Here is a 143,730-nt window from a genome sequence, read left to right as displayed (position 1 = left end):
TTTGTCTCATTCACCGGCCCTGGCTTGTCTTTTACATTCTAAGCTCTGTGGGGGCAGGGACTGTTGTTTGTACAGCACTCCACGCTGGTTGAGGCCTCTAGGCAGTACTGCCATATTAATGGTAAGTAATAAACATGTAGGGCCAGATCCCCAGGTCTGGCTGAGCTGATGTCAGCACAAGACCCAGGGGAGGGAGAAACTAAGTGAGCTGTCTGCTCCCCTGATCCTGCAGCTGTTCAGGGGCTAAAGCAGTCCCTGCATAATTCAGAGCAGCCTTGCTGGCTGCTCTAAATTATGCTGACACCTGCTAGGGATCATCCCCAATAGGCTCCGTACACCTGAAATGGGGAGTGGGTAGCATAGACATGGTTGTGCCTACACCAGAGCAATTCCTAGATATCTTCTTTGTGAAGCTCTGGAGCTGCAAAGGGGATGGAGTCAGGGCCAACATCTGGTCTGAGGTGTAGGAGAAAGTGTGTCCTAATGAAGCGGGATTGGAGAAGGAGGATGGGGGCTAGTGATGCACAGGAGGTGGTGCCCCTGAAATCTGCACACGGCAGATTGCTTATGGCACAAACAGTATGGGACACCCCTCATCACTGCAAGCAATAGGGTGCCACACAGCAGGGCAACACTTCTGAGAGGAGCTTACGTGACACTGGAATCGACCAGTTGATTGTACAGTTACACTCTTACCGCATGGCTAAAAGGCTGGTCAAATAGGGGGCCCTCAGGGCAGGTTTGTTCACTGCTCTGTTTCTGGGTGAGTGCAGTTTAGGGGGAAGCATCCCTTTTCCCCTCAACCCCTGCAGCCCAGGATTCAGATGTAAGGCATAGAGCTCTCAAAGACCAGCCAATACCTTGCAGCAAACCAATGGTTAATTTTCGCCAGGGCTGAGCCCCGGCACCTCTAGGCTTGGCAGTTCATAGCCCCAGCACCCCTGGGTTTGCCACATCAGTTATGAAAGTAAAAAATTGCTTGAGCCCCGGCATCTCTTTCACTACAAATTAAGCACTGCAGTGAACACACTACAGCGAACAGCGCCATCTAGTGACCATTAAATTACTTTTGGCACAAAACCGATCCATTACTTTCCTTGGTTTTCCTTTTCCGTCTCACTAGACTTGGAGAGGGAACGCTAGTGCCCCGAGGAGAAGCACCAGCTCTTTGGAACAAGTTCAGCCAGAGCAAATGGGGAGCTGAAAGCTGTGACAGTGCAAGGGAGACTGGTGCTTGCACTAGAGGGGTCTAGAAGGGCGAAAGGAACGCCCTGAGGATTGAGTATAGAGGGAGTTCTGGTTCCATGCAGGGGCATAGAAACTAGATGATATGAGGTCTCAGTGGACTGAGCAGTGTGGGTTTCTGTGCACCATCAGTGGAATAACATTGTGCGTTTCATCTTCATGCAGTTTACGAGCCCTACTGAGAAATGCAGCAATCTCTGGGGTGGAGCATGGCAAGAAACGGGCCGTGTCACGCTGTCTGAAGTGGCTCACGACCATGAGTGCCAGCCTCACGGCAGACTGTCAAAAAGCAGGGCAGACACCCCAAACTGGTTGTATGTTCTAGAATTAGATTTCACCAACCCCAGCAAAAGGGTGAACTCCTAACACACTATAAAAATCTCACCTTGGAGTCACATACAGTCCCCTTGAGCATTTCAGTCTGTCTTGCCATCCAGATAAGCTAGACTTGGTGATAGATGGTCCTTTACACTAAAAATTATGACAATATTCAGGTTACTCCCAGTCCCAAAGGACCAGTCACTTACCCCAGGTTAATTGTACTCAGATTTCAAACCAAAACAACACTTGTAGCCAATCCTGTAATAAACTAACTAAAGGTTTATTAACGAAGAAAAAGAAATGAGTGAGAATTATTAACAAAGTTGAAACAGGAAACATATACACACAAATGAGTTACAGTCTTAGATTTGAAAAGGTAATATAAGGTTCTGTAATAAGCAGCTCTATATGTCCTTTAAGGCTGACCCACACCAAGCAACATGGGAATCTTTGCCCCTCAGAGTCCATACAGCATAAAAAGACCCAGTTTCTCATTGTCAAGGATTTTTATTCCTGTCAACCCAGAATCCAGGATGATAGGATGAGTTTATGCATAGGTCTCCCCTTCCTGGAGGGAATTAGGAATGCAACCAACAAGGTCTCTCTGTCCTTTGATGCTACACAATACCTCATTTGCCTTCAATTGTTACGAATTATACCTGATAGGACACGCACACAAAAGCTATGAATTACACCTGGTAGGACACGCACACAAGTGCTACGAATTATACCTGATAGGTTACACACAGTTCAAATCTAGGCTGAGGCACATAAACAAAGTCCAAAACTGCAGCGTTCCCAAAAAACACCAAGTTTATTACGCTTGAGCGTGGTGCCCCCCTGCTAGCCAGGAGGGGACCCCAAATACAGATTATACAAAGGTTATATACCTCTTAGCAAAGCATGTTGCCCTCATGCATCGGAAACCTTAGCCAATAAACAAACCCTTTTCTTATTTACCACCTATCCCTGCTTGGTGCATTCCTCGTGCTAAACTAGTATGTTAATTACACAGCATGGTCCTCAAGCGATGCATCAGTAACTTTTATTATCAGGATGGGAGGCCTCACATCGAAGGCCAGGAGATAGGGAGTTAGAGACAGACAAAGAACAGATACCGGGAATCAAGGCAGGCTGGAGACAAGGAGGAAGATTTTCACAGGAATGCAGTATCTAAGGAACACTCCTCCTAGTGCATGATGTGCTTGCTTTTAGACAATGGTGGGCCCCAAACCAAAATGGAGTCACATGTGCTAACTTTTCCTTAACACAATGGCTCATCATGTGTGTGAGTTATACAATTACAGAGGTTTACAATGCAAACACTCAGTATAACTTTATACCAGTGGTTCTCAACCAGGGGTACATGTATCTCTGGGGGTACACAGAGGTCTTCGAGGAGGTACATCAACTCATCTTGATATTTGCCTAGTTTTACATGAAAAGCACTAGCGAATTCAGTACAAACTAAAATTTCATACGGACAGTGACTTGTGCATACTGCTCTATATATTATACACTGAAATGTAAGTACAATATTTATACTCCAATTATTTTATAATTATATGGTAAAAATAAGAAAGGCAGCAATTTTTCAGCAATAGTGTGCTGTGACACTTTTGTGGTTTTATGTCTGATTTTGTAAGCAAGTAGTTTTTAAATGAGGTGAAACTTGGGGGAATGAAAGACAAATCAGAATCCTGAAAGGGGTACAATAGTCTGGAAAGATTTGAAAGCCACTGCTTTATACCACGGGATACAGATATTGTAAGTAGGATTAATACATGCAGCATCCTACAAGCAGTCCATAAAGTCTAAACACATGCTTATAATGCTAATTATCTATTGTAACTGTACTAACCCACAGGTGAGCCAGACTGGTTCCAGCTATGCCTTTGTCAGTGTTCAGTGAGGCCCTGGCCCTTAGCCTGAGGTCTGCCAGTGTCACACAGGTACAGAGCAGTGGAATGAGGATAATTTTGACCACGAACCCCTGTGTAATCCTTGACTCTTTCAGGTGACATGGGATCTTTAACATCCAGGCCAAGCAGACAGGACTCCATGGCTTTTTTTTTTAAGGACCCATTCCAAAGGTCCAGACATAATGAAGTGCTTGGAATTCAATTCATCTGTCCGAGAGGGACAAGGCAGAACTGATCCTGCTGGGATTGGACTCTATAGTGCCAACAAAGTTAGGTATTTTCTGCTTGCCACATGGGCCACTAAACCATCCCACAGTGGCAGCACCGCAGTTGCCACAAGGGGGCGCAGTAGTGAAAAGGTTCAGTATCTGAAGAGCGAAGGGACCCATGCTGGAGCGTCAGCTTATAGTGAGAGCTGCCATCAGCCCACTGGGCAGTGCTTTGTCACTTTGACGCATTGTAACTAAACTGAACAGGGAGCTGCTGGCAGTAGCACTTTGTGATGGGAGTGGCGAGGGGCCAGAAAGGAAAGTATTTTGGAACATGATGAATGCAAACCTAGAAACAGAAGAGAGCTTGTGGGGCTGCTAGTGTCCTACAGAGGACTTGTGCAGTCTGTACGGGACCCATGGCCCCCTTCGGAATGCATGGTGCCTCCACAGAACTGGACGCTGTCATTAATAATAAAGTACACACCATATTAGGCTATTGGTAAGCCTCTTTGTTTTCACCCAGAAATTCCCAGGTTTTACAAAAAGTATTATTCATTTTTTTTTCTGATTTTCACCCTACTTTTGTGTCATTCAAATATATAAAAATAACGTGTTTTGTTAGGAAAATACAATACATTACATGAGCTGTAGGTATTACAATAATACATTAGTCTCTGTGAATATGCAAAGCTGCCTGTTGAAGTAAGGCTGTGTATTAGTCTATAACAGTGGTTCTCAGACTATTGTACTGGTGACCCCTTTCACATAGCAAGCCTCTGAGTGCGACCTCCCTTATAAATTAAAAACACTTCTTTATATATTTAACACCATTATAAATGTTGGAGGCAAAGCAGGGTTTGGGGTGGAGGCTGGCAGCTCGCGACCCCCCACGTAATAACCTCTTGACCCTCTGAGGGGTCCTGACCCCCAGTTTGAGAACCCTTGGTCTTCTAGAAGATACACACACTCAACAAACAGGCAGGCATGCAAGCTCTGAAGTGTGTGCCAGTCTGAACGTGCCGATGAATCTCACGCCCACCACGTACACATTTCAAGCTGTTAGCAGATAACGGTTTTGACACACTAAAATGGGAAGAAAACGAAAATCTGCCTCAGACTACATTTCAGAACACAAGGAAGTATTCAAAAGTTTAAAAAAACAAAACCAGGAGAAAAGGATGAAGCTGAGTGTTTATGCTGCAAATGGTGAGGCCCAATTATTAAATGTAATATTTATAGGCTAATAGTTCTAAGTCTACAACAGTAAACTGGTCATTCAAAGGAAAAGTTTTATTTGGGGATTAGGGATATATTGTTTTCTTAAATGTTTTCTTAATGTTTCTTAAACAAAACAGAGGTGGCATTGTGTTTTGAGTTCTGTTTTAGTTCTGCAGCAAATCACAAAAATGAATGGAATTCAAAGCATTAATCTAGTCAATACTGTCCCCCGTCTTTCCATCCATCAAAACATACCCTGATATTTACCCAGAAAAATTATTAATACTTTTACACTGATTTTCACCTGTTTATGTTGTTGTGGTAATAAACACTGATAAATTCCCCGGAAAAAATAAATAAAATAAAAACTGAAAACAAAGGGCCCTAGCTATTGGTTATTTACTGTAAAAATATAACAGAAGGCCTAATTCTCCACGAACTTGCCTGGTCACTTACACCTGTGCAGAAAGGGCCATATCCTCAGGTGATGTAAGTCACCATATCTCTGTTAAAGCAGTGATGGGTGGCAATATAAAACCCCATGATAGACTAAGGGCACATCTACACTGGCAAAGTTACAGTGCCGGCAGGTACAGCGCCGCTCAGAGAGCACCCAAGGAAAACTGCTGTTGTGTTCAACTGACAGCTGGCTGTGCAATAGCGTGTTCACACATTCGGAGCAGTGCACTCTGGGCAGCTATCCCACAGAGCATCTCTTCCTCTTCTGCCACTAAGACTTGTGGGAAGGCGGAAGGGGTTGCAGGGCATCCTGGGTCCAGTCCCCATGCCCCGTGATGCATTGCTTCGCATTCCAGCAATCCCTGTGCTCCCATCTGCATTTGGCACTATCTTTCAATGCTTTGTGTACTGCGCGTCCTGCCCTGCCTCTTCAGGCTGCAGGAATAGATCCCAAGCTGTTGACCAGTATGCTGCTCGCACTGACCAACACGTCACAAGTGGCAGTGGAGTTATTCCTTAAACTACGAAGTCAAGAGTAGTGTGACGTTGATCTCGCCACGTGTAGTAGCTACAACACGAGATTGACTGTGACATTCACAGAGTGCTGACCACAGTGGAACGCTGCTTTTGGGCTCGGGAAACAAGCACTGAGTGGTGGGATCACATCATGTTGCACATCTGGGATGACGAGCAGTGGCTGCAGAACTTTCGCATGAGGAAAGCCACATTCATGGGACGGTGTGATGAGCTCGCCTCAGCCCTGCGGCACAAGGACATGAGAATGAGAGCTGTCCTGCTGTTGGAGACGCGTGTGGCGATTGCACTGTGGAAGCTGGCTACTCCAGACTGCTACCTATCAGTCGCTAACCAGTTTGGAGTGGGAAAGTCGACCGCTGGAGTCGTGTTGATGCTAGTGTTCAGGGCCATTAATGGCATCCTGCTCCGAAAGACTGTGACTCTGGGCAATGTGCATGACATTGCGGATGCTTTCCACAAATGAGCTTCCCTAACTGCTGAGGGGCGATCAATGACACACACATTCCAATTCTGGCACCAGGCCACCTAGCCACCGAGTACATTAATTGCAAGAGGTATTTCTCAATGGTTCTCCAGGCGCTTGTGGATCACCGTGGGCTTTTCACAGACATTAACACAGGCTGGTCCGAAAAGGTGCATGAAGCACGCATCTTTCAGAACACTGGCCTGTTCAAGAAGCGGCAAGCAGGGACTTTCTTCCCAGAGCCAAAGATCACCGTAGGGGAAGTTGAAATGACCATTGTGATCCTGGGAGACCCCGCCTACCCCTTAAGTCCGTGGCTCATGAAGCCATACACGGGGCAACTTGACAGCAGCAAGGAGCGGTTCAACAACAGGCTGAGCAAGTGCAGAATGACTGTGGAGTGTGCATTTGGCCGTTTAAAAGCCTGCTGGCGATGTCTATATGGGAAGCTGGACATGGCCGATGACAATATTCTTATGCTTATAGCCGTGTGCTGTACGCTCCATAATATTTGTGACGGGAAGGGTGAAAGCTTCATTCCGAGCTGGTCCACAGAGGCTCAGTGCCTGGAGACTGAGTCTGAACAGCCAGAGACCAGGGCTATTAGAGGGGCACAGCACGGGGCCATAAGGATCAGGGATGCTTTGAGGCAGCAATTTGAATCTGAAAGCCACTAATATTTGTTGCTATGCTCAGGATTGCAGTGCTTGTTAATGCTAGGAGGTGATTGGTGCACATGATGCAAGAAGGGACCTTAACATAATTGTATGTTGCTTTGCAGTGCTCTTTTTAGAATAAAGATTGCTTCCAAAGAAACACAATTCTTTTATTGAAAGACAACAACCAGAGGAGAGAGTCAAACGAAAAAAATCATCAGCAGGGAGGGGGATGGGGGATGGGGGAAGGGAAGGTCTCAAGGGGAGGAGGGGTCCCGGGACGGCTACAGATTTGTGTATGTCCAGGGATCGTACCCAACTTTCTCCTTTGGAGTACGATGCTGCAGGTGCTGGACTTCAGCAGGGCCAAACTGCAGCGGGACGGGTGTTGAATAGGGTGACCGGATGTCCTGATTTTATAGGGACAGTCCAGATATTTGGGGCTTTGTCTTATATAGACACCTATTACCCCCCACCCCCATCCCAATTTTTCACACTTGCTGTCTGGTCACCCTAGTGTTGAGTGCAGTGGGTAGTGGGTGTCCATACTGCTGGACTTTGAGGAGGGAGGAGTGGAATGCTGCGGGTAGAGAGTGGAGCCAGGAGGTTGATAACAGTGTGTTGCGGGGGGAGGGGCATGGGAAAGAGTTTTGCGACAGAGGCTGCAGGGGAGGGTGGGCGCAGAACTGCTCGGTTTGAAGAGCTAGTATCGCCTGGAGCGTGTCTCCTTGGCGCTCCATAACTGTTAGGAGCCACTCCGTGGCTTCTTTCTGGTGTGCCGCGTTCTCCTTTCAGTCCCTCTTCTTGCTGTCCCGCCACTCCTTCAGTTCTTTTTTCTCAGTGGTGGAGTGCATCATAGCCTCATGCATAAAGTCCTCCTTAGTTCTTCTTGGATGCTTTCTAATTCTGCACAGCTGTTCTGCCGCCGAGAAGGGAGGCTGGCCTCCCAAGGTTATCTCTGTGAAGTTTAAATGCAACATTTTACAGACGCAGTATTGTTCGCAACAGACAACACTGTTTCAGTGCTTTAAAACACAGCCAGTACTCACACACCTATCACTAACTGGCTGACCCCAAGCAAACACACATGAGCCACAAGACCCCCAAAATGGTGAGTAGCTGCAGGGGCAGGGTAAATCACTGTTCCCGAACCCTGCTGTACACTGGGCACATGGCTCTTGGACACTTGGGGAGAGCCAGCACTGTGGGGTGGGCCTGATAATCATTCCTGTCCCCCCACTTTCCACACGAGGTGATCATTATACAAGATATCTTGCTGCTGAGGGTGAGCAGGGAATCAAGGGAGGGTCCTCTCCAAGTCTGCGGCTTCCGCCCTGGCCCCTATGCAGCTAGCCTTTGTGCAGCAATGGTCCCCCCACCCATCACAGCAAAGTGGCACGGAGAAGTTACCATTAATGGGGCAAGAAACAAAGCAGCTCTGCCGAGGAACCTGCAGCAGCAGATTGCCCAGTGTCTCCACGAGAGTTTCCTGGAGATATCTGAAGGAGATTCCCATGAAGTGAGGGAGTGTATCAACAGCCTGTTCTGCCACTCAGGCTAGGCATGAGGTGGGAGACAAGCCAGCTTTCTGCAACCCTCCTGCCCCCAACAACTCGCTTCAGCAATTCCCCAAATCAGATCCACTTACCGGGGGCCTGCTCTTCTGTTTGCGCTTCGCCAAGCTCCGACTGGCTAGGCTCCTCTGGGGTAGAATAGAGCTCCTGACTGCATGCATCTCTGGACGCCGAGTCATCCTCTGCCACTGGGTCCCCCTCCCCCTGTTCGTCCAAGATTGCCTCCTCCTGGCTTGGTCCACTCTCGACTGGCACACAAGGCAATGAAGTATCCACAGGGTCCTTCTCAGCAGAGGTGGGGTCGCCACCGAGTATCGCGTCCAGCTCTTTGTCGAACTGGCAGCTCATGGGCACAGTACCAGAGCAGCAGTTTGCCTCCCGTGCCTTGTGGTAGGCGTTCTGCAGCTCCTTCACTTTGACCCTGCACGGCAGTGTGTCCCGGTCATGGCCCCTGTCTATCATGCATCTAGAAATCGGTCCGTAGGTATCACAATTCTGACAGCTGGAGCGCAGCTGGGACTGCACAGCCTCCTCTCCCCAAATGCTGATGAGGTCCAGAAGCTCGGCATTGCTCCAAGCAGGGGATCGCCTGGTGCATGGAGCAGGCCTGGCCACCTGGAGAGATGCGCTGAGACCACTGCACACAGCACCAAGCAAAGAGGAAGGGGACTTTCAAATTTGCAAAGCAATGTCCGGGGTGGGGCTGACGGTTGGTCACCTGAGGGCAGGGCAGTAGAGTTCAAACCGATGGCCAGAGAGGCGAGAAGAGGCATTGGGGGACACCTCCCGGAGGCCAGTCGCAGCGCTGTAATCACCAGGGCGTCTACATGGCACCGCAGCACGGTCGCCCCGGCACAGAAAGCTGCACGCCTCTCGTCGGGGTGGGTTTTTTTAGAGCACTGCGTCTGCGCAGTGTCTATGCACTAAGTGGCTTGGCCGTGTGTGCACCTCGGGAGTCACAGCGCTCAAAGCTGCTTTACTGCACACAAACGTGCCCGGGTAGATGGGACCTAATAGCCAATGGTGCTCCCCGCATTTATCAGCTCAGGATCTGGCCCAGTGAGTGCAACGGGAGTACCCTCCGGCTTTGGCGGCAGTTCACACCATCTTTGCGCTTACTTAGCACAGGTGTAAATTACTGCTCCAGGTGCAAAGCAATGGGATGACGCAGACCTTAAGACTCTTGCTGTTGCATGCCGTTGGTAAACGCTTCCCCTGGGAGTTTTGCCTGCTCAACAGCAGCAGAATCTGGTGCAGTTAAATTGATTCTAATGAGCTGATATTTGCTCCACTGCCCAGGGCAGTTTCTGCAATCAGCACTGTTCAGTGATCCCGCTGCCACCCACCTCACTGTCACAGGACACACCCAATATTCTTCAGTCTGCTTCATGCTAATTTGAAGAAGCCAAAGAATCCAGACAAACAGAGACAAACACCTACAAGATCTTCTATCAAGCATTCTTACAACTACAATACCCACCTGTTGAAGTGAAGAAACAGATTGACAGAGCCAGAAGAGTACCCAGAAGTCACCTACTACAGGACAGGCCCAACAAAGAAAATAACAGAACACCACTAGCCGTCACCTTCAGCCCCCAACTAAAACCTCTCCAACGCATTATCAAGGATCTACAACCTATCCTGAAGGATGACCCATAACTCTCACAAATCTTGGAAGACAGGCCAGTCCTTGCCTACAGACAGCCCCCCATCCTGAAGCAAATACTCACCAGAAACCACGTACCACATAACAGAACCACTAACACAGGAACCTATCCTTGCAACAAAGCCCGTTGCCAACTGTGCCCACATATCTATTCAGGGGACACCATCACAGGGCCTAATAACATCAGCCACACTATCAGAGGCTCGTTCACCTACACATCTACCAATGTGATATATGCCATCATGTGCCAGCAATGCCCCTCTGCCATGTACATTGGTCAAACTGGACAGTCTCTACGTAAAAGAATAAATGGACACAAATCAGATGTCAAGAATTATAACATTCATAAACCAGTCGGAGAACACTTCAATCTCTCTGGTCACGCGATTACAGACATGAAAGTTGTGATATTACAACAGAAAAACTTCAAAACCAGAGTCCAGGGAGAGACTGCTGAATTGGAATTAATTTGCAAATTGGATGCAATTAACTTAGGCTTGAATAGAGACTGGGAGTGGCTAAGTCATAATGCAAGGTAACCTATTTCCCCTTGTTTTTTCCTCAGACGTTCTTGTTAAACCCTGGATTTGTGCTGGAAATGGCCCACCTTGATTATCACACACATTGTAAGGAGAGTGATCACTTTAGATAAGCTATTACCAGCAGGAGAGTGGGGTGGGGGGGAGAAAACCTTTTGAAGTGATAAACACCCATTTTTTCATGGTCTGTGTGTATAAAAATATCCTCACTGCATTTTCCACTTTTATGCATCCGATGAAGTGAGCTGTAGCTCACGAAAGCTTACGCTCAAATAAATTGGTTAGTCTCTAAGGTGCCACAAGTACTCCTTTTCTTTTTGCGAATACAGACTAACACGGCTGCTACTCTGAAAAGAATCCCAAGTGAGCTTTGAGTCATAGAAAGATCACTTGCGTGTGCCGGGGGTTGCCAAGTAATGGAGTGACTGTTGATTCTCCCTGTGTTTCTGACATCCAGGGTTTCTCCTAATCACAGGTTCGCAAACATTGCAGGGGATGGCTCAGTATAAACATTGGTTTCTATTGACATTTGTTCTAAACCAATGAAAATATTTCTGTTAGACTGGGTTTGAGGTCTGAACTGTTTGGATTCCTTCCTGTCTGTTTTGCCTTTGCCATCAGTCTCTTAGTGTCTTTACTGATGACTCTGCCTTCCTGTTCCCCTGTGGATACCCAGGGGAAGACGTCTTGTGCTCAGATTCCCACCTGGTGCTGAATCATTTGAATTCTGCTGCAGCCTGCTGTGGCCTATTGCCTGAGCAGAGCATGTCAGGTATGCTGTACCTTGCGAAATATGCTGTTAGATTCCCCGTCACAGTTCTTGCCTCAGTGTCCTAGACCATCCACCTCCCAGAAATTGGAGTAAATAAGCTATTGTGATTGTGTAGTTCCTGTCATTAAAAGTGAACAAGTCTATGGTCCCCTTTTCCCAGGACAAGATGGGATTTCATGAGGCTGTAGAGTCTCCTGTTGTTGATCACTCTACTGTTTGCACACCTCGCACTGTTCCACGTATGTTCCCATCTGGGCATTCAGGCCTGGCCAATAGCGACACTCCTTCTGGGTCACTGATTCCAATCCCCTGCTTCCACAGGCAACCCCATCAGAGAATCCTGTTCAGAAATGTATCAAGCAACATTTTAAAACTACTTAGATTAACAGAAGCCAAGACTTACCTGGCAGGGAATTGAACCCCGTATTCCATGTAACAGCTAGGGATACACCCCACCATACTAACAAGCACCTCTAATGTGGAAATTTAGTGTTTGTCACTGGGACTATGCATGAGAATAAAAGGCAAGAAGGACTTGGCTCCAAAAAGCCACTGTTGTTTCATTTTTAAAAAAATCTGCAGTGTGTTTCTCTTCCATTCAGATGAGGAGCTGGGAAATAAACAGCATACACCCCTTTTGGCCTTTCCTATTTGCTTGATAGTTTACCCCCTTGTAACTGGAGCAAGGCTGAAAGGCATATTGGAGTTCTCCACAACTTCAGCCTATGTGGCTCCTTATTGCACCAGGGTGGGTGTGCTGCACTGCCTGCATAAGGGTCGACACTGATCTGCACTCTGGGAAGCATGCATTAGTGACAGTGCTGTTTGAGAGCCAGCAAGCGGAGCTCCCAACGCTGATTTCAGGTATGCTAACTCTAGGGACAGCCTCCACACTGCTGCAGAGCTGATGCAAACGGTTTGCTACTAGTCAGCATATGCTGAGGACATAGCATTTTACTTCTTTTCTTTGGCATCTGCCTTTGTACTTATTTTGGTTATTTGCCCTCGTTGGGATAAAGTTTAGATTTATTTGTTAAAGAGTCCAGAGGATTTTCTCAGTATTGAGTCCCAAGCACTCAAAAATCATTAGCCAGACCTCAAAATATCATGAGATTGCCTTAAAATTCATGAGATTTTTAGAAGTAATATATTTGGGTTTCTTTTTATATGCCTTGCAGTTTCTGAGCCTTTAGTGGGCACTTGCTTCACCTTTTCAAGCTTTTCTCCCCAACCTCTAGGGCTATTTTTAAAATGAAAGTTGGGTTTCTCATGCAATCCAGTCATTCCAGCAGCTGGGGCTTTAGGAAAAATATTAGCTGTTGTGAGGCTCACGAAAAAAATCAAGGAGAGTTGGCAATGCTGCTTTCTGTGTGACTAAAATGTAATAAAATATGCAGAGCCTGCCTCTCAGTTCTGCTCCTTTATACCACTCTGGGACTTGACCCCTTTACATTCCCAGAGCATCTTAGCGTAACTGAGAATTCAGGCTATATTTGTGATTTAATCGCAAATTAGTGTATTTCAAGCCATTTAAAAGGGGTGCTGATAGGTAGGGTAGGTTTCATTTACTCCCCTCCCCGCTACATTGATGCTGACAATTGTCAGAGACAGGTTGCTAGGCTAAGTGGACCATTGGTCTGGTTCAGTCTGGCAATTCCTCTGTTCCACAAATTGTTAGATCAACACAAATATTTTCAAGTTTTGTTTTGTTTTTTAAATTCAGTTTTAAAAGTTTTATTTTTGGTTTAAAGACTCCTCTGTAAGGCTTGGCATTTTTTTCTCAGTGAATAGTAAATTTGCTAAAAAATGCGTTTTTCAGGGCCCTGAAAGTGTTCACAAATTTGAGTTGAATTTGGCAAATAGTTTTGGCTGAAGAAAAATTTCATTTTTTTTTCAAACTAAACTAAGTAAAAAAAAACTCCAAAATTTATTTTGATTCTTTTTTTTTTTCCATTTCAGGTTGTAGATTTTTATCCAAAATTATTTTTGTTGTTTGTTTGTTTGGTTTGTTTGGTTTCAGCGAGGGGAAAAAACAAATTCAGCTTTAATTCAAAACAAATGGAAATTTTGTGTTGGATTTTTCAGTTAGGTCGCCAAACGAAAACCTCAAACCCAAAACCTTATTCTTTGGGCTCTCCTCCTCTGTCATGTCAGGAACCCAACAAGGCATGTGAGAAGGACCAAAACATAGTATTGACTAGTCCATATGAGCTGTCCAAGGTTGGGGAAATGGCCAAAAGTAAACCAAACAGCATCATGGGTGAAAAACAAACAAGGGTCACGATTTCACATGGGATCTGCACAACTGGAGCCTTTGGGTATGCTTAGACCCAGTGACAGTGTGGGAGGTCTGCCCATGTGGGTCCGATTGCAGGATCAGGGCTGTGGTATTTATAATCTCCTTCTGATTTAATATTCAGAGGTGGCACAGATCAGGAAGTTTGGTACAGTTTTCACCTGATGGTGTGCCACTGGCTGACAAGCCACCAAGGCTCCGAACTGCCACTGAAGTCACCTGGCCCTAAATCCTCCTCAGACACCTGTATTGGAAATCACCCCATGATGATTAAGGCAGCCACCTGGTCACAAAATCCATCATTCTGAAATTAAGTTTTCCGGGGTGGAGGGAGGGGAAATGATTGTGGACAATCAAATACAAAAGATTTCATTTCTCAGCCACTTTGGTTTCTTTGGCTCCTGCTCCCTGCCCCACAGCTGTGGGAGCAAACATGTCCTGCATCCCCTTCTTGCCCCCAACAGCCCAGGGTTGTGCCATCGCTTCAAGTTAGGAAAGGGTGACTATATTGCCACTAGCGGTACAATAAGTGGCACAATATCTGGCACAAATATTAGTTTGCTTCTTTTTAGCACCATCAGAAAACTCCACCTCTCTCCCTCGAGGCCTCCAGTGTTCAGTAGGGGATGTCCCAGATGTCCCTGTGAATCAGGGCAGAATTTGGCCCCAGTGGCTTTCCGGCTTTGTTAGCAGAAGAATAGCAGCATAGTAGACGGTCTCGCTGTGATTAGCTGAGCCTAGAGAATCCATTTGTTCCTGTCCGGGCCGTAAAGGATATTCAAACTATCTGGGGGAGGTGTGGTCTGAGCGCAGGCCTAGGACTTAGGAACTCCTCCATTCTGACACTGAGGCCTTGTCTATATTGGTGATTTTAGTTTTGTGGGTAGCTGCACCCATACAGCCTCGGTAGCTTAGTGGGAAGGGACACGGTGCACTAGGCGGAACTGGGGAAGCTGCACCAGTGTAAGTTGTAGCTTATGCTAGCACATGCTGTCTTTTGTAAGGGTTTGCCGCAGCGTAGCTACATCAATGTGCTGGTGGCTAAAACCCCAGTGCAGACAAGGTACTATCCCTCTCTGGCTTTGGTTGAGTCACTCAACTTCTCTGCCTCAGTTTCCCTATCCATAAAATGGAGATAATGATTCATCGCCTCTCCGGTTGGATTGGCTATTAATGAGTTGGAAGCGTGCTGGTAAGGATGACAGAAGTGCTGCTGTATGTTGCAGTTATATAACAGACAATATCATTAATAGTTGATGTACTCTCATTTTTTGTTAATACAAAGAAACATCCACAAAGAAAGAAAATCCAATAATTAACCCTCCATACAACCACCCTGTAGCTGAGGTCCTGTTGGGAATCAGTCAGTCCATATTATCTGGACCCTGACACAGCTAAGAGTAAAAAAAATCCACCTGGCTTACTTAACTGGTATCTTTGTCCTTATCCTGAGTGTTCCTGCTCTGAAGCCAGCTAGGCCCCCACCCTACAGACATCTCTTTGCTGATATGAATGGTCCCTGTGCTGGTAACAGCACCTTCCCACAATGCACAAAAACACGATAGCCTCGTGTAACTATGGGTGAGGAGGGAGTCGGGTTTAAAAAACATGGGGCACCTTCAGCTGGGGAGACTTGATACTTCCCTCCTCCCTTATCAACTTGACAGCTGCAGGCTGCAGCAGGTTGATAGACTGTTGACCTTGTGGCCTGAGAAGAGGCTTTCCACCTTGTGGTAGTGAGGCATCCATTGTTCATGGTTCCCACTGATGCAAACAGACTCCAACGAGAGACTGCTGAATTGGAATTAATTTGCAAACTGAATACAATTAAGTTAGCCTTGAATAGAGACTGGGAGTGCATGGGTCATTACACAAAGTAAAACTATTTCCCCATGTTTATTTCCCCCCCTCCACCCCCACTGTTCCTCAGACATTCTTTTCAACTGCTGGAAATGGCCCACCTTGATTAACACTACAAAAGGTCCTCTCCCCCGCCCCCGCCACCCCCGCTGGTAATAGCTCACCTTAAGTGACAGGTTTCAGAGTAACAGCCGTGTTAGTCTGTATTCGCAAAAAGAAAAGGAGTACTTGTGGCACCTTAGAGACTAATCAATTTATTTGAGCATAAGCTTTCGTGAGCTACAGCTCACTTCATCGGATGCATACTGTGGAAAGTGTAGAAGATCTTTTTATATACACACAAAGCATGAAAAAAATACCTCCTCCCACCCCACTCTCCTGCTACTAATAGCTTATCTAAAGTGATCACTCTCCTTACAATGTGTATGATAATCAAGTTGGGCCATTTCCAGCACAAATCCAGGTTTTCTCACCCCCCCCCCCCCAAACCCACTCTCCTGCTGGTAATAGCTTATCTAAAGTGACCACTCTCCTTACAGTGTGTATGATAATCAAGGTGGGCCATTTCCAGCACAAATCCAGGGTTTAACAAGAACGTCGGGGGAGGGGGGGTAGGAAAAAACAAGGGGAAATAGGTTACCTTGCATAATGACTTAGCCACTCCCAGTCTCTATTCAAGCCTAAGTTAATTGTATCAAATTTGCAAATGAATTCCAATTCAACAGTTTCTCGCTGGAGTCTGGATTTGAAGTTTTTTTGTTGTAATATCACAACTTTCATGTCTGTAATTGCGTGACCAGAGAGATTGAAGTGTTCTCCGACTGGTTTATGAATGTTATAATTCTTGACATCTGATTTGCATCCATTTATTCTTTTATGTAGAGACTGTCCAGTTTGACCAATGTACATGGCAGAGGGGCATTGCTGGCACATGATGGCATATATCACATTGGTGGATGTGCAGGTGAGCGAGCCTCTGATAGTGTGGCTGATGTTATTAGGCCCTGTGATGGTGTCCCCTGAATAGATATGTGGGCACAGTTGGCAACGGGCTTTGTTGCAAGGATAGATTCCTGGGTTAGTGGTTCTGTTGTGTGGTATGTGGTTGCTGGTGAGTATTTGCTTCAGGTTGGGGGGCTGTCTGTAGGCAAGGACTGGCCTGTCTCCCAAGATATGTGAGAATGCTGGGTCATCCTTCGGGATAGGTTGTAGATCCTTAATAATGCGTTGGAGGGGACACTTTGCTTCTCTACAAAAGAAAAAGGACACTAAACTTTCTAAACTACTCCATGCCACAAGGGGCCACAGCAATGGTTCCCTCAACCCACCCAGCAATATTGTTAACCTATCCAACTATACTCTCAGCCCAGCAGAAGCAGCTGTCCTATCTCGGGGCCTCTTCGTCTGCCCCTCCACCCCCACAAACATGATACAGTTCTGTGGTGACCTAGAATCCTATTTTCGATGTCTCCGACTCAAGGAATATTTCCAACATACCTCTGAACAACATACTAATCCACAAAGACCTCCCTATCAACACTACAAAAAGAAGGATTCTAGGTGGACTCCTCCTAAAGGTTGAGACAGCAGACTGGACTTCTACATAGAGTGCTTCCACCGACGTGCACGGGCTGAAATTGTGGAAAAGCAGCATCACTTGCCCCATAACCTCAGCCGTGCAGAACACAATGCCATCCACAACCTCAGAAACAACTCTGACATCATAATCAAAAAGGCTGACAAAGGAGGTGCTGTTGTCATCATGAATAGGTTGGAATATGAACAAGAGGCTGCTCGGCAGCTCTCCAACACCACTTTCTACAAGCCATTACCCTCTGATCCCACTGAGAGTTACCAAAAGAAACTACAGCATTTGCTCAAGAAACTCCCTGAAAAAGCACAAGATCAAATCCGCACAGACACACCCCTGGAACCCCGACCTGGGATATTCTATCTACTACCCAAGATCCATAAACCTGGAAATCCTGGGCTCCCCATCATCTGAGGCATTGGCACCCTGACAGCAGGATTGTCTGGCTATGTAGATTCCCTCCTCAGGCCCTATGCTACCAGCACTCCCAGCTACCTTCGAGACACCACTGACTTCCTGAGGAAACTACAATCCATCGGTGATCTTCCTGATAACACCATCCTGGCCACTATGGATGTAGAAGCCCTCTACACCAACATTCCACACAAAGATGGACTACAAGCCATCAAGAACACTATCCCCGATAATGTCACGGCTAACCTGGTGGCTGAACTTTGTGACTTTGTCCTTACCCATAACTATTTTACATTTGGGGACAATGTATACCTTCAGATCAGCGGTACTGCTATGGGTACCCGCATGGCCCCACAGTATGCCAACATTTTTATGGCTGACTTAGAACAACGCTTCCTCAACTTTCGTCCCCTAACGCCCCTACTCTACTTGCGCTATATTGATGACATCTTCATCATCTGGACCCATGGAAAAGAAGCCCTTGAGGAATTCCACCATGATTTCAACAATTTCCATCCCACCATCAACCTCAGCCTGGTCCATTCCACACAAGAGATCCACTTCCTGGACACTACAGTGCTAATAAATGATGGTCACATAAACACCACCCTATACCGGAAACCTACTGACCACTATTCCTACCTACATGCCTCCAGCTTTCACCCTGACCACACCACACGATCTATCGTCTACAGCCAAGCTCTGCGATACAACCGCATTTGCTCCAACCCCTCAGACAGAGACAAACACCTACAAGAGCTCTATCAAGCATTCTTATAACTACAATACCCACCTGCAGAAGTGAAAAAACAGATTGATAGAGCCAGAAGAGTACCCAGAAGTCACCTACTACAGGACAGGCCTAACAAAGAAAATAACAGAACGCCACTAGCCGTCACCTTCAGCCCCCAACTAAAACCCCTCCAATGCATTATTAAGGATCTACAACCTATCCTGAAGGATGACCCAACACTCTCACAGATCTTGGGAGACAGGCCAGTCCTTGCCTACAGACAGCCCCCCAACCTGAAGCAAATACTCACCAACAACCACATACCACACAACAGAACCACTAACCCAGGAACCTATCCTTGCAACAAAGCCCGTTGCCAACCGTGCCCACATATCTATTCAGGGGACACCATCACAGGGCCTAATAACATCAGCCACACTATCAGAGACTCGTTCACCTGCACATCCACCAATATGATATATGCCATCATGTGCCAGCAATGCCCTTCTGCTATGTACATTGGTCAAACTGGACAGTCTCTACATAAAAGAATAAATGGATGCAAATCAGATGTCAAGAATTATCACATTCATAAACCAGTCGGAGAACACTTCAATCTCTCTGGTCACGCGATTACAGACATGAAAGTTGCGATATTACAACAAAAAAACTTCAAATCCAGACTCCAGCGAGAAACTGTTGAATTGGAATTCATTTGCAAATTTGATACAGTTAACTTAGGCTTGAATAGAGACTGGGAGTGGCTAAGTCATTATGCAAGGTAACCTATTTCCCCTTGTTTTTTCCTACCCCCCCCCCCCGACGTTCTTGTTAAACCCTGGATTTGTGCTGGAAATGGCCCACCTTGATTATCATACACACTGTAAGGAGAGTGGTCACTTTAGATAAGCTATTACCAGCAGGAGAGTGCGTTTGTGTGTGTGGGGTGGGGTGAGAAAACCTGGATTTGTGCTGGAAATGGCCCAACTTGATTATCATACACATTGTAAGGAGAGTGATCACTTTAGATAAGCTATTAGTAGCAGGAGAGTGGGGTGGGAGGAGGTATTTTTTCATGCTTTGTGTGTATATAAAAAGATCTTCTACACTTTCCACAGTATGCATCCGATGAAGTGAGCTGTAGCTCACTAAAGCTTATGTTCAAATAAATTGGTTAGTCTTTAAGGTGCCACAAGTACTCCTTCACCTTAAGTGATCACTCTTGTCACAGTATGTATGGTAACACCCATTGTTTCATGTTCTCTATTTATATAAATCTCCCCACTGTATTTTCCACTGAATGCATCCTATGAAGTGAGCTGTAACTCATAAAAGCTTATGCTCAAATAAATTTGTTAGTCTCTAAGGTGCCACAAGTGCTCCTTTAGTTTACTTTTGGCTCTGTCTCTCGTGCTGTAATCTGCAGCAGGATGATAGGAGGCATGTTTTGCCTAAAGGAAGGAGCAGGTGCTTTCTCACACTTATACATAAGACAACTCAAGGAGTATTGTCAGGGCAGAGGGTCTACAGTAAGGAGCCACTCAGGTCTGCTAGCAAAGGACTATCTGCACGGAGGTGCTGGGCTTGGTGCCAGCAGCCATATGATACAGTGGGACACACCACATCTGTTCTCAATAGCTTGCCCTTTATGCCTAGTCTGAATTTTGCTATAACATTGTTTCTTACTATTAATCTCTATTCTGTGTATTTAAGATTTAAAAATGCCAAGGGGGCGGTGGGGAGAGAGATTCACAATAAATTACTTCTTCAAAAACTGTCCCTGAGATGTGCTGGGATTTTACCAAACAATCCAACGAATGGCTAAATACATTCTGTCGAGAACAAATACAAATTGCAAAGCTGGGCGTGGGCAGGGCTGAGAGCAAATGACTCCAGCTCTTCTCAGCTGTTCCTCATCCTTTGACCTCACAGTGCTGGGGTATGGTCACATTATGTGGCCTCACGTTAACCACAAGCTTCATGACACAAAGAGGATGTCATGCAGCTGGAAAGTCAGTCAGTCAGAGTCCAGTTATCTGGCAGGTCACTCAGCCGCAGGAGTTTCTATATCAGCTGTCTGCATCTCTGCTTGATGCCCATCTCCTGCTGAGTTAGCAGATAGGAAGTTAGCTGAGAACTGATGACATAAGAGTCAGAGCTTTGCATCTCAAGGGGGAAAATTGCAGAAACAACTGATGATTGTGGCTGAGGATTTTCACTCAGCAAAGTTTAAAGTAACACTGCAAGTGGCATCAACACTTATAAATATTTTAGTAATGGGTGTCACAGGGGATATTGGGCCCTTGAAGAGGTCCAGCCCACCTGTGCCTCATTTACTGCCTCTCAGTGAGGTCTGATAGAGGACAGCTGGTCTCTATTTAAGAGCCAGAGGGGAAACAGAAATAGGGAGACAAAGCTGGGGCAGAAGCTGTAGAGAACAGGAGGATCCTGCAGGAGACCTTTGACCCTGGAGGGCCACTTGGAATATGTCTACATTTTGGAGCCTATGGGAGTCAGCCTCCAAGCCCAGATGGATGGACTCAGGTTAGCGGGGCTCATGCTGAGTAGACAGCACTTTGAAGTTTCAGTTTGGGTTGGATCTCAGGCTGTGTCGCCCACCCCCAAGCACTTGGCTTCAGAACCTGAGCTCCGGCCCAAGCCTCTACTTCAAAGCACTGCCCACGGAGCAATTTTTTATAGCGCCCGCACAAGCCCTGCTAGCCCAACTCTGTTGACCTGGGCTGACAGTCTCCAAAATGCTGTGTAGACACACCCTGGGATTGTAGGCTGTGAGTCTGTGGAAGACGCCAGGTAAAAAGACCTGGCAGTGGCTGCTTAGAGCAGAGAGTGTTTAAAGGAGCACAGAGTGGGTTGAGGGGAGAGATTGAGCAGAGCCCAGGAAGGGCTGAAAAGCTGTTCCACCTGGAGGTGATGTGCAGGGGGGCATGCAGGGTCATGTGCCCCTCAGAGTTGCTGCTTGGCTTGTACTGAGCATGTTTGCATAGACTGAGCATGCTCAGTAACATCTGCTGAAGCCGCTTCCCTCATTGTGCCCCCATTATCGGCAGATATGGATTGTCTTTGACTCACTCCGTGACCAGAGGTGGAATTAGCAATCCTTAACCTTGCTCACTTGCAGATACCCCCCGAATCCTAGTCCCTATGAGTCTGTGTTGTCCTCCCACTTACACAGATGTAAATTAGGAGCAACTCTGCTGAAGTCAGTGGCGTGGCATGAATGTAAAACTGTGTGGGGAAGGTCAAACCAAAGGCCTGTACCGCCATGCTTTTCCTTAGTGCGACTCTGATCTGTGTCAGATGTTGTTTAGATCAGATGGATTTCCAGCTCCTCAGCATCCCACAGATTTAGTCAGGGCCAAAATAAAATGCTTATTATTTGCTTTCGGTTTTTTGTTAACAGTGAAGTCTCATGTAGCATTTCTTATCCTAGAAGGGAAGGGGGCAGGCAGTTCTCTCACCAAGTATCACCGTTAGCATGAGAATACTTACAAATACCTATTCCCCTAAGCTCTACCAGGCCCTGAAATCTCTCTCTTTGGAAGCAGTAAAAATATGCATAAGTACAGATGAATTCCCTCATGATTTACAGAGTCAAAAGCTTTAGCTAAGTTGATGAACACCATATGAAGACCATGGTTTTGTTCCCAGCATTTTTCCTGAAGCTGACGAGGTGTGAAGATCATGTCTACCATGCCCCATGCAGACTGAAATCTACCCTGAGACTTGGAGAAAATGGTTTCCACAAGATAGGCATTAATTCTATTCAGTCTGGAAACTATTCAACTATGGAAATTTTGTTCATCCTTGGATGTCCTGAAAAGTTTATTTCTGTCCTTTCATGATGGGATGATGGCCAGAATGGTAGAAAATGGCAAGAGGTCAGACCCCCTTCCAGTCACCAACGGCACCAAACAAGGTTGTGTGCTGTTTCCTACACTCTTTTCCATCCTTCTTTGAGTTATGCTTGTGGATGCATTTCATGACACTGACAGAGAAGTAGTTATCCAGTTCTGCACTTATGGGAAGTTGCTCACAGGAAAGAGGCAGATTTACTCATTAAGGACCTTTTACTCAGTTGATGACATACAATTTATAACTGATCACTTCCCTTGTGCAGTTATCAGAGTGGTAGCCATGTTAGTCTGTATCAGCAAAAACAACGAAGAGTCCTTGTGGCACCTTAGAGACTAACACATTTATTTGGGCATAAGCTTTCGTGGCTAAAACCCACTTCATCAGATGCATGGAGTGGAACATACAGTAGGGAGATATAAATACACAACATATGAAAAGATGGGAGTTGCCTTACCAAGTCGGGAGGGGGTCAGCGCTAACAATCCAATTCAATTAAGGTGGAAGTGGGCTATTCTCAACAGTTGACAAGAAGGGGTGGAAATCATTTTTGTAGTGCTAATGAGGCCAATGTAAACAAGGTGGCCCATTTCAAACAGTTGACAAGAAGGTGTGAGTATCAGCTGGGGGAAACTAGTTTTTGTAGTGAGTTTTTTGCAGTTAGTCGCTTTGGTTATACAATCAGCCTAAAGAAAACTGAAGCATTGTACTGGGAGATGCATGTGTCTACACAGTGATTAAGATCAGTAACACTCCTCTCAGGTCCATAGAGAAGTTTTGCCCTGTAGGGCGTGTGCTGTCACAGAACGCCACAACTGATTATGAAATTATCCTTCTCATGGCCAAAGTCAGCTCTGTATTTGGAATGCTGTTTCAGCGCCTATGGAATGACAAGGGCATCAAATTAAGCACTAACCTAAATGTCTATTGGGCAATCATGCTCACAACATTTCTATATGGTTGTGGGACATTGACATCATATCACCATCATATTAGGAAAAAGAAAAGAAGTACTAGTTTTCTTTTTGCAAATACAGACTAATGCGGCTGTTACTCTGAAACCCATCATATTAGGAAATCTGATCAGCTCCATAAGCACTGAAGTCAAAGTTGAAAGCATGTCTGGTTGACCTCAGCAACTGGGAAGTAAGAACGCAGAACAGGGCAAGATGGGGGAAGATTTGTCATGTCGCTGTTAACTGTTTTGAAGCCAGGGGCTTTAATACCTTATGTGAAAAACGTGAACAGCACAAAGGATATAACAGCCTGCAATGGCCAGGGACATTCTTGTATGCCCCACATGTAACTGTGTTTGTGGTTCTCACATAGTTCTGACCTCACATATACATGTTCACCAAGAGTGTTTGCTGAATCCTCTCACATCAGCACCCTGAGATTCCATTATCACAGATGAATTAGGACATAAATACCCTGCTTAGTTACTGGTGTGTAGTCCCTTTGACCAATGTGGCTATCCAGTCTGATGACCAGAAAAGTGTGGGGGAGACATACAGTACTGGAACCTGTTACACATAAAAACTCCTTGTGAGACCAATGTTTATATATGACTGGTGACTGGGCAAGAATTACTATTTGCCTGAGTGTTCCCCCATATTAGCTATGGAAATTAAGTGAGATAGGTACATTGATTGCTTTGAGATACCTGGAAGATAGGGCTGTGTAAGTAGAAAGTATTATTGTTGTTTCTAGTTCATGTATTAATTTTCTTTAAGTCAAAGAGCAAAATTATGACTGCTCATTCCGACCCTCTGTGCATCCACTCACATATATAGTACCTGCTCTGCGGAGGAAGAGCCAGGTTTACACTGTTGTAGCATTAGGGTGCAAACTATCAATTTGTGCCAGATTATGCTAGTTAACTCAGACTCTTCTGCCTTTTGAGCCTTTCCTGCTGCTAAGAGATGCCAGCACTGAGCCTTGAATATAGCAGTAGGATTTCAGTGAGAAAACTCTGATTTAATATAAATAGCTCAGCAGTCATAGCAACCACCTGATTAAGTCAAGATGGTAAAGATAGATAGGCAGGATCAAGGTCAGGCCAATTAAAATCCACTTGATTTCCAGAGCGTTGCTCCAGCGAGTTGTGTGCTGTAAACAATGGCACCAATGTTTACATTCTCCTGCAAATGGCTGAATATGCAGCACATGCTTTATTTGCTCAGCAGAAAAAAATAAATTTAATCTTTGCAGCCATGGTGCCTGAGTCTAAATGTGTAATTCAGCCCACTTTGCATTGCTTTCCTCTGCATTCAGGACTTTTCTCTTGGCAGAAAGGTAACTCGATGCTATTTTTATACTTAGTTTATGATGATTTTTTTTAACCCATGAAGTTAAATTTACAGGGGTGCCTATTGAAATCTCAAATAGAAGATTACTGACAGCGACATTCCTTCCATTATCAAGTGGCATCTCTTACAGGCATAGATGTCTATACAAGGCCACTGTGTTGTAAGAGCTCTCAAGAGAGAATATTGTTTTCAGTAGAGATATTAGAGAATAAAGAAAAATAAATCTCAAAATGGCAACCAAATTGGGAGACTCACTATATATGCAAACAGAACTATATTTTTGAAGGGCCTTTAAAAATATCTATGTATAATTTGGAAGTGTAACTGTTTGCATATGTCAAAACCCAGCTGGTCACACAGATTGGGGAATTTTATACCCAGCTGCCCATTAGCACATTCAGATGTCCAATTTTTGCACAAGTTTGCATGCACAAATGTGGTATTTTCCATGTGTGAATGGAGGACCCGGAAAATCTTTTGGAGTTCTTTGCAAAATGTGGCCTCAAAAGTTTGGATGGTTCAGAGAATCACGGAAACTAGAGCCGGAAAAACCCATTACATCATCCCATGCATCTCCCATTGGCCAATGCAACATATTTCCTACTGTTTTGTCCACTCTGCTTCTAAAAGCCCCATGCAAGTGGCTTTCACTACTTCCATTGAGAAACTGTCCCACAGTCTAATATATCTCATTCTGTTCTTTGCAGGTTCTCAACTAAATTACACTGTGTCCGAAATGATTTTATAAAGGTTATTGCTGTTCATTGGTTAAATGTCAATAATGCGCTTAGTGCTGTGCAAGATACAAAATCAAAGATCTCAACAAATCCTTGCCATGAGGTGTGGGGAAGGGAGTAGTTAATGAGAACATTTTGGTGAGACTTTTCCCCCCTCCCCCACCAACTACTGCATCCAAGAATTGCTTCAGAGGTTTGAATGTGGGTTTAAAACCCTATCTTTTCCTCATCTGACACTTTCTTCTTTTGATGTTTATGGTTACTATTTATTATTTGTATTATAAACCCCAATCAGGGATCAGGGCCCCACTATGCTAGGCACTATCGATGGGATTTCCAAAAGAGCCTAAGTAATTTAGGAGCACAAGTCTCATTGACTTTCAATGGGACTTGTGCACCTAACTCACTCAGGCACTTTTGAAAATCTCAACCTATACAAACAACTCCTTAAAAAGCTATGGGAAACTTCTCTGCGGACACTCTTCAATCAGTGCAAACCTGGCTTATATCGATTTTAGCTAAAGTCTATTCCATACTGAAATAAGCTAAATTGATATAAATCAGGTTTAAACTGAGTTAAGAGTGCCTTCACAAGGGTCTACAGCAGATTAGTTAAATCAGTTTAAAACACACCCCTTTAGTTAAACTGCTGCAACTTTGTTTTTACACAACACCTGAGTCTCAGATGTGAAATACCTGCAACCCCAGATTCAAATCTCAGCAGAGCACTCAACAGTTTCTGCTTCTAAGGTATTACATTATAGGTGGGGCTGACAGCACTGCTAAGCTGCTCAACACTTCTCATTAGAAGATCCTTTTTTCAATTGTTTTTAAATTTATGAAACTTTAACCATTTGGGCTGAAATTTTGCATACCAGATGCCTGCCTTAGGGTGAATTTTTCTGGAAATTGTCAGCCAAAACATTTCAGCCATGGAAAAAACACTACATGATCATGTAATTAAAGACTATCAATGCATACGCACAAGGGCGCCAAATTAAGGTTGCATAGGCAATCTTAATATTTGCATTTCTTAACTTTTGAATGCTTGACTTTGCAAACTTAATAAAGTTTTTTAACATAGGTTTTTGTGCGTAATATACATGCAGTTTCCTGTGTAGGGGTCTTCTGAATAAGATGTATAGATATTGTAGGTCCCCTGGTAATGGATGCCTTAGTTTGTAAAGAGCTTTGGGATACATAGGAAAGAAAGGTGCTATATACATGTAAAATATTATTCCTTGCTATGGTATGTAAGCAAAGAAAGAGGTTAACAGTGTACACATGTATGCTACCACAAATGTTTGGAAAAATAAAGCTTCCTTAAATTAAACTATTCTCCCTGTCCTAGCTGGGTTTACAATGCATGTATAAACAGGCACAAATATGGTTTAAAAAAGCTTTTGGCATCTCTGTTGTAATTTCCAGCTCAGGGAGTCGTACTTGTGCCAGCTCTGATCGAGCTTGTGCACTAAAAATAGAAGTGTGGCCAAGGCAGGATGGGCTACCAACTGTGATCCCTTCTGAAACCTTAGGTAGATACTCGGCAAAGCTAGCCTCTCCAGCTGCTTGTGCAGCCTCAGCGATGCTGCTGTTTTTAGCACATTAGCTCTATCAGAGTTAGCGCGGATCTGTTTCCTCAAGATGTACCAAGAAAACCTTCCAGCTGAAGTAGATGTGCCCACTGAAGGATTTCAATGTGTTAGGCCTGACACATGCTGTGGGTTTACTGTCCATTGTGAGGAAGCTCGCAGTACTGTTGCCATGTTATATCTGGCTTGCAGATAAACAGACTACTTCAGTATCCAGGGCTTTCAATCCAGCACCTTTCACAAGGGCTAAAATCTACAAATGTATTATATTCATTTAAAATTTGTCACGTAAAGCAAGATAGTAAGAAATGAAACTCTCTCCTGTGATTGACTCGGGCCAAAGCCATAGTACTGTTTCTGTGCCTGCGGTGTCTAAAAACTGTAATGCATGAATAAGGATTAGAGGCCTGTGAAAGGATTAATAAAGAGAGAGAAAGGAAAAGGGTCTGAGAACCTGTGTGTACTTACCTGTCATATATGTGGGCAGGTCAGTGTCTGTGTGTTTGGATATGCAGACTTATTAAATTAATAAAGCAGAATCAGAAGAAAATTCCTTGGTGTTTCTTCAATGCCAGTTTAAATGGTGTTCCAATATTGACAAAGAGAAACTCAGTCCTGCCCTCTAAATGGCTCCATTCAGTCTAATACCTGATCCTGTCACATGTGTGGGCAGGTCAATATCTGCTTTCTGAGGGGGGGAGCCACATACCTGGGTGTTAGGTTTGTATAATTTTTGGTGGTGCCCAGAACGGGTCCAAGCAGAGCCATCCCATCCATAGGACTGACTGGGGCAACCCCCCCGGGCCCTGTGCTTTGGGGGGCTCCACACTTCAGGGGGATGGGGGTCCAGGGCAGCCTGGGGGGTTAGCAGGGTGCCTGGCGCCAGCAGCAGCAAGCAACCCAGCCCCAGCCCAATCCGCCCCACCGGCTCCTGGCGTCTCTCAGGGGAGGGGGGTGGAAGCAGGAAAGAGGCAGGACAGGAGCGGGTGCTTGGGGGAAGGGGTGGAATGGGCCAGAGCAGGGGCGGGAAGAGGCAGGGTGAGGGTTTGGGGGAAGGGTTGGAGTGGGGGCGGGGCAGAGGGGGGCGGGCTGGGGCTGGGGTGCTTGCTGGTACTAGGCCCCCTGTTAACCCCCCAGGCTGCCGTGGACCCTGCGTCCCCCTGAAGCATAGGGCCCCCCAAAGCGCAGGGCCCGGGGCGGTTGCCCTGGTCCGTCCTATGGACAGGACAACTCTGATTAAATATAAGCCCAAACATTGGTGGAGCCAGGCCCACGTTCCTGAATATTGGTGGAGCATGGGCACCATGGGCCCCTATAACTTGCTGCCTATGAGAGCACCTTTCAAAGCCTCACCATAGAAAACAGAGTGATATGGTGACAAAGGTAGGCTGCCATGTTCCTGACCAGGTGCTGGGCTTCCTGGTGACTGTAAGGAGAGGGTTTGGGGAAAAATTATCCCCGCCCAGAGTTAGGAAAAAAGATAGCAAAAAGGAAGAGGGGACGTCTGAGCTATAATAATATTTGATGTTGCTGGTACAGTATTGGAGAGGGAAGGCCGAGGGTTAGCCATAAAGAGAAAACAGAGCTGAGACTAAAGGGTTCATTTTGAAGGGAGATGCAGAGTTTGATTATAGTTTGGCTTTAAGGGTTAGTGTTGTTATGAAGTGCCAGATCTTTAAAAATAGTTAGGCACCCATTGGGATTTTCAGAATTGCCTAGATCAGGGGTTCTCAAACTTAATTGCATCACGACCCCCTTCTGAGAACAGAAATTACTACATGACCCCAGGAGGGTGAAGCCAAAGCCTGAGCCTCCTCTCCCCCACGCCTCACCGCCCTGAGGTGTGGGAGCCAAAACCCGAGCCCCACCACCCTGGGTGGGGAGAGGAGGGCCAAAGCTGAAGCTCAACGGCTTCAGCCCCAAACAGGGTGCCTGTAACCTGAGTCCTGCCACCCAGAGCTGGAGCCCTCGGGCTTCAGCCCTGGGCGGTGGGGTTCTGGCTTTGGCTCCAGGCCCCAGCAAGTCTAAGCCAGCTCTCGTGACCCCATTAAAACAGGGTTGTGATCCACTTTGGGGTCCTGACCCACAGTTTGAGAACCACTGGCCTAGATACCTAATACCCATTGATTCCAAATCCTCCTGGGTGCTTATTTTAGGTGCCTAAATATCTTTAAAAATCTGGCCTGAAGAGTCTAGAGTTATGTTTATTTAGCAGTAAAGCATGGCTGGCAGGGAACAAGATGCCAGGCCAATAGAGACCTCACCATCTTCCACTAAGAGACACACAGCAACTCCAGGACTGAAAAAACCCCTGTTCAGGCTGCATCCTCATTATAACTATTAATAGTAAGTGCCTGACAGGGTCCCTGACTTTGATGTTATGGGCTAAAAGGCAAAAACACACGAGGGGCAACCAGTTCGAGGTTTTCTGTAGCAACTGGAAAAACATCAATACCAGCTGATGATAACTGAGCCAGGCCACTCTATCGACTGAGGGACAAGGAACTTCAATTTTAAACATTGTCTCTGTAACTCAGAGTTAAATGAATGGTCACATGGCAGCAGATGGAGCTTCACCTTCAGCCCAAGTGGTAGATACCTTTGTTTTTAGAGCTGGATCCCATTAAGCAGATAGGAAAGACAAAGGGAGGGGAAAGGAGTTTAATACACAAACAGAGCAAATAATGTGTTGGCAGCAAATGTCACAACGCTCCCCCTCTCTTGTAACTACAATGGTGCTGGTTCCTTCTGCAGTGGTTTGGCACCTGCACGCAGGTCTCCCAGGACCGGCTACCCTCCCCGGGCTGCTGTTGGAGGCTGGGCTGCAATGGACCCCTGGTTTTCTCTCTCTTCCCTGCTTTGTGCCAGGGTGCGACGGGTCTGACAGAGCTGGCGATGGTGGCACCGTGGGCCCTGGCTGCAGGCGTCATCTCCTCTCCTTCAACCCAGCAGCAGCCCCCAGCCTCACTCACTGCAGCCCACCTCAGGGCTTCTCCGGACAGCGGGCACCTCCGCCAAGCCTCCAGTAGGGGGCGTCGGGGGTTGCAAGGGAGTTGTAGGGGATCTGAGGGGCCCGGGTGTTTGGGGGAGAGAGGAGGAAGCTGCTTGCCAGGGAGATTCGTGCGCGAGCCCCGGGCTGCAGAGGGGAGCGGGGTCTGGGGCAGGGCCAGGCTGCAGAGAGCAGCCAGGGGGCGGCGGATCCCAAGCAGCTGGGAGCACCGAGGGCCGCGAGCTCTGTCCCGCGGAAAGGGCGCTGGCGGCTGTCCGGGAGGCGGGGCCGGCCCGAGCGCTGGGCGGGGCCGGGCCGGGCTCCAAGCTCTCGGCAGCCCTGCTGTCCCGCCAGAGCGGGCTGGAGGGGAGCCGCGGCTGCAGCATGGAGCGCGGCGCGGGGCAGGGGGCGCCCGTCTTCGACCTGCCTAAGGTGAGCGAGCGGGTCAGCACGGCCGGGCCGGGCAGCGAGCTGCGGCTCTGAGCCGGGCGCCGGCTGCGGCTCTGAGCCGGGCGCCGGCTGCCTGCCCCGTGCTGGGTGCTCCTGGGTCCGAGCCGGGGGCTGCGTCCCTTCCGTGGGCGGGCGGCTCCGCGGTGGGGCAGCCCCCCGCACCCCGGCACGTGCCTGCCCCCCGGGGCAGTGGGGGGCCCTGCCTAGAGCCAGATTCGTGGCCACCACGCGAGCCGGGCCAGCCCCGAACCCCTGGGGCTGGTGGGCGGCGCGAGCCCACCTAGGTCTCCCGGGGACACGCGGAACGCGGGGAGACCCAGCTGCACCGCACGGGAAGGGCCATTGCCCGCAGCCGGGCTTGTATTTATCTTGAGTGGCTTTGCCAGCCAGAATCTGTCGCCCCCCATTTTGCTGGTAAGCGTTTGTGTTCTGCTGCTTCCACTTTCTCTTGCTCATCCTGCTGACTTATTATTTGTACTGCGGTTAGCAGCACCCACATTGGGCTAGGCGCTGTCTATGCACGCGGGAAGATGCTGTCCGGTTCTCGCCCTAAAGGGACTGTAGTAGGAAGCCTGGTCTGACAGCAGAACTGCAATACCTCTTGCTGCTGAGAGAGTCGCTGGCACAGCACTGACATCGTGTAACGGCAAGTGTTTGTAGTTTCCAACTACAGCTGCACCAGCTGTTGCTGCCTTTTGATAGCAGTGAGCAGGGGCGGCCGGTTTGTATAATTTTTGGTGGTGCCCAGAACAGGTCCAAGTCCGGCCCCCCGGCCTTGTAAGCCAATATACTGTATATTTTTAAAAATAATGTAAAAATGTGAGGGCTCTGGGGTGTGAGGGGGGCTCAGGGCTCTGGCCAGGGGTGCGGGCTCTGAGGTGGGACAGGGCTCAGGATGAGGAGTTTAGGGTGCAGACAGGCTGCCCCGGGGTAGGGGCTTGCGAGGAGGATTCCCCCACGCCCTCTCCCTGCAGGCAGCAGCGAGCTCCAGGGGAGGGGCCCCCACTTCCCCCCTGCACCACACTCACCTCGCACCACTGTCACTGCACATGCTCCTAGGGCCCCTCTCAGGTACACGAAGCCCCTTCGCCTCCCCTGTGGTGGGTGCCCAGGGGGCTGCCATCCCATGTGCGCCTCCTCCCCTGCTGCTGCCCCTCACTGTAGCCTCACTGGGGGTGGGACTTGCCCTTGTCCAGCATGGGGCAGGAGCGGTGACTGCGGCCCGGAGGCCCCCTGTGCTGGTGAAGGGTCCTGCTGGAAAATGAAAGGGTCTGAGCGGGAAGGGCAGGCTCAGGGTCAGCCTGCCCTGGCAGTAGTGCATGGGGGTCACTAGGACCCTGCGGCGGCCGTTGATGCCAGGAGGCAGCATGGAGCTGCAGGAGAGAGACTCTGCTCCAGGGCCCTGGGGAGGTGCGCAGGGGTATTAAGTAGGGACCGGGGGACATTCGGGGGAGGCGCGTGGGGACGTCAAACGGGGCCGGGGGAGAGATCTGGCCCTGAACATTGGTGGAGCTGGGCCCCTGGGCCCTGAATATTGCTGGAGCCCGGGCATCACGGGCCCATACAACTCACCACCCCGAGTGATGATTGTGGATAGCCAATGTTTAGGAAAATAAGCAACATATAAAAAGATTGTTAATGCAAAAATAATTTAAACTAAGCACCAAGCATTAAATGAGCTAGAGATTGATGGAATCCTTTCACAACAGTCACCAGCAAATATATCCCAGCAGTACTGTCAGTATATAGAGTTGATAACAGTACAAGTAGTGAAGTGAAAAGTATCTAGCAGCACAAGAAAGCCTATAAAGAAAATGGTGTAAGGGATAAGATGTTGAAGTTTAGCTCATGGTCTGTTATATCCATGCATCCTGTCGTCTCCCCACCATCCAAGATTGGAGGGCAAAGGATGTTTTTTCAAAAAGAAAAGGAGTACTTGTGGCACCTTAGAGACTAATCAATTTATTTGAGCATGAGCTTTCGTGAGCTACAGCTCACTTCATCGGATGCATACCGTGGAAACTGCAGTAGACATTATATACACACAGAGACCATGAAACAATACCCCCTCCCACCCCACTGTCCTGCTGGTAATAGCTTATCTAAAGTGATTTCCAGCACAAATCCAGGTTTTCTCACCCTCCGCCCCCCCCCCCCCACAAACTCACTCTCCTGCTGGTAATAGCCCATCCAAAGTGACCACTCTCTTCACAATGTTTTTTCAGACTCACTCCAGACAACTAAAAATCACAAAATATTGATTGGTTTCAGAGTAACAGCCGTGTTAGTCTGTATTCACAAAAAGAAAAGGAGTACTTGTGGCACCTTAGAGACTAACCAATTTATTAGAGCATAAGCTTTCGTGAGCTACAGCTCACTTCATCAGATGCATATCGTGGAAACTGCAGCAGACTTTATATATACACAGAGAATATGAAACAATACCTCCTCCCACCCCACTGTCCTGCTCCCACCCCACTGTCCAGCAGGAGAGTGAGTTTGTGTGTGTATGGGGGTGGGGGGGATGTGAGAGAACCTGGATTTGTGCAGGAAATAGCCCAACTTGATTGTCATGCACATTGTGTAAAGAGTTGTCACTTTGGATGGGCTATCACCAGCAGGAGAGTGAATTTGTGGGGGGGGGTGGAGGGTGAGAAAACCTGGATTTGTGCTGGAAATGGCCCACCTGATGATCACTTTAGATAAGCTATTACCAGCAGGACAGTGGGGTGGGAGGAGGTATTGGTTCATATTCTCTGTGTATATATAAAGTCTGCTGCAGTTTCCACGATATGCATCTGATGAAGTGAGCTGTAGCTCACGAAAGCTTATGCTCTAATAAATTGGTTAGTCTCTAAGGTGCCACAAGTACTCCTTTTCTTTTTTTGAAAATATTGATTGTAAATTTTGCTATTTTAGAACTAATTTCCATATTGAAAAAAGGTCTAACACTGAGATTTAAACTTTCTGTTAATGTGAGCAAGCAGGAAAAGCAGGCAAGAGAGATGACCTTCTAGGAATGACCTGGAAGATTCTTTGTTGACTACCCAAGCTTACGATATACCCATTAAGCCTCCTAGTGAAATCAGTGCTGGAAAAAGGGGTCAAATTTATGGTCATGGAGTGTAAGGGACTGCGGAAGACTCTGTGATGGCCTAGCTAGGGAAGAACGCTTTCTCATGCAGATGGTTACTATCGGTCAGTGTCGGACATGAGGAACCGGTCGAAACCGGTCCACAACCGGCCCCTTGCCAGTAAAGGAGCACAACCCTGTAGTAATTATACATGAGCTGATAATGTTAAGTGTATATTAATTCCTGCTACCCGCCCCTTCATTGGACTCCGTCCCAGGCATTGCTCTGGTGCGCTGGGCTCTCCGCCTCCGTGACAGCAACGCTTGGAGTCCCCGTTGCGGGTGTGTCAGTTACGTTCAGTAAAGCCAATAATTCGTCGCTTTGCCGCGTTTGAGCCTCGCTTTTTCGGAGCACCCTTGCCAGGCCTCCCGGGCCTAGACCAGAACATGGAGTATGAAGTCCTGTTTATTGGCAGACCAGGGGCACAGCATGGGAAGCAGCAGTGAAAGATTCCTCCAAGCTATCCTGCTATTGTAGCTCAATGCTGACCTGGAATTCCCCCATTAGGATCAGAGGAGAGTTCAGTCTACATGATGCATGTGGTCCTTTGCCTCCTGGTTGCTACTGCCAACAAAGGGGGAAACTAGTGGTAGTATTTTTGGGTGGATACCTGTCTGCTTTGATCTGGATGGAGGCCACAAAATTACTGTTAGATGATCCCTTTCAGTCACTATCAGTATGAGTTCCATCAGAGCCATTGATCTGTAGGTGAAATGCTGTGTATATTCTCAATTCCCTGAGTCATCCAGCCTCCCATCACCTTTATAACCACCATTTAAAACAAAGGATATTTGAGAATGTTCTGCTTGCAGCACATTGAAAGAATAATTTACACTCTGTGTTAGATGAACATAGACCAAAAAGTTTTCTTGGTCTTATTGAATTTAGATAAATACATCTTTTGTGTAATGTGCAGTATGTTTGACATTAAATTTTTCAGAAATAAGCATAGGGTCTAAGCTGGTCTCAGTGTGTCTCATTTAATGAAAAATAAAGGTCATGACACATACCATTTTCCTTAATAGCTTATTATTTAAAACTTAGGCTTTCTGGAGAACCTCTAGTGGCTAAGTAGTCCATTGTTAGAAAAAATCAAACTCGGAGCTTACATTTTTATATATATATATATATATATATATATATATATATATATATATAAAGCTTCAGTGACTGTGTGCTGATAATCACATGTTGATAGGATTCTGGGATATGTACTAAGGATGCTCTGGCTTTGGGTTATAGAGTGATTTTTGTTCTCTTAGAACCTTCATTGTTGTAACAGGCTTTCTCTTTCAGATTTTTTTTATTTTTGGGGGTATGTTTTGTTCAGTTCTTTGCTGGTGACAATTTCTGTCTGCCCAAAGACATCACACAGATCACAGCTGTAAAATGTACTCTGATATTTCACTTAGCCATTTGCAGTACAAATACATCTGAAGCAAGGTCATAGGTTACACTTTATGTACACAAATCATGGTGTTCATTGTGTTTATACTTGGGCAGAAAACATAAAGAAGGAGAGAGGGAAGAATAGAAAATAGATGCTTAGTTTCATATCCTTGGTCTCTTGCAGAGAACATCACCAAAGAAGCCACCTCTTAGCTAGCTTCTGATCTCAGTTACTGTGGTACAAAATCTGGCATAAATGATATCAGAATCTGGCTCTCTTTTTGAATCTTTGACTCGCTTCAATCTTTGGTTTACTTTGGTTGCTGCTGGTAGGACAGAATTCAGCTTTCAATAGGCACTTCATCCAAATGGGTGGCAGCTAATTCTCAATCTGTGGTTAGTTATCCTCAACTGAAAGGGGGAAGAAAGAGAGTGGATGTGAGACATCACATTGTTGAGCCATCTTCCTGGTTTTTCTGCAGGGTGAGAGGTTAAGTAAAAGATAAACATCTGCACAGCTCATTAAAATTTCAAACAGCTGAAAATGCCTCTATTCTTTCAGTTCCTCAGAAGTCAGAAATCACAGAAATGTAGGACTGGAAGGGAGCTCAAGAGGTCTAGTCCAGTCCCTTACCCTGAGGCAGGACCGAGTATACACACCCATTGCAGAGGTTTATCAACATGTTCTTAAAAACCACCAGCGATGGCGATTCAACAACCTGCCTTGGAAGCCTATTCCAGTATTTAATTATCCATATAGTTAGAAAGCTTTTCCTAATATCTACCCTAAATCTCCCTTGGTTCAGGTTAAACTGATTACTACTTGTCCTACTTTCAGAGGACATGGAGGACAATGGATCACTGATCTCTTTATAACGGCCCTTAACAGGTTTGAAGACTTATCAGGTGTGTCTCTCCCCCCGCCCCCTTCTTCTTTTCTCAAGACTAAACATGCCCAGTTTTTTTAACCTTTCCTCATAAGTCAGGCTTTCTAAATCTTTTGTCATTTTTGTTGCTCTCCTGTCGACGCTCTCCGATTTGTCCATGTCTTTCTTAAAATTGGTGTCCAAAACTGGACACGCTACTCAACTGAGGCCTCACCAGTGCCGAATAGAGCGGGCCAATTATCTCCGATATTTTACATGCGACACTCCTGGTAATACACTCCAGAATTCTATTAGCCGTTTTTGCAACTGCATCACATATCTCCTATTCAATTTGCGATCCATTATAATCTCCAGATCCTTTTCAGCACTTGGTCAGTTATTCTCCATTTGATTTTTTCCTCCCTAAGTGTGGTGCTTTGCGCTTGCCTTTATCGAATTTCATCTTTTTGATTTCAGATCAGTTCTCCAATTTTTTCAAGGTCATTTTGAATTTGAAACCTGCCTTCCAGTTTCCTAGCAACCCCTGCCATCTTGGTGTCATCTGCAAATTTTATAAGGCTACTATTCACTCTGTTATCCAAGTCATTAATAACTATGTTGAATAGTACCAGACTTAATACAGACCCCTGCAGGAACTACTTTTTGAGTACTGTTTTTCAATCAGTTGTGCACCCATATTATAGTAATTTCATCTAGACCACATTTCCCTAGTTTGTTGATGAGAGTAACATGTGGAACTATATCAAAAGCCTCACTAAAATCAAGATCTATCACATCTGCTGCTTCCTCCCATCCACTAGGCCTGTAATCCTGTGAAAGAAGGTGTCAAGGTTCCTTCCCCACTCTGAACTCGAGTACAGATGTGGGGACCTGCATGAAAGACCCCCTAAGCTTATTCTTACCAGCTTAGGTTAAACACTGCCACCACCAAAGTGTTACACAAAGAACAGGGGAAGTGCCCACTTGGAAACATCTCCCCCCCCCAAAAAAATATCCCCCCAAGCATTACACCCCCTTTCCTGGGGAAGGTTTGATAAAAATCCTCACCAATTTGCATAGGTGAACACAGACCCAAACCCTTGGATCTTAAGAACAATGAGAAGCAATCAGATTCTTAAAAGAAGAATTTTAATTAAAGAAAAAGTAAAAGAAACACCTCTGTAAAATCAGGGTGGAAAATACCTTACAGGGTAATCAGATTCAAAACATAGAGAATCCCTCTAGGCAAAACCTTAAGTTACAAAAAGGTACAAAAACAGGAATATACATTCCATTCAGCACAACTTATTTTATCAGCCATTTAAACAAAACAGAATCTAATGCATATCTAGCTAGATTACTTACTGACTTTTTACAGGAGTTGTGACCTGCATTCCTGCTCTGGTCCCGGCAAAAGCATCACACAGACAGAGAGAGCCCTTTGTCTGCCCCCCCCCCTCCAGCTTTGAAAGTATCTTGTCTCCTCATTGGTCATTTTGGTCAGGTGCCAGCGAGGTTATCTTAGCTTCTTAATCCTTTACAAGTGAAAGGAGTTTTCCTCTGGCCAGGAGGGATTTAAAGGTGTTTACCCTTCCCTTTATATTTATGACAGAAGGAAATTAGTTTGGTCTGGCATGATTTGTTTTTGATGGTGGTCATTATTTATCATCCCATTATGCTCTAGATGCTTGTAAGGTTCATGTTCTTTCATTCTGAGTTTTTTCTCCTCTGAGCTTGAGCTGACATCAGAAAAATACAGCTACTTAGAAAAGTCTGTACACAGGTATTCTTACGCATGTTTTATTCCAGTAATGTGTGTGCCATCTCCGGTGGGAGATGCCTCTTTACAGTCATGCCATCAAACCCCAGCCATCCTTAGACGTTAGACACCAAATCCTACTTGGAGTTACAATGATGGAACTCCAGAGAATCAGTACATTTCGTCAGTGCCATTAAGAGCAGAAATTGACCCACAGTGATTACTTTAATTTTTTGCCATCTGAAGCATAAATGACTGCTTCTCTCATTTATGCATCTCACTGACTGTTAAAATAGTGGAGTAGCAGGAGCCAGTAAAGACAAGATATGATCCAGGGGAAAAAATGCTGTGTAATTTGGAATCTGATAGGTAGCCAAGTCATGCTTTGCATAACTCTTCCAGATCCTGAATCCGTTAGTGAACCCAGATTGCCTCTTCTCAGTTGTAGCACCGTTTGGTGCCAAGAACTATCATCTTATTTCATAGAGACATTCACTGATCACTTGACTGGCTTCATGGGCCACCAAGAACAAGCTAAGCACAGGTCAAGACCAGAAACATAATGCCCTTTTTCCAGGAATTCAGCCTGTTCACGTAAGACATCATAAGAAGCATAGAAAGCACCTGTGACTCTGACCCCTTCTCTTTCTGGATTCTAAAAGAGTACAGAACATCTGAGACTCCTCTGAGCAGATATGGTCAACCCCTGTTTTGACAAGAAGGATCTGTCACTCGCTCTGAAACATGCAATAGACAATACCAAAGAAACTATCTTTTGACATTGAGACTGTACTAACAACTGCTTGGATGTCTAACCTGTTTTTCCTAAGCAAGCTAATTGAGAAGCTAGAAAAAAGCAGTCTGTAAAACTAGTAGTCTTCTGGATTCCTCTGTCAGGCTACAGTCTAGAATGTGGTATGGGTACAGCCCTTGTTGCTTTAGTGGATGACTTTCTCCTGTTACTCAGAGTCCTTGGGAGGGGACAGATACTACCTATAGTAGAAAATTAGAATTTCTGGCCCAGTGTCTTAGTAGAAACATGTTGTCCCTTGCTTGTACTCTGACAAGGACCTCATTTCATGAGTTGTCTCTAATTAGCATCAAGGTGCCTGCTTTTCATCATAGCTCTTATAACTTCCCTGAGACATAAGGCATGACTAGTTCCTAATTGACAGCATGCATCTGAACCAGCTGAGCAAGGTGCTTCTGAGAGCAGGAATCTCTGCACTTTCAGTACTTTGTCCATTCAAAAGAACAGCGGTAGCAGACAGAACAGTGGGATGAGAACACAGGCCGGCGTGCGACATGCATATGCTGTCCAACAGACTGTGTAGCATTGCTGTTGAGTTATCAAACCCTAATAAATCCCAGGAACTTCTAATGTAGGGCAGGTGTTACTCCGAACCCTCCAAGGTTCAATGTGTGTGATGGGCCTTTTTTTAATGGTGACAAACGCCCAACATGAAGTAACAGAGAAGAGATGAGAAAGCAATATGTGGCATCTGTCTAATCAACAGCATTTTCTGTAACCTTGCTGTAAAGATCTCACATTTCTAATACCGATGATTTACATTAAAAACTCCTAACAGGAAGCTTTCTTCTAGAGACTACATCTAGATGCCATTTCCACAACCATTTCACCACTGTCTTAGTATTAGGGAGTTTTGGATGAGCTTCCATTTATAAATAGTAGTATCCAAACAAGATGACTGTTTTCTCCCTGTATGTGTGTGTGATATGCTAAAGAGTGGAATTGCTTTTTGGGAATGGAATTGACAGTTTAATGCTAGATATTGCACATACTCAGTCACTGCCCAGGAAGCAACAGGCTGCAAGCTGGATGGGTATTTTCTATGACAGAAAGATTTTTGTGACTTCCCAGAATTTTCTCATTTGCTGAAAGCCTTTTGACATAGGGACAAAGTACAGTTTACTGGGAAAAAAACAAGAATGGGTGGATGATGCTATCATGCAGTGTCAAAGTTTGATTTCGCTTTTCAGATCACTACCTTGGCTTCAGACAGTGGATATTCACGTGTACAGGTCATCCTTCCTCCTACCACATGCTGAGTTTTGACCTTTCTTAATTTTTTCTACTTGAAGTTTTCAAAGTTATTCAATAACTGAATGAGTCAATGGATACAGCATGCAATGACTGTAGTGTCCAGTTATTGTTCATGTTAATATATGGTGGTTTAGAAAATGCTGATGATGTGCTGATACATACACCTGAGCAAAGTGACTGATGATTAAAGGCCTTTTTAATTATTAAACAGTCATTGACTGGGTTATCCATTAATACCCGCTTCAATTGATCAGCATAATGGGTAGAGTTGTGTGCTCATTAATATAAATTATTTGGGTCCTTAGGTTTTGATCAAATCAACCACTGATTGAATTTAGGAAACCCTGAAAGTCAAATTGTTAGGGGAAAGGTTGACAGTGCCTCATTCCCATTTCATTTACACAGTTAGTAAAAATCAGTATTAGAGTAATAGATCTTAAGGCTAGAAGGGACCACTAGATCATTTACTCCAGCCTCCTTCATAGATATCACAGGCCACCAACACCACCCAGCACCTGCACACCAAACCCAACAACCAACGTTAGATCAAAGCATTGTAGCCCGGAAGAGAGACTACTATTATGTGCCACAGGCATGGGTGGCAGGTGAACCCCACTTTGGGGAGGCTAGCCTGCCAGCCCTGCCCCTTCCACCCAAGGCCTTGCACACTGGAGCCCCAAAACCCCCATCCCACCCCATAAAAGGAGAAGCCCTGACTCTGAGGGGGCCCCCATGACTGGAGGAGCCACGGCCGACCTGCCTGACCCAGCCACATTGGGCTAAGCTGCCACCTCCCCCCCCCCCCGCCATCTCCCCTCCAGCCACTGGGCACCCCCTGCCAGAGTCAGGCCTGCCCTAGCTCCGGGCCAAGCTGCTGGTCTCCCTGAGCACTGGGCTGAGCTGCTGGCCCCCAAGTGCCTGCCGGGCCGAGCTGCCCCCACGCGCCCCCCCAGAGTTGGGCCAAGGCCAAGTTGCTGGCCCCTTTTAGTGCCAGCTCCTTGGGTCCCTGAAGTGCACCCCAGCCAAGCTGCTGACCCCAGCACCTGGCTGAGCCTCCTCAGTCTGCCAGCTCTCCACATCCCTCCTCGCTCCCCTGTCTGGAGGACGAGGGACATGGTGAGCGGTGGGGACCTGTGTGGGGGTGGGGTGTAGAGTGGAGGAGGCGGTGGGGGTCTTGAGGAAGGGCCGCAGCCACCGCAGCCCAGGTGTCCAGCGGCGGGTCAGCGGCAGCCTTGCCTTCCCTGTTATACCTGCCACCCATGGCCACAGGCAGACAAGAGGAGGGGCTGAGGCCTCTGCAGTGGCAGGGAAATTAAGTGAGATATACCAAGATAATCCTGACAAGTGACCTGCACCCATATGATACAGAGGAAGGCAAACCCCCGCACCACAGTCAGTGCCTGTTGGACGTGGGGGGGAAACTCCTTCCAGACTACACGTGTGGTGATCAGTTAAACCCTGAGCGTGTGAGCAAGATCCAAGCAGCTAAGCATCTCTGAGAGAGACTGCTTGGTGCCACCTCAAAGCCCTGGCCCACTCTGTCCAATGTCCCATTCCAGTTGTGGCCATCCTTGACGCTTCTAAGGAAGGAGATTTGAACCCCACCCACTACCCCAGAATACACTTGGAATCCTTTCCTGACCCCTGCAGCTGGCCAGCTGAAACCCTGGAGCATGAGCATTTAGCGATATAAACTGGAAGTGAGCCCCAGGGCTGTTAAGCCCTGCTTCCTACCATCACAAGCAATCCCGTCATACAGTCACACTCATAAATTTGTCCAGCTCTCTCTCAAAACTAATTAAGTTGTTTGCCCCCACCATTCCTATTGGGACATTGTTCCAGAACCTCATCCCTCTGATTAGAAACCATCCTCTACTTTCCAGCCTGACTTTGTTCATGGCCAGTTCATATCCATTTGTTCTTGTGCCGACGCTATTCTTTAGCTTAAATAGCTCTTCACCCTCCCAGGTATTTACCCCCCTACATATTAACTTCCATGGACCTTTCCCTAACTTTGGTGTAAGTGAAAAGGAAAATCAGGCCTTAAAACAGAATGAATAAACACTCTATATGTCACCTGGCTCAAAGGCTACTTTTCTGGGTCACCGTATCTGATGGCCTTTTTTTAAAAGCCATCTGTGAATTTACTGATTATGTAAGTGAAGGGCAAATGGCCCTGTTGAGAGCCAGGTATGCTGGGTACCTGCACTTTCTGTGCACGCTTACCCCGCTTGACCTTCAGTATTGCCTCAGCTAGTCCAGTCTTGGATCTCTCTTCTCAACAAGGCTTGAATATTGTGACAGTTTGCAAAGTGGATTTTTGACATGGACCAACCAGCTGATGATCAACAAGCTCACTCTCTTAGGGCACAAATAGGATTTGAAGCCAGATCTCCAGAAGGGAAGCAAGTGCACATCATGTCCCATCTACCCAGCCATCTTTAAAGATGGCTTGAAGAACATGTTGCTGGTTGCAATACTGATGAAGACCCATGGACTGAGCAATAGGTCATCATTTGTCAAGCAGCCCTGAAAGAGTTAACACTCAAAGGAATTCAAGAGACGGCTTTATCTGATTTGGCCCACTGTGGAGTTAGTTTTATAAACCAACAAGCACAGTCATCCCTTCCATTGTCCTCTGCCAGTGCAGATGTAGCCTGCTTCTAGCCAAGGGAGGCTTAGCCTGTTTGGCAGTACTATGTGAGGGCACCAGCTGGAGGGGATCTTTCAGGGGGAACATTGCGCAACAGGCAAAATCCTGACCGAGAATTAGTTGATCTGCAGCACATTTATAACTTAGTCCAAACTGCAAGGCCTTACTAGTACTATATCATTTTGTATATACTATAGCTGTTTCCTCTGTCCTGTCATGCAGGGCAATGTATTTGAGAGCATAGCCTCTTCCATCTCTCACTGTTCTGGCCCCTCTAAGGGTATAATATAAATGTTCCTTAGTTCTCTGCTTGCTTTAGCTTATTTGCACTTCTCTGTGTAGAGATGTGGTCCAGTGAAAGCTGATTTATCTAAGTCCTAAGTTGTTGGAGAACTCATTGATCTAAAATAAGGTCATGTCCCTTGCATACGTTGATGATTTTCCCAAACATACCTAGTCTACTGAGGACCAGTGTGCCAGCCAGAATGACCATGGTTGATCGTGTCACACCAGGCATCGTGTAGCAAAGTTCTCAGATCTGGCTCAATCCTGTGAATCCACCAATCTCTGGAGTGGCCCTGCAGGTGGTGCCAGGTGGGGTCAGTGTGCACCCCTTTGCCCTTCAATGGAAAGTTTGAAGTAGTACCTGATAAGGACCCCGCTCAGAGTAATGAGCGAGAGCCAACGATGGACCAGTGGATGCGGGCCAAGTTCCCCAGCAGTGGTGAAGCTGGATGAGACATCACTGGATGTTTGGACTGCATAGGGTAGAAGAAGAGCTAGATCTTTGTAACGGTCATCCCCGTCCTCAAGAACCAATAGCACCTGGCAGAAGAGTTTCTGGGAAAGGGAATGGTGTTTCCCCAGTCCCAAGGAGGCAGAGTGAAACAAAGAGTCGATCAGCCATGATAAACAACGCAAAAAGTTCTGTGCTTATCCAGTTCCCTACTTGTCCATTTCATTTGGATAGACAAGGCTTTTGTCAGATTTTGCTAGTTCCTTATAGCCCAGGGAATCTGAGGATGCTGGGCATTTTCCTTGCAAGCTGCACGCTACTTTGCTCAGATGCCCCTCACCCAACTTTATTATCCCTGTTTTATTGCAAGCTATTTGAGGGGGAGAGAACCCTCTCCCGGAGACATGGAGTGGAACCTTGTTACTTTCCTGCTGCAGTTTACCAGTGTCTTGTTTACAATAGCAACAGAGGGTAGAGGCAGGTGGCCCACAATTTAAAGGAAGCTACTTAATGTTGCTGTCACTTGTGGGTCGCTTTTGCAGGAAATGTTTGAGATGAGCTAGGAACTTGTAGATGCATGTTGCTAGGATTTTGTACATGGTACAATGTGGAATAAAGATGCATAGTGAGCCTCAAGCCTGTAATTCCATCAAAGGGTTGTGTGGCCACCAAAACCCCCAAGGAGTGACACCTCTGTGAAGACTCAATAATTGAATGGAATTGGAGCCCAATAATTCAAAACTTGCCAGGTTTTTACATTTCAGCCTTGCAGGGGGTGCCTGGGCTCAGGGCTTCAGCCCTGCAGCTCTGTTCCCGGCTTCTGCCTCGCAGGGGGTGCCAGGGCTCCCCATGGCTCTGTTCCCCATTTCAGCAGGGTGGCGGGCGCTGGGGTTTTTACATTTCTGAGGAGGATGGATCACTGCCCCCCAAAATGGACCCGACTGAGGGGTCCTGTTCTCTGTACCTACAAGCTCTGTTTTAGACCATGTTCGTGTCATCTAATAAACCTCTGTTTTCCTGGCTGGCTAAGAGTCACGTCTGACTGCGAAGTTGGGGTGCAGGACCCTCTGGCTTCCCCAGGACCCCGCCTGGGCGAACTCGCTGTGGGAAGCGCCCGGAGGGGCAGAGGATGCTGAATCCTCGAAGGTCAGACCCAGGAAGGTGGAAGCTGTGTGAGCTTTTTGCCCTGCAGACAGTCTGCTCACAGATAGGAGACTTCACCAGAGTCTTGCCTGGCTTCGTAGGGAGCAGTCCCAAAGCATTGCCCGGGGGACTCCGTGACAGGGGGTACATCAACTCATCTAGATATTTGCTTAGTTTTTCACAGGCTACATAAAAAGCACTGGCAAAGTCAGTACAAAATAAAATTTCATACAGAGAATGACTTGTTTATACCACTCTATACACTGTACACTGAAATGTAAGTACAATATTTATATTCCATTTGATTTATTTTGTGATTATGTGGTAAAAATGAGTCAGCAATTTTTCAGTATTAGTGTGCTGTGACACTTATATTTTTATATCTGATTTTGTAAGCAAGTAGTTTTTTAAGCGAGGTGAAACTTGAGGGTACACAAGACCAATCCAACTCCTGAAAGGGGTACAGTGGTCTGGAACGGATGAGGGCTACTGGTTTAAGAGATTATGAATATCAAGATGGAGCAGGATAGAAGCAAATGTCGCTCCCCCACCCCTACTTATTGGGGGACCAAATATGAGTAGGACAACTTCCTGAGCAGTGTAAACATTCCTGGAAACAGAGTTTGCTTGTAAAGGAATGTTAAAAATGTGACCTCCAGGAAGAACAGTGAATCCAATTCTGTCAATTTTCAGACATTCAATAAATAACTTACACTTATCAAGTATCTTTTCTATATTCTGTAGCTTTCTATGTTCTCTCTCTTAGCTCCCATCTTGTGACTCCACCACACTGGTTGTATTTGTAGCGTCTTCTGATCCAGAGATTACTTTCACAGTTATATGAATGTGTCATTGTTCTTTGTCTTTTTTTTAAAAAATATTTATTTATTTATTTATTTAATTTACTCATTTTTATTACAGGTAGAACTTCATGTCCACCTGGATGGAGCCATAAAGCCAGAAACAATATTATACTTTGGCAAGTGAGTTGTTTAAAAATAACAATTTGCTTCAGTGTGTTTAGCTGGGTGCTTTGATTTTTAAAGATTTCCTGAACAGAGGCGCCTCCATGTAAAAAGGAAAACTCCTAGAATTTGGCCCTGTCCTTGCTGATTAGGCCAGTGTTAGCTAGAACTATGTTTATACATCCTTTCCATTAGCAAGATTCTAGCTGACAAAGACAAGGATTTTTTGTTTACTAAGCCCTGCCAACAGTCTATCCTATAGATCACTGTATATCCCCACCCCTGATTCTGACATCCCAATTCTCAGACAAAAAGTTCTCTGTCCATGCCCGTCAGGGAAACTCTGCTTGAAATGTGCAAACAACAAATGGCTGTCACTAGCATGTCCTAGTCGCAGTGTAGACCAGTGCTGTGACTTGAGTGTATGATGCACAGAGCTGACCACTTTCTAATAGTGTGGTAGGGAACCTGGACTGAATTGGTGTTAAATATGTAACCAAACAGTGACCTAGTGCCCCTCTCCTTATGCTCACAAGCCACAGAGCTATAGACAACAACATGAGCAGGTTAGATGAGGAAACAGATTTTGTGGTCAGGCTTCCAAACAAATTTAGAAAGAATGAGTTATTAGCCCATTTCTAAATATATCCGTTAAACAGCACAGTGTTCTGTCACATTAATAACTGCAAGAGTTCTGCAAAGTGCAAACAACCTTAGTGCACCAGCATTGCCACTGCCAGTTCCGGGTCTGCAGAAAGCAATTGGCTGGGTCAGTTGTACTTGCCACACTATTAATGCTAGTATTTGTGTTTTCAACAGAGGTTTTCTCTCTCAGCACTCAGTGTAAATTTTCTGTTTAATCCTGCCTTGCCATCTCAAAACCAGGCAGATGGTATAATTCAGGCTGTGTGGATAACCAGATATATGGTTCAGGGGCATGTCTGGAAAAAAAATTGTTTTTTTGGTTGACCTGAAATGAAAATGTGCTGAAATTTTTGCCAACCTGAAATGTTGGAAAAAATGGTTTGTCATGTCAACCATAATATTTGGTTTTGATTTTGAAATTTTTAAACTTCTTAAAATCGAGGGACATTCCAAAATGAAGAAAAGTTGAAACTTTTATTCCCAGCATGCCAAATTCAAACCAAATCTATGGGGTTGGAGTTTTTTTTGGCTTTTTGGAGGAGGGAAAAATTGGTTCTGCAGAAAAACAATTGTCTCATTCTAGTTGTAACACATTGCCAGGGAAAGTCTTCAGTGCTATGGCTTCATTGCTGGCTTAAGCAAGAAGGAGCAGATGTGCTGTCGGGGAGGCAAACTCTGGTTAATTGACGTATACACTTGATGAGTGGCTAGATAAATAATTAACAACTTCAGGACCTGGCTCTATAATTTTAAACAAGATAAACATGAATCTTCTTCCAGGAGTGAACGTTTATTTAAACGTAAAGGACATTGGCAAACAATGCCAGATTTCTTAAGTATGGCAGAAACCCCTCTGATCAAGAACATCATGATTAGGTTGAATCTAACAACCAGCCTTTGCAGGTTCTTTCCCATGTCCCAACAAATAACACTTCAACATAGTTGAGGAGGTTTTAGCCATGAAAGCAATTTCTGGTAAAAATGGAATAGAAGTGGCATGATCTAAGATGGATGGATTTGAGGATTTGATAAAATATTTTTGTATGGGAAAAAAATTACTTCTCAGTAATTGGTTAAGGTGCCTTCAGAACATACAACAGTTTCTGCGATGCAGCCAAGATAAATTTTCAGAAGGTGCATCAAGAAAATCCTTCTCATTAATTGCTGGATGCCCCTTTGGTATGTTGTGTAAGAAATTCCCCTTGATTTCACCCATCTATACATATTGTAGGATCAAAGGAGTGGGTTAAAGATTTCAGTGTATGGATAGGTATCCTGTGCATGTGAGGGATTCATTGACACATCTGACTCTCTGGAGCTCTTCTACTTCCTTATGGCAATGTGGGTGATTGGGTTATGGTTAGCTGGGGGATTCTCTTGACTCCGGTAGATTGGAGTGTCCATACTTCAGCCACCAGGGGGAACTGTGCTGGCAACTTGGCAGGAGCTCAGGGCTGCCCCATGCTTGAATAAAACGGAGGTGACTGGAGCTATTTTCATGTCTACTATGAAGTTGGCACCTCCCAGCAGATAGTGCTCAGTTCAGGGTAGAGCAAAAATGCATGCTGGTTTTTGTGCAGGGACAGCATTTTGTGGGGGCAGTCTAGGAGTCTGCTTTGAAAATCTGGCCCCAAGCATAGAATGCTGCTTGTGATCATGACTTAGTGATCATGACACGAAAACTGCTTGGTACAGCTCAAACAGCAAATAAATAAAGTTGCTGGGCGGTGATTGACTCAATTTGACTACATCCAAATAATGCAATGTTGTAGTGACACATGAGAGAGACTCTGCATTGGTGCTCTAAGTCTTGTGTTTGCAATCCCTGCGTAGACTCCCTGAAAGCACAGGTTTGAATTCTGTCAGGCTTGACTGCACTCATCCACCTTTTATGGTGCATATGTTGACTTCCACACAATCTAGTGTGTCTAAGCCTTATATCTTTATATGTGTAGACGATCCCAAATTACCCTGCATCCAGCCCACTGTAGTTAAGTGTACCATAGACAGAGAAAGGCCTGCAGGAAGGATTTGAATGAGGATAGGATAAGGGCCTGTTCACGGGCTCAGGAAAGGCAGTGTTCAATGTAGGGCATGGCTTGGAGGTGTCTGTCATTTAAACTGAACAAACGATGTGTCATCAGAGTGGAAAGGGCAATGTGGAAAGAGTAATCCTTAACAGTAATGAATGATGTATGCTGAGTGCCAGGGTCTTAATCTGTGGTAACTGCCTTTGCCTTTGAACTCTGAATGTAGTGTAGATTTCCTACACCACAGAGCAATAAAACGTGTGTACATTGATCAGATGAGCAATATCAGTCATGCTATTTTCCTGCAGGTAGGTTGTGTAGTTGGCTGTTGGAACTGGAGAAGGCCAAGGCCTTGGTACTGAGATCTGGAGCCTTTCCCCTCCAGCTCACAAGCTCAGATACAGCCCACTTTTGGTAGCAATGGAAAGGCTTTCCTATCTGGTTGCTCTTTGGTGGCTTCTCTGTGAAGGGGCTTGTGGGTGTCAGCTTTGGTTCACAGTGTAAAGATTTCCACGTCAGAGAAACGACATCACAATTGTTCGCAGCCTCAGCAGAAAGGTCAAGGATTGACTGGCTCTTAGAGACTAGTAACAGGCAAACCTAAGAAGGTTCCGTGGCTCAGTTCAGATAAAAGCAATCCGATGTTTGGCAGCTCTTGAGCCTATATAAATGGGGCTGGAAATTTCTTTCTTGAAATAATTTGTCATTTATGCTTCCAGGACTAGGAAGTACCAAGGCATCAGGAAAAGAGAGGTTCTGTTTGGCTCAGTTCCTTTGGATAGTTCTGGGTCTGTTGTTTTTGGGGATAGAGATCAGAGTCCTCTCTTATCTGGGTGGGGCTCCAGAGGCACATATGTGAGGTACCTCTTTTCTGTGCTGTATCTGTTCTGTGGAGAAATAGAAAAGTGAAATGTTTATCGATTTCCAGGAAAAGAGGAATTCCGCTCCCTGGTGACACTGTTGAAGACCTCTTGCAGCATGTCAGTTACACGGAGCCACTCACTCTCACCCAGTTTCTAGAAAAGTTTGCTCTCTACATGCCTGCCATTGCGTAAGTAACTTATTGCCTGGTAACCACTGCAAGTTTCTTATCGGTCTCAGGCATCTGCAAGCTAGAATTGCCGATTTGGGGCTTGAATGGTCCTGAGAATGCCTGCTTGGGAGACTCTAAGCTACAAAATGTATTCATTTCCCTTTACTATGATAATGATGATTGATAACATCATGGTATTTTATTTGCTTATCTGAAAAAAATCACTGGTTCCTGGGAAGTGGGGGAGTAGGCTTTTGCCCAGCTGGTTTAGAGATGATGCAGTCAGTCCTGGCACCATGCAGGGAGAAAAGCTAAATGACTCTCTAGATAGGTCGCTTCCAAGCCAAAGGACTCTTGCATTCTAATTTCTCTAAGTGTGTGATGAATTTTCATGTGCTGGTGAGACGGGGATGCCTCTTGGGAAGCATTCAGACCCTCAGCAGGTCCACTCTCCCCTATCTTGTTGATCAGCAGCCCATAAGTTGCTGAGAACTCATAAATCAGACTAATCCTGTTCTTTTCCGTACAGGGGGGACCGCGATGCTGTGAGAAGAATAGCCTATGAGTTTGTAGAAATGAAAGCAAAAGAAGGTGTCATCTATGTTGAGGTCAGGTACAGCCCTCACCTCCTAGCCAACTGCAAAGTTCATCCTGTTCCATGGGGCCAAGAAGAGTAAGTGAATCCATAAAGCGTAAGACTGTGCCAACAGAGCACTCTGAGATCTGCGCGAAAGCCACTGACCAGCAAATGGAGAACAGAGTTTTGCTCCCGGCAGACAATAAGGAGGATCTATAACTTGAGAGCCAGATTTTCATGGTTTTATATGCATAATTTTGTGCCTAATTTACATTTGCAATTACAGTAGTTGTATAGGCATATAACTAATTGGACACACTTGCTGGTAATTACCCAGTGAGCAAGCACAATTTTGATAATTGTGCATAGAAATTAGCGTGTGCAGTTCTGCTCCTAAACAAAATGTAGAGCTGAATCCATACAGGTGCATTGGAAAGCACAATTTAGGTTACATTTATATGCCTTAACAAAGATATACACTAGTAGCTGTTTCATCTGTGCTTTGGTAACTGCTCCTTCTCCTGTCTTCCCACTTCCTCAAAGGCTTAATAGCAGAGTGCTGTAGTGACGTCTCGATTATCTTTTTCCAGAACATGCTTCTGCATGCTAACTATTGAGGATTACAAGCAAAACTAAACTGCTGTTGTCGAAGTAGATGAACCAAGTAAATTTTGAGATGCCGTGTGTGTGTGTGTGTATATATATATATATATAATTTTTTAATTGTTCTTTCACCACTTGGTGATCACTGAGTTCACTGGTTTCAGAGTAACAGCCGTGTTAGTCTGTATTCGCAAAAAGAAAAGGAGTACTTGTGGCACCTTAGAGACTAACCAATTTATTTGAGCATAAGCTTTCGTGAGCTACAGCTCACTTCATCGGATGCATACTGTGGAAAGTATAGAAGATCTTTTTATACACACAAAGCATGAAAAAGTGGGTGTTTACCACTACAAAAGGTTTTCTCTTCCCCCACCCCACTCTCCTGCTGCTAATAGCTTATCTAAAGTGATCACTCTCCTTACAATGTGTATATTAATCAAGGTGGGCCATTTCCAGCACAAATCCAGGGTTTAACAAGAATGTCGGGGGGGGGGGGTAGGAAAAAACAGGGGGAAATAGGTTACCTTGCATAATGACTTAGCCACTCTCAGTCTCTATTCAAGCCTAAGTTAATTGTATCCAGTTTGCAAATGAATTCCAATTCAACAGTCTCTCGCTGGAGTCTGGTTTTGAAGTTTTTCTGTTGTAATATCGCAACTTTCATGTCTGTAATCGCGTGACCAGAGAGATTGAAGTGTTCTCCGACTGGTTTATGAATGTGATAATTCTTGACATCTGATTTGCGTCCATTTATTCTTTTATGTAGAGACTGTCCAGTTTGACCAATGTACATGGCAGAGGGGCATTGCTGGCACATGATGGCATATATCACATTGGTGGATGTGCAGGTGAACGAGCCTCTGATAGTGTGGCTGATGTTATTAGGCCCTGTGATGGTGTCCCCTGAATAGATATGTGGGCACAGTTGGCAATGGGCTTTGTTGCAAGGATAGGTTCCTGGGTTAGTGGTTCTGTTGTGTGGTTGCTGGTGAGTATTTGCTTCAGGTTGGGGGGCTGTCTGTAGGCAAGGACTGGCCTGTCTCCCAAGATTTGTGAGAGTGTTGGGTCATGCAAGGTAACCTATTTCCCCTTGTTTTTTCCTACCCTGCCCCCCCCCCCCCCAGATGTTCTTGTTAAACCCTGGATTTGTGCTGGAAATGGCCCACTTTGATTATCATACACATTGTAAGGAGAGTGATCACTTTAGATAAGCTTTTACCAGCAGGAGAGTAGGGTGGGCAGAGAGAAAACCTTTTGTAGTGGTAAACACCCATTTTTTCATGCTTTGTGTATATAAAAAGATCTTCTGTACTTTCCACAGTATGCATCCGATGAAGTGAGCTGTAGCTCACGAAAGCTTATGCTCAAATAAATGGGTTAGTCTCTAAGGTGCCACAAGTACTCCTTTTCTTACTGAGTTCACTGAAATTTGCAATGAATCTCCCCATCCGTACAAATCAGTGAGGTCCCATTGTTGTTTTCAGCTCAGGCAAGGAGAAGCCTAGCACGGACCTCAGTTAGTTAATGTATAATCCAATCCCTGTTTATATAGGACCAGAGGGGGGCAGCACACCTTTTATTTCTATCTGGAATGCAGTAATAGTCATGTATACGCTTTTCTTCCCCCGCTTCCCCCTCCCCCCCTAAAAATGTTGTTCTTTCGGTAACTGCTCCATCTGCTGCCCTCTCCTGAGGACAGCTTGCCCCAGGGGCATTGTCTTGTCTTTGTGTGGGGAAATAGCTATTAGATTTTTGGCTTAAGCTGCTCCCCCTTAAAGAAGTCACCAGAGTTCAGATACACATCCCCACCCCAACCCCCCATCCAAAATGTAACATTTTCTGCCAGCAAAGTTAGTGGGCTGAGCCTTTGGGAGCAGCCCTTGTAGCTCTCAGTCTGTCTTTCTATGTCATCTGTGCTCTTTAGAACAGTGTGTCACTAAGTAAACCAGCACTGAACTTTGCAAGGAGACTTCTGGGATTTCTCACAAAACATGGTTTGAGGCTTCTGCTGCTTTTTGTGTCACACCGCTCACTGCTGCCAGGATAGTGCAAAGCTCTGCATCTTAATCAGACTTTCTGGCCAAAAAAAAGAAAAGGGGAAAAAAAAGTGCCAGCTGGGGAAGAGGAAAACTGGTTCATTTACTCAAAGAAATACGGTGCTCTAGCGCGGGGTTTTTGAAAGTGCATCTCTCAGACCAACATGCATCCCACGCAACCCTGCCGTGCCACCTCCCTCACCCTCCAAACAGATGTGGGTCACTGAGGACCTCAGTTACAAAGGAGGCTAGTGCTGCATATAGGTGCAAAGGGAGATTCACAGATGCACCTAAGGGAGTCAGAGGCCTAACCTGCTTAGACACTTTTGTAAATGCTACTAGGGACCTAAATACCTTTTTAAATCTGGCCCTGAAACTACAGTTCCTGGCAGACCGTGCTTCCTCTTGCTCTGAGGGGGTGCAGTGTACTCCTTTTTTTTATATATAAATGTGGCCCTTAGCTTTCTGGCATTATGCCAGTGTGGTCACATTGGTTGGGCAGTGTTTGGATTCTCCTGTATTTTACAGCATACAGCAATAATACAGCCAGCTCAGTGATGTTACATTAGGGAAGCAGTTTCTCTTACTCTCGGATTGCTGGGGTGTCGAACCTCACGAGCTTGCTAGCTAACTTCTAAGTTTTCTTCCCACAGAGGCGACCTCACTCCGGATGAAGTGGTTCACCTTGTTAATCAGGGATTACAGGATGGAGAAAGGCATTTCAACATCAAAGCCAGGTCTATTCTATGCTGCATGCGCCATATGCCAAGTAATGTATTACAGTTCACCTGCTGCTCTGCTCCCTCCTTTCCTGACCCTTTGAGGGGTGTGTGAAATGCCTTGAATTGCGATCCTTTGGGGAAATGTTAGGGAAGCATCAGTTGCTCAGTTCTGGTTTGAATGTTGTCTCAGTGCCGTGGGAAAGTGATGGCTATTTCCCATGTAGGTGCTGGTGGAAGAGAGAGACGGAGGGAGAAGACACTCTTCATACCCACTCAGTGATTTCCAGGTCTTTTCTCTCTGGGGGGGGCTAAATCTGACATCTCCCCAGTCTCAAGATTGAAAGGTACCAGCTCAGTTTTCCCTATTTCTGCAGAAAGCAGTTTCTAACCAGCTTAGAGTTGTGCTCAGGTTAGTCTAAGCCGCTTTATGGGGTAGGGTACATGCTCTGGCGTATCAGATGAATAGCAACATCTCTTAGAGGTGCAAAATAGAGGTTAAGTGGAGTGTGTGTCGTTCATTTCCATTTCCTGCAGCTAGCTTTAAAATAAAAACCAAGATCTAGGTAGACTGACACAGGACCGCTCCAGCTGGGGTTCGAGGAGAAGTGGTCTGGTTCAGAGATTGTTCTTTATAACTGGGATTCAGGGCAGACAGGTTTCTTGTGAAGAGACTATTAGTTATGAATTGAAAGACCATGTATAATGTGTCTTCTTCTAATTCTGGTATTAAACAAACCAAGCCCTCGAAATACACTGCTTCAGTCCATACTAGAACCTCATTCAGTATTATTCCCTTCCATGATAAAGATGGGGAAACTTGAACTCCTAGTTGAGAATGAAACTAATTTCTGGGCTCCGTTGGAGGGTGGCGTTGGAAATGTTTATCCTCTATTGCTGTTCCCAGCATTCCAAAGCACAGTGTAGAACAAAAATGATCAGCAGTTAAAAGCAGTAACAAAGGTACCTGCCAATAATTCAGGTAAAGCTGCAGAGTAGATGCTCAAATTGGAAACATTCCATGGGCAAGGAGAACAATTATACAATGACTGCACTTCCATTGTCTGGTCATGATGAGGGCTAACTAAATAACCTGTTGTTTCCATACTCTATGCAGGACCAGGTCCAAAAAACAGGTGAAATACACTAAGCCACATTCACTAAAGGGCAAAATTTAAAATGTATGTAGGTGCCTGAAAATGCAGCCTGGCGCCTAGTGGGATTTCGAAAGGTGCCTGAACATTTTTGAAAATCCCACTAGGTGCCTATCTGCATTTTATACTCCTGGGGGCATTCTGCACTAAAAAATTAAATTCTGTGCACAATATTTTAAAATTCTGCAAATTTTATTTATCAAAATAACACTACATAATCACACCAGTTTCAATTATTTTGGTAACTTATTTCAAAATACCTGTCAGCAAGTATGTCTGTAACAATACAGACCAACACAAAAATTCCCCCAGGATTAGAGAGTTAAAGAAAACCCTATGACACCCAGTTCCAGTTTCTCTGCTCCCTTCCCCCCGCCCCCAAAGCCCAATCAAGAGTACCAGACACCTACAATCCCTCCCACCATCCAGAGCCCAGCCATGCCCCCACCCCCCAGCCCAAACCCCCTCCTCCCCCAGCCCAGCTGTGGCCCCCTCTTGATTCCTGTTACTAGAAAAGCCCCTTCTGCTTTCAGCTCTGCACAAAGCATTGCCCTGCGAAGCAAAGCATTCTATGGGTACTGTGATAATGAGAAAGCAGGGACTTGGAGCTGGGAGTTCTTCCTTTACTATGTAGTCAGGCACATACATTCTAAAGTGCAAAGTCACAACGTAATACAATCTACTGGGGCTGACTCATGGAGTTTTGCTCTTGTCAAGGGCTGTAATGGTAATGATGAAGGGCTCCCCCTTGGAAGGCCTAATAACCAGGGCTAAAACCTGTCATGCCTACCAACTTTACAGGCAGTGAGCTCACTTGTTAGTGGGGCTGTGACTCTGGTCTGTAAATCTGGCTCTAGGGTTTTGTTGCTTTTATAGGGCTTCAAACTCAGGGAAGAATCCCAGAAGGCAAATGAACTAAATTTTTGTATTCATGTGAACAACCACATCTGTTCAGACAAGAGCTCAGGGATGTTTTTTCTTAAATCCTGCTGCTCTTCGTTCCAGGCTGGTCATTGGAGGTGGTGGAGCTGTGTAAGAAATACCGGAACAATACGGTGGTTGCCATAGACCTGGCTGGGGATGAGTTGTTGGTGGCTGAGACCTTCCCAGAGCATAGGAAGGCTTATGAGGTTTGTTCAATGAGCTTCTCGAAAAATCTTGTATCAATTTCTTTCTGGTTAGTGCAGAAACCGCACAGTACAAAGGGGATCTGGCAAGTAGTTCAGATCCAAAGTGGCCTGTAAGACTTTTATACATGTCTTAAAATTACTAGAAGTGTTTTATTGGCATAGTAGAAATATTACTTTTAATTTGGTTTTTAAATTACTAATAGAGCATATCCATAATTTAAGTATAAAGAGATGTTTTTATTTAAATGTGTCCCAGCTGCGTTCACAGCCTTGGTTCTGCAGCACTGAGCTAGTGCACAGAGCCACAAAGTGAAATGGATGGTAAAATGATCCTGCATTCAGATCTGCCTGGGCGCTCCAGTGAATCTGCATAGGGCTGCCTGCTTATGTTGTTTTACAGGATCAGAACTCCATACCAGACATGAAACTGGCTAGTCCCTCTTCACTGTCTCCAGCTGAGTAAAATGCAAAAACTAAATCAATCAGATAAACAGTGTAAACATATGTTCAAATTTTTTTTCCATTGTAATAAACTAAGATGATGGTATTGGAGAAGATTTCTTTCCTGAAATGTATTCTTTTTAACTAGACAGTGTTACTTTACTGTAGCTTAAAAAGGAAGCCCCATGCAAATATCTCCCATCTGTATATAAGGATTTTAGGACTCTAGGGGTGTTTGTATTTTAAGAAGTTACGTGATTGGCATAGGTCAGTGGGAGCTGAGGGTGCTCAGGAACCCAGCCTGAGAGGACACTGGATTTAAAAATCGTGCTGGGTGTCAGGTGATTGGTTGAGGTAGAATCAGGGATATCTCAGGGGTTTACTGTTGTAGTTAACAGTCCGACTGCCATCTGTGGTTGTCATGGGAATCATTACAAATGTCCTAATGTGCAAGCAAAAACTTGAGGGTGAGGGGAAGAGTATGGAAGAAATATACTTTGTTTTGCATGGCCCTGAACTTCTGTACTTTCATTATCGGTGTCTCCTTGCATAAATGCCCAGTGCCATTTTTGAAATCTATGCAGTTTCTCACTTGCTATCATCTTTCCATTAAGCACTTATTGATAAGATATTACTTGCGTAGCAGTTTCTTATCCTTTCTAACATGCTGAAGTTCCTTGTCATGAGCACTAATCAAGCAGCTGTACCTTCATCTTGTGCAACTGTTATACTTGCATTATACAAGACGAATCAATTAGTTGCTTATCACGTTACATCCAGGTATTTTAAAGGCAAATAAAACAAGATGGAAAGTCAATTAATATCTAGCTTGCCTATGCGTGAGGTCTCAAAGTCCAAATTTCTCAACCCAAAGGATTTGAATTGTTCTTGTCTGAAAGCCAGCATCTCATTCAGACTCAGAGAAACACGGAAGGAACAAAAGCTCCAATTTGTCAGGCTTTCTCAGCTGGCATGAGAGTAGAATGCTCTCTTTCTAAATTGCCCTCACACTAGAGCTTCACGCGTCAACAGTAACATGGATAATATGACTTATGAAATGAGAGGCTTATGATGAAGGGATCCGATGTCTGCCTTTGCACTGGCGTTCCCAGTTTTCAGTTGTGTTGCCATTTAAACTCTGGCTGGGAGAAGTCAATGACTCTCACTACAATTGGGGATAGTTGGGAGAGTTCTGTCTGTGACTTGCCTGCAGTAGGTTGTGGGGAGATCATGGGAAGCCATGTAAAGATCTTGAAGCTGTGACTCTAGATAATTAGCTCATGCTAAAGTCCTAGGTAAGTGATGTTCTAAACCAAAGAAGCATGCAGAGAGGAATGGATTGTCTCCTTGGTTGGGAAGTTCTGGGTTATTTAGAGTCAGAGGAGGCTGTTTGGAGGGGACGTCTATATAGCAATCAAGGGGTGTGATTGCAGTTCATGTAGACATACCTGAGCTAAGCTTTAATCCAGCTATCTCAGATCGAGGAGCAGTGAAGGTGTGAGAGCACGTGCTTCTGTGCAGACCTGTCTGTAACCCTGTGTAATTCTTGGGCAGCTACCCCACACTGAAGCATGCACTGCTGCAGCTTCACTGCTCTGGAACCTGAGCTAGCTAGATTAAATCTACTCCCGTATGTCTGCCCGAGCTCCAGTCGTGCCTGTGATTGTGGTGTAGACATACCCTGAGAATGGAGGTATGGGAGAGATTTCTGGCTTCCCCAGTGCACACCCCCACACCCACAGAAATTCCTGCCCATCTCGCTGTTTTCTAATCTGTATAGTGCACCAAAGAGGGATACATAAATGAACAATAAAAGCGAGCAGACACATCTGCTCTTTCATTAAGAGCTAGTAAGTGGAACTGATGGAATGGAAGGTGCCATGTGGGGTTGGAGGTAGAATCTTGGAAAGCAGCAGAACCAGTTGTCTTTGCTATTGTCTCTGTGCAGTATGCCACCCCTGACCCCCAGACCGTGCCACTCTTTGATCACAGACGTTAGAGGAGATAAACATAGTTGTTTTCTCTGAAAAATCCTCCTGCAAGCTGCAGATCAAGTTAATTTGCTTCATGCACGTGACCTTGGTAAAGCGAGCTGGCAAAATAATGGGAATTGGGCAGGCAGAGAGACTCGCTCTGGGTGTGAGTGCCCCAAGAGCTGGCCTGTGCGTTTAACACACGTTGGAAACAAAATAGTGTTTAAATCAAATCTTTGTTTATCTTTAAGACCTCTGGCTTCAGAGCCACCTGCTGCAGTTCTGACACAGTCAGAGCTCCCATAGACTTCAGCAGGAGTTTTGCCAGAGCTTGGAATCTTCTGTCTTTTAAATTGTTGACTCTGGGTTCTGTCAAACTCGTTGCTCGGAGCCCTAACCTGAAGGCCTTGTCATGCTTCATTGAAGTCAATGGCAAAACTCTCATTAACTCTTACTTAATCAGTCTTCGGGATCAGTAGGAGAAGCGTTGCACTCTGATAGTTCAAAGCCCAATCCAAAGCCCTCTGGATCATTCCATAGATATTGGGGGGAGGAGGGAGGGTTGGATTAATCTGTTCATCCTTGGAACTCCCCAAATTAGCAGTTTCTGACACAAATGAAAGGCCAGTGTGAAGGGAAAGACTGGTAAGCTTAGCCCTGACTGAATGGTCAGCCTTCGGGGTAACTGTCTGAGTCCCTGTTCTATGCAGGACATGTGACAAGTGTGTGTTAAAACAAAGCTATCACTGCAAACACAGGGAGTCTCGATTTAGTTTCAAGTAGACTCATCTAGGGCTTTTCGTATTAACATGCCAAGCGGAGCCGTGTCTTACCCAGTAGTTCAGAGCAGAGCCTGGATATGCAGTGGCTGCAAACTAAGTGGAAAATTCACAAAGCACCTGAAAAATTCAGTAATACAAAACAGGAACCTCCTGAAGGGGGTGTGTGCACGTGCATGCTGCCTCTGGTAAGATCCCTATAACATCTGCTCAGTGCCCATTCACGTGCCCAGGACATTGGGGTTTGGGATTTCCCAGATCCATAGAATCCTGTTTTGTCACTGATGAAAGGTGCCAGGCTAAGAGCCCCCCTAGACAGCAGGCCCTGAACAGGTAAGGCACAGGTCACAGCAGTGGGAACTCCCCCCCGCCATGTCACCTCAGCCAGCGTGCCTCGCAGGGAGGACCATCTCCATGGCTCAGTTAGTCCTTGGCCTGTCTGCTGAGACTGCCAGCAAGAGAGACAGTTGTACGGTAGTTGTTGGGGTGTTTGTGTGATGTGGACATCAGGGACTGGACTGAGACTCACCGAACTCGCTGCATGTGGGCTGTGAATAACTGGCAACTGGCCTGCTAGCCCAGCCTTAATTCCTACATCATTGCCTTCTCAGAGTCAATGATCTGTTTTAAAAAAAAAAAAAAAAAAAAATGTTGTTTGAGAACATCATTCATAGCTACACATAGCCAGCAGTAGGGAATGAATTTGCTTTCATTCCCTAGTGCTGGCTGGGCTTCCCAGACACTCACCTACCCAGCTCCTACGCTGTCTGAGATTGGTAATTGATTTTCTTCTTCTTTTGATTGTGTTGCTCCACAGTCGTTACCCCTGGGGTTGGAGCTCTCAGCCTAATGGTCTGTTGAAAGCATTCGCTCTGTCTTGAAGGCAGAGAGTAGTCGGTGGTGGGGTTGCTGTCCTGATAGTTTGTTCACATCCCTTCCCCCACCTGCCCCGCCTCTGTGCCTCCCCAAACCCACAGCAGCGTTTTCACTCTTTGCTTCATGTGGGCTTTTCCAGGAAGCTGAAAGATGTGGCATTCATCGCACTGTCCACGCTGGGGAGGTTGGGGCACCGTCTGTCATCAAGGAGGTAAGAAACCCCAGCGCAGGGCAGTGGAATAAGTTACAGCAGAGCTGCAAAATACTCTGTATTGTAATGCAGGGGACAAAGGTAGCTAGGGCCAAATCCTGGCCCATCACTCAATAGCCCCTTGGAACCAAATCCCCCCATTGCTCTAAGGGAGCAGAGCCTGTGCATCATACAAAGAGGGAGCCAGAGATTGAGCCTCATATAGCACTTGGAAGGAGCAGGCTCTCCTAGGAACTGGGCCCCCATGTCCTGCATGCAGGAGTGGATTGGAGTCCTGGTTTGGGGCTTGGAGGGCTCAGGAGCTCCTGTGAGCTTGCCTGATCCTCTGGGGAGCAGGAGTCAGGCCCTTGCACAGAGCTAAGAGAGACTTTACATGTTTTCTATTCTCTACAGGCAATCAATGTTCTGAAGACCGAGCGGATTGGCCACGGCTACCATGTCCTGGAAGACCCAGCCCTTTATAGGGAGCTGTTGGGTAGGAAGATGCATTTTGAGGTAATGACTAATTCTGCAGGGGTGGCAGTTGTGTAACCATCATCTTGTTCCGTCTGAGAGTGAGAGATCAGCTCTTGGGTTGCATGACAAGTCAGCACTTTGAACAATGAACATGGACGTAAATGCCTTTACTATAGGGGTGAAATTGCTGCCACCTGGAGTCCAAGTACTAACAGCGTTTAGAGTGAAATCAGCTCTCCACACCACAGTTTGAATTTAGCTGAGGTGCTTCGTGGAAACCAGACATACAAGGCTCCAGCATGTTGCTAACTGGGCTGTTGAGCAGAAATGCGATGTCACCAAGGGGATACAAGTCTGGATCCTTCTCTATGCTGAGTGCCAGAGGTCACGTCATGCTCAGCCTTGGGGAAAGGGAGCCTGTATTATCTAGTCCATCTTCAGTGGATGCTTGGAACAGCACCAGCTCTCTGAGTAGACCGATGCCTTTACCCCTTCCCAGGCAGAGGATGAGTGGCCATGGTGTTAGGCTCACAGGAGTCACAGGCTGGAGAGTGGTGGCAGGTGAGATGTTGAAGAACCTGGTGGTTCTAAAAGGTCCCAGCTTTGGGAGCATGTCTTCCTCAGATGTGCAAAAGAACAAAACCCAGTCTGGACCCTTAGTGTATACTAACTAGTACAGTAGAACCTCAAAGATACAAACAGCAGAGTTACGGGCTCACTGGCCAACCGGACACCCTTTGGAACTGGAAGTAATCAGGCAGCAGCAGAGACACGCATGCACAAAAAGCAAATACTTTACTGACTCACTTTAGCCCTAGGACTCGGGGCTTCAGCCCGGGGGCGGATGGTTAGGGCTGCAGCCGCAGGGTGAGGGGGGGTCAGGGCTCCAGGCAGGGGGTGGGTATCAGGGCTTCTGACTCTTGGGAGCACCAGGGCTCAGGGCTTCAGCCCCATGGCTCCTTTCCTGGCTTCAGCCCCAGCACTCCCCCTGGAGCTAGAGCCCCAGCACCCGCCGCCCTGCTGAAATGGGGAACAGAGCCATGGGGAGCCCTGGCACCCCCTGCGGGGCAGAAGCCGGGAACAGAGCTGCAGGGCTAAAGCCCTGAGCCCAGGCACCCCCTGCAAGGCTGAAACCGGGAGCGGAGCCAGGGAACTGGAGCCCCAGCGTTCTCCCCAAATCTAAAGTTCTGAGCCCTGGTGCTCCCAAGGGTCAGAAGCCCTGACCCTTCAAACCACGCCCCCCCCCCACACACAGAGCCTTAAAACCCCCTTCCCTGGGGCTGCAGCTCCAACCCCACCAGTGGTTGAAGTCCCTAAGGTCTTGTTCAGAGTGATGGACATTTCAGAGTTACAGGTAATCTCCATTCCTGAGGTGTCTGTAACTACGAGGGTCTGCTGTAAAAGCGTCCTGAGCAGATGGCTGTGGTTGCTCTCCTAGCCAGGCTTTTCTTTATATATGGCAGTCATAGGTCACTGCTCCCTCTGATGCGGGCTGTTCTAGAAGAATGGCTGGGGTGGGGTGGGAGGGAGAGGTGGGATGGGAATGATGGGGGCTTCTGTGCTTGGGCAGAAACACATAGCCGGAAAATAAAAGAGCTCAAAAATGTTTATATCCAGCAGGCATGGGGGTAAATGCTTGTTGCGGAGGCTGAGATTTAATGGTCATTATTGTTTTCACAGAGCTGTAACTGTAAATGGTGCTTTTCAGGCCCAGCCCCTTCCTGGAGAGCTTTGGAATCTGTGTGCAGCAGTATTATGGAAGAGACTGACTCTGCCTTTTTTTTTCCGTACACATATAGGCCTGTCCTTGGTCCAGTATCCTCACCGGAGCATGTGATCCAGATTTTGGGAAACACCCAGTAATTCAGTAAGACGTTTAAATGTATTATTTTCAAGTAACTAACTCAGACTTCAGTTATGTATAGCTGCTTTATTACTTCACGTGAGAAGCAAGTTCTAACCACTTGTCAGAGTATTGTGCATCAGCTAAGGGACCAGTTCAGAGGCACTGTTACAAATATGCCGATAGATTTTTATCCTTAGAGAGAGCTTTCTGCCCGCCTCAGGCCCCTGCTTTGAGCTGACAAGGGGCTAAGCCCTGGATTGCAGTGCAGTGCTGTCTGGCTCTGGAGTGGGTAGTGGGGTCAGACACTTCGAACATCCGTCCAACAAATGATTTGTTGTTGCATTTAAAAAGTAGGGTGGGAATAGCAATGTGAAGTTTTGCAATGCAAACTACAGCTTTGATAGGAATTTGTTTATTTAGCTGGATACAAATAGCCAAATTGGGTTGCAAGCTGTGGGGTTTTTTTAGTGTATTTTATACTTGGAAAAACACAAACTATGCAAACTCTAATATTTGTCCAACTTTAAATTCTGTTTTCCCAGGTTTATGAATGATAAAGCCAATTACTCCCTGAACTCTGATGACCCGCTCATTTTTCATTCTGCAATTGAGACTGATTACAAAATAGCTAAGCAGTTCCTGGACTTCACTGAAGAGGAGTTGAAGAGAGTGGTAAGTTGTCTTGGGATGTTCTGTGCAAAGCCACGTGTTGGAGCCTAACATGATCCATTTTTTTCTGAGATAAATCTCATTTTTAAACATGAAACCGGAAGAGAGTTCAGCGGAGTTAAAACTGTGGGGAGAAAAAGCTGAATTATGTGGGGGCACAACAGCAGATAAGATGAGGTTTTTTCTGAGTCCGCTTCAGCTGGTGGGGGTGAAGGGGCGCTGGCCAGCACGGAGTCATCATGACGCATACAAATGGCCATCTGGAATGAATGCCGAAAACAGAGTATAAGTTCTATGGGTGTTTAGACCAGGATCTGCAAAGATGCAGCACACTTGACTAGCTTGCTGCATGGAACTTTACTAAGGATGAGTCAAGATGAAAATTGTTCCCTGAATAGTTCCTCAGACTGGAATTGAGCAACAGAAGGTGGGGATGTTGGTCGCAGGTTGCTCGCTGCCCTTCCCTGTGTATTTGACTGTGATCACATGTGCAAAAATGTGTACATGTGTGTGTGTTCAATGGGAGCCTGCAGTTAGCCCAATGTAACTGCTATGCAGCAAACCATTTGGTTACAAAGTGGCCATTTGCTTTTGCCATTACTTATAGGGTCACATGGTGTCTGCTCATGCCAATCTGCATGCAAATATGACAGTGTCCTGAAAACCTAATAATTCTGTTTTTCATCTGCCTTGTACCTAAGATAAAGGGACAGAAAAATAGTCTGATAGAACAAAAACAATGAGGGGTCCTTGTGGCACCTTAGAGACTAAGGACTCCTTATTGTTTTTACTGATACAGACTAACACGGCTACCACTCTGAAACTAGTCTGATAGAGTTTCACTTCTTTGTGGGTAACCTCTGATGCTTTCCTGTTTCACCATTAGAGGTGCACTGGGTTGAAAGGAGATATGTACTGTCCAGGCATTCATGCATCCTACCATATGTTGGAGACCAGTTGATTTCCTTTCTGTGTGTTGAAGATGAATTTGCAGAATGCAGCTGTGCAGGAGAAAGCACTGGGCCTGTATCAGGGGACTCATTTAAGGAGCAAGAGTCTGTCTTCCTGGAGAGTAGACTTATGTGTTAGTTCTTCCTTCCAGCTGTAGAAAGCTCTGATCTTTATACCGTTAAATCCATGGGCAGTTTTGCTGCAGGCTCCTGCAGAAGACGAGCTGTTCCTTTCTGTTTAATGAAAGGAAGCTTATAAATTAAGGGGAGAGAGACATTTTTGTAAATTGTTAAGGGAAGCCAGTAGTGAACTTTGTTACAACAGCAGCATATCAGGCAGGGCCTGATCCAAAACTCATTGAAGTCAATGAGAGTCTTTCCCTTGACTTTAATAGGCTTTGGATCAGGCCTCTAAACTGCACATCCTGGAACCCGATAAAGGAATTTAAGACACATTGTTTATCTCCTGCTTTTTTTTAAGCCCATTACAGATCCTGAGTAGGAGCAGGTTCCTTTGAAAACTGAGGCTGCTGAAAAGAGCTCAAGAGTAGCAGTGCTAACAAAAGTGTCATTTGACTTACACCAACTCACTAGCTCACACTCACTGATGCACAAAGATTTGTGCACCTACGACCCCACACTCCCTGTGGGTATTACCCAGCTATCTCAGTCTTTCTTCTTCTTTTCCTCCCAGAACATCAACGCAGCTAAGTCCAGCTTCCTGCCTGAGAAAGAAAAGAACGAGCTTCTCAGTAAGCTGTATGAAGCCTACGGGATGGTCCCAGACAACCCATCCTAATCCTGCTTCTACCAGCCGGCAGGTTGCAGTCACCTCTCCCCATGTGTGCTCGACTCCTCTTTGTTTTAGTGGGAGCATTTGGGGAGGAGGTGCCAGGGTATTACTTTGCTGACCTTTACAGTCCGAGGCATACACTATAAAGCAGTATTTCCATGGTTCCTACCGTATATACCTACATACAGCACCCACATACTAAATAGATATCTGATTTCCTAGATTTCTGACTCACAAATGTACAGGTGGAGTTTTCTGGCATAATTCCATTGTGGCTTATGCCAGTTTTACATCCTGGTGTAAGTGAGAGCAAAATAAGGCCCTCTTTCTTTGTGGTGGTGGTAACATTTTGATGTGACTTTTTGGTGCTCTAGTTCCCTTGCTGATCTACCTTAGTCCCCCTTTGCACTACAGAAGTAATCATGTTGAGCTGCGGCTGTGGTCTAACCATGGTAGAAGACAGTTTTTTCCCCATCTTGCTCGTGTGCTTCAAACTGGGTGAAATTGTTTCAGCAAATAATTTATTTGCCAAAAAATGCAGCTTTAGTCACCCCAGAGCCATTCGCGAATTTCTCTTGCATTTGCTGAGTACAATCTGAAAATGCCAGTGACCTAACTCCAAAATGTTTTGAATTTGGCCATTTGTCTAGTGTGCAGAGGCCAGGGAGGACCTCCCTTTTACAGGCTTTAGCCCATTGGTTAGGGTACTGTCCTGGGGAGAGCTGCTCAGGCCTACTGATAAGACCTGACTGGACCAGAACCCAAGCTGAGCACAGCTGACCTGAAAGTGTCAAGTCTTTTTCAGAACGGACCTCCTGAACCAATCCCCACCTGCATCATCACCACCACCACCTTGTTCTTAGGGCTCGGCCTGGTAGGAGTTTCCCACTCCCGACTCCTCCTCTCTGGCCACCTCGTGCCCATGGTGGTGCCTGCATGTCCCTCTCTGCCAGCTGCCCTCACCTCGTCGCTCTGAGTGTGCTGCAAAGTGGGAGGTATTGCAACTTGTCAGCATGCTCAACCCAGAGGGTCAGGTTTTTTCAGATCTGACCCTGACACACCTACTCTTCTGGGCTATGGGAGACCCCCGTTCAGTTCCGCTCTCTGCCTGATGAGGAAGAAAGAATTGAACATGGGTCTCACACATTGCAGGAGATGGCCCTACCCACTGGGCTATGGGATATTCTGGTGTGGGGCTTTCTCTGTCTTGCCTGTGAAAGCTGTTCTGTATATAAATAATTAAATAGTTGTTAGAGCTGGTACTTCAACTTGGGTCAACATACTAGGTGAGCGCACTAACAACCAGACTATCAAGTCATTTTCACTTTATTCCTAGTCCAGTGACTCTTCATTGACATTCAAAGTGGCAGTTCATAGTCATTCATAAAGACATTGAACGTAAGTGAGAATGACTCTATATCCGGATGGGTAGGGCACTTTGCTGCAGTGCAGGGAGACCTATTCAAATTCCTTTTCCACATTTGACAGAGGGGGAACTGAACTCAGGTCTCCCACCACTGGGCTAAAGGTAAGTGAGGTGGTCATCCTCCCCTCAATCTCCACCCGGCATTTCATGATTTCTTCTTTGCTTTTGACAGATGCCCCAAATTCAAAAATGTCATGTTGGAATTAAACCTTTTGCTTCAACTTGACTTTTCAACTTTTTGATTCACCAAATTTTTTTTTAAAAATACTTGTGTTCAATTCAACCCAAAATGAATTTTTTTGAATTTTCTCAGAATGGCCAGTGAACTGAAAAAATCCATTATTCACCTAGTTGTAGTGTGCATGTTATAATCCTATGAGAGAACCTGCTTCTGACACTGGTAGATACCTAAATAACTAGTTTATTCTTGTGTGTATGGCTAGAAAAGACAGCGTTAAAACACAGTTTGGCCATAACTGTATGTAAACAACATTTATTTTGTATTGTAAATGGGGACTAATAACAAGATGGAAAATGCAGCAGTGGTTGCACTTAGGCTTTCTGGTTGCAGAAATACAGGAACTTTTTTTTTTAATTTAACAATTATTTTGTACTTTTTTTCATTTATTTAAAAAACAAAAACAAAAAAACCTGTGTCACAAAACCTTAAATCCTCAAAATGTCATTGCAGATGAGAGCATATAGCTTGGCTTCAGGACACCTGGGGGTCTGTTTGGGGAGCCCAGAGGCCTCCAGAGGTTTGCTGCATGTACATATAAAGTTAGTGCACATCTTTACAATTTCAGGACAAAATTCTCCTCTCAGATTCTCCCCTCCAGCATTCTGCACTTTGCATGTGAGTCAAACTCCCAGGGGCTGAATTTTGTTCTTACTCTAGTCTATTTTTTTTTTTTTAAGATTCTTTAAAATGTGGTTAACTTCTATGTTCAGTCTTTCCGACCTAAGGTAACCTTCAGGCACTATTAGTAGAACTAAGAGAATAAACTAATGAGCTAAGGTCCAATATATTGTTAAATGTCCCGGGTGCCACAAGTGTTTCAGAAGGTACTTAGCAGAATTCTTGCTGGAAGTCCTGTCTTTAGTATGTTTGAGAATTTACAAAGAAAATATTAACATAATTCCAATGCCATTTTGGTGCATTATGACACTGTTCTCCTTTTTATGCAAAGAAATGATTACATATTTGGTTGACAGTAGGTTTCAGATACTTTTACCTAAGAGTTTGTAAACAGAGCTGAGGAAACTGGGGGGCAGGGAGTAGGGAGAACTCCAGTATCACAAGTGGCTGCAGAGACCTGGACCCCAAAGTTACCAACACCAAAAAGTTGCCTTTGATAAAGGGCTACATTCACCATTCTCCTAGACATTGGAAGACGGCTGGGATTTCCTGCTCTGATTTCAGACATCAGCAAGCCAGTGATGGGCTTGATTTTTTTTATAAATGAATACAAAATGCTCTTCTCTTAAATACTTTGTGTGTGTATACACAAATATATAAATGAATTATTTTATTTTTTTAAAGCTAATGATAAGTTGTCAGTTTTAAGAATGGTTCTAACATTGTCATCCACAATCTTTTTTTGTTTGGAAATCTTTCTTCAGAAATAGATTGTGAGGAACAGCTGTTTGCATTCTGGAGACTCTAAGTGAAATGTTGTTCTGGTTTAATAAAATAACTTTATATTCAAAAAAATAATTGTATTTATAATTTCTGCTTAAAGAGCTAAAGGGAAAATGTCAAATTCTGCACCATAATTCGAGCCAAATGTGACCCACATTGTTAGAACCTGGGGGATAATGGGCTCTGCATTTTTTTTATATAAGTATCTAATAGCATGTTGCCAAAATATTAAAGATAAAACATCTACCTTCTGTCCACCATCCCGAGCTGCTATTTTGACAGGACCTACAAAAAAGTAATGTTGTGAATTCTTCCTTACTGTAGTTCTATGGGTAACTTTTGAAATTTCCTCTCACCTCCATATCCCTAGGGCCTCTACAGTCAATCACAACCACTGGTGGAATCTGAGTGGCACAAGCTGGGCTCTGGTTGCTTGAAGGGAAAAATTGGAGATGGGATGGATGGAAGCAGAGGCCAGGTTGGATCTGTTCTCCCATTTAGCAGGCATGTAAATTGGGAATAGCATCCCTGAAATCACAGGAGTTACACCATTATAGAATGGATGCATCTTGGATCAGAATCAGGCCCTGGGTGTACACATGGCAAATGTTGTTGTTCAGTAACTTTGGGGCCTGACTCCCCCCCCCATAATGGTACAAATCAGGAGTAACACTCTCAAAGTCAGTGGAGTTACACTGGTGTGGGAGGAGACTCCTGTTTGAAGTGCAATCGCGTCTCTTGTTCAGACATTGGAGGCTCACAACTTCCTCAGAGCTGTCGATATAAGCTGTTCCAATTTCACACATCATTTACCCCATTATGCTCAAAGAAAGAGACCTGTCACTGCCAGACATGACAGTGTTATTACTGGGCATTGGGCTGTGATTTTTCTGCCGTGTAGTCCAAAAACAATGTTTTGTTTGGTGTGTTTTCCCTTCTGAGCTGTGCAGAATTAATCAGAGCTGTGAGGCAATGCTGAACTTGGAACTGTTCCCTCTGCAGTCAGTTAGATCCTAGTGTCAGCTCACTTTTGGAGGCCCACTTTTGCAAGGGTCTTCTACCACTATGTCCGTGATCAGAGTTTCACTTCCACTTCATTGAAGTCAGTGGGAGCTCTGTGGGCCTAGCATCTCTGAAAGCCAGGAGGTTACTGAATAATATGATGTGCTTGTTCTTTCTTTCAGCACAATTGGTGATGGCAGCTGACATGTCAGGTGACCATATTTCCCAATGCTGAATATGGGACATCTGGTAAAATTACTCGTACTCCAGTGAGTTCAACGCCAATCAATCAGAACTATGCAGTACAAATGTTCAGATTAACATCAAGTTGACTGAGCCCCTGTTAAAAAGAAATACTGCATAGTTGGATTCTTTAACTTCTTATCTTTAAGGCATTAGGGTTCACACTAGGGATGTAAATACCATTTTAAAAGTTAACCGTTTAAACTATTAAAATTTGTCATTTAAAGGATTAACTGATTAAGTGGTTGGGGCAGACTCCACGGGCGGGGCGGGGGCTGATCCCGCCGGCTTGGCTGTGGCCCCTCCAGCTGGGGCTGGATCTGCTCCTGCCGACGCAGGGCTGCTGGGGTTGGCACAGGGTTAATGTTTAAGGTTGGTTAACCAGTAAGACTGTTGCTTTCCGGTTAACTGGTAAGCAATATTTTACATCCCTAATTCACATGAGGAGGGAAGATACATACACCCCTACCCCCCCCCCCACGCATATAGGGGGAGAGGTCACACACACACACGTCCGGTGCCTACCCCACCTGCACTCACCAGCCACCGCAGCTTGCAGCCCACAGCCAGTGTCGGCTGGAAATGGGATGGGGCCCTGCTGATCGACAGCTGGCACACAACGGGGGCTGCGCTGACAGACCAGTGCAGGGGCACCTGGCCCTGCGGGCTGCATCATCACCCCGCCATTAGCCTTGCACACCCATCTCCATAGTCGGCCACGGGACGCTCCCACTCACTGCTCGTGGATGGGTGGCTGGCGAGCAAGGATCCGGCCAGCAGCAGGAGTGGACCCACCACTACTGATGGGGGTGGGAGGAGACAGAAAATATGGGACAATTTGCCCATTTTAAAGAGAAAGTTGGGACACTTGCAGGAGGGCTTAAATACGGGACTGTCCCTTTAAAAATGGGACATCTGGTCACCCTACTGTGGGTCTTATTCTCATAGGGGAAACCTGATGCCCCCTGTCCTTCCTGTCCAATTGTAGTTTGCAAACAGCTGATTTTGGCTAAAAATAAAACTTGAATGCACATTCCTGTGAGCTGAGAGACCAAAGATTTGACTGACCCTGGCAGAGCTTGAGTTTATAGATGTGTATTATTCTGTCCCCTACTCTGCCTGGCTGCTCCATTCTTGTGAGCATGTGGGAGGCTAGATGAGAGATGGATTCTACTCAGCCGGAGCTTCAGAGAACAGGAGACTTGGAGATTTAAAGCCCAACTCTGCTCTTACTGGAGTCACTGAGAACGTGGCCAGTTTCCTGCGGACTTCAATGGGAACAAGAGTGGCCTCTTACATGCCATGTCGGAGCAAAGTTGGCAGCATGATCCAGTAGAAGCTGATTGAGCTAAGTTGGTTGTTGGATTGTAAAAACAAACAAACAACAGGTGCAGCTTCTGCCTAGCTGCCAAATGCTTGTTTTCTAGGCGCTTCAGAGCCATAAATATCTCTCTCCTGGCTCCGCAGTCATCTCATTTCTTTCAGAGTAGCAGCCCTGTTAGTCTGTATCCGTAAAAAAAAAAAAGGAGTACTTGAGCCACAAGTACTCCTTTTCTCATTTCTTGGGCTCCTTGCTCCAGCACTTGGGAGCATATGAAGCTGGACAGCACTGGTGTCATTTGAAATAGCTCCTTTCCCTCTGTTCCCAACATAGATGTAATCTAGTGTGATGAGCTTGCAATTCCACGTTTCAGGAGATAGAAGTGGGGGGAACAGACAGTTGCAGAAAAACCCCACTCAACTTTATTATCTGAGAATTGTGTGTTCTTTATTACAACAAGCGTATAGTTTATCAAACAATTTTTAACACAAACATGTCTCTGAAGAGAGAGTGTGTGAAACTTTTCCAGAAATAAATACCTTGGAGCTAGATGGATTCTGGAAGAGATTAGTCTGAATTTTATCAACTGTCACAACACACAAAAAAGCCTCTTCTGCCCTTCTTCTAACAGTATCTGAAAACCCTACAATGCCAAATGGTGTCCATGTGTGGTGCTGCTGAGCCTGCAGGTGGAGTTTGTCCATGCACCTGTGAGCTTTGGTCCTTTTATGATTCCCAAAAAGTAGCAGCACAGGTTAATAGTGTTCAATATTAATGCAGCAGGAACTCCCGTCACCCCTCCCCAGCTGATCCCCATGACTCCAGGTGTCTGTGTAGGCAGCGCTAAAGATCCATTCACCTCTAAGCTGGATACAGAAGGAAGGTGAAGTAAGGGAAGCTCCGAAATCTCTAATCTATGGGAACATGAAATAAATAAATAGTCTAAATGTACAGAGTAGAAAATGTACCTTATACAGTAAAGGCTGAAGTGTAGATTTTAAATGTCCTGTAGCGGAAAATTGCTACTGAGGCACTTTGAGAGTGGGTCATGAGACTACCACCCGTGCAGTGTTGTTCTAAGCTGTTCTAGATGGGAGTAGAGTTCCATGGATGTACCACTCACTGATGAGCTTCCTACAGAACAGAATGTTCAGGTATCTGAACAGAATGGTCGCAGCAGAGGCATTTAAGGGGAGAATTCATTGTTCTGGTTTGGCTCTCAATTGTCAGCAGATTTGATGGAATGGTCCCATTTGTAGTGTCTATAGCAGGGCTGTCAAGCAATTAAAAAAAATTAATTGTGATTACTCGCACAGTTAAGAATAGAATACCATTTATTTAAATATTTTAGCTGTTTCCTAAATTGTCAAATATATTGATTTCAGTTACAACACAGAACACGAAGTGTACAGTGCACACTTTATATTTATTTTTATTACAAACATTTGTGCTATAAAAACAAATGAAATAGCATTTTTCACTTCACCTCATATCAGTACTATAATGCAATCTCTTTATCATGAAAGTTGAACTTACAAATGTAGAATTATGTACAAAAAGACTGCATTCAAAAATACAAAAAAAAATAGGTAAAACTTTAGAGCCTACAAGTTCACTCAGTCCTACTTCTTGTTCAACCAGTCACTTAGACAAACAAGTTTGTTTACATTTGCAGGAGATAAGGCTGCCCACTTCTTGTTTACAATGTCACCTGAAAGTGAGAACAGGCGTTCGCATGGCACTGTTGTAGTCGGCATTGCAAGATATTTATGTGCCAGATGCACTAAAGATTCATGTGTCCCTTCACGTTTCAACCACCATTCCAGAGGACATTTGTCCATGCTGATGAAGGGTTCTGCTTGATAACAATCCAAAGCAGTGCAGACTGACACATGTTCACTTTCATCATCTGAGTCAGATGCCACCAGCAGAAGGTTGTTTTTGTTTTTTTTTGGTGCTTCGGGTTCTGTAGTTTCCGCATTGGAGTGTTGCTCTTTTAAGACTTTTGAAAGCATGCTCCATACCTCGGATTTTGGAAGGCACTTCAGATTCTTTAACCTTGGGTCGAGTGCTGTAGCTATCTTTAGAAATCTCACATAGGTGCCTTTCTTTGTGTTTTGTCAAATCTGCAGTGAAAGTGTTCTTAAAATGAACAACATGTGCTGGGTCATCATCTGAGACTGCTATAACATAAAAATATATGTCAGAATGTGGGTAAAACAGAGCAGAAGACATACTATTCTCCCCCAAGGAGTTCAGTCGCAAATCTAATTAACGTATTATTTTTTTAACAAGCGTCATCAGCATGGAAGCATGTCCTCTGGAATGGTGGCCAAACAATGAAGGGGCATATGAAAGTTTAGCATCTCTGGCACATAAATACCTTGTGCTGCCAACTACAAAAATGCCATGTGAATGTCTGTTCTCACATTCAGGTGATATTATAAATAAGAAGCTGGCAGCATTATCTCCTGTAAATGTAAACATACTTGTTTGTCTTAGTGATTGACTGACCAAGAAGTAGGACTGAGTGGACTTGTGGGCCCTAAAGTTTTACATTGTTTTGTTTTTGAGTGCAGTTACATAAAAAAAAAATCTACATTTGTAAGTTGCACTTTCAAAAAAAAGAGATTGCATTAAGGTACTTGTATGAGGTGAATTGAAAAATACTATTTCTTTTGTTTATCATTTTTACAGTGCAAATATTTGTAATAAAAATAAGATAAAGTGAGCACTGTACACTTTGTATTCTGTGTTGTAATTGAAATCAATATATTTGAAAATGTAGAAAAACATCCAAAAAATTTAATAAATTTCAATTGGTATTCTGTTGTTTAACAATGCAATTAAAACTGCGATTAATCGTGATTAATTTTTTTATCACGATTAATTTTTTTGAGTTAGTTGCTGCGATTAATTGACAGCCTTATTTGTAATAAACAGAGCAGGGCCTGCTGCCATAATGGACAGATCTGCTCTGAAGGAGCCGCAGAGGGCCAAATTCCCCACTGAAGTAAATGGAGCCCTCCTATGTACTCTAGGACTGGGTTTAGCTCTGCCAAGCTCATTCCAAGGGCCCACAGCAGTAACATTCTCAGGCTGTGGAAATGCAAGGCCTATTTCTTCAGTATGGTACAGCCCCTTTGTGCTGCTCCACTGACAAACAGGCCTTAAACTCAGCAGCCCAGGCCAGTTGACATGGGGAGTGGCCAGTGAAAAGGATTGGCTGGAGAATCTCTCTGCTCTGACTATTTCCAAGTGCTAGAAGAGTCGCTTGGGGCCATAGTGTAAGTTAGGAGAGCTCTAAGGCTGCTGTAAGTGATTCCAGGGGCTGAACAAAGAATTGCAGAGCTACCAAGAGAGGATAAAAGCCAACTTTTCCTTTCTCTTTGGGTCCTGCCCTGAATACAGGCCAGCCACACACCTGAGAAATCAAAATCATTATCATGTGACCTCAGGAGGCTAAGGCGTTGGTTGGTGGGGAGGGTTGGGTAGAGAGATGGAGAAGAAACTGAGGATAAAGGTTAAATACTCCATCCTGAGTTTTAACCGGATGGCTCAGCCCCAACAGCCTCAGGGGAAACATTTATAAAACTGATATGTTTTAGCTGCTGATGTGACTCTGAGTGTTAATGTCATTTTAGTTAGTGCTGGGGATGGCTCAGTGGCTGGATGTTGGATTTGCAGAGCTGGAAAAATCTGATGACATAGGTGACAGATGAGCACAAGAGAATGGTGAGAGTGCAAGAAAACAGTGGGCTCTCTTGTGGGCAGTCTCCCAATAGAGAAGCCCAGAACTGAAAGGGCCATGAGACAAAGCAGAGGATAAGTCTACCCTGGAGCTAGAAGATGTAATTTCCAGCTCAGGGAGACATACTTGTGCCAGCTCTGGTCAAGCTTGAGCACTAAAAATAGAAGTGTAGCAAAGCCAGCCCGAATATGATCCCTTCCCTAACCTTAGGTAGATACTCGGGAAAGCTAGCCTCTCCGGCTGGCTCGTGCAGCCTCCGCGACACTGCTGTTTTTAGAACATTAGCTCTGCGTGGATCTGTCTCCTCAAGATGGAAATTAAACCTTCCAGCTGGAGCAGATGTTTCCACTGAAAGATTTTGATGTGCTAGGTCTAACACATGCTGTGGGCTTACTGTCAATTGTGAGGAAGCTCGCAGTACTATTGCCATGCTATATCCGGCTTGCAGTTAAACAGATGACTTCAGTATCCCGGGCTTTCAATCCAGCACCTTTCACCAGGGCTGAAATCTATAAATCTATTGTATTAATTTAAAATTTGACATGTAAAGAAAGACAGTAAGAAGTGAAACTCTTTCCTGTGACTCACTCAGGCCCAAGCAACGTTTCTGTGCCTATAGTGTCTAAAAAGTGTAACGCATGGATAAGGATTAAAGGCCTGTGAAAAGATTAATAAAGAGAAAGAAAGGAAAAAGGTTTGAGAACCTGTATGTACTTACCTCTCATATATGGGCAGGTCAGTGTCTGTATGTTTGGATATACAGACTTATTAAATTAATAAAGCAGATTCAGAAGCTAATTCCTTGGTGTTTCTTCAATGCCAGTTTAAATGGTGTCCCATCACTGACAAAGAGAAACTGGGTCCTGCCCTCTAAGTGGCTCCATTCAGTCTCACATTTGATCCTGTCTCTCCCATGCCTCATAGTGTACTTGAGTACTCAGCTATGGGCTATTCTCCCATTAGCAGTTTTAGTATTTTTTTAATTGGCATCACAAACAGGATCAGGAGCCCAAAGTAGGATGTGTAGTGCCCCAAGAGGGGCACTCCACACCTGGTGGCTGCTGTTCTGCTTTCTGAGGGATGAGCTTCATAAGTGATAAGAGCACCTTTCAAAGCCTCACCATAGAAAACAGAGTGATCTGGTGACAAAGGGAGACTGCCATATTCCTGACCAGGTGCTGCGCTTCCTGGTGACTGCAGGGAGAGGGGGATTGGGGAAAAATTATCCCCGCCCTGAGTTAGGAGAAAAGATAGCAAAAAGGAAGAAGGGACGTCTGAGCTATAATAAAAATATTTGATGTTCCTGGTACAGTATTGGAGAGGGAAAAGGGGAGGGTTAGGAATAAAGAGAAAACAGAGCTGAGACTGGAGGGTTCATTTTGAGGGGAGATGCAGAGTCTGATTTTAATGTGGATTTAAGGGTAGTTATGAAGTTCCAGATCGTTAAAGATAGTTAGGTACCTAAATGTATATAGGCACCCATTGGGATTTTCAGAATTCCCTAGATCCCTAATACCCATTGATTCCAAATCCGCCTGGGTGCTTATTTTAGGTGCCTAAATATCTTTAAAAATCTGGCCTGAAGAGTCTAGAGTTATGTTTATTTAGCAGTAAAGCATGGCTGGCAGGGAACAATAAGATGCCAGCCCAAAAGAGACGTCACCATCTTCCACTAAGAGACACACAGCAACTCCAGGACTGAAAAAACCCCTGTTCAGGCTGCATCCTCATTATTATCATTAATAGTAAGTGCTTGACAAGGTCCCTGCCCTTGATGTTATGGGCTAAAAGGCAAACCCAAATATGGGGCAACCACTCTTGAGGTTTTTGTAGCAACTGGAAACACATCAATATCAGTTGATGATAACTGAGCCAGGCCACTCTATAGACTGAGGGACAAGGAACTTCAATTTTAAACATCTTCTCTGTAACTCAGAGTTAAATGAATGATCACATGGCAGCAGATGGAGCTTCACCTTCAGCCCAAGTGGTAGATACCTTTGTTTTTAGAGCTGGATCCCACTAATAATTCCAAGGTGCCTGGCTGCAGTTTTGCTGCTAACCAAAGGCCCAAATCTTTAACACTTGCAGTAAATAGCACTTACATGAGTAATAAAATCCTTGCTCTTCCAGGCAGGGACTGCCTCTTACTATATATTTGTATAATAACTAGAATAATAAGGTTCTGATCTTGGTTGGAGCAGATACCTAATAATACATATGGAAGGGAACATATATTTCCATTAAACACTGTAGAAAGCAGGCTGCTAAGCTTGTAGATTTGCCAGCATGATGAGCCCCTACTAAGGCCTGTCCTGCCACCTGATTCACATGGGCAGCCCTCTGCATCTGTAGGAGAACCCCACTGACCCGTGGAAATCTGTGCCAGCACAGAGGTCCACCCACATGGATCAGTTTGTAGCATGGGACTGCTGGTGCAGTAGAGATTTCAGAACATTTGGTGTGTTATTTATTAAGAACATAAAAACGGCCATACTGGGTCAGACCAATGGTCCATCTAACTCAGTATCCTATCTTCCGGCAGCGACCAGTGCCAAATGCTTCAAAGGGAATGGACAGAAAAGGACAATCATCAAGTGATCCATCCCGTCATCCACTCCAGCATCTGACAGTCAGAAACATCCAGAGCATGGTGGTTGCACCACTGACCATCTTGGCTAATAGCCATTGATAGACCTATCCGCCATGAATTTAACTAATTCTTGTTTGAATCCAGTTATATTTCTGGCCTTCACAATAGCCCTGGTAACAAGTTCCACAGGTTGACGGTGCATTGTGTGAAGAAGTACTTTCTTATGTTTGTTTTAAACCTGCTGCCCATTAATTTCACTGGGTGACCCCTGGATAAATAACAGTTCCTTGTTCACTTTCTCCACACTATGCATGATTTTACAGACCTCAATCATATCCCTCCTCAGGCATCTCTTTTCCAAGCTGAGTAGTCCCAGTTTTTTAATCTCTCCTCATATACAAGCTGTTCCATATCCTTTGCCAGTTTTGTTGCCCTTCTCTGTACTGTTTCCATTGCTAATACATATTTTTTAGATGGGATGACCAGCGCTGCATGCAGTATTCAAGGGTTGGGTGTACCACTGATTTCTATAGTGGCATTATATTTACTGTCTTATTGCCTATCCTTTTCCTAATGGTTCCTAACATTCTGATGGAGAACATGCATAAATTATTCATATTTATTACAGTAGAGCCTAGGGCCCAACAAATTTGTGTCCCCCATTGTGCTAGGCACTGTACAGAGCAGTAGCCAGGCCCCGTGCCCAAGAGCTTACACTATAAACTGGTAGGAAAGACAAAGGGAGGGGAAAGGAGTTTAATACACAAACAGAGCAAATAATGTGTTGGCAGCAAATGTCACAACGCTCCCCCTCTCTTGTAACTACAATGGTGCTGGTTCCTTCTGCACAGTGGTTTGGCACCTGCACGCAGGTCTCCCAGGACCGGCTACCCTCCCCGGGCTGCTGTTGGAGGCTGGGCTGCAATGGACCCCTGGTTTTCTCTCTCTTCCCTGCTTTGTGCCAGGGTGCGACGGGTCTGACAGGGCTGGCGATGGTGGCACCGTGGGCCCTGGCTGCAGGCGTCATCTCCTCTCCTTCAACCCAGCAGCAGCCCCCAGCCTCACTCACTGCAGCCCACCTCAGGGCTTCTCCGGACAGCGGGCACCTCCGCCAAGCCTCCAGTAGGGAGCGGAGAGGCGGGCGGGGGAGTTGTAGGGGATCTGAGGGGCCCGGGTGTTTGGGGGAGAGAGGAGGAAGCTGCTTGCCAGGGAGGTGCGTGCGCGAGCCCCGGGCTGCAGAGGGGAGCGGGGTCTGGGGGCCGGCCCAGGCTGCAGCGATTCCCCGCCCAGCGGAGCACCCAGGGGCCGGTGGGCCTCAGGAAAGGGCGCGGGCGGCTGTCCGGGAGGCGGGGCCGGCCCGAGCGCTGGGCGGGGCCGGGCTCCAGGCGCTCGGCAGCCCCGCTGTCCCGCCAGAGCGGGCTGGAGGGGGGCCGCGGCTGCAGCATGGAGCGCGGCGCGGGGCAGGGGGCGCCCGTCTTCGACCTGCCTAAGGTGAGCGAGCGGGTCAGCACGGCCGGGCCGGGCAGCGAGCTGCGGCTCTGAGCCGGGCGCCGGCTGCCTGCCCCGTGCTGGGTGCTCCTGGGTCCGAGCCGGGGGCTGCGTCCCTTCCGTGGGCGGGCGGCTCCGCGGTGGGGCAGCCCCCCGCACCCCGGCACGTGCCTGCCCCCCGGGGCAGTGGGGGGCTCTCTCTCTCCCCCTGCCCCTCGCACCTCTGCCTAGAGCCAGATTCGTGGCCGCCGCCACCACCAGGGCCGGCCTTAGGGGAAATGGCACCCTGGGCGAACTTGCATTTTGGTGCCTCTGGCCCCCGTGGGCGTGGCGCCCCCCCCCATTGCCCCGCGCCCCCATGGGCTCCCCAGTCTCACCACTCTCCCTTCACCCCTAACCCTGCACTGTGCCTCTAATGCCTGCCCCCTCCTGCGCACCAGTCCCTGCACCCCAACCCCTGCCCCCTCCTGTGCCCTAACCCCTACACTGTGCCCCTAATCTCTCCACTCCCTTCCTGTGCCCCCAATCCCTACACCCCCTTTGGCCTAACTCCTGTGCCCCTAACCCCTGCACTGTACCCCCTTCATCCCAACCCCTGTCCTCCCCTTCTGCGCCCCTAGCCCCTGCACTGTGACCCCTTCGCCTCTAACCCCTTCATCCTCCTCCTACACCCACATAGGGAAACTGACCTGGATGCACAGAGCAGCTGGCCTTGTTGCTTGCTCCCCCTGGAACTGCTGCTCCTCTGCCCCGCACACCCCTAAGAGGCTGTGTGGGGGGAGAGCGAGGAATGACATCAGGGCTCCCTGCATCCAGGTCACTTTCCCTACCTGGGCTGCATAAGGAGAAGGCAAGAGAGCAGCAGCTCCTGTTCCTCACCGCCCAGCCCAGGTGGGGAAAATGACCTAGATGCAGGGAGTGCTGGTTTTGTGTGTGTTGGGGGGACTGTGTGAGGGACACTGTGTGTGTGAGAGAGAGTGTGTGTGTGCAGAGAGCGTGTGTGAGTGCGTGCATGTGTGTGAAAGATTGTGTGTAAGTGAAAGACAGCGTGCATGTTGGTTCTTGGGGTAGTGTGTGAGAGACAATGTGTGTGGGGAGTGTGAGAGAGAGTGCATGTGTGTGAGAGGGAGTGTGTGTATGTGTATGTTGAGGGGAGTGTGTCACAGAGTGTGTGAGAAACACAAAGTAATGCACATTGGAAAACATAATCCCAACTATACATATAAACTGATGGGGTCTAAATTAGCTCAAGAAAGAGATTTTGGAGTCATTGTGGGTAGTTTTCTGAAAACATCCACCCAATATGCTATGGCAGTCAAAAAAGCGAACAGAATGATGGAAATCATTAAGAAAGGGTATGGGCCTAAGTGAGTATATGAGCAAGCTTCAGATTAGCAGCTGTGTTAGTCTGTATTCGCAAAAAGAAAAGGAGTACTTGTGGCACCTGAGAGATTAACACATTTATTTGAGCATAAGCTTTCGTGAGCTACAGCTCACTTCAGGTGAATCCGATGAAGTGAGCTGTAGCTCACGAAAGCTTATGCTCAAATAAATTTGTTAGTCTCTTTAAGGTGCCACAAGTACTCCTTTTCTTTTTATGAGCAAGCTGTCTCTTTAAGACAGCATTCAGGATCAGGAGTCTGAAGGCTTGTTCAGACACTAGCAGCTGCTGGCAATTCTGGACCCAAAGAGGCAGCAGCACAGATTCCCCTCTGACCTGTCACCCTGGCTCAGTGGAGACCAGGTACTTGGGCAGGGGGAGGGGACACCTGACATCAGCTCCCCTCCCACCCCCTGCACAGCAGACAGGGCGCTCACAGTCCCAAGCAGCGTGGCCAGGGGTGGATCCAGGGGAGGAATGTGAGGAGGGAACAGGAGTACAGATGCTGTCCAATAGACATGTAGCATTGCAGTTGAGTTATCATTCCATAATACATCCCAGGCACTTCTAATGTAGGGCGGGCATTACTCCGAACCCTCCAAAGTTCAACGTGTGAGACAGGGACCTTTTTTAAATGGTGACAGACACCCAACACAAAGTAACAGAGGAGAGATGAGACAGCAGTATGTGGCTTCTGTCTCAGCAACAGCATTTTCTGTACACTTGCTGTTAAGATCTGACATGTTTAATACTGACAATTTATATTAACATAAACTTCTTCCAGTCTACACATGTGGTGATCAGTTAGACCCTGAGCATGTGAGCAAGAACCAAGCAGTCAAGCACCTCAGAGAGAGAATGCTTGGTGCCACCTCAAAGCCCCGGCCCACTCTGTCCAATGTCCCATTCCAGTTGTGGCCATCCCTGATGCTTCCAAGGAAGAAGATTTAACCCCCCCTCCACCTCAGAATACAATTGGAATCCCTTCCTGACCGCTTCAGGTAGCCAGCTGAAAGCCTAAAGCATGACCATTTAGTGACATAAACTGGAGAGAGCTCCAGGGCTGTTGAGCCCTGCCTCCTACCATCACAAGCAGCCCCGTCATACAGTCACACTCATAAATTTGTCCAGCTCTCTCTCAAAACTAATTAAGTTGTTTGCCTCCACCACTCCTATTGGGACAATCCACTGTTCCAGAAATGTTCCTGATGGTTAGAAAGGTCATGTCCCCTATATACATTGGGAAAATCATCAAACACACATAGTCTACTGAGGACCACTGTGCCAACCAGAGTGTCATGGTTCATGATGTTGCACCAGGCATCGTGTAGCAAAGTTCCCAGATGTGGCTCAATGCTGTAAATTCACACATTTTTGGGGTGGCCCTGCAGGTGGTGCCAGATGGGGTCAGTGTGTGCACCCCTTTGCCTATCAATGGAGACTTTGAAGTAGTACCTGATAAGGGTCCCTGCTCAGGGTAATGAGTGAGAGCCAACAATGGACCCAGTGGATGAGGGCCAGGTTCCCCAGCAGTGGTGAAGGTGGATGAGGCATCACTGGATGTCTGGACTGCATAGGGTGGAAGAAGAGCTAGATCTTTGTAACAGTCATCCACTTCCTCAAGAACCAACAGCATCTGGCAGAAGAGTTTCTGGGAAAGGGAATGGTATCCCGCAAAATAAAACCCCTGTACATTTCCCCAGTCCCAAGGAGGCAGAGTGAAACAAAGAAGTAACCCGCCATTATAAACAATAAGAAAAGTCCTGCGCTTATCCAGTTCCCCACTTGTCCATTTCATTTGGAGAGACAAGGCTCCAGTTAGCTTTGGGTAGTTCTTACAGCCCTGGGAACCTGATGGTGCTGGGCTTTTTTCTTCCAAGTTGCACTCTACTTTGGGTGGAGTTGCTCAGATGCTCCTCGCCCAATTTCTTTAACCCTGTTTTATTGCAAGGTATTTGAGGGGGAGAGAACCCTCTCCCGGAGACATGGAGTGGAACCTTGTTACTTTCCTGCTGCAGTTTACAAGTGTCTTGTTTACAATACCAACAGAGGGTAGAGGCAGATAGCCCACAGTTTAAAGGAAGTTACTTAATGTTGCTGTCACTTCCATGAAAGTACTGCACTTGTGGGTCGCTTTTGCAGGAAATGTTTGAGATGAGCTAGGAACATGTAGATGCATGTTGCTAGGATTTTGTACATGGCACAATATGGAATAAATATGGATCATGAGCCTCAAGCCTATAATTTCATCAAAGGGTTGTGCGGCCACCAAAACGCTCAAGGAGTGATGCCTCTGTGAAGCCTCAGTCATTGAATGGAATTGGAGCCCAATAATTCAAAACTTGCCAGGTTTTTACATTTTGAGGAGGACGGATCCAGGATCTGTATCACTTTGTGCTCTGCATGATCTACAGCTCCCTCCTGCTGCTGCACTTTCTTCCATTCACATCCTTCACTCCTGTCCCTCTTGCTAGCTTCTTCCAACTTGACTCCCATCCCTCCTTCCCTACTGCCACCTCTCTCCTTCTATTGTTGCCCCTGTCCTCTGCTCCCTATCTTGCCCCCCACAGCTCATTCTATTCTGGTCCTTGTCCTAATTATTAGAACCATATAATTATGTATGGGTAGAAATCTCATGCCTGTGAATGACCAGGTTTTGACCTTGTCTATCTGGGTTCTTGTATTGCATCCATCTCCCTAGAAACTGAATGCCTCCCTAGAATAAAAAACAATAAAGCCTGCTGGCAGAGGTTGTCTGTATGTGTTATTAAAAGTAAATGAACGAAACATGAGTGCCAGAATATGAGAGACCTATTGCTGGAAAGCTCAGTCGAAGAAAAAGAATTTGTACTGTATTTAGACCTGAATGTTGTGAAGCTAGTGGGGTGAGCTGGTGGGGTGAATATTCAACTGTCTGCTGTGACCATTTGTTTGACCATGTGCTTGTTTGTTTGAATAGTGTGACAGTTTGACCCTGTGGGTGTTTGACTGAAAAGTGTGAATTCGGCGTGCTTTGTTCCAGGTGGGCCTTGAGTGGTTGATTGGAGGGAAGGCTTTGAGCCAGGCCACCTGCTTCGAGCCAGCAGCCTTATAAAAAGGCAGCCAGTTGCGAACCAAGTGAGCAGTGAACCGAGGACAGGCAAACAGAGGGAGTTTGCCTGTGGGGAGTTCGCACAGAGTGTTTCTGCCTTTCAGGCTCCTGAGAGAGTACATACAACATATGAGGAACCTCTTCGAAGGAAGACACAGATAGTGAGTGATCAGTTGTTGTGACCTGCTCAGAATGTGCCATGTTTGTGTTTCGCCCAGAGGACAGACGTGACTTCGTCTGTACGAAGTGCAAGCTGGTCTGCATATGGGAAAAGAAGGTTAGAAGACTTGAGAACCAGGTATCAACCCTGCATTGCATCAGAGAAAATGAAGATTTTCGGGCTAAAAGTCAGTGTTTGGTTCTGGAAGCAAAACATGCTGAAGAATCAGCGAGTGCAGTGCAGAGCGAGGAAGAATATTGGCAGCATGTGACCGCCAGAGGAAGAAAGAGGAGAACCTATGTACCTCCAATGCAGCTAGAGGTGTGAAACCGTTTTCAGGCTCTCTGTACAGGTACTACTGCGGAGAAGGATTTGGAAGAGCCCTCTGAGGGAAGATATCAGAAGGAGACCCCCATTGGCCAGAAGGCATGGGATGCATTGTCCTAGGGGTGGAGGTTCCATGACCACCACTCCCAAGGGTGATGATGGTCGGGGACTCCTTTCTAAGGGGGACGGAGTCATCCATTTTCTGATCAGACTGGGAGACTCGAGAAGCGTGCTGCTTGCCTGGAGCTAGAATCCAGGATGTGACGGAGTGTTTGCCGAGACTGATCAAGACCTCAGACCACTACCCATAAGAACATAAGAATGGCCATACTGGGTCAGATCAAAGATCCATCCAGCCCAGTATTCTGTCTACTGACAATGGCCAATGCCAGATGCCCCAGAGGGAGTGAACCTAACAGGTAATGATCAAGTGATCTCTCTCCTGCCATCCATCTCCACCATCTGACAAACAGAGGCTAGGGACACCATTCCTTACCCATCCTGGCTAATAGCCATTAATGGACTTAACTTCCATGAATTTATCCAGTTCTCTTTTAAACCCTGTTATGTCCTAGCCTTCACAACCTCCTCAGGCAAGGAGTTCCACAGATTGACTGTGTGCTGAGTGAAGAAGAACTTCCTTTTATTTGTTTTAAACCTGCTGCCCATTAATTTCATTTGGTGGCCCCTAGTTCTTATATTATGGGAACAAGTAAATAACTTTTCCTTATTCACTTTCTCCACACCACTCATGATTTATATACCTTTATCATATCCCCCTTTAGTCTCCTCTTTTCCAAGCTGAAAAGTCCTAGCCTCTTTAATCTCTCCTCATATGGGACCCGTTCCAAACCCCGAATCATTTTAGTTGCCCTTCCTACTTCTCCACGTGGGCACCAATGATACCGCCAAGAATGACCTTGAGCGGATCACCGCAGACTACGTGGCTCTGGGAAGAAGGATAAAGGACTTTGAGGTGAAAGTCATGTTCTTGTCCATCCTCTCTGTTAAAAGAAAAGGCCCAGGTAGGGACCGTCCAATTGTGGAGGTGAATGCGTGGTTACCCAGGTGGTGTCTGAGAGAGGGCTTTGGATTCTTCGACCATGGGATGCTGTTCCGGGAAGAAGGATTGCTAGGAAGAGATGGGATCCACCTAATGAAGAGAGGGAAAAGCATCTTCGCAGGCAGGCTTGCTAACCTAGTGAGGAGGGCTTTAAATTAGGTTCACCGGGGGATGGTGACCTAAGCCCAGAAGTAAGTGGGGAAGTGGGATACCGGGAGGAAACACAAGGAGGAGGGTACAAGATGGGAAGTCTCCTGATTCATACTGAGAAAGTAGGGCAATTGGCTAGTTATCTTAGGTGCATGTACATGAACGCAAGAAGCCTGGGAAACAAGCAGGAAGAATTGGAAGTCCTGGTACAATCAAGGAACTATGACGTGACTGGAATAACAGAAACTTGGTGGGGCAGTTCACATGACTGGAGCACTGTCATGGATGAGTATAAACTGTTCAGGAAGGACATGTACGGGAGGAAAGGTGGAGGAGTTGCATTGTATGTAAGAGAGCGGTATGATTGCTCAGAGCTCCAGTTTGAAACTGGAGAAAAGCCTGTTGAGTCTTTGGGTTAAGCTTAGAGGTGAGAGCAACAAGGGTGATGTCGTTGTGGGCGTGTGCTATAGACCACCGGATCAGAAGGATGAGGTAGACAAGGCTTTCTTCGGACAACTAACTGAAGTTTCCAGATCACAGGCCCTGGTTCTAATGGGGGACTTCAATCATCCTGATATCTGCTGGGAGAGCAATACAGCAATGCACAGACAATCCAGGAAGTTTTTGGAGAGTGTTGGGTACAACTGCCTGGTACAAGTGCTGGAGGAACCAACTAGGAGCCGTGCTCCTCTTGACCTGCTACTTACAAACAGGGAAGAATTGGTAGGGGAAGTAGAAGTGGGTGGCAGCCTAGGCAGCAGTGACCATGAGATGGTTGAGTTCAGGATCCTGACAAAAGGAAGAAAGGCGAGCAGCAAAATATGGACCCTCGACTTCAGAAAAGCAGACTTTGACTCCCTTAGGGAACTGATGGGCAGGATCCCCTGGGAAGCTAATATGAGGGGACAAGGAGTCCAGAAGAGCTGGCTGTATTTTAAAAAAGCCTTATTGAGGGCGCAGGAACAAACCATCCCAATGTGCAGAAAGAATAGCAAATATGGCAGGCGACCAGCTTGGCTTAACAGTGAAATCTTTGGTGATCTTAAACTCAAAAAGGAAGCTTACAAGAAGTGGAAATTTGGACAGATGACTAGTGAGGAGTATAAAAATATTGCTAGAGCATGCAGGGGTGTAATCAGGAAGGCCAAGGCACAATTGGAGTTGCAGCTAGCAAGGGATATGAAGGGTAACAAGAAGGGTTTCTACAGGTATGTTAGCAACAAGAAGGTCAGGGAAAGTGTGGGACCCTTACTGATTAGGGGAGGCAACATAGTGACAGATGACGTGGAAAAAGCTGAAGTACTCAATGCTTTTTTTGCCTCGGTCTTCACAGACAAGGTCAGCTCCCAGACTGCTGCACTGGGCAACACAGTATGGGGAGGAGGTGAGCAGCCCTCAGTGGTGAAAGAATAGGTTAAGGACTATTTAGAAAAGCTGGACATGCCTAAGTCCATAGGTCCAGATCCAATGCATCCGAGGGTGCTGAGGGAGTTGGCTGATATGATTGCAGAGCCATTGGCCATTATCTTTGAAAATTCATGTCGGGGGAGGTCCCGGATGATTGGAAAAAGGCAAATACAGTGTCCATATTTAAAAAAGGGAAGAAAGAGAACCTGGAGAACTAAAGACCAGTCAGCCTCACTTCAGTCCCTGGCAAAATCCTGGAGCAGGTCCTCAAGGAATCCATTTTGAAGCACTTGGATGAGAGGAAGGTGATCAGGAACAGTCAACATGGATTCAACAAGGGCAAGTCATGCCTGACCAACTTGATTGCCTTCTATGATGAGATAACTGGCTCTGTGGATATGGGGAAAGCGGTGGATGTGATATATTTTGACTTTAGCAAAGCTTTTGATAACGTCTCCCACAGTATTCTTGCCAGTAAGTTAAAAAAGTATGGCTTTGATGAATGGACTGTAAGGTGGATAGAAAGCTTGCTAGATTGTTGGGCTCAATGGGTAGTGATCAACAGCTCGATATCTAGTTGGCAGCTGGTATCAAGTGGAGAGCCCCGGGGGTTGGTCCTGGGGCCGGTTTTGTTCAACTTCCTTATTAATGATCTGGATGATGGGATTAATTGCACCCTCACAAGTTCGCAGATGACACTAAGATGCGGGGAGAGGTAGATACGCTGGAGGGTAGGGTTAAGGTCCAGAGTGACCTAGACAAATTGGAGGTTTGGGCCAAAAGAAATCTGATGAAAGAAATCAACAAGGACAAGTGCAAATAATCTGCAACATCCACCGCGTGTTGAAAAGGTACCAGTCTTTTATCTTCCAAGAGGTCTTGCTCCTAGCAGAAATTATTTATCTCTGAAAGTGTGTGGCAAGCAGAGGTTTAGAATTAAAGGTGATTTGGGCTATTGTCTCAAGTGTAATGGGTCTAAACTAAAGCACCATTTTGAAACATGATCAAAGCAAGGGTAGCTTTTGGTTGAGAAACTGAGGTGCTTATGGAATGGCATTCTCAGCAAGCAGAAATCAGGATTAGTCAGCATTTAAGACAGTGGTTCTCAAGTCAGTGTACACGTACCCCTGGGGGTGCGCAGAGGTCTTCCAGGGGGTACATCAACTCATCTAGATATTTGCCTAGTTTTACAACAGGTTACATAAAAAGCACTAGCGAAGTCAGTACAAACTAAAATTTCATACAATGACTTGTTTATACTGCTCTATATACCGTACACTGAAATGTAAGTACAATATTTATATTCCAATTGATTTATTTTATAATTATATGGTAAAAATGAGAAAGTCAGCAATTTTTCAGTAATAGTCTGCTGTGACACTTTTTTGTATTTTTATATCTGATTTTGAAAGTAAGTAGTTTTTAAGTGAGGAGAAACTTGAGGGTATATAAGACAAATCATACTCCTGAAAGAGTACAGTAATTTGGAAAGGCTGAGAGCCACTAGTTTAAGAGGTTATGAATATCAAGCTGGAGCAAGTTAGAAACAAAGTCTCCCCTCTCCACCCCAACTCATTATGGGACCAAATGTGAATAGGACAATTTCCTGAGCAGTGTTAAGATTCCTGTAAATAGTTTGCTTGTGAGGGAATGTTAAAAATGTGACCTCTGGGAAGAACAATGAATCCAATTCTGTCAATTTTCAGACATTTAAAAACAAAACCAACAACACCCCCCCCATACACTTATTATGTTTCTTTTCTATATTGAGTAGCTTTCTATGTTCTCTCTTTTAGCTCCCATCTTGTGACTCCACCATACTGGCTATATTTATAGCATATTCTGATCCAGAGATTACTTTCACAGTTTTATGAATGTGTCATTGTTCTTTGTTTTTTTTATTATTATTATTACAGGTAGAACTTCATGTCCACCTGGATGGAGCCATTAAGCCAGAAACAATCTTATACTTTGGCAAGTAAGATGTTTAAAAATAACAGTTTGCTTCAGTGTGTTTAGCTGGTGCTTTGATTTGTAAAGATTTCCTGGACAGAGGCACCTCTGTTGAAAAAAGAAAATTCCTAGAATTTGGCCCTGTCCTTGCTGATTAGTCCTGTGTTAGTTACAATTATAATACTTTCCATTAGCATGATTTTACCTGACAAAGACAAGGATTTTTTTTTACTGAGCCCTGCCAGCCAAACTGTCCTATAGAGCACTGTATGTCTCCACCCAGTTCTCAAAAGTTCACTGTCCATGTCCGTCCAGGAAACTCTGCTTGAAATGTGCAAACAACAAATGGCTGTCACCAGCATGTCCTAGTCGGAGTGTAAACCAGCACTGTGACTGAGTGCATGATGCACAGAGCTGACCACTTTCTAGTAGTGTAGTAGGGAAACTGGATTGAATTGGTGTCAAATATGTAACCAAACAGTGACCTAGTGCCCATCTCCTTATGCTCATAAGCCACAAACCAAACAGAGCTATAAACAACAACACTAACAGGTTAGATGGGGAAACAGATTTTGTGGTCAGGCTTTCAAACAAATTTAGAAAGAATGAGTTATGAGTCCATTTCTAAATATATACGTAAAACAGCGCAGTGTTCTGTCTCATTAATAGAGTTTTGCAACGTGCAAACAACGCTAGCTCACCAGCATTGCCACCAGCTGTCCCTTTTAGTTGACTGCCAGTCCCTGGTCTGTAGAAAGCAATTGGCTGGGTCAGTTGTACTTGCCACACTACTAATGCTAGTGTTTGTGTTTTCAGCAGGGGTTTTTTCTCTTAGCACTCAGTGTAAATTTTCTGTTTGATCCTGCATTGCCATCTCAAAACCTGATGGTATAATTAGGGCTGTGTAAATAATTGGATATTCAGTTCAGGAGCAGACCTGAAAAAAAAATAGTTTTGGGTTGACCTGAAAAGAAAATGTTTTGAAATTTTTGCCAAACTGAAATGTTGGAAAAAACGGTTTGTGTCATGTCAGCCATAACATTTGGTTTTGATTTTGAAAATTTGAAAATCTGTTTAAAATGGAGGGAAATTCCAAAATGAAGAAAAGTTGAAACTTTTTTCTCCAGAACACCAAATTTGACCTGACTCTGTGGGATTGTTTTTTGTTTTTGTTTTGGAGTGGGGAAAAAAAGGGTTCTGTGCAAAAAAAAAAATTGCCTCACTCTAGATGTAACCCATTGCCAAGAAAAATCTTCAGTGCTATGGCTTCATTGCTGGCTACAGAGCCCATCCAAGCAAGAAGGAGCAGATGGGCTCTGTAGGGGAGGCAAACTCTGGTTAATTGACACATACACTTGATGAGTGGCAAGGTAAATAATTAACAACTTGAGGACCTAGCTCTATAATTTTAAACAAGATAAACATAAACTTTCACACCTGGAAGAAGTTTCATTTAAAGATAAAGGACATTGGCAAACAATGCCAGATTTCTAAAGTGTGGCGGAAATCCCTGTTATCAAGAACGTCATGATTAGGTTGAATCTAACAACCAGCCTTTGCAGGTTCTTGCCCATGTCCCAACAAATAACACTTCAACATAGTTGTGGGGGCTTTAGCCATTAAAGCAATTTCCAGTAAAAATGGAACAGATGTGGCATCATCTAAAATGGATGGGTTGGAGGATTTGATAAAATATTTTTGTGGGGGGGGAAAAAAATTACTTCTCAGGCCAGGACTAAGGTGCCTTCAGAACTTGCAATAGTTTCTGCGATGCAGCCAAGATAAATATTCAGAAGGTGCATCAAGAAAATCCTTCTCATTAATTGCTGGATGCCCCTTTGGTATGTTGTGTAAGAATTCCCCTTGATTTCACCCATCTATACATATTGTAGGATCAAAGGAGTGGGTTAAAGATTTCAGTGTATGGATAGGTATCCTGTGCATGTGAGGGATTCATTGACACATCTGACTCTCTGGAGCTTTTCTACTTCCTTATGGCAATGTGGGTGATTGGGTTGTATGGTTACCTGGGGGATTCTCTTGACTCTTGTAAATGGGAGTGTCCATACTTCAACCACCAGAGGGAACTGTGCTTGCAACTTGGCAGGAGTCCAGGGTTGCCCCATGCTTGTATAAATGGAGGTGACTGGAGCTATTTTTATATCTACTGTAAAGCTGGAGCCTACAAAATCTACCACTCCCAACATATAGTGCTCAGTTCAGGGTAGAGCAAAAATGCATGCTGGTTTTTGTGCAGGGACAGCATTTTGTGGGGGCAGTCTAGGAGTCTGCTTTGAAAATCTGGCCCCAAGCATAGAATACTGCTTGTGATCATGACTTAGTGATCATGACACGAAAACTGCTTGGTACAGCTCAAACAGCAAATAAATAAAGTTGCTGGGCGGTGATTGACTCAATTTGACTACATCCAAATAATACAATGTTGTAGTGACACATGAGAGAGACTCTGCATTGGTGCTCTAAGTCTTGTGTTTGCAATCCCTGCGTAGACTCCCTGAAAGCACAGGTTTGAATTCTGTCAGGCTTGACTGTACTCATCCACCTTTTACGGTGCATATGTTGACTTCCACACAGTCTAGTGTGTCTAAGTCTTATATCTTTATATGTGTAGATGATCCCAAATTACCCTGCATCCAGCCCACTGTAGTTAAGTGTACCATAGACAGAGAAAGGCCTGCAGGAAGGATTTGAATGAGGATAGGATTAGGGCCTGTTCACGGGCTCAGGAAGGACAGTGTTCAATGTAGGGCATGGCTTGGAGGTGTCTGTCATTTAAACTAAACAAACGATGTGTCATCAGAGTGGAAAGGGCAATGTGAAAAGAGTAATCCTTAACAGTAATGAATGATGTATGCTGAGTGCCAGGGTTTTAATCTGTGGTAACTGCGTTTGCCATTGAACTGTGAACATAGCATAGATTTCCTACACCACAGAGCAATAAAACATGTGTGTACATTGAGCAGAGGAGCAATATCAGTCACGCTATTTTCCTGCAGATAGGTTGTGTAGTTGGCTGTTGGAACTGGAGAAGGCCAAGTCCTCGGAAATGAGATCTGGAGTTTTTCCCCTCTAGCTCACAAGCTCAGAGACAGCCCACTTTTGGTAGCAATGGAAGGGCTTTCCTATCTGGATGCTCTTTGGTGGCTTCTCTGAGAAGGGGCTTGGGTGTCAGCTTTGGTTCACAGTGTAAAGATTTCCGCATCTGAGAAACCACATCACAATTGTTGTCTATTGTTGGCAGCCTCAGCAGAAAGGTTAAGGATTGACCAGCTTTTGGAGACTAGCGACTGGCAATCCTGAGAAGGTTCCGTGGCTCAGTTTAGACATGCAATCCGAAGTTTGTTGGCAGCTCTTGACTATGTATAATTGGGGTGGAAAATTACTTTCATGAAATAATTAGGCATTTATGCTTCCGGGACCAGGAAGTACCGAGGCACCAGGAAAAGAGAGGTTCTGTTTTGGTTCTATTTCTTTGGATAGTTCTGGATCTGTTGTTGCTGCATTGTTGATAGAGATCAGTCTCCTCTCTTATCCGGGTGGGGCTAAGATAGGTTGTGTAGTTGGCTGTTGGAACTGGAGAAGGCCAAGGCCTTGGTATTGAGATCTGGAGCCTTTCCCCTCCAGCTCACAAGCTCAGAGACAGCCCACTTTTGGTAGCAATGGAAGGGCTTTCCTATCTGGATGCTCTTTGGTGGCTTCTCTATGAAGGGGCTTGTGGGTGTCAGCTTTGGTTCACAGTGCAAAGATTTCCACGTCAGAGAAACGACATCACAATTGTTCGCAGCCTCAGCAGAAAGGTCAAGGTTGACTGGCTCTTAGAGACTAGTAACAGGCAAACCTGAGAAGGTTCCGTGGCTCAGTTCAGATAAAAGCAATCCGATGTTTGGCAGCTCTTGAGCCTATATAAAGGGGGCTGGAAATTTCTTTCTTGAAATAATTTGTCAATTATGCTTCCAGGACTAGGAAGTACCAAGGCATCAGGAAAAGAGAGGTTCTGTTTGGCTCAGTTTCTTTGGATAGTTCTGGGTCTGTTGTTGTTGGGGATAGAGATCAGAGTCCTCTCTTATCTGGGTGGAGCTCCAGAGGCACATATGTGAGATACCTTTTTTCTGTGCTGTATCTGTTCTGTGGAGAAATAGAAAAGTGAAATGTTTATCGATTTCCAGGAAAAGAGGAATTCCGCTCCCTGGTGACACTGTTGAAGACCTCTTGCAGCATGTCAGTTACACGGAGCCACTCACTCTCACCCAGTTTCTAGAAAAGTTTGCTCTCTACCTGCCTGCCATTGCGTAAGTAACTTATTGCCTGGTAACCGCTGCAAGTTTCTTATCGGTTTCAGGCATCTGCAAGCTAGAATTGCCGATTTGGGGCTTGAATGGTCCTGAGAATGCTTGCTTGGGAGACTCTAAGCTACAAAATGTATTCATTTCCCTTTACTATGATAATGATGATTGATAACATCATGGTATTTTATTTGCTTATCTGAAAAAAATCACTGGTTCCTGGGAAGTGGGGGAGTAGGCTTTTGCCCAGCTGGTTTAGAGATGATGCAGTCAGTCCTGGCACCATGCAGGGAGAGAAGCTAAATGACTCACTAGATAGGTCGCTTCCAAGCCAAAGGACTCTTGCATTCTAATTTCTCTAAGTGTGTGATGAATTTTCATGTGCTGGTGAGTCGGGGATGCCTCTTGGGAAGCATTCAGACCCTCAGCAGGTCCACTCTCCCCTATCTTGTTGATCAGCAGCCCATAAGTTGCTGAGAACTCATAAATCAGACTAATCCTGTTCTTTTCCTTACAGGGGGGACCGCGATGCTGTGAGAAGAATAGCCTATGAGTTTGTAGAAATGAAAGCAAAAGAAGGTGTCATCTATGTTGAGGTCAGGTACAGCCCTCACCTCCTAGCCAACTGCAAAGTTCATCCTGTTCCATGGGACCAAGAAGAGTAAGTGAATCCGTAAAGCGTAAGACTGTGCCAACAGAGCACGCTGAGATCTGCGCGAAAGCCACTGACCAGCAAATGGAGAACAGAGTTTTGCTCCCAGGACCGGAGGGAGGCAGCACACCTTTTATTTCTATCTGGAATTCAGTAATAGTCATGTATACGCTTTTCCTTCCCCCCTAAAAATGTTCTTCCTCTGGTAACTGCTCCATCTGCTGCCCTCTTCTGAGGACAGATTGCCCCAGGGGCATTGTCTTGCCTGTGGGAAACAGCTGTTAGATTTTTGGCTTAAGCTGCACCCCCTTCAAGAAGTCACCACAGTTCAGATACACATCCCCACCCCAACCACAATGTAACCTTTTCTATCAGCAAAGTTAGTGGGCTGAGCCTTTGGGAGCAGCCCTTGTAGCTCTCAGTCTATCTTTCTATGTCATCTGTGCTCTTTAGAACAGCTTGTCGCTAAGTAAACCAGCCCTGAGCTTTGCAAGAAGAGCTCTGGGATTTCTCACAAAACATGGTTTGAGGCTTCTGTGGCTTTTTGTGTCACACCGCTCACTGCTGCCAGGATAGTGCAAAGCTCTGCATGTTAAGACTTTTTGGCCAAAAGAAAAAAAGTTCTTCTTCCCCAGCTGGCAAACTGGTTCATTTATTTAAAGAAATGCGGAGATCGAGCGCGGGGTTTGTGAAAGTGCATCTCTCAGGACAACTTGCATCCCACGCAGCTCTGCCGTGCTGCCTCCCTCATCCTCCAAACAGATGTGGGTCACTGAGGACCTCAGTTACAAAGGAGGCTAGTGCTGCATATAGGCGCAAAGGGAGATCACAGATGCACCTAAGGGAGTCAGGGGCCTAACCTGCTTAGACACTTTTGTAAGTGCTATTAGGTGCCTTTGTAAATCTGGCCCTGAAACTACAGTTCCTGGCAGACCATGCTCCCTCTTGCTCTGAGGGGGCTGGTCCAGTGTTCAACATGAGGGTGGCTGCAGTGTACTCCTTTTTTTTATATAAATGTGGCCCTTAGCTTTCTGGCATTTTGCCAGCGTGGTCACATTGGTTGGGCAGTGTTTGGATTCTCCTGTATTTTACAGCATACAGCAATAATACAGCCAGCTCAGTGATGTTACATTAGGGAAGCAGTTTCTCTTCCTCTGGGATTGCTGGGGTATCGAACCTCACAAGCTTGCTAGCTAACTTCTAAGTTTTCTTCCCACAGGGGCGACCTCACTCCGGATGAAGTGGTTCACCTTGTTAATCAGGGATTACAGGATGGAGAAAGGCATTTCAACATCAAAGCCAGGTCTATTCTATGCTGCATGCGCCATATGCCAAGTAATGTATTACAGTTCACCTGCTGCTCTGCTCCCTCCTTTCCTGACCCTTTGAGGGGTGTGTGAAATGCCTTGAATTGCGATCCTTTGGGGAAATGTTAGGGAAGCATCAGTTGCTCAGTTCTGATTTGAATGTTGTCTCAGTGCCGTGGGAAGGTGATGACTATTTCCCGTGTAGGTGCTGGTGGAAGAGAGAGACGAAGGGAGGAGAAGACACTCTTCATACCCACTCAGTGATTTCCAGGTCTTTTCTCTCTGGGGGGCGGGTAAATCTGACATCTCCCCAGTTTCAGGATTGAAGGATGCCAGCTCAGTTTTCCCTATTTCTGCAAAAAGCAATTTCTGACCAGCTTAGAGTTGTGCCCAGGTTAGTCAAAGGCACTTTGTGGGGTAGGGTACATGCTCTGGCGTATCAGTTGGAAGCAGCAGCTCTTAGAGCAGCAAAGACTGCTTTGTGGCATTTCTGTCTCTTTAGAAATATACACAATCCATGTCAGGTGTTTGAACCCAAGAGAGCAATGTATTCTAGTTCTATGGCCCCACTCCTCCCATCGGGAAGCTTTGAATGTCACTCTTTTGTTAGTGTTTTGTTGAGAGGGCCCCTCAGGAGGGAAGCAGTGTCTACGGTGAGCCCCATGTGCAGGTGGTGGCTGTGTGGACTTGGAGATATGTTCCATGGGGGCCTTTCAGGCTCACTGCATGGCTGCCTCTGGCTCTGTTCTCTCCTGGTGTTTAGTACCCCTTAGGACAAGATACAAGGTGAAAAAGGAAGAAACATTGGGCCTGCCTTGCAGAGATGAATTTGTGGATGCGAAATAGAGGTTAAGTGGAGTGGATGTCATTCATTTCCATTTCCTGCAGCTAGCTTTAAAATAAAAACCAAGAGCTGGGTAGAGTGATGCAGGACAGCTCCAGCTGGGTTTAGAGGAGATGTGGCCTGGTTAAGGGATTGCTTATTATAACTGGGATTCAGGGCAGACAGGTTGCTTGTGAAGAGACTATTAGTTATGTATTGAAATACCATGTATAATATGCCTTCTTCTAATTCTGATATTAAACAAACCAAACCCTTGAAATACACTGCTTCAGTCCATACTGGAACCTCGTTCAGTATTATGCCATTCCATGAGAAAGATGGGGAAACCTGAGCTCCTAGTTGAGAATGAAACAAATTTCTGGACTCCTTTGGGAGGTGGGGTTGGAAATGTTTATCAGATAGTGCTGTTCCCACCATCCCAAAGCACAGTGTAGAACAAAAATGATCAGTACTTAAAAGCAGTAACAAAGATACCTGGCAGTACTTCAAGTAAAGCTGCAGAGTAGATGCTCAAGTTGGAAACATTCCATGGGCAAGGAGAACAATTATACAATGACTGCACTTCCATTGTCTGGTTATGATGAGGGCTAACTAAATAACCTGTTGTTTCCATACTCTATGCAGGACCAGGTCCAAAAAACAGGTGAAATACACTAAGCCACATTCACTAAAGGCCAAAATTTTAAATGTATGTAGGTGCCTGAAAATGCAGCCTGGTGCCTAGTGAGATTTCGAAAGGTGCCTAAACATTTTTGAAAATCCTACCAGGTGCCTATCTGCATTTTAATGCATCTAAATATCTTTTAAAATCTGGCCTTAAACTCATTGACTTCTATAAATAAAATACTTATCCATAGCTGATACAGTTATCTAAAACAGGGGTTATATGGTAAGTCAGCCAATTTTCTATATTATCTTGACGTGCTGCATTCTAGAAATAGCACAATCAGGAAGACTAGGAAACAATTTTGCAATAACTTAACCTTTCATAAACAAAGGCATGTACTGACATTTTGAAATCCTTGCTGAACAGTTGCCTCGGGATACTTAGTAGATGGGTGGTGAAAAGGCATACTAGTAATGTCTGGCAGGTCTATATCTAAAAAGGTGGGAAATGATCCTATATGAAGTGATCCGATGAAGTGAGCTGTAGCTCATGAAAGCTTATGCTCAAATAAATTTGTTAGTCTCTAAGGTGCCACAAGTACTCCTTTTCTTTTTGCAGATCCAAACTAGCGGCAGGTATTTCTGTAGTGAGTGGTCACTTCCATAATTTCCTCTGGCCATCATCATAGACCTCATGCTCAGTGTGGTAGTGTGTAGACTCTTCTCTGAGCAGTTAAAGCGTGGATTGCTGTTACTTGGCAGATGCAGTCGTTCTCTGTTTTTCCCTCCTGTAACTGTGATCAGCCCATCACTTCCAAGACACGAAGCACATATAGTTACAGAAAAACCTTTCAGGTGCCATTCCAGGCTGTGTTTTTAAAGGGCCAATGAATGTGTGCCCACTAGGTTTGCCAGCTCATCTGTTTGCCCACATGCAAACTCTATAGTGTCTATGCCACAGAGCCCTTGTCCCTGAAAGCCAGGCAGTACTGCAGGTGCATTGTTAGGGGCCTTCAGCAAGTGTGTCCCCTGCTGTCTTAACTCTGAAGGTCCTTCAGAAAGACTAAATGAGATGACAGACACATCTAGAAAAGCCTCATGTTTCCTAGTCAGTTACTGCTTTTACTTCTCTCTTTTTTCATAACTTCTGCCCTCCTGTTGCTGCCACCCTCTGTGTTTCTGAGCTGTGTTGAATTTAATCTTGGAGTCGACCACACCTTTGTGTCTGCCCTCCTCCCCGTTTTAGTTTAATATTTTTAGAAGTTTTCTCTGATTTCTCCAAACCCAAAGGGCAGTGAGTAAGGGCTTTAAGGGAAGTGCTGTGCTCCTCATGCTGTTGGCAGCACTCCGAAATTAAATCTGCCAGTGGAGCCTGGAGCACCTGAATTCTTCACCTCTGGACTTTTCATCTTTTCCTTCATTATCTCCTAAGAGAGAGTGGCATTTTCTTCCATCTCCAAAGCAGAACTGCCTGTTTCCATCCATTGGCATCATTGAAACTTGCTTATCTTCACAGCAGGCTGTCCATGGGCTTACACTTTCACTCAGGGAATCTGGATGGTTGTGTAGTCCTCAGAAAGTGGTTTAGATGAATCTTTTTTTAATTGCTTCCTATAAATCTAGACTTGGAGAGGAATATTTACAAAGGGGTAAGCAGGGATCTCATCTGGCACCTCCAGATGCACTGCTGTGGAAGAAAAGGCCTTCCTCACCCCCCTCCACAGTCAAATGTAGCCTTGGGAATAGAATCCTGTCCCTTGATGCTCTTTTTCTTATGCTGCTTCTTTGTATGGAAAATATCATTTTCTCTACACATGTTAAAAGACACAATGCCCCTGCTGCTCTGAGCAATGATTGCCCTGTGCCCAGCTAAATGCTGTTTTGTTTTTTATGTAGGTCTTGGTCTTCCCAGCTGCGTGTAGGAGGGATGGTTTAGTTGGGTTGATTTTTTTTTTGTTCACGTTGCTGCCAGGTTAATGCCCTCAGTGAGTTGAAAACTAGTGTGCAATGTATGGATCGTTCTTCTAAGGGTTTGCAAATGGTGCCTAGAGCTTGGGATGGGTGCTTGTTTGCGTCGTTAGTACAAACCTCAGTACATAAATAACTAGCACACCCAACTGGGGATCAGGAGAGCTGGGTTCTAATCCTGGCTTTTGTCCTGACCTACTCTGGACCTTGGACAAATCACTTCACTCCTCTGTGCCTTGGTCTTCTCCTCGATAAAACAGGGATAATACTTTTACCTTCTTTAGACTTAGCGCTGTTGGATCTATGGATGAAAAGAGTGCAATAGCAGTTAACTCTTAGGATTATTATGTTTCTGCCATTGCACTTAATGCCCAGAGTGTAACTCCAGATGATGGTAGTATGGGTGTAGATCCATCTAGTGCATGACCCTTCCATTTTAAACAGGATTTCTCTGCCCACCCCATCCCCACCCCTTTTGTCTGACCTGTGGTAATGAGAAAGCAGGGGTTTGCAGCTGGGAGTTCTTCCCATACTATATAGTCAGGCACATACATTCTAAAGTGCAAAGTCACAACATAATACAACCTACTGGGGCTGACTCATGGAGTTTTGCTCTTGTCAAGGGCTGTAATGATAACGAAGGGCTCCCCCTTGGAAGGCCTAATAACCAGGGCTAAAACCTATCATGTCTACCATCTTTACAGGCAGTGAGCTCGCTTGTTGGTGGGGCTCTTCCTCTCTGGCTCTGGTCTGTAAATCTGTCTCTAGGGTTTTGTTGCTTTTTATAGGGCTTCAAACTTGGGGGAAATCCTGGAAATGAACTTAATTTTTCTATTCATAAAAACATAAGAACGGCCATACTGAGTCAGACCAATGGTCCATCCAGCCCAAAATGATGTCTTCCAATAGTGTCCAGTGCCCGGTGAACAACCACATCGGTTTGGACAAGAGCTCAGGGGTGACCCTGGTGGAAGGTTTTTCCTGAATCCTGCTGCTCTTCGTTCCAGGCTGGTCATTGGAGGTGGTGGAGCTGTGTAAGAAATACCGGAACAATACGGTGGTAGCCATAGACCTGGCTGGGGATGAGTTGTTGGTGGCTGAGACCTTCCCAGAGCATAGGAAGGCTTATGAGGTTTGTTCAATGAGCTTCTTGAAAAATCTTGTATCAATTTCTTTCTGGCAAGTAGTTCGGACCAAAAGTGGCCCGTAGGACTTAAAAATCATGTCTTAAAATTACTAGAAGTGTTTTATTGGCATAGTAGAAATATTACTTTTAATTTGGTTTGTAAATTAATTATAGAGTATATACATGATTTAAGTATAAAGAGATGTATTTATTTAAATGTGTTCCAGCTGCATTTACAACTTTGGTTCTTCAGCATTGAGCTGGTGCACAGAACCACAAAGTGAAATGGAAGATAAAATGATCCTGCATTCAGATCCGCCTGGGCGCTCCAGTGAATCTGCATAGGGCTGCCTGCTTACGTTGATTTGCAGGATCAGAACTCCATACCAAATATGAAATCGGCTAGTGCATCTTCACTGCCTCCAGCTGAGTAAAATGCAGAGACTAAATCAATTAGATAAACAGTGTAAAAATATGTTCAAAGTTTTTTCCATTGTAATAAACTAAGATGATGGTATTGGAGGAGATTTCTTTCCTCAAATGTATTCTTTTTAACTAGATGATGCTGTAGCTTAAAAAGGAAGCCCCATACAAATATCTCCCATCTGTATTTCAGGATTTTAGGACTCTAGGGGTGATTGTATTTTAAGAAGTTACATGATTGGCATAGGTCAGTGGGAGCTGAGGGTGCTCAGGAACCCAGCCTGAGAGGACACTGGCTTTAAAAATAGTGTGGGTGTCAGGTGATTGGTTGAGGTAGAATCAGGGATATCTCAGGGGTATATTGTTGTAGTTAACAGTCCGACTGCCGTCTGTGGTTGTCATGGGAATCATTACAAATGTCCTAATGTGCAAGCAAAAACTTGAGGGTGAGGGGAAGAGTATGGAAGAAATTTACTTTGTTTTGCATGGCCTTGAGCACCTGCACTTTCACAATCGGTGTCTCCTTGCATAAATGCCCAGTGCCATTTTTGAAATCCATGCAGTTTCTCACTTGCTATCATCTTTCCATTAAGCACTTACTGATAAGATATTACTTACGTAGCAGTTTCTTATCCTTTCTAACATGCTGAAGTTCCTTGTCATGAGCACTAATCAAGCAGCTGTACCTTCATCTTGTGCAACTGTTATACTTGCATTATACAAGACGAATCAATTAGTTGCTTATCACGTTACATCCACGTAGTTTAAAGGCTGATAAAACGGGATGGAAAGTAACAGTTTATCAATTGATAGCTAGCTTGCCTATGCGTGGGGTCTCAAAGTCCAAATGTCTCAACCTGAAGGATTTGACGTGTTCTTGTCTGAAAGCCAGCGTCTCATTCAGACTCAGAGAAACACGGAAGGAACAAAAGTTCCAATTTGTCAGGCTTTCTCAGCCAGCATGAAAGTAGAATGCTCCCTGTGATACAGCATGGCCAGACGGCAGGAGGAGAGTGATATAGGAGAGATATGTAAGTCCCAGGATGAGGAGAAGCCTTATTCCCTGTAGAGGGAAGAAAGGTTTCCATAGATTAATTAAAAGCACCTGAAGCCAATTACAGCACCTGAAGCTAGTCACCTGATAAAACCCTCCTGCTTCAATCAGCCAGGGGAAGGAGTTGGAGTAGAGTGGTTTGGAGTTGGAGCAGAGAGCAGTTTGGAGAAGTGCCATGGCTGGCTAGAAGACCAAGACCCTAGGTAAAGATACACCCGGCTTGTGCAGACAGAGAGGGCAGGAAGCCCCACAAGCTGAAGAGCAGGAGAGGGAAGTAGTCCAGAGGAAGGAAGCACTAGTTCAAGTGGTTTACCGCTGTCCCTCCCTCTCCACTACCCTTCTCTGGGTTACTAGTGGGACAGTAGATACCCTAGTTCAGGGGCAGGAAACTGCGCCCTGAACCACCACCCCCCCAAGAAGAGGAAGTGTGGGACCCATCATAATTGTGCCGGCAATTTGCCATATCCTTTTCTAAATTGCCCTCACATTGGAGCTTCACGCATCAACAGTAGAATGGATAATATGACTTATGAAATGAGAGGCTTATGATGAAGGGATCCGATGTCTGCCTTTGGACCCATGTTCCCAGTTTTCAGTTGTGTTGCCATTTAAACTCTGGCTGGGAGGAGTCAATGACTGTCACTACAGTTGGGGATAGCAGGGAGAGTTCTGTTTGTGACTTGCCTGCAGTAGGTTGTGGGGAGATCATGGAGGGAAGCCATGTAAAGATCTTGAAGCTGTGACTTTAGATAATTAGCTTGTGCTAAAGTCCTAGGTAAGTGATGTTGTAAATCAAAGAAGCATGCAGAGAGGAATGGACAGTCTCCTTGGTTGGGAAGTTCTGGGTTATTTAGAGTCAGAGGAGGCTGTTTGGAGGGGACGTCTTTATAGCAATCAAGGGGTGTGATTGCAGTTCATGTAGACATACCTGAGCTAAGCTTTAATCCAGCTATCTCAGATCGAGGAGCAGTGAAGGTGTGAGAGCACGTGCTTTGGTGTGGACTGTGCAGACCTATCTGTAGCCCTGTGTCATTCTTGGGCAGCTACCCCACACTGAAGTGTGTGCTACTGCAGCTTCACTGCTCTGGAACCTGAGCTAGCTAGATTAAATCTACTCCCGTACGTCTGCCCGAGCTCCAGCCGTGCCTGTGATTGCGGTGTAGACATACTCTAAGAGTGGAGGTGGGAGAGAGATTCCTGGCTTCCCTCCTCCCCAGTGCACAACCCCACAGAAATTCCTGCCCATCTCGCTGTTTTCTAATCCGCGTAGTGCACCAAAGGGGGATAGGTAAATAAACAATAAAAGTGAGCAGACACATTGGTTCTTAATGAAAGAGCAGGTAACTGGAACTGATGGAATGGAAGGAGTTTTGCCTGAGCACAGAATCTTTGTCTTAAATCGTTGCCTCTGAGTTCTCTGAAACACATTGCTCAGAGCCCTGAAGGCCGTGTCATGCTTCATTGAAGTCAATGGCAAAACTCTCGTTCACTCTTACTTAATCAATCATAGGGATCAGTAGGAGAAGCATTTCGCTCTGGTAGTTCAGAGGCCAATCCAAAACATGCTGGAGTCATTCCATAGATTTCAGCGGGGGTTGGATTAATCTGTTCATCCTTAGAACTCCCCAAATTAGCATTTTCCCACATGAGTGAAAGGCCAGTGTGAAGGGAAGGACTGGTAAGCTTAGCCCTGACTGAATGGTCAGCCTTCGGGGTAACTGTCTGAGTCCCTGTTCTGTGCAGGACATAAGACAAGAGTCTGTTAAAACAAAGCTATCACTGCAGACACAGGGAGTCTCGGTTTAATTTCAAGTGGATGCATCTAGGGCTTTTCTTATTAACATACCAAGCTGAGCCGTGTCTTACCCAGTAGTTTAGAGCGGAGCCTGGATATGCAGTGCAAACCAAGTGGAAAATTCACAAAGCACCTGAAAAATTCAGTAATACCAAACAGCTACAGCAACCTGTGTGTGTGTGTGTGACTGATGGAAGGTGCCAAGCTAAGAGCTCCTGAGACAGCAGGCCCTCCTCTCTAGAACAGGTACGGCAGAGGCCACAGCAGTGGGAGCTTCCCCCTTGCCCCGTCACCTCAGCCAGCGTGCCTCAAGGGGAGGAGAGGACAGGTCGGCCTCCATGGCTCAGTTAGTCCTTGGCCTGTCTGCTGAGACTGCCAGCAACAGAGACAGTTGTACTGTAGTTGTGGGGGTGTTTGTGTGATGTGGACACCAGGGACTGGACTGAGACTCACCGAACTTGCTGCATGTGGGCTATGAATAACTGCCAGCTGGTGACTGCTTTCATCCCCTAGTGCTGGCTGGGCTTCCCAGACACTCACCTACCCAGCTCCTACGCTGTGTGAGATTGGTAATTGATTTTCTTCTTGTTTTGATTGTGTTGCTCCACAGTTGTTACTCCTGGGGTTGGAGCTCTCAGCCTAATGGTCTGTTGAAAGCATTCGTTCTGTCTTAAAGGCAGAGAGAAGTCAGTGGTGGGGCTGCTGTCCTGATAGTTTGTTCACATCCCTTCTCCCCCCCTACCCCCGGCCTCTGTGCCTCCCCAAACCCACAGCAGTGTTTTCACTCTTTGCTTCTTGTGGGCTTTTCCAGGAAGCTGAAAGATGTGGCATTCATCGCACTGTCCATGCTGGGGAGGTTGGGGCACCATCTGTCATCAAGGAGGTAAGAAACCCCAGCGCAGGGCAGTGGAATAAGTTACAGCAGAGCTGCAAAATACTCTGTATTGTAATGCAGGGGACAAAGGTAGCTAGGGCCAAATCCTGGCCCATCACTCAGTAGCCCCTTGGAGCCAAATCCCCCCATTGCTCTAAGGGAGCAGAGTCTGTGCATCATACAAAGAGGGATCCGGAGATCAAGCCTCATATAGCGCTTGGAAGGAGCAGGCTCTCCTAGGAACTGGGCCCCCATGTCATGCATGCAGGCGTGGATTGGAGTCCTGGTTTGGGGCTTGGAGGGCTCAGGAGCTCCTGTGGGCCTGTCTAATCCTCTGGGGAGCAGGAGTCAGGCCCTTGCACAGAGCTAAGAGAGACTTTACATGTTTTCTATTCTCTACAGGCAATCAATGTCCTGAAGACCGAGCGGATTGGCCATGGCTACCGTGTCCTGGAAGATCCAGCCCTTTATAGGGAGCTGTTGGGTAGGAAGATGCATTTTGAGGTAATCACTAATTTTGCAGGGGTGGGGATCGTTCTGTCTGAGAGTGAGAGATCAGCCCTCATTTGCATTGTATGACAAGTCAGCACTTTAGATAATGAACATGGACGTAAATGCCTTTACTATAGGGGTGAAATTGCTGCTACCTGGAGTCCAAGTGCTAACAGCATTTAGAGTGAAATCCGCTCGCCACACCACAGTTTGAATTTAGCTGAGACTCTTGGTGGAAACCAGACATACAAGGCTCCAGCGTTTAACTGACTAGGCTGGTGAGGGGATACAAGTTTGGATCCCTCTCTGTGCTGAGTGCTAGAGGTCGAGTCATGCTCAGCCTTGGGGAAAGGGAGCCTGTATTATCTAGTCCATCTTCAGCTGATGCTTGGAGCAGCACGGCTCTTTGAGTAGAGAGACGCCTTTACCCCTTCCCAGCCAGAGAGTGAGTGGTCATGGTGTTAGGCTCACAGGAGTCACCAGGGCTGGATTAACTCTCCTGTGGGCCTGGGGCTATTAGATTTTGTGGGGTACCTGTATACAAGTATTTTTCCTAATTTGAAACAAAATGATCACAATTATGGCATCGAGGCTATTAACCCTATACTAAACTTGCCTTTTAATTAACATAAAGCCATTCTGTGGTTACATTTCAGTCTTAAAACATGTAGAATATAGTTAAGATAATTCAAAATAGCCTGCTGCTTCTTACCCTAGAACAGCTGTTATATTAGTTTCTGTCTGGGAGGGAGTTTGGGTGCAGGAGGGGGCTCCAGGCCGGGGCAGAGTGTTGGGCACGGGTGAAAGTAACTTAATGGACTTACCGGTACAAAGGGTGGCTGGGGTCCTGGGCAAGGTCGGGCGGGGACGGCTCTGGGCCCCCAGAAGGGACAGGGCCTCGGGCGGAAGAGGGTTGGGGCCAGACTCCCCCAGCCAGCCCTTCAGTGCTGCCTGGTCCGTGCCACCCAGGCTTCAGCGGCAATTTAAAGGGCCCGGGGCTTTGGCTATATTTGTCAAAATAACACTATATAATCATGCCAGTTTCAATTACTTTAGTAATTTATTTCAAAATACCTGTCAGCATGTATGTCTGTAACAATACAGACACACACAAAAATTCCCCGAGGAGTAGAGAATTAAAGAAACCCATATGACAACCCAGTTCCTGTTTCTTTGCCCCTTCACCCCCAGAGCCCAGTCATGGGGCATCCCCCCAGAGTCCAGCTGCAAGGCCCCCCTAGTGGAGTCACCTGCACCCCTCCGTCCTCATGGCCCAGCCCACATCCCCTACTAGGGTGACCAGATGTCCCGATTTTATAGGAACAGTCCTGATTTTTGGGTCTTTTTCTCACATAGGCACCTATTACCCCCCACCTCCTGTCCTGATTTTTTGACACTTGCTATCTGGTCAGCCTATCCCCTACACCTCAGAGCCCAAGGATTCAGAGGGAGAAACCACCTCATGCTGTACACTGCCTCCTTCCTTCCGGTCCTGCTGAGAACTGCAGCTGTGGGGAACCCTCCAGCTCCCTTCCCTTCCCACAGCAGTGTCTTCTATTTGTGAGCTGGGCTCTGCTGAGTCTAGCAGACCCTACTGGTGGCCAGCAGCAGCTCTGCAGCCCATTTCTGTCATGAGGGAGGGGAAAGGAAATTCTGCATGCACAACATTAATTTCTGTGTAAATTTTGCATTGCACAATGGTGCAGAATTCCCCCAGGAGTATTTAGTGTAAACTAACAAAACCATCCTGAGCAGATGGCTGTGATCACTTTCCTAGCCAAGGTTTCATTTACACATGGCAATATCATAGGTCACTGCTCACTCCGATGAGGGCTGTTTTACCAGAATGGCTGGGCTAAGTGGGAGAGAGAGATGGGGTGGGAATGACAAGGGGCTTCTATGCATGGGCAGAAACAAGTAGCTAAAAAACAAGTGTTCAAAAATGTTTATATCCAGCAGGCATGGGGGTAAATGCTCACTGCAGAAGCTGGGAGTTGATGATCATTATTGTTTTCACAGAGCTGTAAATCTATATGGTGCTTTTCAGGCCCAGCCCCTGCCTGTAGAGCTTCAGAACTTGTCTCTGTGTGCAGCATTATGGAAGAGACTGACTCTGTCTTTTTCCCCCCCGCTACACATATAGACGTGTCTTTTGTGCAGTGTTCTCACTGGAGCATGTGATCCAGACTTTAGGAAACACCCAGTAATTCAGTAAGACGTTTAAATATATTATTTTCAAGTAATTAATTCAGACTTCACTTTTGTATAGCTACCTTATTATTTCACATGAGAAGCAAGTTCTAACCATTTGTCAGAGTATTGTGTATAGGCTAAGGGATCAGTTCAGAGCCTCTGTAACAAATATACTGTTAGATTTTTTTTATGAGAGAGCTTTCTGCCAGCCTCAGGCCCCTGCCCTGAGCAAACAGGAGGCTAAGCTCCTGATTTCAGTGCATTGCTGTCTGGCTCGGGAGTGGATAGTGGGGCCAAGCACTTTGAACATATATCCAACAAATGGTTTGTTGTTGCAAAAATAGGATGGTGAATAGCAACATGACCTTTTGGAATGCAAACTATAACTTTCATAGGAATTTGTTTATCTAGCTGGATACAAAGTAGCCAAACTGGGTTGCAAGCTGTGGGGTTTTTTTTAGTGTATTTTACACTTGGAAAAACACAAACTATGCAAACTCTAATATTTGTCCCACTTTAAATTCCGTTTTCCCAGGTTTATGAATGATAAAGCCAATTACTCCCTGAACTCTGATAGCCCACTCATTTTGAACTCTACAATTGAGACTGATTACAAAATAGCTAAGCAGTTCCTGGGCTTCACTGAAGAGGAGTTGAAGAGAGTGGTAAGTTGTCTTGGGATGTTCTGTGCAAAGCCGCGTGTTGGAGCTGAACGTGATCCATCATTTCTGAGATAAATCTCATTTTTAAACATGAAACTGGAAGAGAGTTCAGCGGAGTTAAAACTGTGGGGAGAAAAAGCTGAATTATGTGGGGGCACAACAGCAGTTTTCAACACGAGCATGCAGTTAGCCCAGTGTAACTGATATGCAAACCAATTGGCTACAAAGTGGCCATTTGCTTTTGCCATTACTTACAGGGTCACATGGTGTCCGTCATTGCATTTTTGCATGCAGATTGGCATGTGCAGTGTCCTGAAAAATCTAATAATTCTGTTTTTCATCTGCCTTGTACCTAAGATAAAGGGACAGAAAACTAGTCTGATAGAGTGTCACTTGTTTGTGGGTAACCTCTGATGCTTTCCTGTTTCACCATTAGAGGTGCACTGGGTTGAAAGGAGATATGTACTGTCCAGGCATTCATGCATCCTGCCATATGTTGGAGACCAGTTGATTTCCTTTCTGTGTGTTGAAGATGAATTTGCAGAATGCAGCTGTGCAGGAGAAAGCACTGGGCCTGTATCAGGGGACTCATTTAAGGAGCAAGAGTCTGTCTTCCTGGAGAGTAGACTTATGTGTTAGTTCTTCCTTCCAGCTGTAGAAAGCTCTGATCTTTATACCGTTAAATCCATGGGCAGTTTTGCTGCAGGCTCCTGCAGAAGACGAGCTGTTCCTTTCTGTTTAATGAAAGGAAGCTTATAAATTAAGGGGAGAGAGACATTTTTGTAAATTGTTAAGGGAAGCCAGTAGTGAACTTTGTTACAACAGCAGCATATCAGGCAGGGCCTGATCCAAAACTCATTGAAGTCAATGAGAGTCTTTCCCTTGACTTTAATAGGCTTTGGATCAGGCCTCTAAACTGCACATCCTGGAACCCGATAAAGGAATTTAAGACACATTGTTTATCTCCTGCTTTTTTTTAAGCCCATTACAGATCCTGAGTAGGAGCAGGTTCCTTTGAAAACTGAGGCTGCTGAAAAGAGCTCAAGAGTAGCAGTGCTAACAAAAGTGTCATTTGACTTACACCAACTCACTAGCTCACACTCACTGATGCACAAAGATTTGTGCACGTACGACCCCACACTCCCTGTGGGTATTACCCAGCTATCTCAGTCTTTCTTCTTCTTTTCCTCCCAGAACATCAACGCAGCTAAGTCCAGCTTCCTGCCTGAGAAAGAAAAGAACGAGCTTCTCAGTAAGCTGTATGAAGCCTACGGGATGGTCCCAGACAACCCATCCTAATCCTGCTTCTACCAGCCGGCAGGTTGCAGTCACCTCTCCCCATGTGTGCTCGACTCCTCTTTGTTTTAGTGGGAGCATTTGAGGAGGAGGTGCCAGGGTATTACTTTGCTGACCTTTACAGTCCGAGGCATACACTATAAAGCAGTATTTCCATGGTTCCTACCGTATATACCTACATACAGCACCCACATACTAAATAGATATCTGATTTCCTAGATTTCTGACTCACAAATGTACAGGTGGAATTTTCTGGCATAATTCCATTGTGGCTTATGCCAGTTTTACATCCTGGTGTAAGTGAGAGCAAAATAAGGCCCTCTTTCTTTGTGGTGGTGGTGGTGGTAACATTTTGATGTGACTTTTTGGTGCTCTAGTTCCCTTGCTGATCTACCTTAGTCCCCCTTTGCACTACAGAAGTAATCATGTTGAGCTGCGGCTGTGGTCTAACCATGGTAGAAGACAGTTTTTTCTCCACCTTGCTCGTGTGCTTCAAACTGGGTGAAATTGTTTCAGCAAATAATTTATTTGCCGAAAAATGCAGCTTTAGTCACCCCAGAGCCATTCGCGAATTTCTCTTGCATTTGCTGAGTACAATCTGAAAATGTCAGTGACCTAACTCAAAATGTTTTGAATTTGGCCATTTGTCTAGTGTGCAGAGGCCAGGGAGGACCTCCCTTTTACAGCCTTTAGCCAGATGGTTCTCAACCTATTTACCATTGTAGCATCCAATACTACCAGTATGGCTCTGAGGATGTCACATGGGCACAGCTCTGGGCTGATTGGGACACAGGTTGAGAACCACTGGCCCAAAGCCACTTAAAAACAAGCCCAAAAGTAGCCCAATCTATTTATTGAAAAAAAGGGTCTGGAAATGGCCAGCAGTGGGTGGGCAGGCAGTTGCTGTCTGCTGCAGCCTGTAGCATGCACATCCTTCCAAAAGGTGACATGTAGCTGGGGTTTGGGGGGGAGAGAGGGCACCCCCCCACCCCCATTTCTGCAGAAGCGAGTAGGCAGTGCTCCCTCTGGTGGCAGCACTCTGTCACCCCATCTATTCCCCCGTCCATCCCCTCCCTCTTCCTCTCCCCACTCCATCCCTTTTCTTCTCCACACTGTCCCCCTGCCCCATTTCCCCATCCCCTTCTCTTCCCCCTACCCTATATCATCCCTCTTCCCCCCCACCCCCTTGCCCTGCCCCTCCACAGGCACTCACCAGTTGTACAGAAACAGGACCCAGCACACACACAAGACGGCAATGATGGGCACTAGGACATAGGAGGCAGCGTCCTGCCAAGCTGCCTCTCTCGCCCACAGGCTGAGCAGAGTAAGCCCTGCTCCAGGCAGGAGAAATCGGGGGTGGGAGGACTGCGGGGGGCACCTGTTTGCATTCTGGAGACCCTGAATGAAATGTTCTGGTTTAATTTTATTTCTAATTTCTGCTTAAAGAGCTAAAAGGAAACTGTCAAATTCTGCACCATAGTTCTAGCCAAATGTGACCCACATTGTTAGAACCTGGGGGATAATTGACTCTGGGATTTTATATATATCTAACATATATCTAGTATCTAATAGCATGTTGCCAACATAATAAAAAGGATAAAACATCTACCTACCGACCACCATCACTAGCTGCTGTTTTGACAGGACCTACAAAAAAGTAATGTGAATTTTTCCATACTGTAGTTCTATGGGTAACCTTTGAAATTTCCTCTCACCTCCATATCCCTAGGGCCTCTACAGTCAATCACAACCACTGGTGGAATCTGAGTGGCACAAGCTGGGCTCTGGTTGCTTGAAGGGAAAAATTGGAGATGGGATGGATGGAAGCAGAGGCCAGGTTGGATCTGTTCTCCCATTTAGCAGGCATGTAAATTGGGAATAGCATCCCTGAAATCACAGGAGTTACACCATTATAGAATGGATGCATCTTGGATCAGAATCAGGCCCTGGGTGTACACATGGCAAATGTTGTTGTTCAGTAACTTTGGGGCCTGACTCCCCCCCCCCCCCCAATGGTACAAATCAGGAGTAACTCTCTCAAAGTCAGTGGAGTTACACTGGTGTGGGAGGAGACTCCTGTTTGAAGTGCAATCGCGTCTCTTGTTCAGACATTGGAGGCTCACAACTTCCTCAGAGCTGTCGATATAAGCTGTTCCAATTTCACACATCATTTACCCCATTATGCTCAAAGAAAGAGACCTGTCACTGCCAGAAGTGACAGTGTTATTACTGGGCATTGGGCTGTGATTTTTCTGCCATGTAGTCCAAAAAAATGTTTTGTTTGGTGTGTTTTCCCTTCTGAGCTGTGCAGAATTAATCAGAGCTGTGAGGCAATGCTGAACTTGGAACTGTTCCCTCTGCAGTCAGTTAGATCCTAGTGTCAGCTCACTTTTGGAGGCCCACTTTTGCAAGGGTCTTCTACCACTATGTCCGTGATCAGAGTTTCACTACAACTTCCCATTGAAGTCAGTGGGAGCTATGTGGGCCTAGCATCTCTGAAAGCCAGGATGTTACTAAATAATATGATGTGCTTGTTCTTTCAGCACAATTGGGGACGGCAGCTGACACGGGTCTTTTACTCACAGGGGAAATCTGATGCCCCCATCTTTCCTATCCAATTGTAGTTTGCAAACAGGTGATTTGGGCTAAAAATAACCCTTGAATGCACACTCTTGTGAGCTGAGAGACCTAAGATTTGCCCATCCCTTGTAGTGCTTGAGTTTATAGTGTATTATTCTGTTCTCTGCTCTGCCTGGCTGCTCCATTCTTATGAGCATTTGGGAGGCTGGATGAGACATGGATTCTACTCAGCCAGAGCTTTAGAGAACAGGAGACTTGGACATTTAAAGCCCAACTGTGCTCTTACTGGAGTCACTGAGAATGTGGCCAGTTTGCCGCGGACTTCAACGGGAACAAGAGCAGGCTCTTACATACCATGTCAGAGCAAAGTTGGCAGCATGATACAGAGAAGCTGATTGACCTGGGGTTGGTTGTCAAAGAAAAAAAAAAAAAAAAGGCAGAAGCAGCACCTGCTAGCTGCTAAATCCTTGTTTTCTAGGTGCTTCAGAGCCATAAAAGTCTCTATCCTGGCTCCGCAGTCATCTCATTTCTTAGGCTCCTTGGAGGTGTCTGGTCTGTCTGGCAGCACATTCCGACCTCGTTTATGGCCTTGTTTAGTTTGATAAAATTTGAACTCGTAACATTGTTCCCCTCTAATTTTCCTCTTGCCAAGAAGGAGATTTTGATGTTGGGTCACCATGTGAGAATGTTTCTCTCTCCTTTTCTGCCTCAGCCTCATCGCACTCTTTACAGCTGCTTTAGTGCTAGTGCCCAGGTCCACCGAGTGGTAGAAAGGCCATTGTGGATTAGTGTGGCCCAGTGATTACAGCTCCTGTTTTGTGGGAAGGGAAGGTTGGGGTGGCGTGGGGGTGCAATGTGCTCGTTCCTTTCTTGGAGGTGGCATGGGGTTCGTTCATTAATCTTTGGGAGACATGAGAGGAAAACACAGCATCGGATTCCAGCTGGGCTCTTGTCCTTTTCTGGAGCCCTTACTGGATCACTCTTTCTTTCATAGTGCACATGGAATTCTGGTCATGCAGTTGCTGTGTGTTGGGGGGAAGCTCAGTGCTTCTGAGTGGAAAGGACACCTTACGTCACCAGCAGCATTTCCTCTAGCACCTTGGTCTCTCAGCCAAGTCCTGAGCCAGCCCAATCGTACTTCGCGTATGATGTTGGACCCTGAAGGAGCTGTGCTCTAAAGTTCAAATGAAAATCCTAGAGACATCAAATAACCACTGCCAGGGGAGCTGGTCTCTAGCAAATAAGAGGACATTGGTGTCAAACTAGTGGATTAATTTGCATTTATTGAGCCCGGCTTCCAGTCCACTCTCAGCTGGAAGTTGCTCCAGCACTTGGGAGCATATGAAGCTGGACAGCACTGGTGTCATTTGAAATAGCACCTTTCCCTCTGTTCCCAACATAGATGTGATCTAGTGTGATGAGCTTGTGATTCCACGTTTCAGGAGATAGAAGTGGGGGGAACAGATAATTGCAGAAAAATCCCACTCAACTTTATTATCTGAGAGTTGTGTGTTCTTTATTACAACAAGCGTATAGTTTATCAAACAATTTTTACCATGAAAAATGTCTCCGAAGTGAGAGCGTGTGAAACTTTTCCAGAAATAAATACCTTGGAGCTAGATGGATTCTGGAAGAGATTAGTCTGAATTTTATCAAGTGTCACAACACACAAAAAAGCCTCTTCTGCCCTTCTTCTAACAGTATCTGAAAACCCTACAATGCCAAATGGTGTCCATGTGTGGTGCTGCTGAGCCTGCAGGTGGAGTTTGTCCATGCACCTGTGAGCTTTGGTCCTTTTATGATTCCCAAAAAGTAGCAGCACAGGTTAATAGTGTTCAATATTAATGCAGCAGGAACTCCCGTCACCCCTCCCCAGCTGATCCCCATGACTCCAGGTGTCTGTGTAGGCAGCGCTAAATATCCATTCACCTCTAAGCTGGATACAGAAGGAAGGTGAAGTAAGGGAAGCACCGAAATCTCTAATCTATGGGAACAGGAAATAAATAAATAGTCTAAATGTACAGAGTAGAAAATGTACCTTATACAGTAAAGGCTGAAGTGTAGATTTTAAATGTCCTGTAGAGGAAAATTGCTACTGAGGCACTTTGAGAGTGGGTCATGAGACTACCACCCGTGCAGTGTTGTTCTAAGCTGTTCTAGATGGGAGTAGAGTTCCATGGATGTACCACTCACTGATGAGCTTCCTACAGTTATCTGAACAGAATGGTTGCAGCAGAAGCATTTAAAGGGAGAATTCATTGTTCTGGTTTGGCTCTCAGTTGTCAAGAAATTTGATGGAACGTTCCCATTTAGTGTTTACAGTTCTTTCCTCCTCCCACCCTTCCTTCCCCACCCCCCACTCTTGCGATGCTCATGATGGGGGGGTGCCATCTTGCCCCTTGAGTCTCACTTCAGGTTCCTTCTCAGAAGCAGAAGCAGCAGCTTGGTTTCCTGTAAACCGAAAGGAAGCAAGGGGGATTAAATTTGTGACTAAGAGAACAAAAGGTTACTCGCTCCATCTGTGCCGCCACTGCTCTTGGAGTACATCTGCACTGCAGAACAAAACCCGCAGCAGCAAGCCTCAGAGCCTGCATCAACTGACTTGGTGTGAGGGGCTCACCCTTCTGAGTTAAAAATAGCAGTGTAGACATTCCCACCCAGGCTGGAGCTCAGGCACTGAGACCTCCATTCCCCCCGCCCCCCGGTTGGGTTTAGTGGCCCAAGCTCATGCCAGAGCAGGTCCTGGAGAAGTAGACAGAATTTGCAAGCCTCTGGGTTATTTTCAAGGAGAGACTTGGACCAGCAATTTTGAACCACTGCAGGGCTGGCTCTTGCTCTCTGGCTGTTGATAGAGTAGAAGAGGCTGCAGGCTGTATGCTCTGATCCCACTGTACTTGCCTCCTGCAGAGCTTGGGAACTTCACTAGAGGGAATGAGAGTGGTTTTCTATCATGGTTTTCAGTTAAGCATGTTGTTTTCAGAAGCCATTTCGGGAGGAGGGGATGGAATGCCTCAAAATGTTAGCCTCCCTCTTTCATGATCCAAAATAGCATGTTGTATATCTAGCCCCTCTACAGGAGACTGTGGCCCTTATTCTTTCTAACGAATGAAAAGGAGCATTGATAAGACTTCCACTAAAAGAGAAGCCACCAGTCAGGTTGAAGCTTGTACCCCTTCCCTCACACTCCCAACCGTCACCAGCAAACTACTTCTGCTGTGCTTGTATAGCCAGCTGTGTTTTATGTACACACAACCATGTACCCAAATTCAAAGAAGTGACCAATAATGACTAAATCTTGATCGCACTGAAGTCAGTGGCAAAGCCACCATTGACTTCACTGGGGCCAGATATTGGGCCTAAAACAGGGGTTCTCAAGCTAGGGGTCGGGATCCCTCAGAGGGTTGCGAGGTTATTACATGAGTGTTGTGAGCTGTCAGCCTCCACCCCAAACCTCACTTTGCCTCCAGCATTTATAATAGTGTTAAATATATAAAAAAGTGTTTTTAATTTATAAGGGGGGTTATACTCAGAGGTTTGCTATCTGAAAGGCTTCACCAGTACAAAGGTTTGAGAACCACTGGCCTAAAAGCAGCAGGCTGTATGCTGCTGAATGCAACCTGTCACATGCACCAAACTTCAAAAGGCTATTCTAGAACGAGGGAGGCTGGGTGCGAAAGTGGGTTTTAGGGGGTTGAGATGACATACTGGGATGCTTAGGTAGGGCAGTGCTAGAGCAACAATTGCTTTCTAAGCGGGGGACATTGCAGTTACAGAGTCACACAAGGAAGCAATGTGAGTTCTTTCGGATGTCTTCTGAAACTCCTGGTAGCCTGCTGCCAATATATTTGCTCTATGGCTGCTGGATCACATTAGAATCCACTAGTAACATGCTTAAAGGGGTATTATCAGGGTAAAAAGGGGATAAAAATGTGTTTTCAAACCTGTTACAAATCAAAGCTCAGAAGACAAAAATGGAAGGAATGTTAAAAACAAAAACTTTACTGTCCCCATTTGTGCTTTTTACACAACAGGCAGGTAGACTGATCAGTGTCACTTTGCTTTGAAAAAAGAAAAGAAGTACTTGTGGCACCTTAGAGACTAACAAATTTATTAGAGCATAAGCTTTCGTGAGCTACAGCTCACTTCATCGGATGCATGTAGTGGATCCGATGAAGTGAGCTGTAGCTCACGAAAGCTTATGCTCTAACAAATTCGTTAGTCTCTAAGGTGCCGCAAGTCCTCCTTTTCTTTTTACAGATACAGACTAACATGGCTGCTACTCTGAAACTGCTTTGAGTTGGTTTCACTTTTAGGCTCCCTGGCCTTAGTGCTCCCTGCTGGTCAGCATGTGTGACAGCAGCAGCAGAATGCCTGCAGGGGAAAGATTACATAAAAAAATTCTATTGTTATTAAAAATCATAGAAACATAACTATTGTTTAGGTTTTCAAAGAGCCTATTATTCTAAAGCCTTTGGCACATAGGGGGTCAGTTTGCCCTGCCGGTGCCCTTTGCCATTACGTTCCCTGCAGTAGAAACCATCAGCGCTTGAACTGGTTTACACAAAGAGCTTTGACAGGAGCATGTTAGTGTTTTACCCGTTACGAATTAAAACCTGAATCACCCTCAGACTCACTGTAAGGAGCTCACAAGGACGAGTTCAGACTAATGTACCCATTAAATAAGAAGGCAGTGACACTAGGAAAGAATGGACCATTCCTCTTCAATGTGCTTGGGTTTTCCAGCTGTGAGCTTTTCAGGTCACACCTGACTCCCTGAATTTGCATGAAGTTGAATATCTTGGCCTTTCAGGCTAGGCCTAGGGAGCCCATGTCAGTTTCCTCACCTTGCACACTTACCTGCTCCTTCAATGGAGAGCTTGCCTATGTCGCCTGCCAGCTTCCGCATGCTGATGGTGGTTGAGTCTCCTTGGATGTCGTGGATAGCGTTCCTCCGCCCAGTGCGATCACAGGAAATAAAGTCAGTGTACGAGGGCTCAATCTCCATTACTTCGCTTGCATTTCCAAATTCATAGGAATCCCTGTGGGGAAGAGACAGTCCTGAGGTGAGGGGTCCTCAGAGAAATCTTGCTACATCCTCTTCCGAGCTCTACTCAGGTTAAATGATCACGTGGAGTTTAACTGCAGCATGAAAAAAACAGTTCTGGTTAATTTTGCTTTGGGCCGTCTAATAGCGCCACTAGATTTGCAGGAGAACAACCTTTGTCGTGTGACAGGGCATTGCTTGTAACACTGACCTGTGTCTGGTGAGCGGGGCCAGACAATAAAGATCTGTCTCTTATCAGCACCCCTGAATGTCTGACCATTATTACACCCTCTGCAGTTGGAAGCAAAGAAGATGAGGCACTTGACTGTCCCTTTTTAGCCTTCTCCTTTAGGAGTTAACATGAGAAATGGCTGTGCCCTTTCTGCAGAAATAACTTTATCCTTGCTGTTTCCTGTTATGTTCTTATGAGGATAGTCAGTGGAGGCTGGGGGGAAGGGAGGACCTTCTGCAATGGGTTGTGCACAGAGATGTCCCTTGGATGAAATTCACTACAGTGCCGCTGCCCTGCTATCTTCCACACCAGTCTATTTGGAACAGGTCTGGAGTCCCCACCTCCACCACCTGTCTGCTTCACCCATGCACCACTTATAGGGCTGAAGTGGTGCAACAGTCATCTCGCTGGGGAGTGAATTTCACCTGAACAACCTGCCTGTGTGCACCACACCACAGAAGACCTCCAACTCGGCTGTGTTTGCTCTGATGGGCATGGAACAGATAGCAGCAAAGAGAAAGTCCTGATAGGATTTGATCTAATGTCAGAACAAGGCATGTGAGAATAGCAGGGTTCGTCCTGCGTCTGCAGAGATAATGGAAACTGGTTTGGTTTTAATTACTTGAGCTCCAATGTTACCGAACCCTGTCCCTAACTTTCCTCTGTTCCTAAAAAACATCATGGGATCTTTGATCATGGGCCAGATTCAGCTCTTGCACTCAGTGGAGTTATGCCTCTGTATGCCATGGCTGAATTTGGACCCACAAATTGTCAGGGTATCTGCTTTCTATCTCCTCTGAAAGGCCCTTGGAGCAGGCAGTGCTAGGTTGTTGAGTCCATACTGATCTCAGCTGGCGTTTGTCAGTCTCATTTTGAAATGTATATAATGAAGTGTTTTAAACTGCTTGGCAATGAGGAATTAAAGGTGTGAAATTCAAACCTTCTGTGATCTTTCTGGGCCATTTGACGCTGGGGCTTATTTCTGTGCTCAACTTCTGAGAACTGTTTGAATGGCCAGATCCTCTCAGCCATGTCAATAACTCCCTGAGCCAGCTCCTTTGCTGGTGTGGTTTGTATTTAAGTTGCTCCTTTTCATTTAAGTTGACTGTAACTTGTCAGCATTTGTACAGCACACCCTGTTCAGAGATTTTGTCAGGCTCTGAGACCATGGAAAAGACACACTGTCTTTAAGCATGGAGCTCGCTGTGAAATTCACTTGGAATTCTGCCTTTGCTCTGGAAATCTGGCACTCTTGATTCCTGTTCATGCTTACTAGGCATGTGTTTATCCGCATGCAAGTAAGAGACTATCAATTATTTCTCTCTCTGATTCTGAGCCACTGAAAGCAGTAGCTTTCACCTAGATGATGCTGGAAATGCTCTGAGGAGGTTCCTGATTACCCGTGCCTTGCTGACGTAAGCTAAAATTCAACTCCTCAGCACCCACCTGTTTCTGCGACTTGTGGTTAAATGCCCGTAGGGTGAAGCTCCGCGTGAGTTGGAGACTGATTTAGTTCCCTCACAGACTGTGCTCAGCATTGAGCTGCCAAAGATGCCACGTTCAGATGGACCCATGCCAGGAAATGACATCCAGGAAAAGGAACTGCCTCCTGATGCAACTGCTCATTGCTCCTAACTCACTTTTTGGCAGTAGCCGTATACTGAAATCCATTCATGTCTTGTTTATTCTGCATTTGGCTCAGAAGAGAGCCCGGGAGTGCCATCTCTCAGGGACTGAGCTGACCTCTGCCTATGCAGTGGATTGTGCCCAGCCTGCTCGGCAGGGTATCAAGTTCTAAAGCAAATGAGCTGCTCGAGGAGGCTTTGGCAGCAGCAGCAGCGTGCTTACTCCTGTCCCTCCTCAGCTCTTACCAGCCACAGAAAGGAATGAAACAGAATTTCCTGGGCATGTGACCCAAAAAGCAGCTGCAACACTCATGACTGATGAGTTTAAGGGGACACAGTCAGGGCTAAAAACTGACTGCCCCAAAAAGGACTTTCACCTTCAGCAGTACAGATATATTCTTCTCTCCAGCCCATGTATCTTGCCAGCAGAAAAATACCCATCAGCTATTGAGCTCCCCATTGCTTGTAATAAACAAAGCAGGGCCTGCTGCCACAATGGACAGACCTGCTCTGAAGGAGCCCCTGAGGGCCAAATTCCCCACTGAAGTAAATGGAGCCCTCCTATGTACTCTAGGGCTGGGTTTAACTCTGCCAAGCTCATTCCAAGGGCCCACAGCGGTGACTTTCTCAGGCTGTGGAAATGCAAGGCCTATTTCTTCAGTATGGTACAGCCCCTTTGTGCTGCTCCACTGACAAACAAGCCTTAAACTCAGCAGCCCTGGCCAGCTGATAAGGGGAGTGGCCAGTGAAAAGGATTGGTGGGAGAGTCTCTCTTTTCTGACTATTTCCAGGTGCTAGAACAGTTGCTTGGGGCCATAGGTGACCCAACCTAAGTTAGGAGAGCTCTAAGCTGCTCTAAATGACTCCAGGGGCTGAACAAAGAATTGCAGAGCTACCAAGAGAGCATAAAAGCCAACTTTTCCTTTCTCTTTGGGTCCTGCCCTGAACACAGGCCAGCTGCACCTGAGAGTCAGACTCACAGAGAAATAAAAATCATTATCATGTGACCTCAGGAGGCTAAGGCAATGGTTGGTGGGGAGAGTTGGGTAGAGAGATGGAGAAGAAATTGAGGATTAAGGTTAAATACTCCTTCATCCTGAGTTTTAACCGGATGGCTCAGCCTCAAGGGAAATGTTTATAAAACTGGTACGTTTCAGCTGCTGATGTGACTCCGAGTGTTAATGTCGTTTTAGGAAGTGCTGGGGTTGGCTCAGTTGCTGGATGTTGGATTTGAAGAAGGGCCTTTGCACACTTTACAGTGGAATCTGCTTCTCAAAATCCTAGACTCTGCAAATATTCCAAACAGGAAATGCAAGCTACTGCCCTCCGAGCAGCTCAGGAGTTTGGGGAGGGCCTGACCCTGGTCACCTGATCAGGTGAAACTCCCACTGGCTTGCATGGAGTCAGGCGTGCAGCACTGATACCTCGAGGAAGGAGAGAGTGAGTGAAGGGAATGAAACTAGTCGTTCCTTTCCCTGTGCATTTCACAGAAATCGCTGCTAATGGAAGTCTCACTTCAGTTATCAGCTCCAGAAGGCAGAGGGACTGGCTGGGAGGGGGATTGTCATATTGCCCCACTCTTTCCCTTGGCAATTCATAGAATCATAGAATATCAGGGTTGGAAGGGACCCCAGAAGGTCATCTAGTCCAACCCCCTGCTCGAAGCAGGACCAATTCCCAGTTAAATCATCCAATTGTCCTGTGTCAGGTTAGGTTGTAAGCTCCTCAGGGCAAGAATCTTGTCTCTAAAGCATATGTGCTCTTCTGCTACTCCTTAAATAACAACCACTGCCCCTGCCCTGGAAGATGGCTTATAACGGGAGGTGCAGTGGCTAATCTCATAACCCCAATATGCCTTAGACAAGGAAAACTCCTCTGAGGGAAGATGGCAAGCAGTATGTTTATGGTGGCTTTTATGCTGAAGACTGAAATTCTTCTCCCTTTGCTCCAGCACTGGTGCTAGCCATGGAGGGGACGCTTGTGTAGACTGGACTTGTGTGTTTTTACTTTCCTGTCATCCAGCCCCGCTCACAGCAGGTCTAGATAAAAAAGCACCAGCAACTGGTCTGCACCACTGGAACTACATCGACGGAGAGATCCTGTAGTTGAGGCCAAAAGGGCGGCCTCCCCCCACCTCCAGGGAGAGAAGAAAATAGGATTTTCTGTAACTTCACCTCACTTTTCTGAACCTCCCCACCATTACCTTCCTCCAGCCGACGTAGCCTCTGCAACCACTGTGTTCATGCTTCTGGTTATTCTCTACCTCTTGCCTGGTTTCCCCAGCGCCAGCAGCACCGCTTTCCCTGCAGTCAGTATTTGGGGAAGGAAGTTCCTCCTCTGGCTAGAATAAGTCCTGGCCTTTTCCCTAGCATGCTGCCATGATGTTATCCCATAAGTATCAGTTTGCAGGCCTCACCATGAGAATGACACCTCCCCAGAAGCCAGTGACTTGCTCATTAGTGCACAGTGCAAAGCCCTGCTGTCCTGTGCAGCATTGCACAGGATCGTTGGCAGAGCTCCCAGTGCATTAGTAACAGGGTTTGACGGGGAGCTGGAGGGCGGCACCGGAAAGAAACCACATGATTCAAGAGCTATTCACAAAACCAATTATCAATTCCTGTCAGGATTCCTCACTTCCTTGCCATTCAGGATTTCCCTGGCTATCAGTGTTCCAAGGATTCTAACACAGTGCTCCAGACAGGGAGAGGAAAGTTAGCAGTCTGCATTCCTGCTCCCCCAGAAAGAGATCATAGCTGCCGCTTTTCTCATCTTTCTTTTCCTTTTTCCTTCCACCACTTCAGCCTCCAGCAGTTAGAATTGCTGGGAAAGCACGATCAGCTATTGCCCTCGCCCATAGTCAGAGAATTGGCTTTACATTGTAAAGGCACCGAGTCCAAATGCATTAGACCAGTGGTTCTCGGAGAGCACAGAATGGCTTCTCTTGCGATGGGGAAGTATCTGTCATTGTTCACGCAGTGATTGCAGCCCAGGCAAGGATTCTTGAAGGATTTCCAAGGGCTGTTTTGCCCCCCTCTGCAGCAGCTTCACTTCTTTCCTTGGCAGGCACATTTCTTTTGGCATAAATTTAACCCTGAGCTATATCTGCAGATGAAACCAAAATTGAAGTGGGGAGGGGACGCAAACACATAGGCATCCTGGGCTAACTTGCAAAGTGTCGGGGCCAGGGGGGAGGGGATATAAGAGCAGTGGGAGAGCACGCAGGCAGATAAATACATGGAAAGTCCAAAATGTAGGGACAGGATGCAAACAGCCCAGGTACAGAATGGGGGGGGGGGGGAGAACGGGAACCACCTAATGCAGCACCCTCACACTGTATTCAAACATTTGCATTTCCATTTGTTTCTTAGTTCTTTTCCAATACAACTTCTCCATGTGTACATGCCCTATGCAGTAGTTCCTGGAAGGAGATGCAGGGTTGGCCCTGTGGGTGGGATGGGAGATCTTCCCAGAAGGATCTTGATCTCAACAAATTGCCCATGACGTGAGACTAAAGACAAATCTGATCTTAGCATGGAACCTCACGCATCTGCACTGACGGCTGCATGGCACGTTGTGAATGGCTGCATTCCACAAATGGAGGAGCTGGTGAGAAAAAAGGCCGAGAGAATGTAGCATTAGTTGGTTGATGCACCTTACAGAATAGTTCTGATTATTTGGGGCAATGCTTCATAATGTACGCTGGAATGTCCTGCCGATTTGGAAAAGTCATGGGTCAGCGTGTGGAGACTTTGCTCTTGGAGCATTTCTGGAAAAGGGGAAGACACTGTGCAAATCATGGGCAGCATCGGCTTGGGTTGATGAGGCTCTCCTGAACTAAGAAAAGGAGTACTTGTGGCACCTTAGAGACTAACAAATTTACTAGAGCATAAAGCTTTTGTGAGCTACAGCTCACTTCATCGGATGGAAAATTTGTTAGTCTCTAAGGTGCCACAAATCCTCCTTTTCTTTTTACGGATACAGACTAACACAGCTGCTACTCTGAAACCTGTCTCCTGAACTAGAATCCTTGGCCATGCCCCGTCTTGACCAGCAGGTGGCTCACTTGGCTCATTTTCTATTGCATGGCAGGGCTTGCTTCTTGGGATCCGACTGGGAATGGACTATTAGGGAAAGCTTCCAGCAGATCTGATAAGGCTGTGCGATTCCTCTGGAAACTTTTCATGGTTTCTAGCCCTTTAAAAGCCTCAGGCTGAGCCCCTCTTCTCATTGGGAAGCTGTTTCTGTACAGAGAACCAGGGGGAGCCATGAGACATCACCCTAATTTTGTTCTTAGGGGCTGATTTTCAAAAGGCAGCATAGTAACTGTGCATGTTGTATCTCCGGGCTGGTGCAGATGAGTCTCTAACTTAGTGTATTGGTAAATTTCAGTCACTGAAAATGTCTCTTAACGTCTGTCGGTCGCAAGAAGGAACGGTCTTCCCTGCCCTGCCTAGCAGAGATTGGAAACAACACCACCGTGGAAAACAACAACACGCTAGAGATATCTAGAGGACACTGGGATCTAGTCTCATATCATAACCTGACCTTTTACTGTCTGTTTTTAATATTCATTTCAGGTCGAGGGGGAGGAGGGAATTTGTAAACGAGGCAGTCTCTTGCCAAGAACTCCAGGAGGAAGTGTGCATGCAGTGTAGCAGTTTATTAATCCACATCAGTGCACAGAAATCCCTGGGCTTTTGAGAGAGAGAGAGATGTCTCTGACTGCCCCAGGAGGGTCACTGCCTGCATCTCTTTTCCCATTTGCCATTTGCAGTAACATATAAACAGCTGCTGCACCAGTATGTTACAGGGAAGTGTGTGCAGAAGACTTTCCAGTGGGAACGGAGCTTTGGGGTAATTTAAGACCAGAGGCCCTGCTCAAAGTGGTCTGGATGATTCTCAGACTAAGCATTCAACACCTCTCACAAACCTCTCTACCTTCCCAGAACAGAGGAGTCCTTTAGTTCAGCCCTGGGGGGATGATGATGTTATCCAGCAGGGGACATGGGCACCAGTGAGTGAGTCCCTTGCCTGAAGAGCTGAGACATCATTTCCTGCCCTGTGAATCTGGCTTCATTGCTGACAGCAGAAGCTTTGCAATGGCAGAGGGTTGAGGGGAAGACCTCCACCTTTTCCACATACCTGCTCTGTGGAGATCATCTTGATTTTACAAACACACTCTCTGGCATGCGCTTATTATTCCTTGCTCATGAAACAACAGAGCTGGAGTAATAATTAATTCCCTGTCTTTACTGACTTGGCCTCTGCATTTTGAGCAGTTTCATTGCTCTGCCTCAGTCAGTGTCACTCCTAAATTCAACAGCAGCCTAAGAAGCTGCAGTCCCTTACCCCAAACTCACCTGTTCTTTTGGGCATCCCACTTCTCTGGCTGAAATGGGGCAATTTCTGCTAGGTAGATCCACCCTGACCCTCTCTCCTTCTCTGAGTCAGAGTAGCAACTCAGCAGTTAATTCCCTTTTCCCCCTTACCTTTGTCCGGGGTTGCGGATGGATGACAATCCCATGGAGAACAGGGGGACTAAGCGGGGGAGAGTAATAGAACAAACAGTGAATTTTATTAAGATGTAACAGAACGTGTGGGAGATGGCTAAACTCAGCATAAAGTCTGGGAGTCCGCACAGTAAATGTAAAACCAGCTAACACTCAGAGATGGACCTGAACGGGGACACCGGGTCTAACTCGCCTTCCTGATCCAAGCGATAGAGCTATGCTCAGCGATGGACCTGGTCCTATCAGGCAGCAGATCTTATCTGCCCTAGCCTGGAGCCACTTTCAGCCCAAGACAAGAGCAGCTAACATCCGTGGATGGGTGCTACCTAGGGCTACATATCAGTCCTCATTGAGGGCTTTCAGACATTCTCCCCATAGTGGTCCAGCACTGTTGCAGCCTCACTGATGCTAGCACTGGTGGAAGTGCTTTCTGTGTGCTATTCACCCTTGTACAGAGGGCCAAAGTGCAACTGGATGTCTAGGACTGGTGCTGGCTCTTTGCAAAGAGCAAATTTCACCCTTGGGAAGTGTAGAGCAGACCTTGGAGAATAACTCATCTGCTCCTGGCAGGCACCAGGATGAGCTGTTCAGGAAATCCGCCAATGATGTGGGCTAACCCTTCCAGGATGAGCTCCCTCCCCATGAGACTGGACAAGCTGCCTTTTAATTGCTGGGTTTGCACTACCCTCCCCTGGATCCTGAGGAGAACTGGCTAAGCAGGAACTTTTACATAGCAATTACCATTCAAACAACCCTGCAGCACTTAGCCTTCACCCGTGACAGGATGCTTGGCTAGGAGAGGAATCCAGCTGGTAGTTCTGCAGGTTGGACAGAGTCTTGGAAATTGGGTGAAACCTCACTGAAGCTGGTGGACTTAACGGCTGCCCTTCAATCAGGATAAACTAAGAAGCAGCTAAGCTCCTTTTTCAAGTAAGGCAGCTGAAACCATAGGGGTCGCCAACAAAAACGCAGATCATACGCAAAGCTAGGCAGAAACCGAGCTCTGTGGGCAGAGAGGTTTCCCTGTGTATTATTTGATGGAGGTAGATGTGTCTCTGAGCAGAAGCAGACAGAGAAGGCAGCAGGAAAGTCAAGCAGACAGGAAGAGAAGCAGTGGTATTATGGCCCTGAGAAAAAGCCAAGAGGGACAGCTTTTTGGGTAGAGTGCTAGCTGGAAAGAGACTTAGAACTGTGAACCTCCTGTCTGATTCCTGCTGTGTTCAGGGAAATAGGACCCTGAGGGAATCATAGAATCATAGGACTGGAAGGGACCTCGAGAGGTCATCTAGTCCAATCCCCTGCACTCATGGCAAGACTAAATATTATCTAGACCATTCCTGACAGGTGTTTGTCTAACCTGCTCTTAAAAATCTCCAATGATAGAGATTCCACAACCTCTGTAGGCAATTTATTCCAGTGCTTAACCACCCTGAAAGGAAGTTTTTCCTAATGTTCAACCTAAGCCTCCCTTGCTGCAATTTAATCCAGTTTATTTACAAAGAGCGTATATAAAGAAATACCTGACTGTCCCTGATTTCTTCTCCTAACGGAGACAACCTGCAAGAGCCTGAATGCTGTCTAACCGCTCAGGCCAAAAGAGATGACAGCACAGAGTAATGTACAGATTCCTCCAGCAAAATCTGGTTTGTACCAATATACACCTTTAAAGTAAAACAGAGGTGTCCACTCTCAGCAAGCCCTTCCCCACATCCAAGTAGACTGCGTTTCATCTCCTTCAGTCTGGTCAGAAGCAAGACTCCACCTTTGGATTTGGACACACATCCCCCTCAAGGCTCTTCACAACTCCAGCCCTGACTGCCTCCCTGCTTTCATTTGCCGAAGCAGAGTGGTCTAGTGGATTAAGCACAGCCCTAGGAGACAGGAACTCCCAGTATGGATGTGGTTTGCTGTGTGACCTCAGGCAAGTCACTTCCCTTGTGCCTGAGCTTCCCCCTCTGTAAATGGGGACATTGCGTAGCAGGGGCGTGGGAGGATAAATTAGTTCATGTTGATCCAGTGCTCTGACAATCTACATTATTATTTCATCCTTCACCCCATCTCGCACCTCTGCAGTCCTCCCTCAGCCAGCTGCTCCCTTTGCCAAATCCCTCTTTCTGCTTTGCCCTTGCCTCCAGGCTGCCCGCCAGTAGCTAAACACACTCCCATTTCCATGAGCCAGCCTTCACCTCCCTCTTCAAATCTCCCTGCTTTCACAAAGCCTCTGTGTTCCAAATCTTTTGGCCATTGCCTCTGTCCCTGGCCTATGGCTGGGGATACTGTTTTTGCAGGAGTTGGACTGGAAGCTCTTTGGGGCAGGGAACAGCCACGTACATGTTTAGGCTACATCAATGTTACTGATACAAACACAGCCCTAGGTGCCACTGCCAGATGGCAGTGGATGAAATGGCTACACTGCACTCAAGCGTTCTTCCCCCTTGTTAAGCTTGCTTCCTTACCTCTTGCCTTTCTGATTCTTTTGGTCCTCTCCTGCCTTGGCATTGCAGCGAGGACATAGGCCCTGCATACTGAAGGAGGCTCTGCCCAGCTCTACCTGGCACTTCAGGCATTTTTTGAGAGGGTTCCCTTTTCTATCCTCAGGCTTAGACATTCCACCCAGATCAAGTGGCCACTCCTCGGCTGACTGGAAGGAGGGAAGTTCAAAAGTTAAACACAATGCTAGATTTCTCCACAGAGGTAGGCAGAAAAACCCCACCTTCCTTTACAAAGGGAGATACTTTGAACCTGGCTGCTCTGTTCTTGTGCTTGGGGCAGGGATGGAGGGTGGATGATGGGGGAAGGTGGCATTAAACCACCTTTGTGCTTCCTGTATTCTGGGGCTATGTAGGAGCCTGCCTGGCCCTGGGCGTAAGTTAGAGCAGCCTCTGGACTGCTATAGTTTATACTCTGCTTCCCATGGGCCCTGGGAACCAGAGAATAGCCACAGGGCAGTGCACACCCTTGACGCACACACTCAGTATGCAAGAGGCTGAAAGCAAGGCTCATGTCAGCTCTGCAGCAGGAAGGGAGGCCCTCTGCAAAAAGGTGTTCCTGGGGGAGGAAGGGAGCATTCCCACCTATATTTAGGCTCCTCTCCATTGGCAGAGTTGTGTGCCACTGAGAACTGGGCCCTTTGGCACTACAATGAAGCTACAGGGGCTAGGTCGGGAATGGGAGCTGAAGCAAACACAGCCATCTCCTTTCACCTGGGGAAACATTTTGGGGAGCTACAGCTACCCCCTCACCCCCTTTAAAATACCTGGCAGTTGGGAGTTAACTCCCCAACCAGGCCTGTCTCACCCCTGAACTGCTGCCAGCTCTGAAAGTTCTCACTGGAACTCTCACCTGCCTGCTGGGGTGGATGGCACAGCCCAACCAGTTGCACTGGCCAATGGAGACCATGCTGGATATGAGTTATCTGACTTCTCTCAAGATGGGAAAATCCTATCGCCTCCCCTTACATGCTTTTGCCCAGTATCTGTGGTTTGAGTTCAGTGTCCTTGGGACAGCTAGAATAGCCAAGATGAAAGGCCATTCTGAGTCCCCATGCATGCTGCTGTTGCCTGGGGCAGTGATGCTAGGCGCTCTGGGGAAAGAACTGGCAAGCTCTGGGGTGGCGATACGCTGTATGGGTGGCAGAGGGGTTTTAAAAGGGGATCACTTTGTGGCTTGGGAATTGGAAGCTCAGTGCCTTGTGGCAGCTCCTCCTTGGTCCCCCCCTTTGATGCTTGGCTGCCTTCCTTGTGCTCAGGAGCACAGTACCCAGTGACTGACGGTGCATCAGCTGAATGGGAGGCTTTGATCTGTACTGTCCCCATGGATGAGTTTTGCGCTCTTTAGGCCCTGATTTCAGCAAAGCACTTATGCACGTGCAAAAGGGCTTTGTTGAATCGGAGCCTCAATCTGCACGTGCAGACACGAGGCCTCAGCGTCACTGCAGGTGAACTTCCTCCAGCCCACCAGGCTTAATAGTGCTTTGTCCCCTGCCTCCACCTCCTTGAGAAGCCATGCATCACTCGGGTAATAACTCTATGTTGTGTCTCTCTAGCACCTTTCACCCAGGGCGCCCAGAGCATTGCTGCACAATCCAGTTAATGAAGAGTCCATCTGCACTACAACTTTAGCTGTCTTGGGGGATGGGAGTGGGGACGAGTTCCACCAAAGTTGTCCCCAGCCCCAGTTACCCTTTTTGCAACGGGGATGGGATGTTGACCATGATGGCTGCCTACTCCTGTCAGAAAGGAGGAGAGAAGAAGTCAGAGCTCCATGAGGAAACGTGGGGTTTCCAGGCTGGGCAGATAGGAAAATGCAACCCAGAAGGCTGTGTCTGGCCAACTTTTCATCAGGCCAAGTGTGATCAGGACGAAGGACGCATGGACAGCAAGGCAGAAGGGATAGGTGCATCCTCATTATTGAGCTCAATAATTGGCTGAGATTCTATGGCCTGTGTTACATGGGAGATAAGATAATCTAATGGTCCCCTCTGGCCTGAAATTCTACGAAGTCTTGAAGCTTTGAATCCGAAGGAACCGGTGATGCCGATCTGTCTGAATAAAAGGTGCATTTTTCTTAAAAGCACAGCACTGTGGGTTTGTAGGGGAAAAGGGGCCTGTGATCAGCTGCTGTCAGCAGGCATTACATCCTGCTTCATTTCCCCTTTAATACCCTGCGGGAACATGAGTGAATTTGTATAATCTCTTGTATAGACAAACAGCTTTCTTCTAAGAATCAGCCCCTTGCCCTCTCATTCCACAGTACAGGATCTATTATTAGAACTCCCCTCTTGGGGCAAGATCCATAACAACAGCAAAGCACACACACCAGCCCCGCTGAGCTCTTAAAATATTTATAGGGTGAGGTGCTTTCTTTCTGAGGGGCTTGCTAGAGCACAGAAAAGGGAGAGACAGGATTTCTGTGCTTCCTTCAGGTCTGCAGGGAAAACTCTTGCGGCACAGCCTCAGCCAGAGGGGGAACAAGTCTTTGCCCACAAGGATGAACCAGCACGAAGGGTCAAGGGGTTTTCACCAGGACTCTGGCAACAGCCAGCTGGAATTTTAGCAGCCGTTCCAATGACATTGTGCCTGTGAACGAGCAGAAGGAATTTCAACCCAAAGAGCGAGGGGGTTTTGAGTGGGGTATAAGCCCCTGAAAACAAGGTTGGAGCAAGAAACTGCCTCCTCACCCCTAATATAACTCTCTCAAACTTGTCATTCTTCTTGCTTATTATTTGTATTGCCGTAACATGTAGGAGCCCCCGTCATGGCACTCCATGGCACTGGACAAACACAGAGCAAAGACAGTCCCTGACAGTCCCAAAAAGCTCACAGTCTTAATGTGCTTTGCTGGTACACTTGGCTCCTGCAAAGTGCTGAGTGTTCCCAGCTCTTATTAACACTTAAAATCATAGAATATCAGGGTTGGAAGGGACTCAGGAGGCCATCTAGTCCAACCCCCTGCTCAAAGCAGGACTAATCCCCAGTTTTCCCCTAGATCCCTAAATGGCCCCCTCAAGGATTGAACTCACAACCCTGAGTTTAGCAAACCACTGAGCTATCCCTCCCCCCATTATGTTGTGGGAGGCAGGGAGCACAGCATCTTAAAGGCTCCACGTTCCTTGGCTGGCAAAGGAAAAAAGTAATCACTCCACGTTCCTTGGCTGGCAAAGGAAAAAAGTAATCAGAGGGAGGGTCTCTAGTCTTGGATCCGTCCATGCTCGTAACTCCTATTAACTAGAACCTAATGGGAAAGACTTGCCAGGAACCTCCACTAGCTTTTCCGGGATCTCCCAGCAGCAGCCCAGACAAATGAGATGTCAGGCTGGACTGTGGTATATAGCTTACTGCTGTTCTGGGAAGGAAGTCACTGTAAATAACACTGCACCCTCTGGCTCTCATGATAAGTTCAGTAAGCTCAGCCACCCCAAGTTAAACATGGCCACCTCCTTCAGCTTCCTGGTTATTGCAAGAGGAGGAGAGATTTAAGCGTTCTTTAAGATTTGCCAAAAAGACAGGGCATAAAGGAATAACATATGAAGGAGATCTAAGAGTCTAACCCTCTGTGTTCATCAACAGATTAATGCTTTTATATTTTATTTGTTTTAAAATATAAATGCATTTCGTGCTCATGGAATTAAAGAACTATCTGAAGTGGCCTGAGCTAACCCGACTATGCATAGGGGCCTGGTGAACTTCCCCTGCATAGCATCAAAACATCTCAGTCCTCACCTGCTCTCTTGCACTCCCTGCTCTTTCAAGCTTGGGACCTGCACACTGCTCTGCCAATGCACCTCAGCCCACCTGCTGCCCTCGTGCATGTCCTGCTGCTCCAGTTCTGAGGACTCCACGTAGCTTTGCCAGTGTACCTCCGCACTGACCTGGGTAGTATCCCTCACTGCTCCACTCATGGGTTCCTCCTACATTGCTCTGCCCATGTATTTCAATCCTGACTTGAGCTGTTGCATCTCCTGTTATCCCCGTTCTGGGGCACCCATACAGCTTTCCCAATGCACCTCAAGCCTAGCATGCAGCATTCCCTTCTGCTCCAGCTCTATGCGCCTCAGAAACTCTGTCAGTGCATCTCAGTTCTGGCCTGCAGCACCTTCAACTGTCCAGTCCCCCAAGCTCCTCACACGTCTGCCAACAGACCTCATTCCTGAGCCACCGCATCTCCTGCCACTCCAGCTACTCAAGACACTATACGTTCCTCTGGTATTGTACCGGCAGAGATCCCAACAGACATAACTTATTCAGGGAAGATGGCAAAGTAACGAACAAGGCCCCAGACAGTTGAATAGAACAACTGCGTTTGTGGCTGTGCCTCCTCATTGCCTTTGAAAGAGGGAATTGTGGCGAGGCTTTCAGGAGTGTATTGTTCTGCTTTTGTCAGTGGTAACAGCATTAATAGCATTTGCATTAGCCAGCCTTAACCTCTCCGCCCCAGTAGCAGCTCTGATCCTGCGCCACCTGTTACTGGCAGCACCAGAGTGTCACTTTATGGTGGTGATAAAAGGCTACATCTAATCCCATGTAATGGCAATAAATAGTAGCATGCAGCAAAAAGCATGTCTGAGTAATCGAGTGATGAAAAGGAGCTAGCATAAGTTACTTACTGTTCTCCCTTGTCTGCAGCCTCAAGGGGCACAAACCAGCATCACACAGCCTGTGAAGGGAGACTGGACTATGAGACAGTGGGTGTGTCTACACAGCAATGGGAGATGTGATTGTAACATGTGTAGACATACCTGAGCTAGCTTTAAGCCAGACAGTGTGCTTCTGCTCCCCAGTGTGATATGGGACACTGCTCGCAATACTGGGTGTTTTTCTTACAGCCCCAACTCTAGGGTCAGGGATTAAGTGAGAATCGCAGCTTTCATTGCCCCTGTGTGAGCAGGGAAAAGTCTGAAAACCTGACCCAAGTGCCCCCTAAAGGCTCAGAAACCAGAAGGCAAAGAAAATAACTCCAGATTTATTTATTTGTAAAAATCTCATGAGTCTTGGGGGCCTGGATCATTAGTTTGACTGTTTGGGATTGGCAATACAGGTAATGTGACACCTTATTCCACTAAACTGTTCCCTCTGAGTAACCAGAGTCAGAGCTGCTGACTCAAGGGATTGAAACCAAGCTATGGTAGGGGGAGCTGTGAGCTGGAGTCTATTCTGACTCAAAACACCAACAACCTTTGTTACTCAGTTCCATATTCCGCCCTGTGCAACACCTCGGAAGACAGTGAATCTTTATTACTGGTGATGAGGATGCCTGACCCAGAACGAACCCAGCTTGACTTTCAAGACCCAGGCTGAGTTTGGGACATGGGCAGCTAGGGGGAAAAGCTCTCTTGGCTTGAAAAGGGAGCATTTTGGACCTGAGTCAGAGACATAATTAACATAGAGGCCATGGTGACATTTGTACACAGTTATCCCATTCTGAACAGAACTGCCCCTCCAAGTTACTGTCATGGTTCCTGTCTGAACTAATGGAGATTGAGGGAGAGGGAAGAAAAAGGCCAACTGAACATAACAGTCCTCTTCTCTCCTCATTTTCTCTCTGTCCTCAATATCACCTGTCTGTCTGGATAAGCATTTATTCTGCCTATCCTCACTGTGGTATGAATACTTCTCTGAAGGTCAGTTTCAGACCAAGCTAAGCTTCCCTTTCAGCTGGGAGGCCAGCTCCTCAGTTGGTGTGAGTCACTGCAGCTCTGTCCAATGGAGTTAAGCCAACTGACACCCGCTGAGGATTTGGCTCTTGCTTGGGGATGGAAGAGACACGATACCAGTCTGTCTACCTGCATGAGGGCAGGGTTAATTTCATTCTGCCTTAGGAACACAGGTCTAGTGTCTGTCCTAAAAATCCCCCGTGACAGTGATTCACAGTCTCCCTTGGCAACAGAGCTTTTATAAAGTTTTTTCTGAGATCTAGCCTGATTTTTCAAAGTTGCATTTTAAACCTTCTCAGCATGTTGATTAATGGAAATAATTGGTTCCTTCACTCAGCCATAAGCCAGTTGCCATGACAGTGTTTGTATTTTTGCTTTGTTCCCATGTTGCATTTGTTTTACGCATCCCATAGTTTCTAAGTGCTAATAAATCAGGGGTCTTTCTTTCTACATCCTCTAGGGAAGGAGCACATTACTGAAGAGCTGGGCTCCACTTGCAAAGCAGGGGTCAGTGCAGACACAGTACTGCAGGGTACCAGTCTCTACATATGAGCCCTCTCTAGGAAAGGGAAGATCTGGCACGTTAAAGTTAACTATCTAGCTTAAAAAGAACAAGAGCTGAACCCACAGAACTGGGATGATCCAGCACCCACATGAGTACATTAGTGATAAAGATAAAAATACTTCTGCTGGAGGGAAGCCACAAGGCCCTATGGGGGAGTGGTAGGGCACCTTTCTGCCAGGTATGGACACAGGTAACATATCAGGGAGGTGTCAGGGATTTACAGGGTAGGGTCAGAACATGCCTATCCCCTAGCTATTCTGTAGAGCTGCAATGGCCCTGGAAGGCTATTGTAGCAGTCGCAATGTAAAGCAGCCTTCAGGCCTGATCTGCCCTGCACCTTGGACCTAGCCGACTTCCAAGAGCCTCAGACTAGGGCAGGCACATTGCCTCTGCTCTCCATCCTGCGACAGGTTTTGTACCAGGGCAGAGAAGTATCCAGGGCACTATACTTGCTACCCACCAAACAGATGTAACACATGGAGCCTTGTATTTCTGGGGTGAGCTGTTCCATGGCGGTTAGCCCCTACTTGCTGATTCTAACCTATGTCTGTGTGCCCTTCATAGAGTGCTGGAAGGGGGGAATATCACTGAGCAGCAGGGAATATTATGGTGGCATATTTTTTATTTTTATTTTTCCCTGGGTTTTTTTAGTTGTTTGTATGGAAGATATTAATAAAACAATGAGCATGGAAAAGACTGAAAGGAGGGGCTACAGAAAACAGACTCTGATCACTGGTGTATGTCCACTCAAAGGGTGAAAACTACCCCATACTCCCACAGCGCATTAGGACAATGAGATTCTCCCCAGGCTGCTGAATTCCGAGTGACCTGTCAGGATACGGACTGCCTCAGTTCCCTTCTTCTAATCCCACTGGTTTAGGGCATTCCATTCAAGGCTGTGCTTCCATGTCCCCTGGCAGGGCTGTAGGGGTGTGGAACCAGGCATGGAAGGGTTAAATGGCTGGGGAGCAGATACAGCTGGGGCTCATTTTCAACAAGGGCCAGTGGCTGTTGCCATGTATAAAAGGAAGCAGGAAGACACAAGGCGTGGGTAATGGGAGTGGGAAGTAAGCAGTAATTCAGGAAGACTGAGGGCCCTGCTGTTTGGGGAAGTGCTTTGTGCCCGGAGAGGAAAGGAAATGAATTTGATGTGACCTCTGTTTATATCCTGAGAAGGGGAGAAACTAGAGTTGTCTTGTTTTGTGAGAATGCTGGTTTTCTCACGAAGAAGGGAGAGCCCAGACACCTGTCTTGCAGGCTAGGGTATACAATTCTCAGCCTAAAAGAGTTCAGGTAGCACAACATGCACAGAACCCAGGGCACCTCTATCATTCTCCTCGTATTCAAACCTCCACTAGCCTAGGAGAGTCACATTCAGCTTTCCAAAGAAATATTTCTTTTTGAATAGGAATGATCTGAAGGTTCTGGCCCTGGGGAGTAGGCAGCAAGCTGACTCATGGGTCACGTCCCCAGCAGCTCTCGGTAACAGCACAAAAATAAAGCAGATAACGCTAGAGAATGTTACTAAGGAAAAAGCCTGTCTGATTAGCAACACTGGCTCCAGTCTGCTCCCAAAGTAGCATCTTATATATTCTTCCCTCCCATTAAAAGAAAACATCTTATATGATCCATAATAGGGCAGTTGTAATGTTTGCCTTGAATGATGATGGAAAATCCCTACCTTTGGGGTTATAAGAAAAAACTGAGACTGTGGAATTAGTCTCCCAGGGGCAGTTGCAAAGTTGTCATCAGTGGTTTTCAGGCAAGACTAGACTAGACATGCATGTATTAGAGACAATTTAGGCATAATAGAATCAGTCCTGCTGTGGAGCAAGGGGACTCACAAGCCCAGTCCAAATGCTTTTGTTATCTGCCTAGAATTGTCATCTTCACCTGCTATGCTGACTCACTGAAACTCCTTAAAACTTCCCACCCAAAGTGAGATGGCCAGGCTGGGCTGAAACAACTCTTCCTCTGTGTGCTTTGGAAAAGAAAGATGGAGAATTCCTTCGCAGACATGCATTAAGCAACAGCAGCTTCTCTCTACAGACTGGTTAAATCCTGCTCTGTGTAAGTTGCAGAACTAGAGCCAGATACACATGCAGATACTACAGAGTCGGGGCAGCAGTCTTCCCCCACGTGGACTTGACTAATTTAATCAGCAAAACAGAGAAAGCGCCCAAGCACGTAGAAGAGTCATATTTTATGCCTCCACTGGGATTCCACCTCCGCCCCCGATCTCCCACTATGCTGGAATGGCTGTACATACACTGTCTCAAACACCTGAGGGGCAGAGTGCTGTGCACAGCAGGTGCATGGCAAACCATTGAGAGGATTTGCAGGAAAAATGAGGCTGGATGCACCAGAGAATCCTTTTGGATTATGGTCCTTTATCACCAAAGCTACAAACAGTGCAACTGTGATGGCAGAGAAGTCCACATTACCAGCCAATAGTACCAAAACCCAGCATAGCTGATGCCTACATGGCTTGCCCATAGAGCGGGGGATTGAATCTGGGTAGCCTAGAGGGCATAGCCAGTGGAACTCTGATTGCATGGATTTATCCGTTAACACCTATCCTCCACAATGGGGAAGCAGTGACTACAGAGCCAGGACTCTGTCCACTGGATCTCTTAACCCCTGTGTGCATTATTCAGGCTTTGCAAAAGGGTGAGGATTTGGGGCTCACCAGGGATTTTTAGATATAATCTAAACGCAGAGTTAGGGTCTCTGACATGCATTTGTATAGGCAAGAAATGTTTAATGAATGTGTAAGTGCAACGTGTAACAAAGGGCAGGGTGTGTGTATCTCAGTGTTTTCAAAATATACCCCAAATGCTGCACAAAATACATCAACGACTCATAGACTTTAAGGTCAGAAGGGACCATTATGATAATCTAGTCTGACCTCCTGCGCAACGTAGGCCACAAAATCTCACCCACCCACTCTTGTAACAAACCCCTGACCTATGTCTGAGCTATTGAAGTCCTCAACTCGTGGTTTAAAGACTTCAAGGTGCAGAGAATTCTCCAGCAAGTGACCCATGCCATGCAAACTGAGAGACAGCAGACCTTGGTTTGCATTAGCATGTGCCCTGGCAGCCAGCATTTCACCATGGTTTGGTAAAGTACCATACCATGGCATATGTTGTAAGTATAGGCCTACTGTAAGAAAGTCATGTACAACGGTACAGTAGATGTTAACCATAAAGGTGGGTGCAATATCTACACATCCAGCAATGAGTCCTGTCTGGAGTCTAGGAGGGATCACACAAACTTTAAGGTTCAGACTTTCAGGGGCAAAACCCTTGCTAATAACACATGAGTTGGGGTTGTGTACAGACACCACGATCACATACAAACAAATGGGGAATTTGCAACAATTCCCCTTAATTCCATGGCCCAGCTATGCCACTCCACAAAGGTTTTCTGCATATTATTCAGAATGAGTTCCTAAGGCTTATATGTTATCTCCTTTCACTGGTCAGCTCCCAGACTGCTGTACCTTCAACCCATTGCTTGAGTCTCACTATCTAATTAACCCTTTATAGAAGTTAGAGGAGACCTATGTCAGATGCCAACACAGTCCAGTCAGTAGGATGTATGGGTGTGTCCTAAAGCTTCTTTTTAGCTTTCATTCAGCTACCTTCTAGCAGTTATTCTCAACGTAGCAAGCAGTCATGTATCTTTTTACAAAATGGAGGGGGGAAAAATCCTTCCAGTTTGTGTGAATTTAAGTCACCCTCTAAATGAAAAAATCAAGTCACCTCAGCTGCCTTTCCAGATAACCAATTAGAATGTAAAATCTTACCTTATTTAATTGACCTTCCTATTATCCATATCTTCAGATGTTCAGCTGCGTACACATCAGGACAAATGTTTCTGAGGAACAGGAGAAAGGAAAAATAACTATCATGAAAATTGGCTATGCTTTAATTAGTAACTTCACTGTGCGAACCACTCTTTAAATCTACCTGTGACCACAGCTGCCAAGGAAATGCACGTGCTGAAAGGGCCTTACCCGGCAGACTGGGGACCTGGCTTTCCAGGGCCTGGCTTGATGGACACGAAGGCAGGGAACTCATCTACACTGGGATTTAACCGCTCGTGTGAACCATGATGTCTACATCAGGGGTTTGCACCAGTGCAGCAACCCCATTGGCTATAGCCCCAATGCAGATAAACCCTAGGAAGAGGCCCTGCTTCCAAAAGTGGTTTCTCTCTCTCTCTCTCTCTCTTTTTTTTAAACTGATTTGCATATGCTGTGGAGAAGTGCAACAACCCCACTTCTGACAGCTTGAACCCAGCAGGGTCAGAGGATTCACGGGCTCTCTCAAGAATGTAAATACATTTCAGTTTCCAGCCAAATTTGAGTTTAAATCAGTGAAACTTCCCTATTAGATGCTTTAAGACCAGAGGGGAAATTTGGTACTCTGCTTTTAGATGATTTGTTTAGTTTATCTTCTTTAGGTTTACTCACCATTGCCTGCAGCTGAATGTTATCCCTATGTCCCTGAACCTCAGTCAAATAAATTTCCTCTGTAGTCCTAACAACTGCTGGACCTGCAAAATTCAGCCAAGGCACTTATTTATTTTAGCAGCTGTTTGAGCTTTCAGACCAACTGGAACATCATGGACTGTTTTTAACTTTTGTCCCAGGGGCAAATATTAGCAGAATGGAAAGCAAGAACTAGCTGGTGCAGCAACTTTAACTGGTTTAATTGATTAGCCCAATGTACTGCTATGACAGGCATAATCCTTCCCCAGCTGCAACCATCGTGCAGATCTGGGCCCTTTCTTTTTTTTCTTTGGTTTTCCACTGAATTATTGAGTGATTGGAGCAGGAGGCAAGACTCATGAGGTCCATCGCTGGCTCTGCCACTGACCTTGGGCAAATCGCTTTGCTTCTTTGTACCTCAGTTTCCTCATCAGTAGAATGGCACTATTATTAATTCTTGCTTTTCTCACAGAGGGAGTTGGGAGACTTGCTTATTTAATGTTTGGGAAGCACTTTGAGATGGTCAGATGACAGGGGCTATATAAATGCAAAATACTAAGCATTATTATTAGAGCCCAGATAAAGAAGGGAAAATTTGACCACACACATTTACTGCATTGTTTCCTCCTTTGACAATCAGGAGCTCCACTGGCATGACAGGCTGGAAACGAAGCAGCATTCCCACATGTCTGGCAAATACATTGCCCCCAGTAGGGTACCACCCGGGCACATGAATCTAGGAAGGAAAGACGCCCACCTAGAAAGTCCATGCTCTTCCATTTTGCTTCTTTGCCCTCCTGCTCTTCTGTGTCTCACTGGCTGTGCAACCCAAAGAGCCAGAGCCCAGTGCTTCAGATTTGCTGCAAATACAGATGTGGCTCTGCCCCAGGAGGAGCTTAAAACAAAAGATCCATAAGGGCATGCTCACCTGAACTATCAAGCAAAGAGGTAGGATTGTGCAGGCCTGCTCTTCTGGGGTGGAATTTGCCTTTGCCCCCCAAAGTAATCAACTTTGAGAGGAAAGGAGTACTTGTGGCACCTTAGAGAAGTCTCTAAGGTGCCACAAGTACTCCTTTTCTTTTTGCGAATACAGACTAACACGGCTGTTACTCTGAAACTTTGAGAGGGCAACTCATTGGTTGGCTGGAGGGTGGAATTCTACTTTCCAACCCACAGTCATCCACAGCCTTGATTCCAGCCTGTGGACTGGAACAGTGAGCACTGTCCCACCCCAATCCCCTACATGAGGATTCTGGGCCATTGGAGGTGCATACGTGAGGTTTGGCAAGGGCCAGTCCCCAAGGGCTCACTGAGCCATATAGACCTGGCATGTAGACCCCTCTGGACCATGTGGGAGTACAGATGCCTCCTGTTGGGATTGTGCGGCTCATGCATCCTCCCAGCCAGGGCTATTGCTGGATTAGAAGAAGAAAAGAGTGACAAAAGTTATTAAAGATCTAAAAAACATGACCTATGAGAGAAGATTGAAAAAATTGGGTTTGTTTAGTCTGCAAAAGAGAAGACTGAGAGGGAACATGATAACAGTTTTCAAATAAATAAAAGGTTGTTACAAGGAGGAGGGAGAAAAATTGTTCTTCTTACCCTCTGATGACAGTACTAGAAGCAATGGGTGAAAGTTCCAGCAAGGGAGGTTTAGGTTGAAACTAAAAACTAAAAACTTCCTAATGGTCAGAGTGGTTAAGCACTGGAATAAATTGCCTAAGGAGGTTGTGGAATCTCGATCATTGGAGATTTTAAAGAGCAAGTTAGACAAATATCTGGCAGGAATGGTCTAGATAATTAGTCCTGCCATGAGTACAAGGGAATGGACTAGATGACTTCTTGAGGTCCCTTCCAGTTCTATGATTAATGTGATGCAAAGGCCTTCCAGGCAGGGATGACTTTCACACAGTAGGTTTCCCTTGTAACCATAGGAGTCTCATTCTGGGCTTTGCGTGAGGCGCTGGAGTAACTGATCCAGGAATACTGACATTTCAGATTTTTATCCGGTACCTTTATCTAGTGACTTTAATGGGCAACTATTTCAGCACACCTGAAGGACCATCCCCAGTGTATCTGATTGTCTGAACCTGATTGTGAATGAATCACACTAGCATTGCCTTCAGCCAAATACACATCTTTCTTGTGCTCCATTCTCTGACGTTACTGGGTGGTAGCTGAACACGTGGAATTAATGCAGAGATCCCAGCACAGTTTCAAAATGAACAGATGTTCCAAAAGTCCTGGAACTATTCTGGCATAATTCAGCATTATTCTGCACAACAGATGCTTTGGTATCACTTCTGATCCAGAGTGGAAATCCCTGTTGGTTAAGTCCAGGTGACAGCAGCTTGGAAAAGGTCAGCCTCACACTTCTTGATTCATGGGCAAACAATGGACTGAATTCAGCCTGAGGCACATAGTAATTGCCTTATCAGCTCAGACCAGTGACCCAGATAGTCCTATATCCTGCCTCCAACAATAGTCAGCACCAGCTGCTTTAGATAAAAGTGCAAGAAATCCTGCAATGGACAGTTGTAGAATATCCCCCCCCCACCTCAGTTAGTAGTTGTCCTGAAGCAAAAAGTATATGCTATTCATTATAACTGTGAATATTCATCTCCATATATATGCCTGATCTATTTTTGAAATCTACTAAACTCTTAGTCTCAGTGATATCTTGTGGCAATGAGTTCCACAGGTTAGTTATGCTCTGTGTAAAAAGCAACTTTGCCAAAGTCAATGGAGTTACACCAGGGATAAGTTGTGCCTGCACTGCCATCACCAACAAATCCAAGTATTACAGAGCTCTTATGGGAATGCCCCCATGCAGTGACTTGTGATTTGTAACCTTTCTAGTGGAGAGTGGGCTCAGAGAAGCCACACAAAGGTCTCAAAGCCTCATCCCAATGTAAATGCTGGGTTCCAATATAAAGAATTTAGCAAATCATAGCATAAGCCATGTGAACCGTATGGGGGAGAAGTGGACAAATACACACCCCCAGGGTGAGACACAGTGAAATGTTTGCAGCCAAGGAATAAATAGTTTAAGGCGGTGGAGGAAAGTTTCCCTACACTTAAATCACTGGCCCTAGACTGGTTGATTTCTGGAATGATGTTACTACCAAGGTATAGAAATGATCCTGAGTAGCTGGGAATGATGTATACACAATTGTTAAGCATTCCTAGGATGTGGTGTACCTCACTGGCATGCTATGGAACCAACATGCTTCTGATAACTGCTACCTTGTTAGGACCTGGGACTAGTCCAGTCACGAAAATGACACAGACAAAATATTCTCCTGGGGATTTGTGGAATTCCCACTTAGCCCAGTGGAGAGTGAGGTTCCTCTCTTGGAGTCTTTCAAATACCCAGACTGCTTTGACTGATTTGCCATGAGTCCCATGAATCAGATCTGATTGCTGAATTTTTTGGACCTAAGGCAGTCTTGTAGAAACTGCTGGATTGGGGGTTTGAGTCTTGTGAACCGCTGAAGACTAAGAGGTGCTGAGATTGTATCAGATCTGGGTGAAAAAGGTGGGGGGCACAGCTCCACAGAAATTGGAAGGATGGTCCAGTGGTTAGGAAAGGTCTGGGATTCAGGCTCCATTTTCTCTTTCTTCCACAGATTTCCTGCATGACTTGGGCAAGTCACGTAGTCCCTCTGTGCCTCAGTTCCCCACCTGCAAAATGGGGATCTCTCTTCCCTAACTCACAAGAGAGTTTTGAGGATAAATACATTAAAGACAGTTAGGTGCTCAGACTGGTTCCAGGGCTATATGAATACTGTAGATACACAGGAATTTCAGCAAATTTGAAAGCATTTTTCATTTTATGTTTTACGATGGTCCAGTATTAATGTTCTACAGAATTATACTCAAAATTTTTCTGATTTGAAATACACACATTTTGAAAATGGAACATTCCAACTCGCCATGTGACTAAAATGACCAATCAAAAACTTTCAATATGGAACATGTCAATGTGGAAACAGAAAAGAAATAATTTTTTCAGAATAAACAAAAGCTTAATGTTTTTGTTCAAAATTTCTGTTGAAATTTTTTTTGAAAAATGTCCAAAACCATAAAAAATTAAAACCAGAAAGTCTTTGTGTAAAAGTCTTCTTTTTTTAAAAAAAGCCAGATTTCACTTAATCTGAAAGACTCTAAGCAGTTCCCATGATGAGAGAGCTCAACTCCAGTGTAAATTCAAGCTGATGACATCTAGCACTGACAATGACGAGGAGAAAGTTGTGGTTTCCTCAAAATCACCAATGGTGGCATCAACGTTGGGTGAATCGTGCCACTCCCAGAAGAACACAGTTTTGGGGAGATGCATATCCATGCATATTCTGATTTGATCTGGGTTATTGGGTTTTGGTGCCTTCATTATCAGAGATATCCATGGTTGGAGTCCATCTACCTTACCCATGATACCCATTTCTGTAAGGTACTTGAGCTTTCACTCTACTCTTTCATATGTGAAATGGGATTTCTCAATGAATATTAGGAACTAGGTGTAGCTTTGCCTGGGAGACTTGGCGTTTCCTGTTGTGGTTGAGATGGCTGGGTATCACTGAGATAGATGACTGGTGTCTCTAGAGACCTTCAGTGAAACTGCATTTGCGGTGTAATGAAACCAGGTGTTGAGCCTCAACCCATCCATATGTCCTTGCCACCAACGTAGTGTCCCTCACTAGAGAGAAGAGGCTTGAAGTGTCTTCAGAATGCTGGTTACTCATAATTCTGTAGCTCTCTCTAGCTTGCAGATTGGAAAATGCAGATTGTGCTTCACAGTTACCACACAGGGTCTGTCTTGGCCTGGATTTAGCAGTCGTGAAATGGACTGCTTACTGCATTACATGCTGCATCTCCTTGTTAAACAGGAGGGTTCTGGCAATTCTTAGTGCAGAACTCCATGGGCTGCATCTGGCTTGCAAGCTGAGCTTGGAGTTTTCCCCTCTCTAAAGGACTCACCTTAGTGCTATTTCATTGGTGCAACATACTGTCTAGGTCTACCTCTTATTTGATGTACTCTTTAATAGACTCAACTATCCATCCATCCATCCCAGGAGAATCTAGGCACCAGTGAGACTGCTCCTGTGAGTAAGGCAAGCTGGATTTGGTTCACATTTTGTGGACCTAGTACCACCTCCTGAGCAAATGGAAACATTTCCCTTCCTCCATCCCATTTCACCTGTTGTGAGGTTCATATGATCTGCACCCCCATAAGCCATATCAGTTGCTCAGGGGGACAAAGCCCTGATCCACACGGGAGGATTTTTCAATCCAGTTTCTGAAGTGTTTTGCTGATCCCTCCCCACTGTGGCTTTATTTAAGGCTCTTCATTTTAAAACAGTGAGTTTTTTGCATTTGCTTATAAGGCTGGACCCTACAGCATCTCTGATTCTGCTTCCATTGAAGCTAGTGACAAAACTCCCATTCACATCAATGGTGCAGACTGAACCGTTAGTACACATGCCATTCCTCGCAGTACTTAATGATATTTCATGTTATAACATGACCACCCTGATCGCAGCACAACGTGCCTGGTACATTATATGCTCCATACACAGAGTCCCTCAGGACAGCTTGTGGATTTGTATTATTTTTTCATTCGTAAACCAAAGGCTAAAGCAATGCTGTAGGATATTCTGTGCCAGTGCCTGGTCACTTTCTGGAAATAAACAGACAGACTACAGAAATCAGGCTAGATGTTCCCATTGGTGTCACAGAGACACGTTGCGTTTTGATTGCTAAATAATGAATACACTCTCTCCACTTGCCCTATGGAGCAAGCACTGAATGGCATTCCTTTCAAGTAGAATGGTAGCCACATCCCTACCAACCAACCTACAAACACTATGTAGAAAAATGGGATTCCATCTAGTCTGCGGTTTGTGGGCAGCTTGATTCTGCCATTCCCAGTAGTTTAGGCAAAAGCTTAATATATCTTTAGACAAATAATCTATCAGAGTCACAGTTCTGGCTCCCACACAACAATGCTGAGAGCTTTGGACCAGATCAGCACGTCCTTGTAATCGCATACATATCACTGTGTAAAAATAACGATTCCTATATCTGATGCACCGTAAATTGCTAACATTTGTATTCTCTGCAGCTCATTCACTCTTAGCAGCATGTAAAACTGTACTTACGGAACACAGGTCCAGCTGCTCTCCAAGTTAAGAAATCAAACCGTTAATGAACAAATCCAGGCTCAATTACTCCCCCCCCCCACCCCCGGCACAGCATACCTGCCTGGTATGGCAAGCAGCCAAGCTGGCCAGCTTATCACAGTCAGTTTCAGACTTACAGTTTCTTTGTACTAATAGCTGCTAAATGAAGTTGCACTTTAAGGGTTTGGGGGGCGTGTCCTGCCTCTCTTTCCAAGTCCTTGTTTGTTGTAATCCAATGCTCAGCTTGATGATGTCAAGCAGCTACTTGCTCAGTTTCAACCTCCCTGCACGCAGGAGGATCTATTTCCTTTTAGCAAAACCTTTGTTTAGATTTGCATTGAAACCTCATCTCCCAGCAGCTGCGTGTGGCTTAACATCCTTCCTTCAATTTTGAACACTGTTGCCTTTGTCACAGAGGTCTCCTACCTACTGTAACAACCACTAAAGACATCCCACCTGTTTAGTGCCTTGTGTGGACAGCTGTTCGAGGTTCCCTTTGTATATTGTTCAGATTCACTTCTCAGCTGCACCTTGGTGTTTTTCCTTTTCCCTAAGTGTTCTGGTGTAAAAGCAAAAGGAAAAACCCAATAGAGTAACAACCGTACATTTTATAGAGCACTTTTTGCTCCAAAAGATCCCAAAGTGTATACAATACTTTAAAAAATGATCCGCAGTCCATGCACACTTTACTTCAACCACCACTGAAATGTAATCAACTCTGGGGTGAAAAGCAGCAACTATTAACAGCACTATACAACAGTTAAGGACAGACGGCACAGAGACAGCATTGTGACAAGCAGCGTGAAAATCCAGATATGATAGATAGATAGATAAATACTATTATTTATTTGTATTACATTAGGGCAATCAGGATCAGGGCCCCATTGTGCTAGGCTCTGTACAGACAAATTAGGAAGCCACAGTCCCTCCCCAAAGAGTTTACAGCCTAGTTTAAGATAAAATATAATCAGTGGGTGTGGCATAAATGGAAAATATGCTACATACTCACAGAATCTGATCAATTCCCACTAGAGACAATGAGAGCTTTCCCACTGACTTTAATAGATTTTGATTGGGTCCAAGGTGAGCAATTTGGCGAGAATAACAAGAAAGGAGTGAACTTGGTTTCTCCAGCTTCAATCTTGCGATACACATGATAGAAACCAAATCAGACTAGTAGCTGGGAGATGTTCCCACCCTGTGCTTCCTGCATAAGATACCAGATGGACATTGGTGTCATCTGGCCTCAACCTCACTAGCTGCCTGCACACCAGCTGGGAAAATCCCCTCATACCAAAAAAAGGCAGCTTAGCTGGGTCTGCTGTGAATCTGTCTTACTCTGTCTCTTCCAGGGAGACTCTCTTTTTATGTTCATTAGAAAAGAACAAACCATTCAATCTGATATAGACCCTCATTAGCCCCTGCCACACATGACGGAAGAGAGAACAGTACCCAGAAGAAAAAGTAGACAGCAAAAGAATTGCTCTGGTGATTCCAGTAAGTCATAGAAGAAGGAGAAAAGCCAGTCAGCAAAGCCAGGTGCTCCCTCTCTCTTTATGATCTCTGAGCCCAAACCAACCTGGAGAGCCTAGAATCCCTGAGCATCTTGACTCAATTCTCTTCTGTTCTGAGGCCAACTTCAGGAAGTGAGTCTGATTTCCAAAGACATATCAGTTGACATCAACCAATCTCTTTATGGTACTTTTGAGTCACGCACGATTACTTACCCGAAAATAACTAAAAGGAATTCACCACTGAATACAAAGCGATGCCTGTATTAGAGACACATAATTGGCAGAGGGAGGCTCTGCAGCGTGACTGCTGAGAGACACATTATCCAGAAACAGCACCAAAAGATTGCTCTGCTGATCCAGCAAGGGCTGAAGTTCCTGCACTTGCTCCAACTGGGATGTTAAATAAACCCACAAAACTAGGGGGCCTCACACAAATGCTTAGATTGTAAGGCCTTTGGGGCAGAGACTGGCTTTTAGGTTCCTTGTCTGGGACCCCTACGAGCTACCATCACAGTGCCAATATTAAATAATAATAATAAAGCATGATAGAGATGCAGGAGCATGGGCACACTACATTTGCTCTTTAAATAAAATGACTCCTTCGGGATCTCCAATCCTGCCTCCTATCTGCTCCCTTTGTCTCCTTCTCCCATTCTCTGCTTTGGTTCTTCTTTCTCCCTGCCTCCAATGTTTAGAACAGCCCTCCCTACCCCATGTGCCTAAACCTCTTCCTTTCCTCCCACTAACCCATGTGTTCCCTGAGGACACCTAGGCCATCTTTTCACCGATGCTGCCTCCACCAGGGCTGGTCAAAAATTCTCCACCAAAGCTCTTTTTCAATGGGTTTTCAATTCAACAAAATGGTGACTTTTCATCGAAAACTGGAAACCCAAATCTTTGAGGCCAAAAACTGGAAACTTTGGGGGTTTGGCCAAAAAATGGTAATTTTTGATATTTTGATGAAAGTAAAAAAAATGTCTAAGGAAACTTCCCCCGCCCCCCTGCCCCCACCATTTTCTTAATAGTTCTCATCTCCATCTCCCCTTGTACTGCCTTTTTCTATTCCAGTGGTTTTCAACCTTTTTTCATTTGCAGACCCCTAAACAATTTCAAATGGAGGCACGGACTCCTTTGGAAATCTTAGACACGGGTCCACAGACCCCAGGTTGAAAACCATG

At 45.9% G+C, this 143,730-nt stretch overlaps 3 protein-coding genes across 7 annotated transcripts; 2 read left to right on the top strand and 1 right to left on the bottom strand.

Annotated features, from left to right (window-relative positions):
- Positions 1–30,286: 30,286 nt before the first annotated feature.
- On the top strand, positions 30,287–67,163 carry LOC311530000 (adenosine deaminase-like). The gene is made up of 11 exons (XM_084646299.1): positions 30,287–30,410; positions 45,095–45,156; positions 48,742–48,864; positions 49,376–49,519; positions 52,716–52,831; positions 54,941–55,065; positions 59,274–59,345; positions 59,739–59,840; positions 61,601–61,668; positions 62,190–62,319; positions 63,961–67,163. Exons 1-11 carry the CDS (start codon positions 30,363–30,365, stop codon positions 64,063–64,065), a joined length of 1,095 nt encoding a protein of 364 aa, XP_084502425.1. The 5' UTR covers positions 30,287–30,362; the 3' UTR covers positions 64,066–67,163.
- A 10,232-nt stretch (positions 67,164–77,395) lies between these two features.
- Positions 77,396–108,266, top strand: LOC311529662 (adenosine deaminase-like). Its single transcript, XM_084645803.1, has 11 exons — positions 77,396–77,528; positions 87,021–87,082; positions 91,245–91,367; positions 91,879–92,022; positions 93,233–93,348; positions 97,746–97,870; positions 101,948–102,019; positions 102,413–102,514; positions 104,646–104,713; positions 105,231–105,360; positions 106,552–108,266. Exons 1-11 carry the CDS (start codon positions 77,481–77,483, stop codon positions 106,654–106,656), a joined length of 1,095 nt encoding a protein of 364 aa, XP_084501929.1. The 5' UTR covers positions 77,396–77,480; the 3' UTR covers positions 106,657–108,266.
- Positions 108,267–108,402: 136 nt separating this feature from the next.
- On the bottom strand, positions 108,403–141,310 carry PKIG (cAMP-dependent protein kinase inhibitor gamma). Of its 5 annotated transcripts, none has more exons than XM_084645806.1 (4): positions 141,176–141,310; positions 134,173–134,243; positions 114,091–114,272; positions 108,403–111,684 (listed from the first exon to the last, which is right to left on the bottom strand). In XM_084645806.1, exons 3-4 carry the CDS (start codon positions 114,236–114,238, stop codon positions 111,605–111,607), a joined length of 228 nt encoding a protein of 75 aa, XP_084501932.1. In that variant the 5' UTR covers positions 114,239–114,272; positions 134,173–134,243; positions 141,176–141,310; the 3' UTR covers positions 108,403–111,604. The 5 variants fall into 5 exon arrangements, with proteins under 5 accessions (XP_084501932.1, XP_084501931.1, XP_084501930.1 ...); XM_084645805.1 differs by having other exon boundaries at positions 141,117–141,246; XM_084645804.1 differs by lacking the exon at positions 141,176–141,310 and adding an exon at positions 141,018–141,151.
- Between the last annotated feature and the right edge of the window lie 2,420 nt (positions 141,311–143,730).

The sequence above is a fragment of the Lepidochelys olivacea genome (assembly GCF_965140295.1).
Source record: "Lepidochelys olivacea isolate rLepOli2 genome assembly, chromosome: 13".
Lineage (NCBI taxonomy): Eukaryota > Metazoa > Chordata > Testudines > Cheloniidae > Lepidochelys > Lepidochelys olivacea.
The sequence above is the reverse complement of the archived record's forward strand: the minus strand, read 5'-3'. Positions and strand labels throughout refer to the sequence as shown.

Coding starts and splice junctions, on each gene's coding strand:
- LOC311530000 (XM_084646299.1), top strand. CDS start 30,363: ATGGAGCGCGGCGCGGGGCAGGGGGCGCCCGTCTTCGACCTGCCTAAG. Junction 52,832..54,940: donor CTGCATGCGCCATATGCCAA/GTAATGTATTAC, acceptor TCTTCGTTCCAG/GCTGGTCATTGGAGGTGGTG. Junction 55,066..59,273: donor AGCATAGGAAGGCTTATGAG/GTTTGTTCAATG, acceptor GGGCTTTTCCAG/GAAGCTGAAAGATGTGGCAT.
- LOC311529662 (XM_084645803.1), top strand. CDS start 77,481: ATGGAGCGCGGCGCGGGGCAGGGGGCGCCCGTCTTCGACCTGCCTAAG. Junction 77,529..87,020: donor CCGTCTTCGACCTGCCTAAG/GTGAGCGAGCGG, acceptor TTATTATTACAG/GTAGAACTTCATGTCCACCT. Junction 97,871..101,947: donor AGCATAGGAAGGCTTATGAG/GTTTGTTCAATG, acceptor GGGCTTTTCCAG/GAAGCTGAAAGATGTGGCAT.
- PKIG (XM_084645806.1), bottom strand. CDS start 114,238: ATGGAGATTGAGCCCTCGTACACTGACTTTATTTCCTGTGATCGCACT. Junction 111,685..114,090: donor GCTCTCCATTGAAGGAGCAG/GTAAGTGTGCAA, acceptor TTCGGTTTACAG/GAAACCAAGCTGCTGCTTCT.